The sequence below is a fragment of the Plecotus auritus genome (assembly GCF_963455305.1).
Source record: "Plecotus auritus genome assembly, chromosome: 13".
NCBI classification, from domain to species: Eukaryota; Metazoa; Chordata; class Mammalia; order Chiroptera; family Vespertilionidae; genus Plecotus; species Plecotus auritus.
In genome coordinates this window covers 19676575-19820753 of record NC_137779.1, presented here as the reverse complement: position 1 = coordinate 19820753, position 144179 = coordinate 19676575, and the positions used below count along the sequence as shown (strand labels likewise).

Below are 144179 nucleotides of genomic sequence, written 5' to 3'. Positions count from 1 at the left end.
GGAAGGGCGAGGACAGGTCTGCTGAGCTGTGCACGTTACAGGATCTGTATGCTTGATTGTTTGTTTCGGACTGAATGAGCCACGGCTTGTGACATTTCAGGAGTGAGAGCGCGTTCTAGAAGGTGGCGGAACAAAGGTGGCTTTTGTGCAAACTCTCCCACTCTCAGCGCTGCCAGGGTTCTCCTGCTCCACCTTGCATGCTCCTGCTCTTCCAGTCACCAACGGGGATATATCACGATACAGAGCTCATGTTCAGAGTGAGCATGTGTGTGCACCAGGGTGTACATGTGTGGGGTGAGTGTGTGTTACTGCCTGTGTTCTTGGGAATCGAAAACCAGTCCTCCACACGTAACCTTGCCTCGGCACTTGCCATCACATTGAAGCTGCCTATGTCTGCCTCTCCTGCTAATCTGTGGGCTCCTTGCAGGTGGGTACTGCGTCCTTATCATCTTTGCACCCTCTGTACCAACAGAGTAATTTTTGCTGAATCACATGATCAGACACAAAGCCTGGGACAAGATGCCGAGAGATTCCAGCTGCTTTTCTGGGCCAGGGTCCATCTCTCATGTCAGCCCAAGTCTCTGAAGATGCAGTAAGGACCCCCCTTACTCCCTTTTCCAATAGAAGGACAGATGCCAAAGCAGCCCCCTCCCTCCTTTCTTCGCTAATTCTCTGTCAGCTTTGGGCATGGAGGTTAAGTAGGCCTACTTCCACCCCTGAGAGTTAGAACCAGTTTGAGCTTCTTCGTGAGGTGTGTGGTAATGGTGTCTCCAAATAGCTTGGGGTGATGACAGAAATCAGTTTGGGAAAGACACCTCCCTGTTTGTCTCTCAGCCTTGGGAGTGGGCCCCAGTAGGGCTTTGCCCCAACCCTGGCCTCTCTCTGCCCAGGGCGATGAGGTACTCCGAGTCCTTGCATTCTGAGTGTGTGAAAAGAGCAAAGGGAAGGTGAGTCAGAGAAATAACTCCTAGGGCCAACCTCACCCTAGAATTGTTTCATTAAAACGGGGAGCTCCAAAAGAGGGGGGGGACAAGCCCTTTGCCAAAGTCTCCGCACTGTTTCAACTTGCCTCTGACTGGAGGACTCAGCAAACACTAGCAAGGCTGGCAACGAGAGAAAGGCTTGATTTACAGAGCACTCTGCGTCCCAGGAAGAGACAAACACCGTCAATCGAGGTTCGAAAGTACTCATCAACATCGGCTCCTCTGTCTGCCTGGCACCCTGGAGTAAATTTCCCACGGGTGACATGCCCTTCCTTCTAAGAGGCAGGGTGGCCAACAAGTTTCCCAGATGCCACTGGGCCAGGCAGACAGGGAGCCGAGTCAGCTCCTACTCTCCAAGGTGGGGATCCTGACTCCACTGGAGAATTTTCACAATGGCCCCGGCTCTGGCACCAGCGCTCGGGGCTCCTGTCAGCACTAGGGGTTGTGTTGTTTGGAGAGACAACCCCAATTTTCACAGCCTTCTGATGAAACACCTGAGTTTCTACAAACTTTTTTCAGATGGGCTGCCCAGTGAACACTGGCCCACACCGCCCTGGAACTCTGGAGGGTGCCCCATGTTTTCTGACAATGGCGACTCTGGAATTTCTGTAGGAGCGAAGCCAGGGAATTTGTCTTAAAGCTGGGTTTTTATGAACCATCAGATTAGCTCATTAGAAATGCTCATCAGAAAGGAAACAAATGTCAAGGTATCATTGATGAAAAAAATACTTCGTGTACATCAATGAGATACACCCTTGGGTTTTAGGGAAATGGAATTTTCTTTTTTATAGTCAGTTATTCTAGTTGTATTTTATACCATTTGCTTGGCTTAGTTTCTTTCTATATTATTCTGTGACCTCATAGACTTGGGAATTTGAAATACATATCTATTTATTTTGTTGAAATTTACTTATTTGCTAGTGAATTGGTTGGGGCTTTGAGTATGAGGCTGAGTAGATGAGTGTGGGGTAAGTAGTGGTGGCCTGCCTGTGCTCCGTGACTCCCTGGGGCCCTGGGAGGGATGCAGTTGTTTTAGAATTAGCTCGACTCTGTCTAAAGCGGAAGCGCAAAGCATCAGATTGAATCTAGTAGCTTAAGAGAGCAAGTCACTGCTTCTTTCCAGATTTCAATTTCCTGTAAAATGAAGCGTTTGGCCTGGATGACTAAGGTCTTTTTCTGCAGGCTTTATCTAGTGACCCGCCCATCCATCCTCCGTGGAGTGGGTGACGGGACCTATTACTCAGATTATTTTCATCTCTCCCCTCACTTACTATAATCCCATAGTAAGTTCTTCTGTGTCTCTCTGATTTCAAGTTTTCTAGATGCAAAATAGGGACACCTACATTGGCCTCTCCTCCCATTAAGTTTTGGCAAGGAACCTGAGCATCCGACAGAGAAGGCGATTTGGTCCATTCCTTCCGGAAGAATCTCTAGAGCACAGCCAGATCGGGGGAGGAAGACCCACACAAGCAACAGGGAACACTTCCTCTTTTCGGAAGAAGAAAACAAAGGAGGGAAGAGTAGCTCACACATGGGGCCTCACGGGACAGCCTGGACCACAGGGTAGTGGGGATCTACCCACCTGTTCGCATGGAGCCTTGGCTACTCTCACAACTTCAGAGTGTCCAGTGGAAGGTCTGCAGAGATTACCTCAACAACCATACTCTTGAAGGATGATATGAGCCAGGGGTCCTCAAACTACGGTCCGCGGGCCACATGCGGCCCGCCGAGGACATTTATCCGGCCCGCCGGGTGCCACTGCCTGTCCTGCTTAGCAGCCGACTTGTCCCGGGCCCGTAGTGTGCATAGGAATTTGTTCATAGTTTTTTTTTTTAAACTATAGTCCGGCCCTCCAACGGTCTGAGGGACAGTGAACTGGCCCCCTGTTTAAAAAGTTTGAGGACCCCTGATTATGAGCTGTGATGAATCTTTATAAGCCTGAGGCCACTTTTTTCTTCAACAGTTAATCTAAAGGGAGCCTGTTAAGTGCACAAATTCAGAGTCCAACCAAATGAAATAAACAAAGGTGCCGCCTTCCCTCTGAGAGTTTATAATCTCAGTGAAACAGCACAAACTCCCAATGGGGGTAAACAAAGCCCACACAGCCTTCAAGAGCATTGAGTTCAACGTGGACGTTGATTAGATCAGGTCAGGGGCTTGATATACTCAGGATGGGGTGTGGGCTGTGGGGTGAGATATGGGGCAGCGCTCTCAGCAGGAAGAATCGCTAGGTCGTGCCAGCCAGTCAGGAAAGTTGCCCTGCTGGAAGGAACTCCAGGAGGTCAATAGGGTTGACTTGATGTGGCAATTGGAAGGAGAAGAGGTAGTGCCGGGAGGTAGTTCAAGGCAGAGTGGACGAGCTCATCCAATGAAGACCAGCGTGTCCCAGGGCCTTCACCTGTGTGGCTGCTTGAATGGAGAAGCTGCCAAGTTGACTTCTTTCTCTCCTTATTCCGATGACTCAGGAAATCCCACTTCCTCCACAAGACCTTCCCTGGACGTGTCCACTCAGAGCCAGTATCTTCACCTTGGCCTATGGTGTTAGAATGCAAACGGTCAGGTTAGATTTGCTCTCTGCCTAAATCTGCACTGGCCTCTGGCACGTATTTACATTTCAGCACACAGACAGCACACCTCAGAGAGATGTAGAAAGTTAGAGGAGGAGGAAGAGTTAATGCTCCAGCCCACTCATCTCACAGATGAGAACACTCGGTTCTACAAAACTTGTCTTGTCAGTGCATTTAGGAACACCGACGTCAGTCATGCTTGTCAGTGCCGTGCTGTTACCCCACGGCCTTGGGTCCGCCTTCCCAGTGTGCTCCATCCCAGCTTCCCTTCCCTGCCCAGGGCAGTCCCAGCCCTGTTCGTGTCCCCAGCTCTTACAGCTCCCTCTTGTTCGGCTCCAGCGTGGAGGCAGCAGAGCAGAAGGGAAACTGCACTTTAGCAGATAAAGGGGAGGGGAGGAGTTGGAAAGAGGAAGAAAGGACAGGCTGCAGACCAGTGAAAATTGTCTTGTGAAAAATAGATGGGTGAAATTGAGCACCTTGATGATTCTGATTCTAAAGGCAATCCACAAAGAGGAACTGCAGAAGTGCGTAGACCAAGGCAGCCACTTCCGGCGAATGCTCGGGATTTGGGTCTCTGTGTTCTAACATGCTATGGAGAAGAGAAGGAGCTCTCTAACTTGTAAATATTCTAACTACTCACTCCTTTAGAGTCTTTTTTTTTTTTTTAAATGGAAGTACGTTTCTCCACTAGAGAATTCAATTCCACTATAGCTGCAAAAGGATCACTCTGGACTCTGGGCCACCCCAGTGATGCATATTAGTGAGTCTGGCTGTAATTCCTAAGCACATTGGCACTCTGAAACAATGCCACACGTGATAAAATGATGGAGATTCCAGTGCAAACCAAGGTTAGCTTATGCATATTCAAAGTAATTTTTAAAAAAGTATGCTTAGCATAAGATAGTAGAAGTTAGTGGCTAGTGCTGGTAGAACTGTAGTTCAGAAAGTGACACACAGAACTCATACGGAACGACCGGTCATTTGTCGCTTCAGACCTTTGCTGGCTGGCAGCCGATCTGCACTAACAGCTTGGCAGCGGAGGTGTACATCCCTGGATTTATTTCTCAAAAATCATCTCAAACTCCTAAGTTTCCTCAACATTCTATGTAAGGATTCTCATCGGAATCTAAGCAAAGAATCTCTGGAGAAATGCAATTTGACTTTCTATTCATTGTGGCAATATAACACAAAATCATTAAAAGACACGAACAGTTTAGTTGATTATTAGATTGCAGCGACTGGCTTCTATATCGCCCTGTTTGCTATTATTACATTGTGTAAAGCTTTATGCTGACTGTGCATGGGAGCATACTTAGGATGTAGTTAGTTGTGGCATTTGTGGTCATCTTCCTATAAAACGTTGGTCATCCGGGGTTGGTAATGCACGTGGCTGAGTTGCTACTGGAAAATCTGACTCAGCTTACATCATTTTGACTTAGCGCACCTTTGCCAGGAATGGAATCTAAGGATGGAAGATTGCCCTGTTCTTCCCAGGTCTGTAGAGGCCTGTTGGTTTTAATAGGTTATGTGTAGGACACAAGGATGTGACTCACTTATCCACTTGACAGTCATAAAGAAGTACACAAACAACTCAGCTTCAGTCATAACACTCATCGTATGGACCAGATTAAATGTGCATCACCATTTCATTTTTGTGTGTGCAGTTTTAAGGAAAATGAGCAGTGGTATCCAGTAAACAAGCAAAATATCTATTAAGTTCAGTATCATCCAGTCTCCTTGGCATCACTGTTTTAAGTGGTCACAGGACAAGTGTGCTGAACTGTGGGGTCATCAACGGAAATCACTGACATCCCCTTCTGATGTGTTCCCACTCTGCAGAAGAGAAACTGGTGGTTGTATTTCCCAGAATCCCTTCTCTCTGTCTGGTTCCAGGAGAGATCATCCAATGAGAGGCACCTAGGTGAGCAAAGGAGAGACCATTGTTCTCCGGAGGCAGACACTGAAGGCAGGTACACAGAGAAATGCAAGTTTCAAACAGCGTTCAGGTGGACTTCCTGAGGATTGTGCACATGCTGGAATAGTGAGTGGGATCATCTTAGAGATTCATGTGTTTTGTTGTTCCCAGATAAGCTCTTCAGAAGCATGTCCTTCATTGCTGTGTAGATGTGGCCTTCTGGGTCTTCGCTTGCCCAGTGGCTGCATTAAGTCTTATTTTCCCATTTTAAAACCCTTAAGACTTGGAATAGACAGAGTGGCTTCTATTTTCCTGATAAAACCCTGAACCAGTATAAAAAGTAATTATACACAATTAAATACAAACTTATTAAAGCAGAATGAATAAGAGAAGTGTATTGTGTTACAGGAACACCTACGATGGGAACCTAATCCAGAGTTGGGGGCTGGAGGATGAGAGACTTCCTGAGAAAGTGACCTCTCAGCTGAGACTTGAAGGATGAAAGGGGTTAGGAAGTCAAAGGGCATGGAGTGGAGGAGATGAAGGTTGTCTTTAACCCGAGCAAAGACCCAGAGGCAGAGGGAGCTCGGAGAGTGTCTTGGTAGGCGCCCCACTGGACGGGGGAGGGTGAGGTGGGTGGAAAACCCTACAGGCAATGGGGAGAGTGCAGAGTGGCAAATAGCAGAGTGACATGTACAGAGTTATGATTTCAAATGATCATTCTGGTTGTAGGATCAAGAATGGATTTCAAGGGAGCAAGACTGAGTGTGGGAAGACCAATTAGGAAGCTGTTGCAATGGTCCAGACGCAAGATGTTTATACAGCCTGGACTTGGGGACGGGGAAACAGGAGCAGATACAAGAAGTGTGTAGTAGGTACAGGTGGTGGGGTTAACGAATAGGAGAAGTCTAGAATGACTCATTTTGCGTAGATGAAAACTGAAGCTCAGAGGGATTTTACAGCTCATCTGAGGTCAGGTAGCTCGGCAGCAGTAGAGGCAGGACTGAAACCCCAGTTTGTCTAACTCGGGAGCCTTCACTTTTTACTCTGAGCTCTAGAGCAAGCAAATCAGAACGTAGTCACACATGTTGTTCAGATTTTAAAAATTAGGTAGAATGAGGTGCTTTCAGCACACAAGTTTCCCATTTGATATTAACACAACATAGTAGTTCATCTCATCTCTATGCTACATTATTTCCTAGTTTATTTAACTTATTTTCATCAGCTTTCCCTCTATATTTGTGCAAATGTTGAAATTAAAGGAAAAGGGATGGGTAAAGAAGAATTCTCCTTCTCACTAAAATTTTAGTTTCAATTTAAAATAAAACCAAAAGGCATTCCTGCTTTATTTTTTGACATACATAAATCTCTAATTCTGGAAGGTTTTGAGGCTCAGAGCCATAGCCAGCTGTCAGATTTTGCTTGCCAAAATGACTAAGATAATGTGTAAGGTTGGGAAAGCTATAAAATATGTATTCCCATATTGCTTTCAGACACCCACCTCTTCTGTTATATTTTAGATGCATCAAGCAAGTCCAAAGTAGTTGGAAACAAATACTAACTTGCCCATGATTCTAACTGCCATCTCTTCGCTGCTGAGTCTTCAGCTCCAGAACACACCTCTTTGCTGAGCCCAGATACCGGAGGACACCCCAGCCCAATGACTCAGGCTCCTTAAACTTTGTATGGTCCAACAACCTCACCGCCCCATACTGCTTTTCTTCCTGAAATCTTCATCAACCAAGTCAACAAAACCAGACACTTAGGAGTTATTTTAGAGCACTTCTTCCTTATTTCTCACATCTACTTAGCCACTAACTTTGATCATTCTACCTCTTACAACCTCTCTAGTCTTTTCTTTCCTCTCCACTTCCACTCTGGCTGTCTGAGTATAGGCCAGTCTTTCCAAATTCCTGACAGATAGCAATTTTTGTGATGTAGAAAAAAAAAAAAGAAATTGTAATTGCCAAGGGATTCTTAAAATCATGTTATTCTGTATTTTTCATAGCTCACTACTTACGTGTTTTTATTTTTATTTTATTTTTAAAATATATTTCATTGATTTTTTACAGAGAGGAAGGGAGAGGGATAGAGAGTTAGAAACATCGATGAGAGAGAAACATCGATCAGCCGCCTCCTGCACACCTCCTACTGGGGATGTGCCCGCAACCAAGGTACATGCCCTTGACCGGAATCAAACCTGGGACCCTTCAGTCCACAGGCTGACGCTCGAGCCACTGAGCCAAACTGGTTAGGGCAAATTATGTGTTTTTAAATAATAAAGATTGGTTACAATAGTAAGCAATGAATAGTTTTTCTGTGATAGGTTATACTAAATATGTGAAGGTTTTCTGTAAAGAAGAAAAAGACATAAATATATGTTTGGTTATTACTTTTATGCACCCAAATATTGTGACAAAATTACTTAGTTCAATAATATGTAAAAATAGCCTCTACCTTATATAGACATTGGATAATAATTAGGAGATAAAATTAGAAGCAGGGAACATTAATACAAAATAAATGCTTAGTAAAATCATTTTAAAAATTGAAAGATAATATTGCAAATATTTAATATTTAAAAATTATTCTTAGGCCAAGCCTGCACCATGCACAGGATTGGAGTCTAAATATTATTGAATCATATATGGTTCAGGAAACTCAAGGGTGAGAATGTAACATAAAAATTGGAACTTGGCCAGTAATAAATCTAACTCATTTGGCAAAGCAAATGCAGGACCACTCTGGAAGGAATTCCTCCAAAATTCAGGTTGTACAGGACTTGCATAGAAAGTAAAATCCCACTGAAGATGAACTCACCATTAAAATCTACAAAACACACAAAGCAGTAACTTATCATGGATAAGAGCTAGCAAACAAATTTTTAAGAAATTTCACCTAAAAAGCTGTACTTTATTGAAAAGTAAAATAATTATAGAGATAAAAGAATAGAAACTAAAAAGAAAAATCAAGAAGAAGAAAATAAAAATTAGAATAGCCAAAAAATGAAAATGAGTTTTGAAATGAAAAACTCAATGCACTATTTAAATAACAGATGCAATCCAGTTGGAGAGAGAATTAGTGAAATGGAATATAGAGCTGAGAAAATTACCCAGAATCTCTACAAAGGAACAGTTCAACTGATATCAACTTATTAGCAATAATAGAAATTAGAATACTATGGGCTAATTTCACAAATGGGATGAGGAAAAATAATTGTCAATTTATGCTATGTGAATATTTTCAATTTGCTTCCACAGACTACTTTCACCTTTCTGCACACTGCTTTGTTGTCCCAGGAGGCTGACCTCTATAGACCGCATTACTCAAAATCCCTTGTCTTTCTTTTGGCTTCTGGCTCGGTTCAGTCACTACGAGGGTGGGAATAGTAGGATTTTTCAGAAGAGAGCTATTTATTCTCCTGGCTAGTACATCCAGACAAGCAGGGCTCCTACTCTAGACCCTACACTCAAGGGGGGTGTAGCGACATGCTTTGTAGTGCCTTCCTCAAAAATTTCCAAGTTCCCCTCTAGTGCTTGGGACCAGCTAGGACCAGCAGTGCTGTACAGGCAGGACAGCCCAAGTCTGTCTGTAGTTCTATGTGATTTGGAGTCACCAGAAACATCTACTTCATAATTTTCTAACTCCCCCTCTGGAGGCTGGAACTGTCCAGGCAAAATGCCCCAGACCAGATCAAGTCCCACCTGGGTGCTGAAAGGTCAAAGCATCTAACTCAAAATTTTCTAAGCCCTCTTTCTAGTGCTTGGGACCAGCTGGGCAGGGGGCTCTGAGCCTGGGCTGGAACCTGCATGGGCCCCAGTCCCCACTGATTCCTTTTGAGGCATTTTTATCCACATCTGGGTTTGGGGCCACCAGGATAGTGCTAAGATACTGATTTTAGGTGCCTCTCGCTCACAACAGACAGAAGATGAGTTCAGAGCTGTAGGCACTGGACTATTGCTCTCTGGGCTTGTGGCTCTTATGTGGACTCATTATATGGCTCTTGCCTGAATGTGTTCTGACGGTAGCACTATAATTCCCAGTACCCAAGGGCAGTAGGGGTGACAACAGATGTCCTCTATCCTGTGCACCCTTCACTGCTGGCTCTCGGGGTGACCACCCACCCCTTTCAGAGGCCAGGGAATCCAGGAGTGGCTGTGTTTGTCTCCTCTGAAGGCTTTGGAGACTGTTGTTTATGTCCTAATTCACACCCTCTGTTGCCCTTGATCGACACGGCATCATTATGCTCTCCCAGGTCAGACTTACGCCATGCTGACTGAGGGCTAGACCTCACTGCACACAGTCTCACTCGGCTCATTGGCCTTTTGCCTGTTCTCCCTCCTGGTGGTGCTGGGAGGGTGGGGTGGGGTAGGAGAGTGTGCAACAGTGAAAGAGACTACATGCTAGGAGTGCAGTTGTTATGGCCTACAGAGTCCAAACCATGGGTGGAAGATGGGCTATTCTATATTTACAGTATTAAATTCTGAACGGTAAATTTAACATGATCAGAAAGCAAACTGTCCTTCTCATCCTGCAGTCTCTGGATAGACTCGTGCTTATGGTCACTGTGCATGAAGCACAGTAACCATTTTCAAGAGAGGCCTTGGCAGCAGTGTTCATGATGGATGGTGAGATATCATAAGTAGTGATGTAACCAGCATTTGATAAGTGGTTCTAGGAATTGCAGAAGCAAAAGATCTACATGTTACAATATAAACAGGTTCCAAAGGGGTGTGCATATATTATACATTACTTCAGCTCACACGTGCCCATGATATTTTGCAATTCATTTTAAAATTATTTTGTTTATGTAGACAAAACCCTTACTATATCTTCCCAGGACCCTGCTTACCCCAGCGGTGGCACTGTTCCTGGCTCCCTCTCTGCCAGGTCATATGTTAAGGCGCTTGTTTCCTTATAGGCAGAATGTGTGGTTATGGATTCTGAAGGTGTGAGACTAAGAATATAGAATATAAGATTAGATCAGGTTGGATTTATTGGTATTAGAGCACTCACCTGGAATTCTAGATATAATATATTGACTCAGTTATCTAGAAGTAGTACTTACAGTAGCCTGGACTCAACAATGGTAGACAGCGTGGTTCCTCAAACTTTAATATGCAGAATATCATTTGGTTATCTTAAAAAGCAGATTCTGAATCTCTGGGTCTGGGCTGGGCCTGGGATTATGCATTTAGAACAAGTTCTGATTCATGGATCATATTCAAATAGCAGAAACTTCCAACCAGTGATGGTAGAGAGTGGAGTCTAAAGGCTCTGGAGATGGGAATGTTGGAATGGACTTCTGAGCAAGTCGACTTGCTCAGCCACTGTTTACCTATCCTCTCAAGGAGGGTTAAGAGGCTATCCCCTTCATGAAGGTGAAAGAACTGCATTGCTCAGGAAAGCACCAGAATTATTGGGTCAGAGGTCATGGTGGCAGAAGTGTCAGTGCAACTAGGTTCCCTGATTTCAGTGGAAATAATGGATCTTGGCCTGTGGAGGCCTGGTGGGGACATCGGTCATCGGAGACATGCTGGACAAAATTACCATTACCAGCTGTTGGGAGAGAGGGGCAGTCTATGCTTTTACAGATCTCCTAGCAAATGTTTTCACATGAATCTGCACCATAACAAACGAATGAGGCTTACCAAGGAACAGCATGGAGAGTCCATCTGCTGAGGTGCTCATCGAAATGTGTAAGTGAAGCATTCTGGGTCTGGTGGGCCACAGTGTGGCTCAAGGTACTGCAGGGGTTTCATAGCCTTTGACCTGTTTCTCAGACATCACTCAGTTCCAAAAGACTTGGAGTCTCTTGGTGAAGGAGAACGTTGAGTCCCTTAGGAAAAGGGTCCTTCAAATCTTTTCCTGAGAAACGAGTACCCATTTGTCAGGATGACTGGGTGGGGGTGAAAGAGAAGCATGCAGAACTCCTGGGTGTTCTTAGATATTGACTTTGAGCTGATTTTAATATCTCGAGTTCCAAAATGCCCCCAGCCCCCACGGGTAAGAGTGGAGACTTATGAATGCCAGGCAATAGAGCCCTTCCTCCCGCTCAGCTCATGGTGGGTCCAGTGAAATATGGAGCTTGGCGTATTTATTTCCCCGATCCATAAAGGCATAGTGGAATTTAGACATGCTTAGTCGCTAACAATCTCCACATTGCTTCTCTGATCCGTGGAGAGCTGTTAGGGTGTGATGAGCCAAAAAGAAGTCCTTGGAACTGCCCTTCCATAAGCGAATTTCAGATATATTTTCTGAATATATTCAGACTTAAGAAAAATTTTTTTATTGCTTTCAGAGAGGAATGGAGAGGGAGAGAGAGAGACAGAAATATCAATGATGAAAGAGAGTCACTGATCAGCTGCCTCCTGCAGGAGCCCGCAACCGGGCATGTGCCCTGACCAGGAATTGAACCGTGACCTCCTGGTTCATAGTTCGACGCTCAATCCCTGAGCCAGTTAGACGGTTCATCTTCTGCTGAGAACGACAAAGAACAGTTCTTGGCTTGTGAGTGTGCTCTGATAGAGACTGAGTGGCTGACCAGGAGGACCAGGTAACTATGTGATCTGAAACACCATCATAAGCTAGGTGAGCTCTGGTCCACTCATCATCCACTAGCCATCAGAGACATGTTGGCTAAATCATAAAGTTGGACACATGCAGTGTGTTTGATGGAAGAAAGCCAGTTGGTAACTATGGAAGGAATGATGAGCCACAAATCACTATTTGTAATAGTATAATAACTTATGCAGACAAAGTTCATCAATGAATGCTAAAATGATTGAGTGAAAGGTATTTATTTGGTCTCAAGGTAAAAAACTCCACAGATTACTTTTTGGTGAGAAGAGAGAACTCGTACCTTTACAGTGGAGAAATCTGGGAGTTACTAACTTAACCAAGGAGTCAAGCTTGGCATTACCCACAGATGGACACCATCTTCTGTCTGGTGTTCTCACCAGGAAATTAATCTAATAATAGGATGAAAGTCAGACAAATCCAGAGTGTAGAACTTAGTGCAGAACAATAGGCCTAGACTCAACAAAGGATTCAACATCATAGAAAGCAGAAGGAAGTCTCTGTGTGGGGGATATCTAGGTTGCTGGAAATGAAAGAGGTATAGTGGCCAGACGCAATTCAAAAATCAAAGGGGAAAACCAACCGGGGAAATCTGAATATCTCCAGATATTATTGAATTAATGTTGTTTTCCTAGGTGCGGTTACGGTGATGAAGTTGTATAAAAATGACTCTGTTCTTTGGGAATGTGTGTTGAAGTAGTTAGGAGTGATGTGTCATGGTGTGTATAGCGTAAGTGACTTGTAGAAAAGACAGACAGATAGGGAGAGAAGAAAAGAGGGAATAAGAGAGGGAACACAGATTTGGCAAGACTGCAGCAGTGGCGAACCTTAGCTGAGAGGTACAGTGGTGCTCATTTGTCTGGGTTTAAACGTTTCTTTCAAAAGGAAAAGAAACTGACTGAATAAATTTACTCAACCATTCTTACCACAATCAGAATGTCAGCTGGGTGCGATTGAAAACAATACAAGTGAAATATAATGACACAGAGACTTTAAAAATAAAGGGCCAAAAAAAAAGATAAACCAGGCATAAACTAATTTTTTACAGTTGCTGTGCAGCTCCTATTATGTCACACAAAACAGATTTTTCATTCAAAAGGTAGTATTCGTCATAAGCAAAGTCCACACACAATAATAGAAAAAACAGTTCCCCAGGAAGATGAAACCATTTTAAACGTGTAGGCATATGCTAAAGGGAACCATTTTTGGCTCCTGACTTCCACAAGGCGACAGGTTCCTGAATCATGTTCTATCTCCCTCGGCCTCCTACGCACTCCACCCCTGGGACTAACTAGTCTGATGGGTACTTGGGCGCTGATAAAAGGCTCGGGTAGTTCAGTGGTGCCCGCGCCTTCTCCCTTGTGGAAGCAAGCTGCCCGTGGAGAGTGTCTGTTCCACTTTTCTCAAAGGCTCTGCTCCCCGTGGGGGAGGACTGCCCTGCTCTAGAGCTGCCTGGAGCTGGGGGAGGATGTTGGCCCGTTTTCGGGTTCATTTGCAAGCCCATTCTGGTGTCATACCAAGATATGTCTTTCAACTTCACCTCTATTAGCGAATGCTTTGACCTACATCTTTGCTTTTTGTTTTCTCATTGTATTCAGACCAGGCAAATCACACAGCTTCAAGTATATATATATATATATATATATATATATATATATATATAGAGAGAGAGAGAGAGAGAGAGAGAGAGAGAGAGAGAGAGAGCAAACATGTACAGATGTATGAGGAAAAAGTGAGACTCTGCAACCATGTTGCAAAGTTTAGAACAGGACAGGCGATAAGTTTGACCTAGAACTTGGCTCTCAACAATATATTCTTTCAAAGCATTCTGAAATATTTATAAAATGTTACCATGCACTAGGCCACAAAGCAAGTTTTAATAAATACCAAAAAACCTAATTTATATAATTAGACCAGGTTCTCCAAGCACAGTGTAATTAGATATGAAATTAATAACTACAAAATAGACAAACCTCACCACTCCCTTACAGGTGGACAATTTAAGCATACTTCTAAATAATCTATAATTCGAACAAGAAATCACAATGGGTATGTTGTTAGACAGCACTTATAACAATTAAAATAACAGCAACCAAACCTGTGAGGCATACCTAAGGCAATAGCTAAAGGAAATAAATAACAGGAAGAAAGAGTGAAACATCGAAGAGTTAGCTGTTCAGTTGGAGAAGTTAGAAAAGTAAAAAAGAAGAAATCCCTCCGCCCCTTAAATCAGGGATTTTGATGGGATTTTAAAGGTGATCTTGTTTATTTGGTAGGATAAAGGGCCAAGGTTAGCTTTGACAATTTTTAAAAAAACATTGGAGAGAAAATTGACTCTACCAAACAAAGGAAAAAAAAAAATGAAGCTGCAAATGACCAGCCAGCATGGCTCAGTGGTTGAGCATTGACCTATGAACCACGAAGTCACGGTTCGATTCCCAGTCAGGGCACATGCCCGGGTTGCAGGCTGGATCCCCAGTGTGGGGCGTGCAGGAGGCAGTGGATCAATGATTCTCTGTCATCATTGATGTTTCTATCTCTCCTCTCCCTTCCTCTCTGAAATCAATAAAAATACATTTAAAAAAAAAAGCTGCACAGAATTGAAACAGTGTCCTATTGGTGCGAGGATAGAGAAATGGACTAGGGGTCATCACATCATGGCCTGTGTGCAGCCCCAGCCCAGAGCCTGTGTTGTAATGACAGCCTCCTTGGAGCACAGCCACACGCATGTAGTTGCTTTTGCACTGCAACAGCACGGTTGGGTAATTCTGACAGAGACTCTATGACCCACAAACCGTAAAATATTTATTGTCTGGCCTTTACGGAACAATTTTGCTGACCCTAGAAGTAGATCATTGAAATAAAATAAAAGGCCAATCACATTTCACAACATTGGGAAAGGATGAACTATTTAATTAACGGATTTGGACCAATCGACTATACATATGGGAATAGATAAAAGTAAATTGCCTCTTTATACCTTACCAAAGAATACATTTTTAGAAGGATTAAGGATCTAAATGTGAAAAGCAGAACTCTTAAAAGTTTTAGAGTTCTGCTTAGAAAATAGATGGAATAGCTTATGATCCTGGGTTGGGGGAGAATCTGTTAAACATGATGCTTAAACTAGAAAGAAAAAGATTGATCATTTGATCATATTAAATATTGAAGCTTCTGTGTAATAGGAGACTCCACAGACCAAGTTCACAGACTCGTCACACACAGGGAGGAGAGATCTGCAATGCACACAGCAGAACAAGGTTGGTATCCAGAATCCATGAAGAACTACACTTATCAGTAAGAAAAAGACAACCCAAACATCAACGCAGGCTATTTCTGAACAGGCAATTTACAGCAGAAACCTGAGTGGGTTGTGGGAAGATTTTTACCTCGTTTGTAATGAGGAAATTGGAAACTACAATAACAATGAGATGCTATTTCCCAGCCATCAGCTTAAAACGTTCGTCTGATGACGTTGTGCTGATGAGAATGTGGGGACATCGGGAGGTTCAATTTATTGCTGCTGGTGGTATACATCGGTGCAACTGGTTTGGAGAAGAACTCAGCAATACTTGGTGAAGGCGAAGAGGCGCAAACCCTGTGACCCAGTAATTCCCCTTCCAGGATTCTCCTCTCGACAGCCTCTTGCACAAGTGCCCCAGAAGACATGTACGGGCACGTCCAAGGCCGCTTTGTTAGGAACAGAAAAAAAATGTATGCAAAACAGTTCATTTGCCTTCGATTAGGGAACTGTCCACAATGCACCCGGCTCAGGCCTGCAGGATGGACTGGAGAGCCAGCATTGAAATGTTACGGATGCTTGGATAGAAGTAGCTAGGGACACAAAGGTGGGAGTGGTCAAGTCTTTCCGAGGGTCATTGGGGGCGGGGGGGTGTTTCATTAAAGGAGAAGACACTAGTGCGTTTTGAAGTATGAAAAGCAGAAAAAGGACAAGACAAAACAAAATGAGGAAAACGCAGTTCAGGCAGAGGGTGGGCGAAGGCATAAAGGCAGGAGACGGCCTGGCACATGGGGACGGTGGATGCGACCTGGCCGGGCTGGGAGGGGAGGTCATGGCGTGCTGGTGTGTTGGCAACCGCACGGTACTGACAGCAGAGGCTGGAGAGATTGGTGGGGGCCAAAGAATGAATGATCAACATGTTGGGCAAATAAGTTGGAACCCCTTATACCATAAACAAAAATTACTGTAAGAGCTAAATCTGTAAAACTCTTAGAAGAAAACATAGAAGAGCTGCATGCCATGGATTTAGCAGCGATTTCATGGATGTGAGACCAAGCACAGGCAACAAAAGAATAGATTCATTGAACTATATTAAAATAAAAAAGTTTTTTGTTTTTTTATCAGTAAGGCAAATTATCATTTATTTTTAAGGAGGAATATTTCTCAGATTTGGAGATTTAACTTTGGTGGTCATAATCCTTTTCCAACTTACTGTTATTTATCAGCCATTCGCTTTTTAACCTTGAACATTCAAAATCAAATTAATCTGTAAAATTAAACCTTAAAAAATAAAAATACTGAGGAAAAAACTAATTTGGACCTTAATCCTATAGCTCAGCAATTTTAAAACCGAGACTCCTTTGCACTTTCAAAAATTATTGAGGATTCAAAGAATTTTGTGTTTATGTGGATTATAAACATTGATATTTATTTTATTCAAAATGGAAACTAAGAATGTTTAATATTTTGTTAATCATTTAAAAATAACAATAAACTCATTACAGGTTAACATAAATAACATATTTGACTATTCAATACAAAAAGGTTGTTATAAATGTCTGGCTTAATGGAAGATAGCTGAATTCTTATATCTGTTTTCAGTTTTTTACAATATGTTGTTTTGGTTGAGGTATATGTAGAAACTTTTGCTTCACATAGATATGTAGTTGGAAAAGGGAGAAATATTTTAACAGCCTTTTTAGGTAATTATGGATATTCTTTGACAATACACTAAGATTTGATAAGTGGCAGTTTCTTCAAGTTTAGTTGCAATGTGTAATCTGAAACCATGTTAATGAACATTTGAAGCTATTACATTAAAACCCATTGGTCCATCTTGTACCTGAATAGATCTTTTTTACTTATAACTTTTTAACATCAACCATTGGCCATTTGAAAAATATTGGCTTAATGAGTTATGTGGACCTTCCAAATGTTGATATATATCATTATGCAAGATCCAAGACAAACCCCAGACATTTGTTAATATCCCCACCAATCTATCAGAAAAGTCGTTAAGTATTGGGAAACTGTCATGCTCATAGGGGCAGATGCATATTTTCTAAACTTCTAATTTTTGCTTGAAAGATTAAATTTTATCATTGCCAACAAGCACTGTTTTTAAAAATATATATTTTATTGATTTTTTTACAGAGAGGAAGGGAGAGGGACAGAGTTAGAAACATCAATGGGAGAGAAACATCAATCAGCTGCTTCCTGCACGCCCCCCACGGGGGATGTGCCCGAAACCAAGGTACATGCCCTTGACCGGAATCGAACCTGGGACCCTTCAGTCCGCAGGCTGACGCTCTATCCACTGAGCCAAACTGGTCAGGGCCCAATAAGCACTGTTGGAGAGGGTGAGTGCACACACTTTTTAGGAACTTGATTATCAAAGGAAGAAAAGAGCCCGGCTTGTGTGGCTCAGTGGTTGAGTGCCAACCCCATGAACCAGGAGGACACAGTTCGATTCCAAGTCAGGGCACATGCCTGGGTTGTGGGCTCGACCCCCCAGTCGGGGGTGTGCAGGAGGCAGCTGATCAATGATTCTTTCTTAACGTTGATGTTTCTATCTCTCTCTCCCTCTTCCGTCCTCTCTGAAATCAATAAACATATTTTTTTTTAAAAAAAAAAGAAAGAAAAGAGATAAAAAGGTAACTTGCACCTATCACAGGGTGAGCAAGGACTTATATTTAGTTAGGATGAAAGAGACTTTGAGTATGTTTTATAAGCTCCGCGGAAGTTGCTGGTAGAAAGGGGAAGATTGACAATCATGATGAATTATAATCCTTTCCTTTGTCTCTTGCAACCTTCTTAGTCCCCAAATCCACAAATGGCTTGGAGAGACAGAGATTCTCCTTGATATGAAATGTATTTTGGGCAAACTTTTGTCTGTGCCTATTACTTTTAAGGAAGGCACTGTGGAGAAACTATGCTCCCTACTGTCCTAGCACCAGACTGTCCATCCGCTCCATCCTTCCCAGCCGGGCCTCTGGTGCATTACCCGATTTCAAGGCATCCACCCAAGATGTAGCACCAACATCTGTCACACCGAGTCTGCCCACGGAAACTGCTTTTCAGGAGTGCCTTCCTTTTACTCTGGGCTTCCTCTGCCTGGGACACTCCTCTGTCTCAGCTGGCTAAGGGCTACTCACACAAACCCCACACATTTGTTAATATCACCACCAATCTATCAGAAAAGTCATTTATATTAGGCTCTCAGCCTGAATATCCTTCTCTCCACGGGCTTCCTGTATCACAGCACAAATTCCTATTCACAACCCTGGCTTCCCCACTAGGCTCGGAGCTCTGTGACGGTGGGTATCATGTCTGATTCTCTGTGTATCCCCAGTACCTAACACGTGGTAAGGCAACATGTGTTGCCTGATTGGACCCCTGGGGGAGATTCCTTATCCTTTTTCATCCTGACTCTCTTCATGGAGAAGGAAGACGCAGGGAAAGCAACAGACTTGGGAAAAGGAATCCAGAAAGTTGTGTTAGGTTCCATGCAGTTTCCCTCTGGAGTCCCATCCTCCCTAGCTGCCAACCTGGGCTGCAAGCAGCCTGCAGACTTGGAGGCGTGCAGACTACATCACTATAACCATCTATTATACTTCAAAGGGAGAAAAATGGAAAAACATGAGTGGAACTAATTGTTGGCTGCCACAGATTGGTTCCTGGGCATTTTAAATCGTTTAATCGTTGGTCTAGATGCCACTGCGATAGGTCGGTGCCACACATAACTGTGAACACAGAGAGATGCAGAGATAACCGAGAGAGGCTGTGACCTCACCACATGGCAGCTCTGTAGCCTAAAGGGAAGAATTTTCCCTGTTCTGGGAGTTTGGCATAATGATGTGGCACAAAGTAGCCAAAAACGACTCTCTTGTTTACCAAGTACATGACCTAAAGCCACCGAGTCTAAGGGACACAAATGAATCAACTACTCTCCTGGGCTGGGATTCAGGATGCCTGGGGTCAGATCAGGCTCTGAAGGAACTAGCTGTGTGCCCATAGGCCAGTCGCTTGTCTATCATTCAGTATTCTTTTTTTTTTTTTTAAAAAAAAATATGTTTTTATTGATTTCAGAAAGGAAGGGAGAGAGAGAGAGATAGAAACATCAATGATGAGAGAGAATCATCAATTGGCTGTCTCCTGCATGCCCCACACTGAGGATAAAGCCCGCAACCTGGGCATGTGCCCTGATGGGGGATCAAACCCTGATCTCCTGGTTCATAGGTCAATGTTCACCACTGAGCCATGCCGGCTGGGCATAGCATTCAGGATCCTTGCTCTAATACATGGGCTCATGAATTCACTTCTCCATGTATTCAATACATACTAAGCACCTACTGTAGTCTTGGCACAATGCCAGGTACTGGGGATTGAGAGAATAAGACAGTGTCCCTGACTTTATCACAGTGCACTATGGGGTAATGTGGAGAAACTGAAAGAATAGGACAGGACAATACTTTGAGGCATGTGCAGATGCTGTGGAGATTGAGGAAGGTGAGTGAAACTCCCTGGGAGAAGGTAGGCTACGTCTTTAAAGGAGGAGATCTTTGAATGACTGGTAGGAGTTTGCCAGGCAGGGAAGCGGAAACCAAGGCCATTCGAATGAACAGGAACAGGGTATCAAAGATACACGAAAAAGAAATGTCGAGAGGACAGTGAGTGTTAGGTGGATATAGTTAGACACTAAGGGACCTGTTGGGGTCATTGTATCCGGGGCCGGTGTCTGGACATTCTCCTAGAGGCTCTACAGCGGTGGTTTTCAAATCTGAGCATGCACCAGCATGAGCTGGAGGGCTTAACCACAGAGAGTGGGCCCTCCCCCACCCCCAGAGCTCCTGGTTAAATGGTCTGGGGTCTACATCTCTAATAAGCTCCGGGTTCCTCGGATGCTGCCCATCCTGGGAGAACACTTTGGGACCCATTGCGCTAGGAAGTCTTCCCTTCTGAGGCTTTCGTGAGCAGCTGGCACTAGCAGGGCAGGTCGGAGGAGACAGGCTGAGGGCAAGCCTCCAGGAGGCTTGTAGGGGCTCCTAAAAAGAAAACCTCCGCCAATGTTTGTAATTCAAGAGATCTCAGTTCCTCTTCATAATTATATGTGTTTTCTTTACCAGCCAGTTTCTGGGGCCTGACCTTTTTTTAAACCATTAGTGCTTTCTGCTTTTGGATTAAGAGTTGTTTTCTATTTAAATGCAAACACTTCTGGAAGGGGCATCTCATGGAACTGCTATCAGCCATTGACCACAGAGCACTGATTTCATGACGAGTTCATTTCCACACGGAGTGGATGAGATGATGGCCATTGTTAATGACCTGGGGGGGTACATGGGCTCAAATCCTGGCACCCCAATGGCATGACGTTACCCACGTCACTTCACCTCCCTGAGTCTTAGTCTCTCTTTCCTCCCAGGTGAAATTGGGGGTAATAACATCTGCCACACCGTCTTTTTTTATGATTGCATTGAGAGAATGTGCAAGAGCTCTTGGAATATATCAAGTGCTAAACAGAAACCCTAAAAGATGTGCTTGTGTACACTCACACAGAGACATCTCGTTCAGTCCTTCTTTTCACATAGTGAGAACTCCAGGAGATGTGATGAATCCACGAGGTCTGTCAAGTCTGTTGGGTTGTTGTTGCTGTTGGTGGTGGTGGTGCTGGTAGTGGTGAGAGAGAGAGAGAGAGAGAGAGAGAGGGGAAGGGATTGGAGGAGGAATGAGAATAAGTCAGCATGGAAGGAGGAAGCTGATGTTAATTCCATTTTAGCCTTTGGGCTTCTGCTCTTGTAGGCAATATCATTTTAGAAGATGACTAAATTAGCTGAAACCGGTTTGGCTCAGTGGATAGAGTGTCGGCTTGTGGACTGAAGGGTCCCGGGTTCGATTCCGGTCAAGGGCATGTACCTTGGTTGCGGGCACATCCCCAGTGGGAGGTGTGCAGGAGGCAGCTGATCGATGTTTCTCTCTCATCGATGTTTCTAGCTCTCTATCCCTCTCCCTTCCTCTCTGTAAAATATCAATAAAATATATTTTTAAAAAAAAAGAAGATGACTAAATTAAAACAGATCAGGATTCAGCGATCTTACAGTTCTCCTTGCTATCAAATAACAAGGCTTCCTGCGGCCTGTGGGGACCTCCTGGGTTCTCCGTGGAATATCCGCACTGCTTTCCACAAGCCCAGACACAGGCGGTATTGATCAGGCTCAGAACGAAGGCACCCAATCCCTTCCAATAAATTCATGCCTAGCCAATTCTAGGAAACCTTTTCTTAACCTTCGTGCAACTCTCCACCTCCAGACAGGCCAGGTTTAAAGGGCCCCTTCAACTAAATACCACGGACGTTTTCCCTTCACCAGGAAGGGCTGCACGGAGGACGGAACATGTTATTCCGCAGAGCGTTGGCAGGCGCACCCCGGAACGGCAAGCTATCCGCTTACCCACAAGTGAACAATTACCCAGGTGGCGTGGTTAATCCAGCAGCTTCCCCACAGTAAAAACAACAACATCCTTTCCATCTCGTCCAAGGAAAAGAAAGGAGACAGCTACTAATTTGTAAGAGGATCGTTTCCTAATTACCACCCCATGGAGGTTGTTATTTCTGGGGAGTCCTAAAATCAGGGCGAGAAGGGTGAAATCCGATTCTTCCTTTAAGTGATGAAAAATGTTATTGCAGGCTTCGGTTTTCACACAGTGTCTCCTTCTGCAGCTGAAGGAAGAATTTTCGAATGTCCTCCATGCTGGTCGTGGAGGCAGCCGGTGTGGGCAGGGGAAGGTGTCCAAGGGGCGAGGCCAGAGCTGGGCACTTCAGGTCAGCTACAACCTGATGGTTTAATTGCTTGGAAAATTTCCCTCCTGAGTGTGGCGAGGCCCCAGCAGCATACGTGACGCATAGCATATGAACTCCTGAATGTTTTAGGAATGAAGCTTGCCTTGGTTTTCAGCAACCACTCAATTCCCCCCGAGGCATCTTGTGAAAAAAAAAGAAGAGGGGGGATGTTCTGGTAGCAATTCTTAAACCACAACCAATCCCCACCTGCGTGGGGCACTCCCAGATTGTTGCCTACTAGTGGAGAAAAGAAATGAACATTTCTATAGGACCTACCATGCATTCCAGAACTTTCCTCCCACTGTCTCCTTGACTCTTTACAACAACCCTGTGAGGCAGATGGTACAGGCGCTATTTTAAAGTGGGGAAATGGAAGCTCCAAGTCTAAATTCTTCAATGGAGGGGCAGGGGCACCGTGCCCAGTCTCACCCCAGCGTACCATGTGCTTCCGGAGAGGGAGGCCACCGTGGTAGCTCCCCGTCGGCAGCGCTCTGCTCCCCTGCATCCCTGCCTCCCACGCTGACAGCTGAGCGCTAACAGGAAGGGGACAGCGGGGAAACAGGTCAAGGGGAGAGGGTGTAAGAGCAGGTGCAGAGAAGAAAACGTGGTGCAACCTGGATATGGCAAAGGGTTGGCCTCGGAGGCAGAGCCAGGGCTGGTACCAGGAATAATAGCCATGTTGGTGAAATGTAGCTTGTTCCCCATTCTCTCCAGTTCCAGAAATGCCTCCCTCTGCCCTGGGATCCATTCATCAACTCAACGACTATTTATTAAGCACCTGCTAGGTACCAGCTTCCCTAATGGGCACTGGGGATATGGCAGTGACCAATCAAAAACCCTCCTTCAAAGAGCAATAGTTCTAGGGGTTTCTATCCAGTGGCTTCAGGCTGGCTTTAGGCTACTTAGACTTCTCCATTAGGGTGCCCCCTTCTGGCCCCTGTTTATGCGCACCTGCGCATGCACACACGGACACGCAGGGGCTTACATAGGCGCCCTCACATGCACGTGCAAGTACACACGCGTTCTCACGCGCACACACGCCAGGCCTCCTGCCTTGCAAACCTCTCTTACTCATGCACACACGCGCACACAAGCACTGACACACATACACATGTGCACACACACGCACACACACTGACACACATACGCGCGCGTGCTCATACGCACACGCACACGCACCTGCTCCACGCTGAGGGTAGCGAAGAGGCACCGGTGGTGGGTCCCAGCAGCCCTGGAGGGCGCTCTGAACGCCCCCTGCCCCCTGCGGTCAGCGGGGATTGAGGCCGGTTGCGCAGGAAAGAGGCCGGCGTGGAGTCCCCTGATTCCAGGTGGTCACCACCTGCCTGCCCGGCTACCTCTCCGGGGCCCACGTGCAGCGCAGGGTCCTGCCTGGCGCGCTGCGGGGCAGGTGGGCGGGCCCAGGTGACCCCCAGGTCCACAGCCGCAGCGCCCAGGAGAGAGGCAGGGCTTCCCCGCCCAGACCCGGCCTCGCCGGGCAGATTACTCCCTTCTTAGTAATGATTTCTGGGGCCCAGCCTGGTGGGAGGAGAGAGGGAAGGTGCGCTCGGCAGTAGCTCTTGGGCAAGGCACCGGTGGAAAACAATTATCAAGCAATTTGGAAACAGCCTCGGCCCTGGGTCTGTGGCAGAAACTTGGACTCAGTGGCCTGAAACCAGGCCGAGGAGCACCGTCAGGAGGTGCGGACGTGTGCCTCTCGGGTGATGGATTAGATGCTCCTTCCTCCCAAGGCATTTTCCGTCGGTTGTTTGTTTGTTTCTAACCCTAGCAACCGCCTGCCTCTGCTTCTCCGCACAGAACAGCCCCCGCGAGTCTGCGCACAGGACAGCGCGCCCGGTTCCATCTCCGACTCAGTCTTTCCCATGCACCCCCAGCTGTTACCAGGTCACCTCCGTTTCCTGGGCCAGTCAGCACTTTTGAGAGGTTCTCCAAAGGCTATTCCTACCTTTCTGTCCTCTCAGGGAGGAGAAAGAAGGGAGCGCAAGGCAGGAGAAGAGCGCCCCCGCCCCATAGGACTCCTGGCTGCATTCATAAGGGCCCCCAAGTTGGCAGGTGTCTGTTAGGCCCCCACAAGTCAGGCTGAGGTCATGCTTTCTGGGTCTGTGGGCTGAAGGCGTTCTCTTTTCGCACCTCCTATGGCTCAATGTCAACTCCGAGAGACTAAGACAGAGTCTGGGTCTCCCTTTGGCATGGGCACAAGTCCCAGGAGCAAAGAGAGCGCTGCCTTTGTCCTCTGCCCCAAACACGATTGAGACAAAGCGTCGTTGGAAGGAGAGATGGGCGCTAGCTCCTGCGAGAGCATGGAGGGCGTTTCTTCTCTGGGTGCACCTGAGCCTGGGGCTGCTGACCTGCAGTTAGAGGGAGGGTTGGCTCCCCTCATTACCTGTCTCCTAGCTCGTGCCCTGGGGGCCTCCACAGAGCACCCCTTTTAGTTCTCCCCGGGCCTCTGTTACACATGCATTGTCACCTCCATTCTGCAGGGGAGGAGAGCGAGTTCAGAAGGGTTTAAGTGACCTGCCGAAGTTCAGGGATCGCTATCCATGTGAGAGGCAAAACAGGACATACTGGACCAACTTGGACTAGTTTTATCACCAATGGGAATTTATTTTCCTGGTTCTTGCAACGCAGGGGATGGGTTTGGGAATTGGGGTGCCTGTACTCCCTCCATGGCAGTCATGCCAATTTCACTATAAACAGCCCTCTTCTACCGCCTAGATTCCTCTCACCATTTCCCTGACGTGGAATGCTCTCTCCCTTCCAACAGGGCAGCTCTTGCACGCCCACGAAGGCCCAGCTAACAAGCCTCCTCCTGCACAAGCCTCCTCCTGCCCCCTTTAGCTTTCACCCGGCTCCGTTCACTCTACACTCCCGAGCTTACATTCTGTGCTGTAAAATCTAACCTTCCATGACATCACTGTTTTGGTTCCAGCGGTCTTATTCCATCAGCCACACTGAGAATCTCCATAAGGGCAGGGACCATGGCACAGACACTTCCCTGATGCACCCCCATTGTATCACGCGTGGGGCTGGGCACAAAGCCGGACTCCCTGGCTCTCATGTGGCTAATCCAGGGGTCCTCAGACTTTTTAAACAGGGGGCCAGTTCACTGTCCCTCAGACCGTTGGAGGGCCGGACTATAGTTTAAAAAAAAACAAACTATGAACAAATTCCTATGCGCACTGCGGGCCCGGGACGAGTCGGCTGCTAAGCAGGACAGGCAGCGGCACCCGGTGGGCCGGATAAATGTCCTCGGCGGGCCGCATGTGGCCTGCGGGCCGTAGTTTGAGGACGCCTGGTTGATCGGACGCTTACTAAACCTGGCCGACTGGGGCCAAAGAGCTTTTGCCTCGGCATCTTGACGGGAGGTACTATTGGGCATTCAGCCATCAATCAACCAGTGGCAACTCCTCCTCCCTGGGTGGCTGGCCTGCCTGGTTCCTCCAGACTGTCAAGAATGATTGCACCTGGATTACCTGAGACAGCGAGACAAAGCATAATTGTATTCTCCGTTCCCATTAAGATATCCGAGGTGACATCCAGGCACGGCTCCTAACAAGGCCCAAACTGCATGCAGTGCACACAGCTAGATAGAAAAGACCTGCTCTAAAATGGAAATAGAACAAACAAACAACAACAACAGCAACAGAAGGCGAGTGATTGCTTTTGGGAGAAGCAGTTCTGTGTTTCATGTTGAAGAATTTGAAACGGTTCAAATACCTCGTCTGAGGCCAAGTCTTTTTTCCTGTTACCCTCTCAGCATAGGTGAGTGCTCACCCCTGACCTTTGCAGCGTAAACATGCTTTCACATCCCTGGTCTCATTTATTTGTCACAAAACTTTGAGAAGGAATAATAGTAACAACCGCAACAATGTTTACACACTATCTCTGTTTAATAACGACTGTGCAGTAGGCACCATTCTAAGGGTCCTCGAGGTCCAGGCTGAAGAGAAAGAGGCCGAGGCCCTCGAGCGCTCTCTCCCACCCAAGACCCACCTTTGGACCAGTTTGGAACATTCACTTGTTCCCATTTTCCAGATGCAGAGACTGAGGCACTGAGAGTCAAGATTTCAGACCCATGCAATCTACCAGGTGGCGAAGCCTGCACCCAAACCCAGGTGTCCTGGCCTCCAAGCTGGCAGAGAAAGGGGCGACTGCCAGGTCCCCTGGCCTCGTACCTGTGGCTCCATCCATTGCTCATTTCACTTGACACTTTCCGGAAAGCCCTCTCTCATGCTGGTCGGTAGGAGAGCCCTGGGTTGACTCCTCGGGAAGGTGCAGCTGCTGGGGTTGGTATCCTGGGCTCAGGGCTTGGGGACCAGAGAACTGGGCTTGGAAGGTGATGACTGAGCCCCAGTGCTCTCTCTGCCCCCTACTAGCAGGTGTGGCCTTGCCCAATTCACGCAACCTCTCTGAGCTGAAACGCGCTTCTCTGCAGATTAGGGATGATAACCCCAAATACTTGTCAGGATCCAGGGAGGCCGCATAAAGATCCAGCTCTTGCCCTAGCTGGTTTGGCTCAGTGGGTAGAGCATTGGCCTGTGGATTGAAGGGTCCCGGGTTCGATTCCAGTCAAGGGCACATGCTCAGGTTGTGGGCTCCATCCCCAGCAGGGGGTGCGCAGTAGGCAGCCAATCAATGATTCTCCCTCATCATTGATATTTTTATCTCTCGCTCCCTCTCCCTTCATCACTGAAATCAATAAAAGCATATATTAAAAAAAAAAAAGATCCAGCTCTTGTAATAACCCTCCCTCTTCTCTTTCGCCTGCTGGTCCAGGCCAGGATCTCATGTATGCATGCAGGGTTGGCTGTGCGGAGTCGATGCCATTCTCCTGAACGTAAGGAGGTGGGGCCCTCCGAAAGGAACGCTTACTCCTGTTATCATCTGGGGCGGATGTCTGGGTTCAGATGGGAAAATAGGTCCAAAGGTGGGTCTTGGCTGGGAGAGAGAGTTCGAGGGCCTCGGCCTCTTTCTCTTCAGCAGGGACCTTGAGGACCCTGGCCAGGCTGGAGGGTGCCCTGAGCAGGCTGGGTAGATTGGCCACGAGGTCCAGAAGTAACCCTGTTACATGCATGTTCGTCTGGCTTTGTGTCTCCTTGGTTGTTCCCCATTTGAGTGGCATCTTGATACAAAGCCCCAGCCTGGTCTCACCGTGCTGCTGCGGAGGGCGGTGGGCCCACGCCGGCCAGCCTAGCGAGGTGCCGGCAGCATGCGGTGCTGGGAATGTCCCCGAGGCAGAGGTAGGTCAAGATTCTTGAACAATGAGAGCTTCTGAGAAAGAAAGAAGGTGCACAGAGTGAGGAAACACACACCGAATGCCCACCTTTCCAGGCCAGGCTGCCAGGAGCTCTGTGGGCATTTTCTCACCCAATCCTCCCAATAACCCAAAAGGGAGGTCTGTGACCTTCCCCACGTGTGGGGAACCTGACCTCACAGAGGTCAGCCGGCTTGCCCAGGTGCCTGGCGAGCCTGTGGCAGAGCCAGGATCCAGAGCCAGGTCTGTGGGACTCATGTGCCCCTGCTCCTGCCACACTGTGCACAGTGACGGATGGCTTGGCTTGCTGTGGCTCTTTGTTCCTCCCCGAGAGAAGGGGGCAGTGTTTGTTTCACTGGCTGGATGGCGAGATTATGGTCACCCTTAAGAAGCACGTGTTAAATCCCTCATGGTCCCTGGCACGGAGCAAAGCGCTGAAGTACTTTGTGTGCCAAAACAGGTACACAGACAGGGTCTCTGCCCTCCGGGAGCAGGCTTCCCAGCACATGAAGGTGGCACAGTGGCCCCCGAAGCCAAGGCTGTGGCTGCCATTCTCTCACCAGTCACAGAAGGCACCCCTTCCCCAGCTGACAAGGGGAAGTGGGCATGGAGGCGTGGGAAGGACTTTATAAATGTGTCCCCACTTCTGGGAAGCGCCTCTGAGCGGCTAAGACTTTGGGGGTAGCGAGAATTGGGTTTGAAGCCTTCTACTTAGCTGTGACCTTGGCCAAATTCCTCCCCTCTCCACGCTGCCGTTTCCCGCCTGCGGAACTGGACGGACGGGGCATCACTCTGTTAAGTGAGACTCTCTAGGGAGGCACTCAGCACAAGGCCCGACAGGCAGGGAGTTCTCCATCAGCAGCAGCTCACGTGACAGCGGTGGGGTAGGTGGCTTGTCCCCCAGGTGGAGTTTTGGGGTGAGGGAAAGCTCTGCGGCTATGGAAGGGGGACTTTTGATTGCACTGCCTCTCGGCTGTGTGGCTGTCCCAGGCTGCAGGGCCCTGGTGATGGCTGGGAGGGGTGGCCTCTCTCGAGTTCTTCAAATGCCTGTTTCTTAGCTTTTAGTTCTTTTTTAAAAAAAATCTTTATTGTTGAAAGTATTTCATATGACCCCTCCTTCCCCCATTGACCTCTTCTAGCCCACCCTCACCCCCACCCCAGGCCTTCACCACCCTACTGTCTGTGTCCATGGGTGATGCAGATATGCATACAAGTTCTTTGGTTGATCTTTTCCCACTCACCCACCCTCCCCCGCCTTCCCTCTGAGGTTTGACAGTCTCCAGGGGTCCTCAGACTTTTTAAACAGGGGGCCAGTTCACTGTCCCTCAGACCGTTGGAGGGCCGGGCTGTAGTTTAAAAAAAAAAACTATGAACAAATTCCTATGCGCACTGCAGGCCCGGGACGAGTCGGCTGCTAAGCAGGACAGGCAGCAGCACCCGGCGGGCCGGATAAATGTCCTCGGCGGGCCGCATGTGGCCCGCGGGCCGTAGTTTGAGGACGCCTGGTCTATTCCATGCTTCCATGTCTCTGGGTCTCCTTTAGTTCTTTCAAAATTTTTTTAAAATATATTTTATTGATTTTTTTACAGAGAGGAGGGGAGAGGGATAGAGAGTTAGAAACATCGATGAGAGAGAAACATTGATCAGCTGCCTTATGCACACCCTCTACTGGGGATGTGCCCACAACCAAGGTACATGCCCTTGACCGGAATCAAACCTGGGACCCTTCAGTCTGCAGGCCGACACTCTATCCACTGAGCCAAACAGGTTAGGGCTCCTTTAGTTCTTTATTCCAGAGAGACACGAGGCTTCCTTGGGGCAAAAGACACGAAGGACAAGTGAAAGGCTGTACACCACAGTGTCTGGTGAACTGCGCGCAGTAGGAGTTCCATACATGCTGACCCACTGGGAAATCTGGGGCCCAGCCCCGCCGGACCCACAGGGGGGCTGCTGCCCGACATATTTGCCTGTGGAGTTCAAGGGGCAGAGCCGCAGCCACAGTGGGTGAGATGTCTGGGTGCCTAGGGGCTGCCACGCAGGGGGATGCATTTCAGCCTGTGACAGCCCCTGGAATGTGCATCTTGCTCACCCAGAGCTGGACAGCGAGTGACCAAGGGCACACACTGCCAGAAAACTCCTTTGTTCCTTCTTGGCAGGGGCTCTGCCTAGCACAGGCTTCATGCTTAATGGCCTATTTGGGGGGTGTGTGGGGGGGGGGGAGGAGGGGACCCGCAGAACTACAGGAGAAAAAGATTAAACTCATACTAAAACCAAACCCAAACCCAAACATCACTGCCCTCCCTCTCATCCTCCCCAGCCCTTACTTTACACCGTGAGCTGTCTCCCAGCCAGTTCCCCTCCCAGGCAAATAATATTTATTCCATGAGGCCCTGACACACGGGCCAGAACAAGACAATGCTTGATTGTTTCTTCCCTCCCCCTGCGGCAAATGCTGGGCTGGAGCGAAAGACGTGAAAAGGGAAAGGAGCGATGTTGAGGTTCTTCTCATGGGACCCAGCTCTGAGCTGTCAAAACAAGCCTGAGATAAGGGCAGGGGAGGGGTGCGGGCACGGAGATTAGTGCAGCTACTCCCGACCTGCTCGGAAAGTTTCCCTCTTGAACCGAGTTCCTGGCAGCTGTGACCACTTAACTGGCTTTGGCTTCCATTAAACAGGAGAGTCAGTAAGTCACGGAGCTTAATGAGGCTATAAAGGGCCCGGGAGTCACTCCTTGGTGAAAAGTGCCAATTCATTGCTTGGTAGATAAAAAAAATCTGGAGATTCTGACTAAGAGGTGAGTTTGTCTAGCGCTAGGGATTGACGGCTGACCCCACCATGACCCCATGCTAAGAAACAGGCTTGTAGATGTCAAAGGCTCGGGCGCTTCTGATGAAGGCAGAAGTTGGAAGGTGGGCGAGCACTCGGAGGGGCTGGGTTGCTGGGTCCCCCAGGTGCTTAGCTGGCGTTTGGGCCGGAAAGGTCTCTCGTCATCATTGGATATCGTCCATCATGGGCACATTGAAGGCCGAGGCAGCGTTGTCCCAATCAATGGGCACATCACCCTCATGGGCTATCGGGAGTTATTCTACTCTCCCTCCTTGAAATGAGGGACTTTGCACATTGCTCTTGTGGGCAATACCTGACCCAGTGCTAGTAGAATCTTTATTTATAGGAATGAGGGGGGCAAACGGAAGCCTCAGGACCCACTTCCTTTGTAACCCCCCAACCTGAAGGAGTGAAATGAGGGTTCCACCGAGTGAGTACTCATCAGCTTTTCAAAGCTTTCATTTATCCCAACTCATTAGAAGTGGCTCCCATCCCCATTTTGTAGATGAAGACACTGAAGTTCAGGAAGGTTTGGTGACGCCTGAACAAGTGTGTCAGGCCCTGGGATTTTGGGTCCTAGCCTGGTGCTCTTCGCATGCGCCCTCCACGAGCTCTCGCTCTCTCCCAGGCGGCTGGGAGGAGGGCATGCCAGACACAAAGACCTGGCCTCTCACCTGGACTGTCCACCTGCAGTGCCCCTCCTCACCTGTCAGGACCCAGCAGACCGCCCCTCTCGCTCAGAGGCCTGGCATTGGCAGCGAATCAGAGGAAAAGGACCCGGGAGCCTGTCTCCTGGCCCATTTCACAGGTCGGAGAGCAGGAGAATAAGTTTGGGGGGGGGGTGTTGTGCCTAAGGGAGGGGGGATTTAAAGGACAAGCAGCAGCTCCCAGAAACCCATCCAGCACTGAGGTCAGACCCTGGCTGGAAACCCTGGGTAACTGACAGTCTGGCTCATCCCCTGTGGATTAATCAGCCTATAAAAGTCCTTTTTATTTGTGAAGGGCGGGGCACATCTATCTATATCCCATCTGTTGACACCTGGACCGAAGAGGAGAGAGAGCTGCACCTCTTTGCCCATCCCAGCAACACTGTGGCACTCCCTGCCAAGCTGATGTGGTTGCTGGGAAGAACACCTGGTGGGTGAGGGATGGGAGAGCCTCCCGCTGGCAGCTGCCCCCTCTGCCGAGAGCCACGATCATCGCTCAGTGAATGGAAGGCCCAGGCAAGAAGCCCGAGAACACCTCTCCCGACACGTCTCCCTGAGGCACCTGCCCCAGAGGGGTGGACTCAGCAGTGAGACCAGGTTCCCCAGCACAGAAGCTGGCTCTCTGAGACTTTCCAGCTGGTCTTTCCATGGCTCTGTTCGTGTTGGCTCCAAAACCAAACGAGTAGACGATTCGGGAGGTTTGCAGTCTTAGATTACAGGTCTGAGCAGGGCTCACCATCCCTTCGCTCTGGCTCCTTCACGCCATCTCAGTTCAGATGGCAAGACAGCAGAGGGGAAGAGCTTTAGGCCAATGTTTGAGGGGCTGATTGACTTGGTTTCAAGGTGCTGTCAAAGGACAGGTGATTCTGGTGAGGATTTCTGGCATTTGGAAAGAGCACAAGGTCAATGCCCAAGGTACATGGGCTCCAGTCCTTGCTTGGACCTGAGCCAGCTGCATGACCTTGAGCATGAGTCAATCTTTCTGGACCTCCGTTTCCTCACCAAGAAACAAAACAAACTGGTGTGATGCTCTCCCAGGGCTCCTTCCAACTCCAACATTTTATGGTTATGCAACTCCTCATCTCAGCACTGATGTCCTTCATTTACTGAGAAAATGCCACCGACACACCTCAGGTAGGACGCGTGCTCGGAGTTGTTTTCCCTGCCGTGCTGGCGGATGGGCAGTGCTCCACCCTGGCACCTGCCCTGTCCCCTTTGTCTATCTCAAGAAGTCCCACACAAGGAGGCTTGCCCATGGCCTCTGCTGTCCTCTGGAGTCCCTCGGGGGGTGCCATCGCTGGTCACACCACTGGGCTGGGTGGTCTGGGTCTCAATCCCGCCCTCCGGAACTGACTTGCTGGGTGGCTACAGGCAAGACTTGGCTTCTCTGAGGCTCATTCACCTAATGGGACAAAGCACCCGCCCTGGGAAAGCACTCAGGGACGCTTCAGTGGAAGAAGCCAGAGGAGCATGAAGCAGCCTCATTGTGGAGGCTGAGTATCTAAATCCCAGAGCCTCTGGGAGCCAGTAGCCCTTTACTAATGGGCTGTGGCTCAGCAGCACTTTGTGAGTTTCCCAGTTCGCATGGAATTAAGGCCTCCTGGCAGATGCTGGGCCACTTGTTCACGTACACTGTAAACTTGGATCAAGGCACCCTCTTCTTGGATGAGTTCTGAGCCCAGTCTTGAAGCATGTCGATGGGACAATGAACGGCTATGCTATGCGTTTCAGTGAGCTCTTTATATCCTCACTCAGGCCTTGGGGATCTATGCTTCCTTCATCCGACTCAGCGTGGCTGCCATGCTGGAGGCTGCTGAGTCACACAGCCAAGGCCCGTTACCTGCTAAACATGGCTTTCTTGGACCCACCTTTCCGGCGTAATGAACCCACAAGGTGAATCTGAGAGCTCCTCCCTCCTCTCTGTCTTTACTGCCTCCCTTCCCCTGGCCCTTTCCTTCCCCAGATCTCCACCCCCCACTCCCAACTTCTGCCCTTCAGGTGGAAGCTCTTGAGCTGGGAAGAAAGAGCAATTAGCCAGCACAGACTGCAAGACTTTCTCCCAGGAACTAGCCACATGATGGCCCAAACCCTGGAACAAAGGGTTCCCCAATTTTGCAAGAGACCCTTGAAAGGACATGGATATGAATGGAGGGGGTCCTCAGAGTCATTTAGACCTACTTGTAAGTTATTGAACCTTCTAAGTTCTTTCAGGCCTCTGTGGCCTTGGCAATGGTTGACTCATGTTGGAGTTGACTGGGGATGATTTTTCTCCTTGTCCAGAATCTTCTTCCATTCTCACCTGCCTGATAATTCTTACCGGTTCTTTAAGATCCACCTCCCTCTAGGAAGTGAACCATTCATTCAGTAAATACTGATTAATCATCTACTGTGATCCAGGGACTATTCTAGTAACTTGGGATACAATCGTGAAGAAAATACCCCCAAATTCCAGCCTTCATAGAGATTACAAGGAAGCAGGGGCAGGCAGATCACACAGATACATAAACATAGAAAGTGTTAACTGCTCATGCATTCAGTGAAGAAAATAAAGCCAGTTAAGATGACACAGAGTAAAGAAGTAGAATTTTGCTAAGGCGGCTTTCTGAGGCTGCACCATTGAAGCAGAGACCTGAACAAAGTTAGGGAATGAGCCATGTGAACATTCATTTTTGTATCAACATCATATGGTATTTAGCTAACCAAGGAGACCACCTGCCATTTCATATTGGATAGCTACCATGCCATGTCACCTCTTTTCTAGAAGACTGACATCTGGCTAGATAAATCACTGGATGCATTGATAATGCCTGATGCATGTGTTAGAATATAATCTGGCTATTATATGGTGAAGTAATTTATCACTTCTAGGGTAGGCACAATATGGTTCATAATCTTTTAAAATAATCCATCAGTAAGGATATTGCATGAAGGAACTATTTAAATAGTCTTTGAGGGCTGGGTTCTTTTTTAAAAAATATATTTTATTAATTTTTTACAGAGAGGAAGGGAGAGGGATAGAGAGTTAGAAATATTGATGGGAGAGAAGCATTGATCAGCTGCCTCCTGCACACCCCCTACTGAGGATGTGCCCGCAACCAAGGTACATGCCCTTGACCGGAATCGAACCTGGGACCTTTCAGTCCCCAGGCCGACACTCTATCCAGTGAGCCAAACTGGCTGGATTCTTGATCTTTCTATGTCTATTTAGGCCGTGGCTAAAGGTCTTCTACGTATGATGGAGCGGGCATCAGAAGACTTGATTCCTGTTTCAGAGAAGATCTCTATGCCTGGAATTACATATACATGAGTGAGAACCCTTACAAATGTCAGATCCTGCATTACAAACTTGACATGAATTCTAGAAGAATATAATAGTAGCCCATAACATCAATCCCACAAATTATAACATTAAAATGGAAACGGTGGACTCACGTTGGCCTTGACTGGGGAATCTTCTTTTCTTATAACAAGGCACCTGGTTTCCCTTTAGGATCCCTTAATAACAATACACCAATAGATATCCTTCTCCCCTTTACACCTTGGTCGTGTAGTAAAACAAACCACACCACGAAACAGTGAGCTTTGCAGCTAGTGAGATCTACATGAAAACCCCTACGTTGCTATTTGTTAACTGTGAAACTATGAACAAATTACCTCTGTGAGCTTTAGCTGTATTATTTATAAAATGGGATGACCCCTATCTCACAGGGTCAGTGTGAAGTTCAATTTCAATATGAATGTAAATTGCCTGGCATGACATCTGGCGTAGACTAGACAATCAATAATGACAACTAAGTATAATTCACAGCATTGACCGTGGCAGGAGGGGTGTTGCTGGTAGCGATGTGTGCCATAGTCTTCCTAGGAGTGGAGATAAGAGGGACTGGCCTCCAATCTTCTCAGTGGAAATCCTTTCAGCAGGTGGCAACAGCTTTGTCAATCATTCACATCATTGGTCCATATTGGCTTTCACACATTTAACATTTTTTTTTATTGACAGCCTTGTAAGTTCCGAACAACAAAATCCCCGCCCTCCTAGGGCTTATGTACTAGTGAGTTTTGGGGTTAAACCCGGGTCACCAGAGTTTAATATAGCTCTTTCATGTCTTTATTGCTTTAAGTTACCCAGTTACCCCTCCTCCCCCAGTCTCCCAGCTCAACCTGCTCCAGATAAGGATAAATTGAGGCAACTTAAGGCCTTTCATAGACACACACCAGCCTCTACTGATTTTCTCCTATTGCCAAGAACTAGCCAACTTACAAAGTTTGTTTTCTTGTAAGGCTGTTTTGTTCTTCCAGAGTGGCAGGAAAGTTTTCCTGATTAAGTAAGGTATGAATTCAGGCCCCTCTTCCCTGTTATTGAGAGTTGGGGCAGGCGGAGATCACGTGTCGCGTGGCTGAAGTTGTCATACAACTCAATGCTGTGTTTTCCCCTTTGCAAGGGGAAACAGAAATGAAGAATCTGTGTGCTCAGCAAGTAGAAAAAAGCTAGAAGCCTCTGAGGTAGACTGTGGGGAGGAGGCCGGGGCACAGGGACAGAAAGGCAGACGTTAGAGCAGCAGTTCTCAACCTGTGGGTTGCGACCCCTTTGGGGGTCAAACGACCCTTTCACAGGGGTCACCTAAGACCATCGGAAAACACAGATATTTACATTACCATTCATAACAGTAGCAAAATTACAGTTATGAAGTAGCAGCGAAAATAATTTTATGGTTGGGGGTCACCACAACATCAGGAACTGTATTAAAGGGTCGCAGCATTAGGAAGGTTGAGAACCACTGCCTTAGAGCCCGGGCTTCACTGGAGGTCCCTGCTGTCCCAGTCATGGCCATGAAGGTATTTAATAAAAATGTAACTGTGTGCTGTAGGTCATCGCAGCCAGGTGTTTCTCCCTTCAGGTCTCAGGCATGAATGCTTGTCTCCTGGCTGTCAGTGTGAGTGTCAAGCATGGACAGTGATGAGATGGTGGGGATGCGTTTGACACCGGCATGAACCCTTCACCTACCACTCAACTCAACCCCAGGGATTTCTGAGCTGTCGAAGAACGTTTGATGACTTTCTCTGCTTAATCAGGCCCTGTTAAGCTCCCTTCGGGCTAAGTACGAAGAAGGGGCCATGAAGTTTGTGTCTTTCTGTGGGAAAGTGTAATTTCCAAAAGCAACAGCCCTTTCTCCAAACAAATGTGTAATCAAAGAAAAAACAGTGCTCTCCACCTTGTAAAATTAGTACAAAAACACCCTCCTGGGTGCCCTCTTCCAACAAAAACACTGGCCCTTCCTGTAGAAATTCTGGAATCACATGGTCTAGCCCAGTAGCAATACACACAGCAGTTTAAATATATGTGTTACATTCAATTAGGGGGAGCTGGTCCCCCACGCACTTCTTTGTTGCCTGTCCTTTATTTCCAATAGGCCCGTGGTCGGCAAACTGCGGCTCGCGAGCCACATGCGGCTCTCTGGCCCCTTGAGTGTGGCTCTTCCACAAAATACCACGGCCTGGGCGAGTCTATTTTGAAGAAGTGGCGTTAGAAGAAGTTTAAGTTTAAAAAATTTGGCTCTCAAAAGAAATTTCAGTCGTTGTGCTGTTGATATTTGGCTCTGTTGACTAATGAGTTTGCCGACCACTGCAATAGGCAGTGGGAGCTGCCGGGAACTCAGAGAAAGCCTCCAAGTGCTCAGGGAAGAGCAGCTCCTGCTTGGCTTCCTTCACACCCACAGGAACTCAGAACAGAAGGTGCATCCTAACTGAACACCAATAATTAAGGGCTTAGGAGCGCTTTGTAGTTTTTAACCAACCTGTAAGTCAACAGCCTCCTGCTCATTCACTGGCACATTTATTTTCCCCAGTATATTTTTATTGATCTCAGAGAGCAGTGGTCGGCAAACTCATTAGTCAAAAGAGCCAAATATCAACAGTACAACCACTGAAATTTCTTTTGAGAGCCAAATTTTTTAAACTTAAACTTCTTCTAACTTCTTCAAAATAGACTCGCCTAGGCCGTGGTATTTTGTGGAAGAGCCACACTCCAGGGGCCAAGGGGCCAAAGAGCCGCATGTGGCTCGCGAGCCGCAGTTTGCCGACCACAGTCAGAGAGGAAGAGAGAGGGAGAGAGAAGCATTAATGATGAGAGAGAATCATTGATCGGCTGCATCCTGCAGGCCCCACACTGGGGATTGAGCCCACAACCCGGGCATGTGCCCTGACCGGGAACTGAATGGTCGACACTCAACCGCTGATCCATGCCGGCTGGCGGCACATTTTTTTCTCAAGTGATAATTGCTGCTCTCCCCACCGGTACGTTTTTCTAGAAAAGAAGATTCAGAATGAATAACATTAGTCAGGGAAAGAATCCCTCAAGCCTGTAACCCTGCTTGATTCCAATGGAAACGGTAAGCCAGCCAGAACAAAAAAGTAATTGTTTAAAAATTAAGCTAATTACTCCCACTCCTCCCAAAAGGTATAGGATTTCGTCGTGCACAGGGACATGACTAGGTAATGATTAAGATCCCAGATGCTGGAGTCAGACAGACCTGGGTAGGGATCTCTGCTTTGAACCAGTAACCACTCATGTGACCTTGACCAAGTGGCTAGGCTTCTCTACGCCTGCTTCACAGAGCACTGTTAGACGTGTGTCGATAAGACGGCATGTTGCAACACTTTGATGATAGATAGTGCTTCATCAGGGAAAGGAAAATGATTTTCGTGGTCAGGACTGCAGCTAGCATTAACACGAGCAGCCGAGCTGCAGGTGTTTGTAGGCCAACAGGTGATAACCAGAATGGTGAGCCGAGGTGTTTTCCCTGAGTCGTGTCTTGCGATGCCAAAGAATGAGCTCCCTGGACCAGAAGATTTAAGCAAAAGTGTGGAAAATTTATTTATTTAGAAAAATGTATTACAAGCAGATTCAGACTCCCCACAAGGGGGTGGGAGAACATGCAGTAATGAGCTGCCAGTTAAAGCCTGGTAGTCCAGGGTATATATTTGCCACAAGCCTGCTCCATATCTATCTATGTCACCACCTGATCGATTCCCTCATTGTTCTTGCCCAGCAACGGACCTGAACTGTCTCTGTTTCTATGTGTACGTACATCTTGTTACTGCAGGCCCTCCCTTGGTTTCCCATGCCTCCCGCTCTGTCTCCAAAAACATTGTGTTTTTTTCAGCATGGTTTGTGTCTGTGGTTAGGTTTGCTCAAACTGCGGTGTCTGCCCCTGTCTATATTCTACCTGCCTTTGTGTGTGTGTTTTTAAAAAAATGTATTTTATTGATTTTTTACAGAGAGGAAGGGAGAGGGATAGAGAGCTAGAAACATCGATGACAGAGAAACATCGATCAGCTGCCTCCTGCACACCTCCCACTGGGGATGTGCCCGCAACCAACGCACATGCCCTTGACCAGAATCGAACCTGGGACCTTTCAGTCCGCAGGCTGATGCTCTATCCACTGAGCCAAACCGGTTAGGGCTCTACCTGCCTTTGTTTCCCGCTGGGCCCCTGCTCTATCTGCCTGCGTTTCAAGCTAACTTCTCTCACAGGGATTCACACGGCTACCCTCTAAGAATTTCTCCTCTAGGGGAGGATAAAAATATTAGCTCCCATCACAAAAGACAACTTATTATATGACTTCATTTATAAGAAATGTCCAGAACAGACAAAGTCACAGAGACATAAAGCGGATTAGTGGTTGCCTCAGGCTGGGGGTAGTGGAGTGATGGGCACAAGGTGTTTTTTTTTTAAATTTTCTTTCCGAGTGATGAAATGTTTTGAAATCGATTGTGCTGATGGTTGCACAGCTCTGAATTCACTAAAAAGCACTACATTGCAGACTTGCAATGGGTGAATTGTAAGGGATGTGAATGAGATCTCAATACCGCTGTTATAAAATATATTAGCTCTCATTTATTGCTAAGTTTTAATCTCTATAATGACTCATGGATTTTAGTTCCCCACAGTCAATAAAACGGAGATTAAGCTATGTTAAGCAACTTAACTTGGCCCATATAATTAGCATGTAATGGGCCCAGGATTTCCTAGTTATTAGTTGACTGATTGAGCCTTAGTTTCACAGAACTGGATGAGTCATCATCACTGCTTCCCCATCGGTCCATTGGAGCCCATCTTGGATTTGACTGTATTTTATGTATGTGTGCTCGCTGAGTAACATCACATACACTTCTGGACCCACCACCCAAGCCGAGGCTGCACTATTACCAATATCTTACCAATAATCTTTGTGTTTTCTCTTCTCATACCCCCTGTGTCCTTCCCAGAGAGAAGCGCTCCCCTGAGTTGCCATTGCCTGTCATTTCCTTGTCTCTTTTTGCTGTTGTTGTGAATCCTCACCTGAGGATACTTTTCCATTGATTTTTTTAGAGCGAGTAGAAGGGATGGGGAGAGACAGACAGAAAAACATTGATGTGAGAGAGATACATCAATTGGTTGCCTCCCATACAGGCCCTGACCTGGGCTGGGGATCCAGCCTGCAACCGAGGCATGCACCCTTGTCCACTATCAGGAGCTGAGGGCCACACTGGGTCCTTCTTCTAAGTGATTTCTTCCACTTAGGAGTTTCATGCTAACACATTCCAGGCTGTATTGGGGGCATTGGCAGTTCCACAGAGCAGTTCCTGTGGTCAGCCCCGAGTTCCACTTTTTTAAAAAAATATATTTTTATTGATTTCATAGAGAAAGGAAGAGGGAGATAGAAACATCAATGATGAGAGAGAATCATTGATCAGCTGCCTCCTGCACGCCCCCTACTGGGGATTGAGCCCGCAACCCGGGCATGTGCCCTTGACCAGAATGGAACCTGGGACCCTTTAGTCCGCAGGCCGACACTCTATCCACTGAGCCAAACCAGCTAGGGCCCGAGTTCCACTTCTTCATTCCTTGTTTCCTTCATTTCCTGGAAGATTAATGACACCGTGGAAAACAGCACAGGCCGAGAGCCGGGCAGGCCTGGTTTGCAGGCTCAGCTCTACCACAGCAACCTCTCAGAAATTAAACTCTTTCTGAACCTCAGTGTCTTCCCTCCGTGTCCCACTTAAAACAGAAATCCTTGGCAGAAACGGGGCTGTCTCATTCATTCGCTCCTCCGCTAGCGGCTGGGGCAGAGGAGGCTGTGGTGGCCGGCTGCTCCAGGACCATCTGCAGATGGACCAGCCCCAAAGAACTAACAGAAGTGCTGCTGTTTCCATCCAACACAGCCTCCAAGGGTAGTATCTGCTCTTGTCTGTTTCCCCTGCTACTTGGTTTGAGGTTCTTGTCCCTGCAGCCAGCCTGTGAGCTTCTGGTGGTCAGTCCTCCTCCTCAGCTGCCTCCAGAGACTTCACAGCGAAGCCTGGATCCATGATCTCTGAACGACCGAGTGGGGGAAAGTGTCTCTGTTCTCAGGGTCTTGGACTTCAGAGGGAGCCTTTTGGTTTTGTTGGAATTTGGTTTCCCAGTACAAACAGAAACAGAAAACAAAAGCCAGCCATCAAAACAGACAGGGGAGAGAGGCCTTTCTCCACAGGCTCCCAGGTGCCTGGAGCTGGCTTCCAGAAGCTTGGGTGTGACAGGTGGACTCCCACTCAGGCCCTAATTGATCGCCATCACCTGACAAGAATGTTTGTTTACTGCCTGCACTTACCCCTCAGCAGAACAAGCCCACAGCACACAGCATCACCTCAAAGGCCACAACTGAGGCAGCGCTCTGTGCATGTGGCCTCGTAATTAATCAGCAGGTGATGAGGTTTAGGAATATCACCGGGTCCTGTCGCTGCCCAGGGCACTTTGCATTGTCACCGCGTCCATTCTTCATCCAAGCTAAACAGAGTGCTGGGTGGGGTGCTGTTTCTTGCACTATTAACAGGCCCCACAGACTTTCCTTATCCCAAAGGACTGGGAAGGGAACAGGCTGACTCCAGCAATTTCTGTGATGAGGTCATAGGGCTCTAAAAGGGTTACCTGAGTGCAGGAGACTAAATCCAAGACCACTGAGCTGTAAAGTTAGAGATGGGGTTACAGAGAAAGACAGGTAGAATGGGGGGTGGGATTTGAGTCAATGAAAGGTAAGATTCATTTAAATTCATTTTTAAGGTCCAATTATACTTCTCAACAGAGCAAATTTTTACAAGTTTCTAAATGTAAACGTTGGAAAGAGGCTGCAAATAAAACAACCAGGTGTCATCTAAAGCTGAGATTAAGCCAAAACTGATCTTGAGTATTGAACTCTTCCAGGCTAAGTAAAGTTAGAAAAATCTGCATGCTGGAATGTAAATCGACCTTCTTCTCACACAGGAAAGTAGAACTTGACCTTAGAGAAAGTGGGCTTAAGTCTCAGAGGCACCACCTGCTAGCTATGTGGTCCTGGGCTCGTGGCTTCACCTGTTGGTGCCTAACGATGGACGTCTGTAAAATGGGAACAATCGGCCTAGCTCCCCCAAAGATCGGTGTAGAGATTCAGAACAAGCTAACGTGACGAGAGCCCCCCGAGAAGCAGGGCTTGCACTGGATGCTTGGACCTCACAGTGGCATCCAGGTGGCTCCAGGGAACACCTTTGTCAGGATCTTCTCTCTTGAGGTCCTTCCTTTTCCTCTTTCTTCAAATGTCCCTCCCACTCCTCACTTCTCACCAGGTTCTTCTTTTTTGAGATTCCTTTTCTCCCAGCCCAAGCGTTGATTAGAATTTCCCAAAGGTATTTCATGAATCATGGGTCCCCCCCAAATGGTCCACAACTGAAGGGAGTCCCGAGGACAAACCAATTTGAGAAATAATGAGCACTATCACCCCCTTTCAGAAAGGCACAGTTCTCATGAGGGCTTGCAGAAATCTTGCAGGAAGAAAGCTTGTCCACCTTTGCTCCTTTATTACTTAGCACTTCCCTACTTAATTTGCTCAGTTTTCAAATATTGCCTATTAACACCCCCCCCTCCTCCCTTCACTCACTGCAATACAGCTTGGGGAATGTCCCAAAATAATGATGATGATGATAAAGATGATGAGGAGGAGGATGATGACAATGCCCATTGATTGAAAGTTTGCTACACATCAGCACTGTGCTGTATAAACATTTAACTCTCAAACGACCCAATGAGGTGGCTGCATTACACACAGCTAGGAAGTGGGACTGCGTTGAGAACTCAGGCCTGGCTACCTGTTTAAAAATAAGGGAAATGGGACTCAAGGAAGGTGAGTCTTTTACCCAAAGTCACAGGGCTAGTAAGTGGTGGAGTTGGCCCATGACCCCGGCCAACATCCAGGTAATCACTGAAACCTAATGTGGGCCTCTGCCCTGTGGGCCTGCCTCTGTGTAGGGCCTTTGGAGTAGTTGCTGAGGCGGGGCCTCCAGAGTCTACAATCAGGGGTCCTCAAACTACGGCCCGCGGGCCACATGCGGCCTGCCAAGGACATTTATCCAGCCCGCCGGGTGCCGCTGCCTGTCCTGCTTAGCAGCCGACTCGTCCAGGGCCCGCAGTGCGCATAGAAATTTGTTCATAGTTTTTTTTTTTAAACTATAGTCTGGCCCTCCAAAGGTCTGAGGGGCAGTTTACTGGCCCCCTGTTTAAAAAGTCTGAGGACCCCTGGATGATAGAAGATGGAATGGAACCAGTGGCCCACCGACCCAGTGTAGGGCCCATAGCCCTCCCGGGACCCATGAAATGGGGCAGCCACACCCTCTCCCTGGACAGATCGGAAACCCAGGCTCAGCGATGGAGTGGCTCTGACCAGTGCTGCTTGACCAGAGCAGCCAGGGAGAAGCCTGGAGCGCTTAGAACGTCTCTGACGGCTCTCACTCCACCCTCCTCCTTCAGAGCTGTCCTCCCGCATTCACAGCACCCAAAGTGCGCAGGGGGCCGGGCTGCTCTGTACTAATTGGGACCTCAGGGTGCTGTTGTGGTGCCTGTTGCTATAAACACTTTGCCGATTTGCATAAGTATGTGACATTATGAAATTTCCTGAAAGATCTTATCCATGTTACTGGCACAAGGCCCACATGAAAAGCCAGGTAGAAAGACAATGTGTGTGTTGTTAAAAGAAAAAAAAGAAAAAGGAAGGAGAAAAACACGTTTCTTGTTTTTGTTCCATGCGCAGGTGAACAGCGTAAGAAATGGAAAACGTATCCAGTCCAGAAGCCGTGCCTGCAGCTTGCTTTGTTCTGTTTTGAAATTGCTTAAGAGATGTTTTCCTTCCACCTCTTAGGCTGCCTGTCACATTCGAAAGGCCAGCAGGGGACTGTGAAGATGATACAGATGAGTCTATGTTTGGGAACACCAGGTGCCTTGCGGGGCGGGAAGGAAGGATAGAGATCACCGAGTCCAGCCGTGTCATTTCACAGATGTGAACAGGACAGCCACGGGCCAGCTGACTGCCACGCCAGGGCCTCTCACACTTTCCAAAACACTCCAGCGCTGACCAAACTGCTCATCTTCATTTTCATTGGAACAAACACCCATTAGATGCAACATGACAAAACCGAACCCTTCCCAGGCCCAGAGCCGCAGGCCTCTCTACTCCCTGGCTCATGCATGAGCCAATCCTGAGCCACCAGCCCTGAGCCAGGAGGTGCTGGGTTCTCCTTTTTTCAAAATATATTTTTATTGATTTCAGAGAGAAAGGGAGAAGGAGAGAGATAGAAACACCCGTGATGAGAGAGTATCATTGATCGGCTGCCTCCTGCATGCCCCACACTGGGGATTGAACTGGGACCTCCTGGTTCATAGGTTGACGCTTAACCACTGAGCCACGCCAGCTGGGCAGAAGTGCTGTGTTCTTGACAAGCTTCCAACCTCCAGAGCTCCTCGGTGAGATGGGTGCTGTCATCGCTGCTTTTCAATGCGAAGTTATGGCCGAGAGAGGTTAATAGGCCTCGGTTACACGGTTGGAGTGTGAGACTGTGATTGAAACCCAGGACTGGCTGACTGGGCACTTTGGTTTCATCAGCTTTGGCGAGTGGTTGGAAAGATTGAGCAAGAACACACACACAAAGCGCTCGCACAGCGCTGTGCACACAGCAGGCCCTTGCGAAATGCTAGGTCCCATTCCAATGTCTTCCCTGCATCCGCCTTCCCTTCATTTAAATGCAATAGAGAGAGTGTGTGCAGTGTGCAGGTTTGCTAACTTCTGGTTCCCCGACCGTGACCTTTCCTTCAGGAGGACTTGGTAACCCAGTTCATTCATGTCAGTAACCCCCAACACTAATTTCCAAATGGGCTCAAAATTGCTGACACTTGAGAGGGTAGAAGATGGTGGTTTACAACCAAGAGGCTATGAAGCTGTTAAATTATCCAAACACCAGAGTGATGTTTTCAAGGAGAGATGAATGTTCATCCTCTCCCATCTCGTAGTCAGGACCGAAACTATGCATCGTATCTCTCCATCTCAAGCAACCTGCTCTGAGCAAAGTTCTTGCAGCAAAAGCTTGACCCCTACCAAGTAGCCTCCTTATGCATATTGTTGGAGGCCTCCTATGGAACAATGAAGCAGCACAACTCAGCATGTGAGATAGTTTGAGTAAAGAGGGTGGAGAGGGAATAAGGAACACAAGAAACCTAAGAGCCAAGGACTTGGGCCAGGGCAAGATCATTCCATGCAAGGGGTGGGGAAGTGTAGCTTTGTCTTTCCGCTGGTTCATGATGGGGCTTCCTGACCAGACCTCACCCCAAGCAGGGGAGCAGATTTGTCCTGCCACCCATGCTGCTAGCATCAGCAGAGCCAAATGAGAACAGTGCCAATCTATCAGGAAAGCCAGATTCCTCCTCCTCTGCCCTCACGGCCTCCCCCCCACCCCCACAGTTGGCTCCAGGACAGGACACCGAAGCCTGGGAGACCAGTGTCTGGAGGAGACCTATGGGGGGGAGGGGAGGAGTTGAAGCCATAGGACCACGGAGGTGATGTGAGGGGTCCTGGAAGAATGAAGATGGGGAGAGGAGGGAACCAATGTTTACTGAGCACATACTATGTGCCAAGAACTTGACACATATAATCTAGTTAATCCCCACAGAAATCCTGTGAGGTAGGAATTATTATCCCCCTTTGTACCAATAAGGAAACAGAGGATCAACAAAGTTAGGTAACTTGCATGAGGTCACATGACTACCGGGGTGGAGCCAGAATTTGAATGCATGTCCTTTGATTTCAATCCTATGTTCCTTCTACCAGCACTACCACCTCTGAGATCAATTTCAGAGTGCCGAGTCTGTCATTTTTCCGTGCTACCTTGTGAACTTGAGCAAGCTGCTGAACTCCTCAGCTTTCAGATCTGCAAAATGGGGATAGTGTTCCTACCTTACTAGGTTTGTTGTGAGAATTAAAAGAGATATGCAGAGAAAGTGCTCAGAGTCATGCTCAACGTGTTGTTAAAAGTTCTGTAAAAGGCCCACTGGAGTGGCTCAGTGGTTGAGCGTCAACCTATGAACCAGGAGCTCATGGTTAGATTCCTAGTCAGGGCACATGCTGGGGTTGTGGGCTCCATCCCTAGCAGGAGGCAGCCAGTCAATGATTCTCGCCAATCATTGATGTTTCTATCTTTCTCCTTCTCCCTTCCTCTCAAAATCAATAAAAAAATATATATATTTTTAAAAAGTTCTCTAAAAGTCCGCCATTGCATTGATTTTTCCTCCTGCTGCTGCTGTTTCTACCACCTTGGGGAAGGGATGCTCCCTCTCTGTGCCTCAGTTTTCTCATCTGTGAAATGGAGTGGGTTGGATTAGATGATGCCTAATCTTTCCAATAAAAAAAAAATAAAAATTTATTTCCAGCACTAAAATTCTATTAACTCTGCTTGGCATTTAGGTCCGCCTATTGGCGAGTCCCAGTCTTCCCACCTACCCTGCCTCCCATCTCAGAACTCCTGTGTTGGTTCCTAATTCTTACCCATGCCCTCACCCCAGGGACTAGTTCCTGTTTTGTTTTTTGCCATGGCGTAATTCCTTCAGGCCTTCACTCCTACCCTTCACCCTTCCCTGCTTATCCTTGCTTTCCTCTGCCAATTTGAATTCTATACTTCTTTTCAAGGCCCTGATTAAAACTCAACTCTTCCATGAAACCATCTCGGCAAACCCCACCCTGAAATGACTTCCCCTACATTTAAAATTCCTTCAGCTATTGTGCCCATCATCTGAGTCACACTGATTCCAAATGCTTTATATTGTCTCACTGAAGTCTGTTTGATTCACCCAATTCCCTCAAAGTAAACTTCCTAAGGGCAAGGGCCCTGTTTTCCACTTTGGAGTCATCTTTGTACCCGGACTGTGGATTAAGGGGCCCATGTGCCAGTCATTCCCTCCTCTGCCAGTGGCTGAGCACCTCTGCTGGGGAGGCCACTTTCTGCAGGATGCATAGGACCAGGAGGATGGGTGAGCATCACCCCTGCCCTCAAGGAATTTGCAGAGGGAGAGAGGCAGATGTGTGACGGTAAGGAATTGTAGTGCAATAGGATTCCAGCAGTCCTGACAACCAATGGATGCCAAAATCCGCAGATAGTACCGAACCCAAATATACTACGCTTTTTCCTATACATACTTACTTACAATAAAGTTTAACTTACAAATTAGGCACACCAATAACTATTGTTGTTAGGGAGATTAACAATAACTAAAAATAAAATAGAACAATGATAACAACATACTGTACCAAAGGTTATATGAATCGTGTCCTCTCTCAAATAGCTTACTGAGCTGTCCTCACCTTTCCTCCTGTGACGACGGGAGATGATACACAACCAACACGATGAACTAAAATGGGGTGAGTGACATAGACACCGCGATGCAGCCTTAGGTTACTATTGACCTCCTGACAATACGCCGCTAAGTGACTAAGGAGTGGGGAGAGTCTAAAGCATGGAGACTCTGGACAAAGGGGTGATTCACGTCCCGGGTGGGACGGAGAGGGCAGCACAAGAGTTCATCATGCTACTCAGAATGGTGTGCAATGGAAAACTTATGAGTTGTTTATTTCTGGAATTTTCCATTTAATATTTTCAAAGCACCGTTGACTGCGGATAACTGAGACAGAGGAGAGCAAACCCATGGGTAAGGGGAACAAATATAATTGTATAGAAAGGTACAGAGGACGGTGGCCCTCTGTCTGCAGAGGAGGGGCAGGGTCTGGAGAAGAGGAGCTGAGGATGAGCAAGAGTTACCAGAGAGAGAACATTTCGGAGGGTGCAGAGATGAGGAGATGAAGAATACTCTGTTTGTTGAGATGGGATTAAGGGGCATATTTCAGAGGAGGGAAGCAGATCAGAGACAGAGGGAGGGATGGGATTTGGAAATGAAGTTTTTAGTTATCCAAAGGCATTTTAGGTCTTTATTCCCTGGGCCCATGTCAACACGAGAAAATTAGGAGCTATTTAAAGAGCTTTATGCAGTCATTTACTATTAAAATGCCTTAAAAAAAAAAAAAAAAGAAATCATGGTGAGGATAGTTGTTGGTCTTTCCCTTCATTTTGGTTAGTTTTAGCATCATGACTTGACAAAATAAAGATTTGCCAATTCTTGGTCAGAAGTAACGCTTCCAGGACCAGATTCTTGGAGCTACTGCTGAGAGTCACTGAGATACATGGACACAAGGAGCAAGTAATACTGGTTTAACTCTTAAGAGGTCAGGCAAAGGCTTCGGGCTTCTTCGTAATTTCTGCTGAGGACAGCGATGTGGCCAATGAGGCTTTAGGGACCGAAGAGGAGGGGCAGCTTGACTTGTTTCAATGGCTTTAATCCCTGTTCTCTCTCCTGGGAGGTGTGCACTGTTTGAGATGCCTGTTCTCTCTTTCTCGTGCTCCCTTCCACTCCCTGTTTCCATCAGCTGCGGCTCCCTCCCTGGGAGGGAATGGAATGTGTCCTTTCTCCCAATGCAAGTCTGACTTTATCACCAATCTTCCTGTCTTTCAAAGCAGAGGCCTGACAAACTGTGATTTCTCATCTCCAGGTGTGAAGGAAATTGCCCCATGTAAGTGTCTGCCTGGCCAGGCCCCCACCCCCCAGCGTAGCCTCCGTGCCTGTCCGTTGAATGTGCACTAATGAGATTAAAGGAGGTGTGTTGGAACTTAAAAAAAAATTTTTTTTTTGCCCCATCAATCCAAAATTCCTAAGGTAAGAATTTGTCTGAATCAATAGAATAGTAATTACAAATTCTGAGCTGTCCCTTTTAGGGCATTTCAGTCATTTCTCGGAAACAAGAGGCCCGTGGAGGGGGGCCTAGAAATAACAGTGTGTAAAGAGGGGGTGTATTCGATAGAAAAGGTATTTCAAGGTCTATGGGGCACCGTTCAATTTGCTCATTAATTTCTTAGTCTTTTCGGGATTTAACTACGCAGATGGTTTGCCCAAGGCCTCGCAGCAGTTTGGGCTGAAAAAGTAAGCAACCCTAACAAAAGGAAGAGGGGCCCCGAGGGCAAGGGAGAAGGGGCAACCTGGAGAGAGGGGGACAAATAGGAAATGACTGGGGGGTGGAGCTTCACGGGCTGCCTCTGAAATGGGATTTCCAATCTTCAACCCTGGATCCAGGCCTGGGGAGAGATAGTAAGTAGACAGGTGGGCCTGAAGGCTGGCAAGGATGGGGAGGAGAAGTCATTGTTGCTGAGGCATCACAACTAAAGGAAGAAACCGAGGCTTGAGGAAACAGCAGAGACCAGGACTCTTGTCTTTGCTCCTCTGTATGACGTTGGGCAAGTTACCCCTCCCCCTCTTCTGGGCCTCCGTGTCCTCAGGATGAAATGAGGGGATGTCACTGGTAAAGTTCCTTCCAGCTCTGAGACTCTGAACAAGAGAGATAAATGTCCCACTTTGGCTCCTTCCTGAGACGTGAGCTCCCTGAAGACTGGGGGCTCTAACTCTGTCCCAGGCCCTGCCTTGGATTACCCCAGGAGCAGGGGCCTGGGTGAGGTCAGGGAGAGAGGAGGGACTGAGTCAAGTGAAGTCAGCAACAGACCCAGATGCAAACACAATGAGGACAGCCACCCAGCAGGCTGAGAATAACCCGAGGGCAGGGATGACATTTTGCAAACCAGTGCTCTAGAACAAATGGTTCTCCCCAGAGGCAGCCCTGCATGCTTGACCCATGTGCAGATGGAATTAGGAAGCTAAGCTAACTGTAGAAGGAGGCTTCCTTTCACCCACATGCACACCCACTAGCTTCACGGGCACTTCTGGGTCTTAGGTCCTATTCTCCTGTGTATCAACTCCTCCTGTTTCCCCTTCTGCGCCACACTCAGCATGGCCATGGGTGAACCTGAGAGGGGCGGTGAAGGATTAGAAAAGACAGACAAGAGAACAAAGCTGGGGCTAGGTGGGACCCTGCCCTCTCTGATGGAGAGACAGTGCCATGACCTGCAAGGTGAGTCTTTATTTTATAGCCAGATTCCACAAGGCAAAGTAAGGGCATGGTCAAGATGTTTACAACATTCTCGTGGGTTTCGAATCTACTCAACTACATGCACCTGATCAAGCTTTGTTTACTTGCTGCACTTCTGCAGTCCGTATCACTTAGCCACGTGGGACCACAGGTTCGGACCATAAGGTCAAGCTTACTATAGCCTTTGGCTATAATTGTGCTGGGACTTACACGTGGCTTTGCCATGAGAGGACCGTGCCCTGTCATTAGCCCCAGGCTTGAGCCTGTCCAAACGCTGTAGCCGCTCTCCACACCCCTCAATCTTGTCCAATTACATTCATAGATGGAGGCTCTCACCCCTCCTCCAGGACCCATTTCTCGTGTGGATTGCCTTTGTTGATGAAGCTATAACTAGTTGTATCCTCCCTATGTCTTCCACTCTCAACACAGTGTAACCTTGTCTAGATAAAGGATTATTCATTGTCTCTCAGAGTGGCATGATGTTGGGTAGAATCAGAAAGAAATTCCGACAAACTATAACATGGATGAACCTTGAAGACATGAAGTGAAATAAGCCAATCACAAAAGGACAAATATTGTATGAATCCACTTATGAGGTCCCTAGACTATGCAAATTCACAGAGACAGAAAGTAGAATAGAGGTTTCCAGGAATGGGGAGGGGAGTTAGTATTCAATGGAGATAGAGTTTCAGTTTGGGAAGATGAAAACTTTCTGGAGATGAATGGTGGTGATGGTTGCACACAGTACAAATGTGTTTAATGCCACAGAACTATATGGTTAAAATGGCAAATTTTATGTTGTGCATTTTTTTTTTTTTTTAAGTGGAGTGCTGTCTCCCTGCACAAGGAGCCTGGTTTAGTTCTCACTGGGCTTTTTCAGCTGGGTTGCCAAGTTCTGGAAGCCTGCTAATCTTTTGTTTATTGTACTCATCCCCTGGTCTGGCGAGTTCCCATTTGCAGAGTGAATAGGATATGTTGGTACTTTTGAATATTTGATTCTTTTTTGTATGGTGGCCATCCCTGGGTTCTTGATATCTCTCGCCACACAGAACAGGGCCTCACTCACCAGCCCACAAAGAAGGTGCTTAGGAAACTCAGGTTAAGAGGAGGTGGACCCCCAGCTGGTTTGACTCAGTGGATAGAGCGTTGGCCTGTGGACTGAAGGGTTTCGGGTTCTATTCCGGCCAAGGGCACATGCCCGGGTTGCAGGCTCAATCCCCAGTAGGAGGCGTACAGGAGGCAGCCAATCAATGATTCTCTCTCATCATTGATGTTTCTCTCTCTCCCTCTCCCTTCCTCTCCGAAATCAATAAAAATATATTTAAAAAAAGGGGAGGTGGATTTGGGGGGTGAACTAGGAGGACAGGAGTAATTGGGATTGGCAGGAGTGCGAAGCTGTGTTCTAAACGGCGAAGAAAGAGACAGAAGAGAAAAAAGGAACAGTACCCAGGAGCTCAGGATCCCTGTGGGTTGGTTGGGAAGCACACCTCATTGAGGCTGCCAGCGCTGTGTGACTGACTCACATGAGCCATCCACAGCACAAACTGTCAAAACCAGAGTTCACGGAGACCTCAGGGAAACAAAGTTATCTTATCTCCTTCACTCTCTGTCTCTATCAATCTATGTCACTTCCCATCATCCCTTGCCCTTGGCACCAGCAGCCTCAGTGCCAGGGGCACCCTGCTAATTAATTACCCTTGGCCTGCGAGCACAGGTGTGCTTGTGTCAAGATTTCCATGCCTGGGGGGAGAAATCAGGTTTTGGCTCTGATGGCATCCCTCCTGGTCCAGATTCCAAAAGCCTTAGTGTATAGGACTTCTCTGGGACTTCAGAGAACTGGGCCATTATTTCATTTGGCATTTATGGGGCACCTACTGCAGAGCAAGAAGTGAAACTTGGGTGTCATCTTCTCCAGTGCTCCTCAAATGTCAGTGGGCATGGGAACCACCGGGGCATCTTGTTGAAACACGGCTTCTGATGCAGGTCTTGGACGAGGGGGGCCTGAGCTTCTGCACCCCTAACCCTCCCAGGTGATGTCGGCGCTGCCGACTCTGAACCACACTTCCAGTAGCAAGAATCTAGCCCAGCGGATCACAGCCCTCACTACACACTAGAATCACCTGGGGATCTTTTGAAACTATGGTGACTGGGCTTCCCTCCCAAGTATTACTAGGTACTTGGCCTGGGTACAGCCAGTCTTTGTCTAAAAAGCTCCCCAGCGGATTCCTGTGCGCAGCAAGTGTTGAGAACTACAGCTCTGATCAAATACCTCGACTCCACATTTTCTCATTGAAACTATCACAAAAAATCCACCCACCTCCACTACCCCACCTATCCCTCCAGAGTACCTAGGATTTGATTTCCCATTGTGAGAAGATGAACTGTTATATTTTGTAATAAGAAATTGAGTATTTCATTTAGTTACAAATTGATTATTGAATATTTACCATATAATTGCCATCATGTTAAGCACTTGACATTTAAGTTTCACAATACTTCATGAGGTAGATACTATTATCATCCACATCTTTTTTTTTATATATATATTTTATTGATATTTTACAGAGAGGAAGGGAGAGGGATAGAGTTAGAAACATCGATGAGAGAGAAACATTGATCAGCTGCCTCCTGTACACCTCCCACTGGGGATGTGCCCGCAACCAAGGTACATGCCCTTGACCGGAATCGAACCCGGGACCCTTCAGTCCGCAGGCCGACGCTCTATCCACTGAGCCAAACCGGTTTCGGCCCACATCTTTTTTATAGATGTGAAAACTGAGACTCAGAGAGGTAAAGTAACTTGCTATAGGTCACACAGCCAGTAAGTGCTGGAGCCAGGATTGGAACTCAGGAAGTCGGATTCCAGAGCCAACTCTCTTAAGCATTACCTCACTTAGACTCCCTAAGCAATGCCAAAGATAGCCACAACGCTGGACAAGGATGAAGGAAATGCGTTCTTTCCATTTAAAACCTGTTTTTTAATGTTGATATGCTGGGTTTTGGTGGTGTTGTTTTTTTAAGTCTTAGTTTCTGTTGTTTTTACGGATCAAGTTCACTTCAGTTTCAAAAGTCAACAGTGACCCAAAGCTGTGTGTGCTCCTTGCTTTTCTATTTGCCATTCCTCCTATTCATTCAGGGGGCCTTTGCACTGGAAGCGTGTGCAGAAGGAATATTTGCTTTTCATGAATGGAGCTGACCCAAGTCTAGGGCAATGCTCCGAAAAGGATTTCAAGCTGCATCTCCCCCCTATTCCGGGGCTTAAAGAATCCCCCAGATTCAATCAGGCAATATGTATTTCTGGGGTTGTCTCCAACACAGTCCAGCTCGACTTTCCCAGTGGTCCCTTAGCATGGGCCTCCCCGAAAAACTGACACTCCCCTTAGCTCAGAATTCAGCCCAGCGCAGAGCCATGTCAGCCACTGAGCTACATGGGGTAGTTGCCAGGAATGTGGGAAGGCCTTGCTATTAATGGATAGTCTTTCTCTTGCAACACTAGTACACAGCATGGGAGCCAATGGGGTAAGAAAAGTCTTCAAATTCCCGGGAGATGGCCCCAAACCAAACCTCCTCTATGATCAAATCCAATTGGTTTGACAACGTGCTATTAACGTGGTTGTTTGTATTATTATGGCTCTCCTTTGGTGCAGATGACCAAGAATTGACTGGAGTGTTCTCATGTTAAAGAGGCTTAAGTGGCCAGAGAGAGGAAGCGTGGCAATTGCACATGGTTCAACCTGAATGGAGTCAGCGAATTTTAGTCGGAAGGTTTTTGAGGCTCCATCAGGCCCTCTTTCAAATGTCTCAATGTCCTTGATGTCACCCCCTATCACCCACTGCCCAACCTCTGCTTGAGCACCTGTGGTGTCAGGGAACTCATTACCTTACAAGGCAGTCAGTTCCACGTTCAGGTTACTCATATTGTTAAGGTTCTTACTTAGAACGGGTTCAAACTATGTCAGTGTAACTTCATAGGTCGACCTATGAACCGGTGCAATTGGGGTGCTGTGGAGGAAGGGAGAAGGCATTGCAGAGGGAGGCACAGTGTGAGCACAGGGGTGCAGGCCAGAGCGAGTGCCGTCTGTGCCTGGAGCAGTGACTGCCTAGCATAGGGCCCGTGCTCAGTGCGTGCTCACTGGGTGCAGTCAGGGAGGTATTCCATCCATGTTATTAGGAGGAGGGGGTGGGGAGAAATAGCGAATGGGGGCAGGGGGTCCCATTCAGTCTCCTCTCTTTGCATCACACCCCACCCACCCACCCACCTCAAGGCCACTCTGAGATCCCACCCGCCCCCCCCCCCCCCGCCCCCCATGGCCCAGCACTGGGAGTCCAGCTCAGTGTATGGCTCTCACTAACGGGACATTAACCTGTCACTGGCTGGAGCAGCAGGGGAAGCCACGGGAGACCGTCTGGCAGACTCGGCATCTTCATACTTTTGGCGAATGGAGGGCTGACACGGTAATTAGTTACAGGAGAATCCCACAGCGAGAAATGGGAAAGGCTACCAGCTCAGCTAACAGGGAATCGTGCCCCGCAGAGAAAGCTCCCGTTTCTGTAGACTTCCTCCATTTGTGACTTTGCATCGCTGCCTACAAGGAGCCAGCTCACCTGTGCTCTGTTCCACATGCCCATCACTGCCTCGCTCTCTGGGAAAGGAGCTGACTGAACGCAGCATCACCTGCGCCTACGTGAAGGCACCCACCCCTTGGCTCCACCACGGGCCAGGTGTGTGACCTTGGGCCTATGACAGCCTTCAGTCCCGGGCCTAAAATAGAGGATGCGCTCAATAACTGTGGCTAGTTTCATTAATAGTGCCATTGTTATTGGTGCAGACAACTCTAGGAAAACCAGTAGAGATTTAGAGTGGATGACTTTTGTTAATTTTTATGTGTTTATGTTTGTCTATCCGGACACAAAATCCCTGGATCGGAGCCTCTTTTACAGGGGTCCTCAAACTTTTTAAACAGGGGGCCAGTGCACTGTCCCTCAGACCATTGGAGGGCCGGACTATAGTTTTTAAAAAAAACTATGAACAAATTCCTATGCACACTGCAGGCCCGGGACGAGTCGGCTGCTAAGCAGGACAGGCAGCGGCACCCGGGGGGCCGGATAAATGTCCTCGTTGGGCCGCATGTGGCCCGCGGGCCATAGTTTGAGGACCCCTGCTCTTTTATTTTCCCACTGAGCATCTCAGTAACACCTGTTCCCCAGCTCATCTTCCCTCCAGGCAACGCCCTGAGGGTTAGGCGTTTACCTGCTTGTGCTGTGAGATTTATACTGCAGGAGCAGAGCCCTGAAATTATGAGACTCAAAGCTTATGAGGGGAAGGGGGCATGTGGAGAGGGGGAAGGTGGGGAGGAGTGTGGTTTCAATGGACTTTCCACTGGAATCTCTCTTGTAACCTGCTCTCCGGGACCAGTATGACTTTTAGAGCCAGACAGACTAGAGTTTGAATCCTACCTAGCTCTACCATTTATTAGGGAAACTCGCCCAGTGTGGGAGTTGCCCATCCTAGAGGATAAAACGAAGCTAGATTTTGTCTCACTGTTGTTGTAGGAAAACTTGGTATAATCCGTCCAAAGCACCAAGCCAGAGCCAGATTATATTCCCCCCTATACATGCTAAAACCCCGTCCATTTTGCTAGCAGCCCCTTCCCCCATCATTTGCTCTCCACACCCCCCGATTTCATTCCTTTCTTTCTGCCACCCAATCAAAATTTTTGAAAAGATTTTGAAGGTTCTAGCCTCGTCTTAGTCACTAACTTGGTGTGTGGCACTCAGCATGGGCCAGGGGTGAACCTGGGTGGGGGTGGGTGGGCGGTGAAGGATTAAAGAAGGCAGACAAGAGAGTAAAGCTGGGGCTGGATGAGATGCTGTCCTCAGATGGACAGACAGCGCGTCTTTATTTTATAGCCAGATCCCACGAGGCAAAGTAAAGGCGTTGTCAAGATGTTAACAACGTTCTCGAGGGTTTCGAATCTACTCAGTTACACGCACCTGAACTCTATCAAGCTTTGTTTTAGCAGCACTTGCTGCACTCCCGCAGCCCACACCACTCAGCCAACTGGGACCACAGGTTCAGATCATAAGGTCAAGCTTACAACTGTGGCCTTTGGCTATAATTGTGCTGGGAGGGCTTTGCCCTCCAAGCTGGGACTTGCATGTGGCTTTGCCACGAGAGGACGTTGCCCTCTCATTGGTCTGAGGCTTGAACCTGTCCATACACTGTAGCCGCTCTCCACAACTTAGTAAGGAGAGTTTGTGCCACTCATCTGCTCACTCTGAGCTTCAGTGTTTTCACCTGTAAAAGAAGGCACTGCAGCCCTAGCCGGTTTGGCTCAGTGGATAGAGCATCAGCCTGCGGACCGAAGGGTCCCACGTTCAATTCCAGTCAAGGGCACATGCCTGGGTTGTGGGCTCAATCCTCAGTAGGGGCATGCAGGAGGCAGCCGATCAATAGTTCTCTCTCATCATTGATGTTTCTATCACTCTCTCTCCCTTCCTCTCTGAAATCAATAAAAACATTAAAAAAAAAAAGAAGAAGAAGAAGAAGGTGCCGCAGAGGATGGCTCTATGCCCTGTTCCTCGGAAATGTTTCCCATCTCCTTCGGGAGACTTTTCAACTGTTGAAAATAGTGGCAATTCTTTCTCCTTTACACACATTCCACTGCCTTGTTTGAACATGTCCCTTCTGTTTTATTTTTGCTCTTTACACTAAAAATGTTCATCCATTAGGATTTATGTCAGAATGGCCGGGGGCAGGGTCGTGAAATGATTTCTGCACGTTTATAGGGAAAGTCTGAGTTCTGCGAGAACAAAAATGTTGCCCTCAAGGGGAAAAGCTGTCCTGGGTGGAGGTTGTGTCCTCTCCACTCCCACCCTCACAAAAGCCTGATGACAATGTTTAGCTGAGTTCACGACACAGCAAGCAACAATCAATCAATCTCTCTTTTTTTCCTCCCTTCCTCTCACTTCCTTTCTTCCCAAGAGTAGGCTCACAAGAATTACACAAAAGTATTTTACAACGTTCATTTCAATCTATGGTTTCTCCTCAATCTACTTATATGTTCATGCATTCTTTCCTTCCTTTAACAAATTGTTATTGCACATATATTATGTCTGAGACACTGTGCTAAGCTTTAAGGTTGTAAACATGGGATAATGCATAGTTCTTACCTTCCAGGAACTCCATATCTGTTCATTTTGTTTATTTAACAAATATCTCTTTATAGCATGTCTTGCTGGGATCTCTGGAAGCCGTCGGTGAGGACAGAGTTTGGAGTGGGAGATAGTGATTAGAGGTCAACATTTACTAAAAGGGGAAGGAAGAAAGCAAGACTGGAGAGATGAAAAAGTTGAACATGATTCAGGCCTCAGACCCTCAGGACCCAGCAGTGAACTCTGGAGCAGGGACAGCTCATCAGAGTCATGACACGGTGGCCCAAATGCTGGCCTTCTGCCTCTGTGCCGTGACTGATTACAGTCCTGGGGACCAGAAGTCCAACATCAAGGTGTTAGCAGGCCGTGCTCCCTCCGAAGGCTCTTGAGGGAGGATTCTTCCTTGCCTTTCAGCTGCTGGTAGCTCCAGGCCTTTTGTGACTTGTGGTGGCATCAATCCACTCTCTGCTTCTGTCTCCACATGGCCTTCCCCTCTGTGTGTTTCAGTCTCAACTCTGCCTCTTTCTCATAAGGACACCTGTCACTGACTTAGGGCCCATTCAAAATCCAAAAACGATCTCCTCTCTAAATCCTTAACTTAATTACACCTGCAAAGACCCCTTTTCCAAATAAGGTCTCATTCACGGGTTCTGGGGGTTAGGACATGAACATATATTTTGGGAGCCATCATTCAACCAACAATGCCTGCTTTACTCGGTCACCGCATGTGGACTGCCTCAAGAAGGGGATGATTTCCAGAGGTGTCCCTCTGTGCCACTGAGGCAGACTCCAGTTGCTGACAGCTGGAGGGTGACGGCTGGTTCTGCTCCCCAGATGGGCAGCAGGTTCTGCCTTGAAGGGGGTCTGGGTGGTACATCTGATCTGGTACAAATACCAAGCTCCATATTAGGAATCAAAGACAACGTGGTGATAAAATGAGAGAGAGTTCTTGTCCTTACCACACTTGCAATATAGCAGGGGTAACGGGTATTAATCATATAACCCAACAACTCCAGGAACATCACTTCCTTGGTAAGTGCTGCTGAGAAGAGGTACATGTAATCCTAAGAATATGCAGAGGAGAGACCTGATGATGCTTGATTTAAGAGTGGAGAACAATGTTTAGGGCAGAGAGAATAGCACGTGCAAAGGTTGGACCATGTGTATTCAAGAACGTGATAGGATGCCAGTGAGGATGGAGTTAGAGAGTACAGAGGAAGAAAGCATGGCATAAGATTCGGGAGGTCTGTCCCGCAATCCAGCTGAAGGAGTTTCAATAAAAGCTGGGCCAGGGTGGGAATGGCCAGATTGAAGTGCATTTGAGGGGGAGGTGCCTATCGCCATGACAGCCGTGTACAGACCAGATTTCAGCAGAGAAGCCAGTCTGGGAGCTTACGTGTCCATAGGCATAAAGTGTACAAGGAATAGAGAAAAATAGCAAACGTGTATGTTAGTGGAGTAGGATTTAGGCTGAGTAATTTTTAAAATTCCAGTTATTATAATTGTAAAAAATGCCTTGTGGGAAAGATGAGTGGGTTCTATCTGCTTTTTCTTTTTTCTTTTCTTTTCGCCTACGGCCAGACATTCTAACCCTACGATGTGAAGACAGATGAATCTGAGTTCACAGCCTGCTTTGCCTCCTATCTAGTTAGTCATTTAAGCCCCGGTTTTCCAAAATATGTAAAATAGGGATAATAATTATTAGTCCTTTATAATTGTGAGCTTTAGATGCAAAATGGTGTGGAATTAGCATATACTATGTGCACAATGACTAGAAGGCATGTGTTCACGATATCTTTTACTTTTTTTCTCCAGTTATATGGCATCTAACTTCTGGAAAAATCAAAAAGCTCCACATGACCTTTTCATGAGCCAATAATTTCTCTACCACTCTCGTTAGCCAGTTTGATTCAGAGCAGGCCCAGATCTTGTTTGGAAATGCATTGGGAGGGAGGTGTGAATGGAAAACAAAGATGGGCATTTGATCCTAGTGGACTAGCCCCTTTGACCTATATCTCAATGTCTTTTCTTCTGGTCTTTCTCTTCTCCAATTTGGGGCATTCTCCGGCGCCCTATGGGCTTTTATTGGACTAACACAGAACTAAGTGCAAAAAGACCCAAATTCTAGTCCGAGTCCTGCCACTGACAAGCTATGTAATCTGAGGCATCCACTTAACATTCTTGTCTTTAGTTCCTAATAAGAGAAATGACAATTTGGGCTCCATTGAAAGATCGTCCCTGGTACAAGTACTTATGACTTACTACCAAATGTCTTGCCTGTCAGACTATCTTCACCCTTTCATCACTAGCAAATCAGCCTGTTTTTTTTTTCCCCTCCCATTTGGTTTTCTGTCTTTTGTCCCTCACTATGCCAGTCATCTCTCTCCTTTCCATCCCCACCTTCACCACTGGCTTATTCCCTACTATAGTAGATTAGCCACTTGAGGGTGGAGTAATATCTACATAGAATCTGCAGATTATCGCCATTATAATAATAATTACACCTGTATTTTTACCCTGATCCTTTTAGCTCTAATTAATCCTGCCCTGCCCTCCTAAGTTGACAAGTCAGTAATTGCTCGGACTCTCCTAATAGAAGGATTTGTATTTTCCAAGTGTCTCACACTCCAGTGACACTTTGTCAATATCCTTCCTATTTACCAAGGAGATGATGGGGCACAGATGAGGGAGGAGGCTCTTTCAGAGCAATTGTAAGGCTTCAGTAACTCCCCCCTTCCTCTCTGATTATGATGGGAAGCAATGAATCGCTTGGAAAGAGTATTTGGGTTTTGGTGGTTCTAGGATTGGTTTTACTGGCATATCTTGATGTCCCCAGGCAGGTCACTTCACCTCTCAAAGCCTCATTGTCCTCATCTATAATACGGTGGGATTAGACCAGATATTTGGTAAGCATGGACCTTAGAGTCACACAAATTGCAGTTCAAACTGGGGCTCTGCTGCTTTAGCAGCTGCATAACTTTGAAGTCATTAACTTCTCTGAGGTGTAATTTCCTCCATTTTCTAACTGTCTAGCCCAGGTTAGTTCGTAGGCTAAATATTTAAATGTTATTCACTCTACTTCATCTCCTGTGCCAACTAGCTCAGTGCTCTCCCATCCTCACTCACCATTCTTCTTTTCTTACTTCTTCTCCCTCAAGAGGCCATTCTCATTCTTCACATTTACTTGTCTCCCCCATATCTTCACACTCCTTGGAGTCACACAGACTCGGCCTTAATCTAGGGTAGCCATCCTTCCTCATATGCCTAAGATCAGCACCAAGCAAGCAGACACCCAGTTAGTAGCCTTCTCTCCTGACCACCTCCACCCAGCCCTCCAGTGACAAGGAGCACACACCTGCTAAATTCATCTTTGCCATTTCAGATCATCTCTCTCTCTCTCTTGCCTATTCCTTTCAGCGAACAAGCTTTTGCCACGTGCTGGAAAATACATCCCTTTAGTTTTGCATCTAACAGCTTTACCCACAAGAGGGGACATGGCCTCAATTACCTGGATTTCGAATTTAATCATCTTGCAGAAGGTATTTGTTGGCCTACCTTGGGTCAGGTGAGGGCATGGCAGCTCCTGGAATAGCCAGGTGAGGATGCAGTTGCCAGGAGAAAGAAGGCAAGCTTAGCTGATAGAGTATTTTACCAAGATGATCAGTCTAAAACCATATAAAAAGGCAAAAACTAAATATAAGCATCGATTTTACCCTTGAAATCCCTTAGCGATGCACCATATTAGGGAATTAAACCCAGCGTCTTGAAAATCACCAGTGTTTCTTCCAGTGTTGGATCATATTGTTGCTTCCTTACTAGATAATGCTTGCAGATAATGATTAGTGGCCCTGTGAAATAAAACAAAAATATTTAAGCAGAGGTTCCCATTCATCTCACTAAGATACGATGTGGGGGCATATGTGGGCTGATAGATGCTGAGTAGAACATCACTCAGCGTTGTTTGTACCACTGAGATAACAATCTCTCACTCTCCCCCTTCCTCATTCTTTCTCTCTCTCCTTTTAATCTGATCACATAGTTGAATTCATGCAAATTAGAACATAAAGAAGGCCTTTCCACTCTACTTCCACAAACCTCTTCAGCCTAATCTAGAAAACAGACTGGGAGTGGGCAATGGGAGTAGTAGCCATTGCAGAAGCATGTACACAGGTCCTGGGAGCCCACTGAAGAGGTGCCTAATCCATATAGGAGAGGTCAGGGAAAGCTGCCCATAAGAGGGGGCAAGCAGTCTGAGACCTGAAGGGCAGATATGAGTCAGTCAGAGGGGGGAAAAGGATGATCCAGGAAGAATGTACGAAGTTCAGGAGGCAAGTTAGAACATATCATACTAGTTCAGGATAGAGGCGGCAGCTCAGTGGTTATGGAAGGCTTTGAATACTGTACGAGGGAGTTTGGAAATTATTCTAAAGGCAACGGGGAGCCATTGAAGCAAGGGAGAAACATGATTAAGTTGTGTAGTAAAAAGAAAATTTTGATTATGATTTGTAAATTAGCTTGAAGAATAGAAGTATATCATAGCAGATCAATTAAGAACGTTACAATAACCTAGGCAAGAGGTAGTAATGGCCTGGATCATTGGCTGTGGACATAGAGGGGATGAGGGAAAGGAATTAGAGATGTTCTCACAAGTGTCTGTCCTGAGCGACTGAGTGGATGGTGGTGCCATTTACTTGGGTAAAGAATAACGAGATTAACTTCCCAGTTTCCAACGACTCTTCATATGTCCTTTCCCGTCATTCCTTTTCTTTCTTCTTTTCCCCCACTTCCAGATGGTGGAGCCCAGGGTAGCAAAGGCTTTCCTGTCTTCATTGTGTAGGAGTCTAGACTAAAAGTCCTCACAAGGAACTTTCTAATTTCAAGGCCTGTAATTTCTTGGTCCTCAAAATGGTGGCTGGATGGAGACAGAGAGAAGGTGGGCATAATGGGATACAGAGAAAATCTATTACTGGGATAAAGAGTGACTTCAACAGCAGTTGAGAAATGATTACAGTGTCCCCTTTCCCTTGGTAACCCAAGTCCTGACATGCCAATTTCCAATCTCTCCACGTCAGAGCTTCCCTGGTGATGGCTAACCTTGGCCACGTTTGCCTCATCCAAGTCAGAGCCTAGAAGGCCTGTTTCACTTCATAGGCGATCCCACACAAAGGGCCATTGAGAGAAGGAAATCTAATAGGTGAGACCTTGAACACGATGATTGCTTCTGACTCTTCCGTTTTTGGTTATAGACCAAAGGGCACACACGAATCCCAGTTCTTAGGATTAAGAGATTACCTTTAGAAAAAGAAATAAAAATAGATAGTGTTAATTAATTTTTATTGGAGGCCTCCACCCTTTTCCTGTTCTCTATTCCTCTTTTGTCTGGGCCCAGGGAAAACCTGGGGAGGAGGCCCAGCCTGTCAGCACAGTTGGCTCCTCCACAGCCAGGGACTGACTGCGGCCACTGTGAGCCACCCTGCCCCTGCCACGCCTCTTCCTCCTCCGGCTCTTACACAACAGGCCGGCAGGCAGATGGAGAGTCCGGCTTGTGCTTTTCTTTCTGGGCTCTCAAAGAATCTCTTTGTTAGTTAATGTCAGCCTCTCCCCAAAGGCCTGCAGTGGGAGCCAACGAGTCTGAGCCCCACTGGGGTGTCGGATGGATGAGGACTCGCTGGTGGCCTCTGGGGTCACGCTGGCATGTGTGTGTTTTCCAGGGCAAGAGTGGTCTACACTTTCAAAATCTTTTCTAAAACTCACCTCTTAAAGGAAGCCCTCCTGATGATTCCCATTCCTGCACTGATTGTGTCTTTATTGGACAATCTCTCGGGCTGGCATGCCTGTAACGCCTCTCTTCCTGAGGCCTTTCATAGACCATTGAAAGTACAAAAATAGCTTGGGTCAAGGACAAGTCCAAACCAACGTTCAGTTAAAATCCTATGCTCTTTCTACGGCACCAAGCTGTCTGGTTCACATGATACTCTGGGGTCAATCACTTTAGGTCCAGATGCCCAGTGGAGAGGTCAAGTCCATTTGCAGGTCTTATGCTGCTCCCTTGCAATGCTCAGAAGGAACGAACACTCGTGGCCTGAAGTCGCTCAAACACAGCAGACTCTGTCTTTCTGAAGTGTTTTAGGAGTATCTGAATGGAGTGTTCACTGCTCTGGGCCACAATGTTCCCCTTTCCAAGTAGGCACTGTTAAGGACTTCTGACATGGTGACATTCAGATTAGGGTACAAAACAACCAGCCCTAAGAAAGGCAATAGGACACACAGCTATGTTCTCCATCACTTCTGAGTTCTCAATGTCAAGAGGCAGCTAGAGCAGAAGGGGCTGCACAGAGGAGCATTTCAGAGCATAAACTTTGAAACCTGCTGGCCCAGTGGGTTCAAAGCCTGGCACCGTCATATATTCATTGAGTAGTCTTAGGAAAGTTTACTTACCTGTCTCTAAACATTTCTTTGTTTGTAAAATGGGATTTATAATAGCTACATAAGGAAGCTCTGATGGGGATTAAATGTAATCATATAATTATACTTACCACATGGTACTTCTTCAGTAAGTGGTAACTGGTATAATGAAAGAATACTGTACTGACCAGCCCAGGATTAAGTCTGAATTTTAAAACATTTTTTAAAAAGAGGAAAGTCTACTTTATTGACTAGAATGTGTTCAAGAATGACAAAATGTTTCTAACAAAAGTAGATGAAACCATATATAGAAATTAAACTTGATTTTTAATGATAAAAACACATATTGAATATGAATTATTTCTTGGATTTCTCCTAAATTCACATTAACATATATAATATTATGAAATGATTTTTAAAATTTTCATGTACAGTTTACATTTAATATTATTTTATATTAGTTTCAGGAGGGGATACCATGATTTAGTAAAATGTGACCATCCAGGAAATTGAGTAAAGGACACACAGGATTTATTTCTATTATTTCTTACAACTCCATATAATCTCACATTATTTTTTACAACTCCATATAACTATCTCAAAATAAGTTAATTTATTAAACAGATTTATACAAAGTAAGTGCATGATAAGGGTGAAAAATATGTAGGGGAGGGCAAAGGGGACTTAATCTGTGTTTGGGCATAAAAAGAACTATGGAATCATCTCAGTAATAATAGTTTCTCTTTAGTGAGCACTTACTCTATACCTGACATTGTTCAAGCTCTTTAAATGAATTCTCTCATTTAATCCTTTAGCAACCCTAAGAGATTTAAAGAGCTTAAGTAACCTGTTCACTTAGTAAGTGGAAGAACCAGGAATTTGAATTTAGATCTGTTTACTCAAAAGTCTGAAGCAAGGGAATCCATTGAAAAAATACAGGCTTAGTACAGTAGTGTAATCTATGATCCTAAAAGAGGCTACATAACCCTTCTCCCTTTGCAGCCTCAGGAATAGGCCTGTAAAGCCAAATCATTATTCATTGTGTCTTTCAAATCAAAGTGCCAGGTACTGGGTTAGGTACTCAGTAATATGTTTATTTCCTTCATCATGCTAGGGAAGTTTTCCTTCATTATTTTTTTTTACATAGGTTTTCAACCCATTGCTTACTCTCTTCTCCTTCAGGCACCCCTATGATGTGAATGTTGGTATGCTTGAAGTTGTCCCAGAGGCTCCTTATGCTATTTTCATTTTTTGGATTCTTGTTTTTTTTTTGTTGTTCTGATTGGGTGTTTTCTGCTTCATTATCTTCCAAATCTCTGATTTGTTCCTGTGCTTCATCTACTCTACTGTTGATTTCCTGCAGTATATTCTTCATTTCAGTTAATGTAGTCTTCATTTCTGATAGGTTTTAAAAAATGTTTTCTAGTTGTTTTTATGTTTCCTATCTCTTTGTTGAAGTTCTCACTAAGTTCATCCACTCTTCCCCTAAGTTCCTTGAGCATCCTTATAACCAGTGTTTTGAACTCTGCATCTAGTAGATTGCTTGTCTCCATTTTGCTTCATTTTTTCCCCCCATAGTTTTGTCTGGTCTTTCATTTGGGACATATTTCTTTGTCTGCTCATTTTGGCAGCCTCCCTGTGTTTGTTTCTATGTGTTAGATAGAGCTGCTAGGTCTCCTGGGCTTGGTAGAGTGGCCTTATGTAGCAGGTGTCCTGTAGGGTCCAGTGGCACAGCCTCCCTATTCATTTGGGCACACCAGGTGAGCTCCCGTCCCCCATGGGTTGTGTACACCCTCCTGTTGTAGTTGAGCCTTGATTGCTGTTGGCAATCAATGGGAGCGATTTACCCTCAGGCCAACCAGCTACAAGAACTGGCTGCCACCACCATGGAGGATCAACTGTTCAGGGGCCCACTGAACCAAGACTTACTTTAGTTGGGTTCTGGTGCCCACTGAATTTGCTCCTTGAGTGTGTCAATTGTGGAGATGGTTGGGTGGTGCTTCAATATGGTCTGAAGCTGTCCACTGGGTATGCTGGCTCTGGGGCCCCTGGGAGGTGCAGGCCAAGGTCAGCTGCCACCTGTGTTCTGCCCTGGGCCAGCTGGCATGAGCTACAGAGCAATCTGTAGATGGCTTGAAGATGCCCAGGAGAGGCCAAGCTGCAAATCAAGGCCAGCTGCCACTCGTTCCGGGCATGGTGCTATCAGGCATGGGGCTGCTTAGCATGAGGAAAGGGGCACACCAAGGCCAGGTACTGCTTGTTTGAGAGATTTTAAGGAAGTCTGAAGCATGAACCAAGACAGGCAGCTTGTATGGAAAAGCCACGGGAGACAGCTTTGGGTGAACCTGCAAGTTGGGTGGGGCATGGTCTCAAGGAATCACCAGGGTGGGGCGAACAGTGATAACCAGGTTGATGGAGACTCAGATATGGCACCTGCCTGCCTGCTCTGTCGGGGGTTGGGCTCAGAAAAGGAACAATGGCTTCTGCCAGCCTTTCTGTCTGGGAGAAAAATGCCCCTCCAGCTCTCTCTCTGACATCAGACAATTCACTTCCTTCCCGTATGTCCTTGGTGCCTCTGAGCTGCTGTCCCAGGGCTGGATCTCAGAGGTAGTAAGCCCGAGTAAGTCCATGTGCTGGCCCCTTAAGAGGAACACCTGGGACTCCAACAGCCCTCTCTCTTACTCCATCCCTGCTGGTTTTTAGAGCCAGAAGTTATGGGGACTTCTCTTCCTGGTACTGGAACTCTGGGCTGGGGGGCCTGGTGTGGAGCTAGGACTCCTGGATCCTCAGGGGGGATCTCCATAGTCAAGATACCCTTTCCCATTTTTATCGGCCACACATGGGTGTGGGACCAGCCTGTTCTTCATTTCTGCCCCTCCTACCAGTCTCAATGTGGCTTCTTCTTTATATCCTTAGTTGTAGGACTTCTATTCAGCTAGATTTCGGTGGTTCTCAATGTTGGTTGTCCTGTAGTTTAGTTGTAATTTTTAAAAATATATTTTATTGATTTTTAGAGAGAAAGGAAGGGAGAAGGACAGAGAGAAACATCATTGACTGGATGCCTCCTGCACACTCTCTACTGGGGATTGTGCCTGCAACTTGGGCATATGCCCTGGCCGGGAATCTAACCGTGACCTCTTGGTTTCTGGGTTGATGCTCAATCTCTGAGTCACACGACTGGGCCAATTGTAATTTTGATGAGTTTTTAGGGGAGATGCAAGTACCTCATTTACCTATGTCCCATCTTGACCAGAAGCCAAGTATTCTTCAGAAAATTTCCCAAATCCAGAGTCATTTTGAATTGGGTTCACTTTTGTGAGGGAAAGGGACAGAGAAAGTGTAGTATAGTGGAAGGACCATGGTGTTTTAACCTAGTCATACCTGAGTTGAAATCTTACCTGGGTCCAATATGCTGTGATCTTATCAGGTTAGTTAATTTAACTAAGCCCTAGTTTCTCCATCTGTAAAATGGGAATGCTAGGATATAATAATGTATAATAATGTGTACAAAATATCTAACACATGGCTAGTACTCACTAAATGGTGCCTATTTTTATTTTCTTCCAACATGAAATTTTCTTTAACAGGAAGCAAAGCCTTCCGTTCCCTAAAATGAGATAAAATAATTAGTGGAGGAAACTAAACTCTTGCATACTAAAGTGTAAGCGATTTACAGGTAGCTGAGAAAGAGTGGAACATATTCGACAGGCAAATTGTTGCTAGGCAACTCAGAAACAATGGGACACAGACAATATGTAGCTAACAGGCTCTGGCTGGGAGTCTTTCTACCTAACACTAGGGTGATTATGCTAAGGCTGCCTTCCCGAAGCAGGTTTTTCCATCTGAGATTCAATGCAATCTTACTCAAAATCTAGGCAAGGCTTTTATATGAACTGACAAGCTGTTTCTAAAATTAATACGATAACGCAGTAGGCCTAGAACATCCAAAAACTATCATATTAAAGAACGACCCTAGAAAAATGGAAACGTGGTTATACTAAAACCTGTACATGAATGTTTATTGCAGCTCTATTTATAATTGCCAGGAAAATGGAAGTGATCCAAATGTTCTTCAACGAGTGAATGAATAAACTGCAATACATTCATAAGATGAAACATGAGCCAACAAACGAAAGGAATGACATTGATACGTGCAACAACTTGGTTAAATATCAAAGGCATTTCACGGAGTTAAAAAAAAAGCCAGTCTCAAAAGTTTACATACTGTATGATTCCATTTATGTGACATTTTCTAAAAATTAAAGCTGTAATAACAAAGAACAGATTAGTGGTTGCCAGGGATTAGGAGAGGAGAAAAGGTAAAACTATTCATATCCTGAGTGTGGTGATGATTACATATCTTCACATATGTGTTAAAATGAATAGAACTAGCCCTGGCTGATGTGGCTCAGTCGGTTGGAGCATCCTCCTGTACACCAGGAAGTTGGTTGCGGGTTTGATTCCTGATCAGGGCACATGCCTTGGTTGTGGGTTTAGTGCTTGGTTGGGGTGTGTGCAAGAGGCAACCAATCTGTTTCTTTCTCACATCGATGTTTCTCTCTCTGTGTCTCTCTCCCTTCCTCTCTCTAAAAATCAATAAACATATCCTCAAGTGAGGATTTAAAAAAATGAATAGAACTATGCAATATAAAAAGTCGCTTTTACCATATGTCAATTTTTAAAATCAAATTTTAAAAGGAGGAGCAAACTCTAAAGACAAACTATCTGACTTCCCAATTTATTATAAGCTATAAGAGTCAAGGCTGTGCTACTGGCATAAGGATAAATACATAGATAAATAAAACAATATGCAGTGGTTCTCAACCTTTCTAATGCCGCGACCCTTTAATATAGTTCCTCATGTTGTGGTGACCCCCAACCATAAAATGATTTTCGTTGCTACTTCATAACTGTAATTTTGCTACTGTTAATGAATCGTAATGTAAATATCTGTGCTTTCCGATGGTCTTAGGCGACCCTGCTAGCGGCTCTCAACCTGTGGGTCGCGACACACAGGTTGAGAACCGCTGCTGTAGAGCCTAAGACCATCGGAAAACACAGATATTTACATTACGATTCATAACAGTAGCAAAATTACAGTTATGAAGTAGCAACGAAAATAATTTTATGGTTGGGGGTCACCACAACATGAGGAACTATATTAAAGGGTCACGGCATTAGAAGGGTTGAGAACCACTGGTCTAGAGAATGAATAAGCAAGCCACAGGCCAGGAGAAAATGTTTGCAAGGCATACATATCTGGCTAAAGCATTATTATATCCAGTATCTCTCTCTTTAGTGATATCTGATCATGGAGAGCCTCGGTGAATGTCTGTTCTCTATAAGCCCAATTTATAGAGATGGCTAGAAAATTTAAGTGTCTATTGAACTCTAAATATACTTTGAAATCCCTACTGTGTATTTGTTTTCTGAAAGTTTCTCTCTCTCTTTTTTTCCCCTCACTGTGGAAGGCATAAAACACTAGTTCCACTGAGGGGCCTGTTTAAAATGCACACCAGAGCCCTAGCTGGTTTGGCTCAGTGGATAGAGCGTCGGCCTGCAGACTGAAGGGTCCCAGGTTCAGTTCCGGTCAAGGGCATGTACCTTGGTTGCGGGCACATCCCCAGTAGGGGGCGTGCAGGAGGCAGCTAATTGATGTTTCATTGATGTTTCTAGCTCTCTATCCCTTTCCCTCCCTTCCTCTCTGTAAAAAATCAATAAAATATATTAAAAAAATAAAATAAAATGCACACACACCAGAAGATTTTTTGTTGTATTAGGCAGTGTTTGTGTTTGCAAACAACAGGACCCACCCACAGTATTTGCATTCCTAAAGCCTTCCATCTCGGAGGCCGCCAGAGTTTTGAGTAGGGAGGTCAGGTAAGCATTTAAGGAATTGTTTCATCACTCTCCCTCACAGGACACCAGGAATCCCATCCTTTAATACTAACAAAATAATATTGCCTCTTCAGCTAACCCACCACCCTGTCACCATTTCCTTGAGGATCTATTGCTGGTAACCATCTTAAGTACCAATCTGTGTACCTATCAGGGTCCTTAGATGCAAACAGCAAAAGCTATTCTGGTACAATAAGCTAAAAAAAAGAAAAAGGTTAAAAATGTTTGATGACATACCAAATTTCCCGGAGGCCAAGAGAGCCAGGCCTTGAAGGGAAGCAGCCAGAAACAATGTACAACCTCTTGGTCTCATAACAGGTTACAGCCAGAAACGTCACCATTGCTACTCCCAAAGATCTGGAGACTTCTGCTACCATATCTGCTTGAATATCGGTCCCTCATATGTGACTCTTGCCCCTTATTTCTTACTTCTGAGTCCAGGTCTCCTGAAGATGTGGCTGATCGCCAGAACCTAGATCGTATGACCACCCCACAGCTGGGAGAGGTCTATAGTTGTGAGTATTCTGGCTTCTTCCTTGGGAAGAAAGGATTTATAATATGGCAGGTTGCCAAAATGTGAAGAGGACTTGAAAGTTGGAGGATGACCACAAATAATTAATGTCCACTGCACAATATCATAATTGATTTAAATATCCATTTGTAACCCCCGTTTCTCATTGGGCACGCTAATGAGTTAATACACCCAGACACACAATTTCAATCGCCCAAAGATCTCTTGAGCATCAGGGACCAGTGAAAGCCTCCTCCGTTTAGATTTTGTATCCATATACTACTTTCTTTCACTAACATGGAAGTGCAGGTGATATAGAAAGGAACCAAATCAACTCACAATACAGTCCTGACTGAGACAGGAAGGCTAGACCTGGTGCCAGGCATGCCCCTCCCTCCTGGAAATTCCGTTGTTCTGTCACCATGCAATATGCCTCAGTGACCTTGCCACAATCTTGTTTATTTGTTTGTTTGTTTGTTTTTATTGATTTCAGAGAGGAAGGGAAAGGGAGAGATAGAAACATCCATGATGAGAGAGAATCATTGATCAGCTGCCTCCTGCACACACCCCTACTGGGGATCCAGCCCGCAACCCGGGCATGTGCCCTGACTGGGAATCGAACCGTGACTTCCTGCTTCATAGGTCGATGCTCAACCACTGAGCCACACCGATCCGGCCTAATTCCTCTATTTATAAAGCAGAATTTCTGGGTAGAAATTTTTGGCAAATGTCAGGCTGCCTCTGTGCCAAGATAGGATTAGGGTTCTCTGCATCTCGATCACACCAATTGCTCCCAGAAGAGAGAGAGAGAGGTAGGCTGTGGCTATAATTACAGTGTCCAGCCCTACCTGACCCCCAGTAGCCAGCCCATCATGCCCACTTTGGGAACAGCTAATGTCCCCTGCCTCTCCTGAGGATCAGGTGGCTGGTTGAGGTGGACTCCAGGGTTTGCAGCAGAAGCGTTATCACCTGGGATTAAAGTATTGCCGCCTCTTTAAATCTGATCTCTCTCAGGGTTATTACGAGGCTGTTCTTCAGCTCATTTTTCTACTATCGTTCATTCAGGACTATCATTTGATCCAGTGAACTAGATCTCTGTGCTCAGGAGGATCTTGTGAAGCCAGAAGGGCTGTGATGGAAGATCATCATTAGCTAAATATATTCATCAAAAACCTTATTACCAGCTGCTCTGCCAGGGATCTGCCTCAGGGGTCTGTAACGCAGTGTGGGCATGGGGGCTTGGGTGGGTCCGTAAAGGATAGACATGAACGAAGATCAGGGAGCAGCTGACTCATAGCCAGACCACCAACTAGGGTGCTGACCACTGCTGTTCATCTCCGTCCAGATCCTCATGCCTCATCTCGGAGCAACTTGAGCAACTTCTCACAGGTGTCTCCACTTTCAACAGCTCCCTTCTCTGTCCATCCTGAGCGCCTATTGCTGTTCTCAAACACCTCCAGGGATTCCCCCTGCTTCCAGGAGCTCTTCCCAATCTTTTGGTTAAAAAAAATTCAACGCTTCCCACATCATGAAAATTGGACTGTATGATCTGCTGAAAATAACCAAAAGCTACATATTAATCAGGGCATCTTTTATATTAAGTTCTATTTTATTAGTCCCAATAGCATCTACATCCATTTGACATAATACATACTTAAGTGAGGCATTATTTGTTCACCCGAAGACAATGATTGTTGCATATAGGATTTCAGTAATTCTCCTTTTCCAGTCTATTCTCCCTTGGAGGTTCTATTGTTGGTATAAGGTTCAAATCCATCACACTTTAGCCATCACCTACCTTTCTTTTTTAAAAAAATGTTTTTATTTATTTTAGAGAGAAGAAGGGAGGGGAGGAGAGAGAGAGAGAGAGAGAGAGAGAGAGAGAGAGAGAGAGAGAGAGAGAGAGAATCATTGACCAGCTGTCTCCTCTCCTGCATGACCCCTACTGGGGATTGAGCCCATAACCCGGGCATGTGCCTGGACCAGGAATCAAACTGTGACCTCCTGGTTCATGGGTTGATGCTCAACCACTGAGCCACACTGATCGGGCCAGCACCTACCTTTCTGACCAGAAGCTCCACTACTCTATGGGTCATTTATCTCTGGCCATTCCAAAAGCTTGCTTCCTAACTACCACAACTTTGCTCACATTTTTCTTATTCTGAAGGCCCTTTTCTATCCCTCCCTCACTCCATCATTATCTGCCTTCCAAGGATGTTGTCAAAATTAGATAAGATAAATGACTCAGCTCAACCATTATCTTTCTATGAAACTTCTCTGTGCTCAGCCTCCTGATTCCCTGGTTGGAAATAATCACTTTTTCCTTTGTGCCCTATTGTACTTTGTAGGGATTTCTAATAGTTTTACATGCTTATATCCTTCTACCTAAACTAAGAGCTCCTTGTAAAAGACCTATATCTTATTCAAATCGTGCCTAATGCACTGCCTGATACAACTGAAAACTGAATAAGTGTCTGTTGAATAACAGAAAGAAAAAGTAACTGTGGCCAAGAAACCAAGATGGCGGCATAGGTAAACACCTAAACTGCTGCCTCGCACAACAATTTCAAAACTACAACTAAAAGACAGAACGGACACCATCCAGAACCACAGGAAAGCTGGCTGAGTGAAAATTCTACAACTAGAAGGAAAGAGAAAAGCTCACAGAGAATTGGAGGTACGGCAAAGGGTCTTTGTGCGCGCAGAGAGGAAGGGCGGCTGAGAGCCTGCCTGACTTTCTCTGGCGGAAGGGGGAAGGAAGCCTCCGACCACACTGAACCCCAGTTCTGACTGCACTTAACCCCAGTTCCAGGCGAACCCCTGGGACCCACGCTCTTACGGGGGGGAGTCTGGACTCTCGGGCAGAGACTCAAGCTGGGAAAGGCAGAAGTCTGAAGGCGCACGCGGGCCAGTGCGCACAAAGGCTGCGGAGGTTGCCACAGGCTTTCCCTAGTGGAAGGGAGTCAGCGGCTCCTGACTGCACTGAGCCCCAGTTCTGACTGCAGTGAGCCCCAGTTCCAGGCGAGCCCCTGGGGATCCACGCTCTTGTGGGGGGAGTCTGGACTCTCAGGCGGAGACTCGGGAGCCGGGGAAGGCGGAGGACTGAAAGCGTGCGCGCGTGCCAGTGTGCACAAAGGCTGCGGAGGTTGCCACAGACTTTCCCTAGTGGAAGGGAGTCAGCGGCTCCTGACGGCACTGAGCCCCAGTTCTGACTGCAGTGAACCCCAGTTCCAGGTGAGCCCCTGGGGACCCACGCTCTTGTGGGGGGAGTCTGGACTCCCAGGCGGAGACTCGAGCTGGGGAAGGCGGAGGACTGAAAGCGCACATGTGCGCAAGGGCAAGGCTGACAGGAAGCCAAGACTGAGACTCCACCCCATCCAAGCTGAGCACAGAGGCTATTGCAATTTGGCAAGTCTAATACTATAAGGCTGTCTCCAGCACCGAACTTCTCCCAGCATAGACACAGCTGATCCTTACAGCCAACTGGCCCAGAGGTCAATTCTTCCCAGTGATACCAACAACAATAAAGACTTAATTACAACAAGGCTGTACACACAGTCCACAAAGGGGTGCACCAAGAGTGTCCACCTCAGGTTAACTGGGGAGGCAGACCCACTGGGCCATATTGGAAACCTAGCACAAATATCTACCTTACCAACTCAGGGAAGCAGTGAAAATGCGGCGTCAAAGAATCAGATCACAAACGAAAGAAATGGAGGAAAACAAATGACTGGATATATAATTCAAAACCACGGTTATAAGGCTTTTTAAGAATATCCTAGAAAAGGCCGATAAATATAACGAGACCCTCGAAGATATGAAAAAGGACCAACTAGAAATTAAACATACACTGACTGAAATAAAAAATATTATACAGAGACCCAAAAACAGAATAGAGGAACACAAGAATCAAGTCAAAGAATTGAAATACAAAGAAGCAAAAAACACTCAACCGAAAAAGCAAAAAGCAAAAAAAAAAATCCAAAAAGTTGAAGATAATGTAAGAAGACTCTGGGACAACTTCAAGCGTACCAACATCAGAATTATGGGGGTGCCAGAAGAAGAGAGAGAGCAAGATACTGAAAACCTATTTGAAGAAATAATGACCGAAAACTTCCCCCACCTGGTGAAAGAAATAGACTTACAAGTCCAGGAAGCACAGAGAACCCCAAACAAAAGGAATCCAAAGAGGCCCACACCAAGACACATCATAATTAAAATGCCAAGAGCAAAAGACAAAGAGAGAATATTAAAAGCAGCAAGAGAAAAACAGTTAATTACCTACAAGGGAGCACCCATACGACTGTCAGCTGACTTCTCAACAGAAACTAGGCAGGCCAGACGGGAGTGGCAAGAAATTTTCAATGTGATGAATAGCAAGAACCTACAACCAAGATTACTCTACCCAGCAAAGCTATCATTCAGAATTGAAGGGCAGATAAAGAGCTTCACAGATAAGAAAAAGCTGAAGGAGTTCATCACCACCAAACCAGTATTATATGAAATGCTGAAAGGTATTCTTAAAGAAGAGGAAGAAGAAAAAAGTAAAGAGAAAAATTATGAACAACAAATACATATCTATCAACAAGCAAACCTAAAAATCAAGTGAATTAAAAACCTGAGGAACAGAATAATCTGGTGAATATAATAGAATCAGGGGCATAGAAAGGGAGTGGTCTGATAATTCTCAGGGGGAAAGGGGTATGGGGGGTTCATGAAGAGACTGGACAAAAATCATACACCTATGGATGAGGACAGTGGGGGGAGGTAAGGGCAGAAGGTGGGGTGGGAAATGGGTGGAGGGGAGCTATGGGGGGAAAAAGGAGAAATAATTGTAATAATCTGAATAAAGATTTATTTAAAAAAAAGTAACTGTGCTTTATAATATATAACATATATTATGTATATATAAAAAGATAAAGTTTTATAAACATATAGTATAATACATTCCTACTATGAACTTCCCCCTTTGCAGTATTTTCTTGTGCTCCTAATGGTTGAGTGTAAATGACTACGTTTTCACATGACCAAGGGAAATGCATACTAAAACCACAGTGAGAAACCCTGACACAGCTATTAGGATGCCTAGTAGTAGACAGAGCGACCATCCTGAGTGTTGTTGAGAATGTGGAGCAACTGGAACGCTCCCACACTGCTGGTGGGGATGTGAAATGGTACAACCACTTTGGAAAACAGTTTGTCAGTTTTCTTTAAAAAATTAAACCTACCTACCCTATGATCCATCCTTTCCTAAGGATTTCCCCATGAGAAAAGAAAGCAGACTCCCCCACAAAGACTCGCCCATTGATTTCTTATCCGTTTTATTTGTAACTAGAGGCCTAGTGCACGGATCCGTGCACTGGTGGGGTCCCTTGGCCTGGCCTGCACCCTCTTGCAATCCGGGACCCCTCGGGGGATATCAAACTGCTGGTTTTGGCCCAATCCCCACAGGCTGAAGATCTTTGGTTAATTTCTTCCCGCCCTCCCCCCTTCCCTCTGAGATTCATCAGTCTGTTCCATGTTTCCATGCTATGTGTTGAGAGTCTGCCCCTTGGGGGTCAGTGTGCATCATAGCTACCGGTCAAATGGTCTAACGGTCAAATGGTTGAACAGTCAAACGGTCGCTTAGGCTATATAGATAGCCTCACACTAAAAACAACCCAAATGTCCATCACTCAGTGAATGGTTAAACAAATTTTGGGTTTTACACACATTGGGATACTGCTTAGCAAAAAAAAAAAAAAAAAAAAAAAAAAAAGGAATGAATTATGCATGCACAACATGAATGAATCTCAAAATAATTATGCTGAGTGGAAGAAGGCAGACAAAAGCAGAGTACATGCCATGTGATACCATCTATATAAATCTTTAGAAAATACAAACTAATCTATGGTGACAGAAGGTGGATCAGTGGTTGCCTGGGGAACATGGGCAGGGAAAGGCTGGAGGAAAGGATTAGAAGGGGCGTGAAGAAACCTTTTGGGTTGAGTGATATGTTTACTATCTTGACTGTTATAATGCCTTTGCATGTATATACATATGTCAAAACTTGGCAGATTATATGCTTTAAATATGTAAAGTTTATTATGTGTCAATTGTACCTCAATAAGACTATTTAAAATAATACATAAGCGATAGATGCAGAGGTTGAAGAGGAGGGAATGAGGAGATATACTCTCTATGGTTGAGTCTCCAAAGGTAGGCAGTGGGGCATCCCAAACGCAGGTGAAGGAGGTAGTTTTGTGTAGGGGTGGGGACACCTCCTCAGCAACAGAAGGAATAAAAGAGCAGCTGGGAACAGACGTGTATGTCTATAGGTTTGGTCACAGGAAGTTGAGGGAGTCCCATCTAATGACTTCCTTTTTTAATGGAAATTTGGGGGCAAAAGCATCTGCTGGGAGTGAGGTGAATAAGGTTTGAAATGATCACTGCAGATGGAATATAATGTGTCTAGAAGAAGGAAGAATGGTTTCCAGAAAGTGATGAGGGAACCGCTAAGATGGATCTGAATAAAGCAATAGTGGTTCCTCTCTCACTTCCCATGGGATTTCCTCCAGTGGCAATGTCTGGCATGAAGTAGTAGACCATTCAGTTCACATGGGGTTGGAGAGTTTGCTAGACAGCCATGACAAAGAGATAAACAGGAAGGAAGTTGAGATTATTAATGGAGAATGAAATCTAAGGTGAAGGATGCAAAGAAGAAAGAAGAAAGCTAATACTTTGTGATAAAAAAATAAACCTATGGGATGGAGGTTCTGAGGGCCTCTGGGAAGAGTGGTAAGGGAAATATTGAATTAACAATGGGAAGAATTGAAAGCTGTGATCGGAGAGCAGAGAGTAAATGCTTGAATTAGTCATTTTCAAGGTAGAGAAGCTTTGGGTGGTGACAAGATCACAGTGGGACTGTTGAGGTAGGACACTTGGGGTGACTTGGGGGTCAAGGCCAGAAGCTCATATGGAGTGCTATCAGGAAGATTGTTTGGATGTTGCTGAGTGCATCACAAGAGCAGTATTGAACATGTTTGCTGTCCCTTTATTTCCTGTAAGTTGACATTCTGAGGTGGAAGCTTGATCAGGTTTAAGTTTGATTTTCTTTTCTTTTGCAAGACTCCTTCACAGGTAATGGGGTGCACTTTTATAAGGACATATGTAATACTTGGTTGTGTCTCTTTCTGCAACCTTTGCCCAAATTCATTCATTCAATAAGGTCCTGACTGGTGACATTCTAAATCAATCATTCCTTATTCACGTATTATCCTATCTAATAAAAGAATAATATGCAAATTGACCATCACTCCAAAAACACAAGATGGCCACCCCCATATGGTCAAAGATGGCTGCCCCCATGTGGACACAAGATGGCCGCCACAAGATGGGCAGCAGGGGAGGGCAGTTGTGGGCAGTTAGGGGTGACCAGGCCAGCAGATGAGGGCAGTTGGGGGAGACCAGGTCAGCAAGGGAGGGCAGTTGGGTGGGACCAGGATTGCAGGGGAGGGCAGTTGTGAGGGGGACCAGGCCTGCAGTGGAGGGCAGTGGGGGGACCAGGCCTGCAGGGGAGGGCAGTTGCGGGGGACCAGGCCTGCAAGGGAGGGCAGTGGGGGGACCAGGCCTGCAGGGGAGGGCAGTTGTGGGCAATCAGGCCAGCAGGGAGGGCAGTTGTGGGCAATCAGGCCAGCAGGGAGGGCAGTTAGGGGTGACTGGGCCAGCAGAGGAGGGCAGTTTGGGGAGACCAGGTCTGCAGGGGAGGGCAGTTGTGGGTGATCAGGCCAGCAGGGAGGGCAGTTAGGGATGACCAGGCCAGCAGAGGAGGGCAGTTTGGGGAGACCAGGCCAGCAGAGGAGAGCAGTTGGGGGGACCAGGCCTGCAGGGAAGGGCAGTTGGGGGGGGGGGAAGGCCTGCAGGGAAGGGAAATTAGGGGTGACCAGGCCAGCAGGGGAGGGCAGTTAGGGGTGACCAGACTGGCAGGGGAGGGCAGTTAGGGGTGACCAGGCCGGCAGGGGAGGGCAGTTAGGGGCAATCAGGCTGGCCGGGGAGCAGTTAAGCTTCGATCAGATTGGCAGGGGAGTGGTTAGGAAGTGATCAGGCTGGCAGGCAGAAGCAGTTAGGGGCAATCAGTCAGAGGCAGGTGAGCGGTTAGGAGCCAGCAGTCCTGGATTGTGAGAGGGATGGGCCTAAACAGGCAGTCAGACATCCCTCAAGGGGTCCCAGATTGGAGAGGGTGCAGGCTGGGCTGAGGGACACACCCCCCCCCCATGCACGAATTTCGTGCACTGGGCCTCTAGTCTTCCATAATTGCCCATTCACCCAGAAACACAGTTCATAGAGAGTAAGTGCTTGTTTTCCCTTTATTTACCAGTTTTTTAAAATCATGAGTTGATTTCCTAGCATCTCTCTAAAGGTGATGAATTAGTTTTATTTTTAAAATTCTGAACACATGGATTTAAGAATATATGATGTAGTTCAACCCATTACAATGATTATTCTTTATTTTAAAAAATATATCTATTGATTTCAGAGAGGAAGGGAGTGGGAGGAGAGAGAGAGATAGGAATATCAGTGATGAGAGAGAATCATTGATCGGCGGCCTCCTGCACACCCCCCCTCCCCCCCCCCCCCGCCCACTGGGGATAGAGCCCATAACTTGGGCATGTGCCATGACCGAAAATTGAACTATGACACCTCCTGGTTGATAGATCAACACTCAACCACTGAGCTATGCCAGATGGGCTCATTGAATTCTTGGATGCCATGACCACACTGGTGTTCCAGGGTCCAAGTAAGCACAGTAGCCTTGATAACAAAGGCAAATATTTGCCATCCTTAGAAAGCAATACCAAACACCCAGCTCCAACACATCTCCAGCTTTTTATATGTGAGTGAACACTCCCTGTGCTTCGTATCTGCATGCTGAACATCTGTTTTAATTGTACATTGCATTGTGTAACTATGCTTTGATTCATAGTGACTTTCTCATATTGTGGCCTATATTTGCATTGAACACAAACTGCAAATAAAAAGAAATAAATGGCTGGAAGAGGAAACCAAGAAGAGGAGGAGGTGGTGGAGGAAGAGAAGACGAGCTCCAGGGCCTCAGAGGGGCAGGGCTCCGAGTCTGGCTTAGACCTCAGAGGTGACCCCAAGAACTGCCGAGAAAGAGCAGCATCTGCACCCAGTGCTGGAGCAGAGGGCTCGGCATTCCAGGGAGCGCCTACCTGGGGTCTACCAGCTTCTCTCTGCGCCCCTCCCACTCTGGAGTAGAAGCCAATGACCCCTGGCACTGCTTGCCACGCCATAGTGAGGACACGGCTCTGTTACTGTGCTTCCGATATGACCCCTCTCTCTGAGTCTCCTCCGGATGCTTGCACCACTGCAAAAAAAGGATGACCTTACACACACTCACACACCCCGGACTGCACACAATAAGAGATGGACGGGACCTGCACTTTTGCTGGTCCGGGTGGATAGATAGAGGGCTTGATCACTCATGCTTGGGGGGACCCTGAGCTATGTTGTCTGCACCCCACATTGTGAGAGATACCCCAGTGACAACAGTGTGGGAGCAGGGGCAGGAACACGTGCAGGGGAAGCTGAGAGACACATGGCCTGTCTACCTCAGGGCTCTGCCCTGAGATCAGGCTTGGTCAACTCAGCCTTCTCACAAGCAGGCACAGGCCCCGTCCAGGGATGATGGGAAGCGCATCCGCCCAGCTGCATTAGGCAACTGCGAGTTGTTCCACCACGTGGTCCCAGCTTCCCCACCTCTGAGTGGAGGTGATCACAGCGCCTACTTCCGAGGGCTGCTGAGATGGTTAGATGCGATGATGTAAATAGTACCCATAATGGCGGGCGTACAAAGACAGTGTACCAGGGTCTTGCAACTTTCCACAGAGCCGTGTGTTGAAGGAGCCAGGTGCTTGGGAAGACATGCCACCTGAAGGAGGGGAGCCTGAGCAGAAGCAGGAGGAGGGCTCCCAAGGGGCAAGGACTCAGCCTGACATGCCTCCAGGTTGTTGGCAACCGCCCCGAGCAGGTGCACGGCCGCTCAGCCTGCCCAGCGGTGAGCTCCCAGCTCCGAGACAAAGGAGTGAACTCTAGACCCCCGTGGCCTGCGGAGAGATGACACACATCTTGCCGAGCAGGGTGATTCCCGGCGGCTCTGAGGGCCCTTGTTACATTCTTGGGCTGCAGGAGAGGCCGGCGCTTGGGTTTCGGTTGATCTTGGACTCCTCACTGACCTGGGGCGCTATTTCCTCCGCCTCTCCTCTCCCCCTTTTCTCCCCACCTTCTCTTTCAAAAATGTTTAAGGGCTTTTGTCAGTGAATGGCCTTATTCATAGAGCGGGCGCGCTGACAGTTTGCAGAGCTAAATGGGCACTTAACCGTGTGTCCAATAAATCTGCAACAAAAATAAACAGGAGGGAAGAGGTTTGGGAATGAGAGGAGGCCAGGTATGAAAGGCGCCTGTCACAGTGATTTACCGCAGCGCCGGCCCCTCCTGGCTGCTGCTGACCTGGGTTTGCCAGAGGCCGCCACCAGGGCAGCCGGAGGGAGGCCCCTCCAGAGCACCGCTGGGTGGGCGCGAATGAACTCTTGGCCACCACTGCCCGCTGGGAGGCAAGCACAGAACGCAAAGAAGCAAAACCAGGCTGGTGCCCACACCTCCCCTCAGGATCCACACCCAGATTACCAATGGCATCACCAGATCTCTCCCTCCCCAGCCACCTCCACCCAGGATTTGGGTGACAATCTGGGATTAGAGACATATTCAGGTGAATTGTCGTTCCAGTGTTAATCACCCTTCCGGGTGCACAGGGGCCTAAGACATTAACCCTCTCCTAGCGGCCCTAATTGGCGGGGGGGGGGGTGGGGTGGGGGGGCATGCTGAGGGATGTACATCCCACGAATGCCCTTCCCTGCCTGGAGAGAGGCCATCTCACAGGTGAGGGTAGGAAATTCAGCAAAAACCTAGCTGAACCCCTGCCCCCGCCCCAAACTCACTAAAGTGTAAGGTTCTCCAGGAAGATTCAAGCTCACCCTGGCTGGTTTGGCTCAGTGATTAGAGCGTCGGCCCGAGGACTGAAGGGTCTCAGGTTCGATTCTGGTCAAGGGCATGTACCTCGGTTGCAGGCTCGATCCCTGGCCCTGGGTCAGGGTGCATGCAGAAGGCAACCAATCAATGTGTCTCTTTCACATCTATCTTTCTCTCTCTCTTTTTCTCTCCCTTCCTTCCACTCTCTCTAAAATTCAATGGGAAAAATATCCTCAGATGGAGAAGAAGAACAGAAGGAGGAGGAGGAGGAGGAGGAGGAGACATATTGCTGCACTCCCATCCCCCCATTAGCACTAGCACGGTGCTCCTCACAGGACAGGCATTGAGGAAGGACCTGTGGACTTGAACTGTGGCTGACAGCGCTTACGGCTGTGTTTTAAGGGCAGAAGCTTCTGGCCCCGGTGGTTTGGGGTCTCTCCCAGTCTCCTCTCTGCAGGTGGAAAGGATGCTTCCAGCTACAGCCCATCCCAAAGTTTTAGATTTCACTCCAGCTATGACCTTCGCCTTTGCCCTCCAGCCATTCCCTAGGATGGACGCACCTCCCTCAGCCACCTCCTAACATCGCCTCATGAACCAGGCCGAACGACCTCACCAATGCATGGCCAGCTACCAAACATGACTTTGGCCAGACAGGCTTGTACTTTTTGTCTTAGTCAAATGTCTCAGTAGGCATTGCCTTCCTCCTAAGCTGACTGCCGCCACACGGCCTGTGGTCCCCTTGCGGGGAAATCCGAGGGCATCTTCTTCAGTACATTTTCCCACAAGGAATTAGCAGAATGGGGCAAACTGACCCTTGGCCCTGGGGGCCTTCACGTATGGACTTCCATCACCCTTGCCCTCTGGCCCCTGGGGAAACGGGCCCAGCACTGCTGCCCTGGGTGACTAGAAGGTGTCTGCAGGTGACAGAGATTCGGCTCTGCCCTCCCTCTTGCCTCTGAAGTGACTGGGAAACCCCAGAAAGAAGCTGAGAAAGTGAGGAGGGAACTCCTGGGCGCAGGGGTCACTGGATGGCCCTGCTCAGGACTCTGCACAGAACAACCTATCTACCTACATGCATAGAATATTGTGCAGTGGGTGCTGGGTGCAAAAGGGAAAGAGGAGGGAACAGGGCTCGGTGCCAAATCAGTGTCCACTGGCATTGGGAAGGCTGGCCTGGCCCACCCTGGGTCACAGAGCACAGCTCTACAGAGCTGAGGCAGGAGGCAGGCCCAAGGCTGGTAAAGTGCCCTTGCCCTTGGGCTCAGGGCTTCCAAACAGAAGGAAAGCTAATCTGAGGTCTTGAACCCTCCCCTGAAATCCTTTCAACCCTTAGGGACAGGAGACAATACCAAAGGTGACAGGATAGGACTCGGGGCTGGAAGTCCGAAAGAGCAGCGGGGCCCAGGCTCAGGGACACTGTGTGGACAGATGTATGCGTGCAATGACGGTCACTATCCAGCACCTCAGGCAAGCATAACATGAGAGTCCAGGACCAGAGACCCAACACCATTGTAGGAAAACGGAATTCAAATGAAAGGCCCTTGGGGGCGGGAGGAGGGGTGAAGAGGACAGAGCAAGGAGTGTGACAGATCCACCTGCTGACTTGGGCCACTCTGTAAAAACTCTTTGGCCCATTCTGACACCATCTGGTAGGCAGATCATAAACTCGTACGTGGGGTGGGCTGGAGGCAAAGAAGCTTCTGCACACACCACACCAGAGACCTCGCACAGACGCTGGGCGTGGTCTGCACAGATATGTTTTCAAGGCCAAAGCCTTCCCTCCTTTGTCTATTCACAAGAGTCAAGGCTAAAGACTGCGTTCTCTTTGTTGATCTCAACTGCGAAAGCAATGCAGGCAGGGCCTCCGCAGGTCACACGGCAGTCACGTTCTCACTGTCCACGCTGACGGGGGAAGCGGCGGGCGGCCAGAATGCTGAACACAAGCAGATCATTCCTGTTTCACGTCGAGAAGAATGACACGGTTTGCTTTGCAGAACTAGAAGCAGGTTCTGCTTTCTAGTGGAGCCATTATTAAAGTCCGTTGCTATTTGCTGAGCCCGCGCTGAGCACAGTGACCGTGTAAGTAGTCATGGACAGTGCACACGACAGGCGCTCCGCCCTGGAGGACATCACAAGTGAACGCACTGGGGAGGATGACCATGAACCCCTGGGGGACCAGCCTCTGGGCCGGTCTGCAGGGCAGTCAGCCGGGAGTCTGCGTTCTCTCTAGGATGTCTGCAGCCCGCCTCTTCCCGGGGCTTCCGAAAAGAGGGACATCATTTCAATCTTGAAATCACGGAGCACATCTGGCCAAGTCCTCCTCCAATCTTCTTCTGCTAGAAGTGGCAGAACCCATCATCCAAGTGTACGCTGAGTACAGAAAGATAATCAAGAAACCAATCAACATAATTACCTGGAGGGGACGGCGGGCACAGGGCAGAGGGGGCAGGAGGGAAGCAAGACCTTTTCTTGCATAGCTTGATTTTTGAAGCAAATACGTTGATTATCTCTTCAGAAAACACAGGACCATTTTTGAAGGTGGAAGCCCAGAATGTTCAGTGCCTGATGGCGTTGCGCTGGCAGAAGGCGGTGGGAGGGGGGTGAGCGGAGCCCCCACCGCCTGCCCCGTCCTCACCCAAGGGCACCGGTGGGTCTGCCTTTTGCCCTCTGTCCTGAGACACCACTGGCCCGGCCTGGTCTTTTCTAGCTGGGAAGTCGTAGCTCGGGGAGCGGGGCTCTGTCTGTGGGTCTCTCTTTCCATGAGATAGTCGAGAAGAGTCACACGCACTCCGCCGAAGAAACCAATGCACACGACCCTTTTGAAAGATTTATTTTTCCTTAAAAAATAAAAGTTATCTTAACATGTCCGCATTGCAGCTTCAAGGATGGCAACTCAACGAAGCAGCGGGGAAAAAAACAAGGCTGCTCAGTTCTTTCCAGTCACCTGACAATCTCATCAGGGGTTCCAAGGCACACGTGTCTTCAAACAAACAAACTTTATTCAGAAACAATGGGAATAACTCAGAACTCCCTTCCCCCGACTCTTTCCAGCCCGCCCTCATCAACCACCCCCCTCCACAACAACCAAAAAACCTGAAATTCTCTTTTAAAAACTACAGAAATAAGTGCTGAGTCAGCAAGGAACCTGAGCAAGCTGCCCAAGCCCTCCGTATCTTTCTGCTTTGCTGACTGGCTGCCCAGAGGCCGGCAGGGAGAGAGCTGAGCCGCCCTCCACCGAGCCAGGTGGGGTGCTCACCCAGCGCCACAGCCTTCGGGGGGGCAGGCCGTTCCAAGGCACTGTCTCCCTTTATGCAGGGCATCCTGTGGCTAAAGCATCCTTTCAGGAAGAGAGAGGCCTAAGGCAAGCGAGTCTTCTCAAATGCTTGCGATGAAAATGCCACCGAGACCTGTGGGAGGGAAGGAGGGAGGGATGGAGGCAGGTGGCTCCCTTCTCCCTCCCTTTACCAGGCTTTGGGGAGTTTGCTCTCCTACTCTCCTGCCTTCTCTCTTTCCCTTTTTCCCAGTCTCCCCTGCCCCTCAAAGAGTTTTCTTTTAGCTTGACGGTGGCGGGGCTTCCGAAGAGGCTACTGGCAACTCCTGTGGCTGGCCTGGCGGCTCCGCCACCTCCAAGGGGATGTGGCAGGCTTGAGGTTCCTGGGTGTCACAGGGCTCGTCCCGTCCCTGCGAGGGCATGGGGCACTCCTGGCGCTGGGCCTGGCTGTTCATCTTCTCTTCAGCTTCAATCTCTTCGGAGGTGGGGATGGAGTTCTTCTTGGGGCGACCTTTGGGCTTGGTGGGCGCTTCCTGGCCACCTTTAAGAACCTATATGGGAGACAAATGGTCATTAGACCCAAGAAAGAACTCCTTCCCTCCACTTTACCACTCAAAAGCATCTATGTCAGCCGTGGGCAAACTACGGCCCGCGGGCCGGATCCGGCCTGTTCGGCTGTTCTATACGGCCTGCGGAGCCGAAAGAGTGGAGGGTTCTCTTGCTCTCCCCTCTGCTCCTTTACTTTGAATTTATATTAGTTCACACAAACACTCCATCCATGCTTTTGTTCCGGCCTTCCGGTCCAGTTTAAGAACCCATTGTGGCCCACAAGTCAAAAAGTTTGCCCACCCCTGATCTATGTCGTTCCTTCCCAGCAGTGATGGAGTTTGGCGAGAAGCATCCTCAATCTGTCACCTCCAGGCTACAAAGACATCTTCATCCTGTACCTGCTCGACGCACTTTTAGTCAATATCACATACCTTTTGGCATTAAATAAAAGGAGCACAAACGCATAAAAAAAAAATCCAACTTCAATAATGAGGAAAGAAATGAAAATTAAGATGTTAATGTAGTATCAATGAAGTTGACAAGTAAAAAAAAAAGACAATATTTGTAGAAAGCGGGAAAATAAACACTCACACTCCAGTGTCAACATATGTTAGCACAACCTTTCAAAGGGCAATCTGAGAGTTCAAATCAATCAAAAGTTTTAAAATGTGCACACTCTGACATGAAAATTCTATTTCTAATAATTTAGCCTAAGAAAGTCTCCAGAGACAAAAATTGACCTGCAAGACTATTCATGCCTGGCCTGGTGTGACTCAGTGGTTGAGCATCGGTCCATGAACAAAGAGGTCAGCGGCAGTTCCCAATCAGGGCACCTGCCTGGGTTTTGGGCTCGATCCTCAGTAGGGGGCCTATTCTCTCTCATCATTGATGTTTCTATTGCTATCTCTCCCTCTCCCTTCCTCTCTGAAATATATATATATATATATATATATATATATATATATATATATATATACACACACACATATACACACACACATACACACACATATACACACATACATATATATATATATATATATATATATATATATATATATATATTATAATAAAAGGGTAATATGCTAATTAGACTGGGTCAACTGGCCATCTTCCGGACATTTGATTTCCTTCTGGACAAAGCCACAGTCGTGGGGGCTGGGGACGGCAGTTGGGGGCCATCAGGCTGGCAGGGGAGGGCAGTTGGGGACCATCAGGCCGGCAGGGGAGGGCAGTTTGGGGGCATCAGGCCAGCAGGGGAATTGTTAGGCAGCAATCAAGCCGGCAGAGGCAGTTAGGGGCGATCAGGCAGGCAGGCAGGCAGGCAGGTGTGTGGTTAGGAGCCAGCAGTCCCAGATTGAGAGAGGGATGTCTGACTGCTGGTTTAGACCCCATCCCACTAAACCGACAGTCAGACATTCCCTGAGGGGTCCCGGATTGGAGAGGGTGCAGGCCGGGCTTAGGAACCCCCCTCCCTGTGCACGAATTTTGTGCACTGGGCCTCTAATATATATATATTAGTAGTTGCTCATTTCCTGGGCAGCTAGTGAGAAGGTCTAGAACAGATAATCAGGAGTAGGGTATATTTTTGCTACTTGCACACCTAGCTTACTCTTCTCTTCCCCATTTGAACAAAAGCTCTTTGAAGGTAAATCCTGCATCAATTCCTTGCTTTTTGCACTCCAAGATCTAACTTCCACCTAACTCACCATGTAGTCACTGAATATTTGTTGACTTCCTGAAACAGCAGAAGAGTACTCCCATGTGCTGAATTATAAGAATGAATGTAGTAATTTGCTCAACAATAGACCTTTTTTTAAAAAACAGCTTTATTGAGATATAATTCACATACCATTCATTTCATCCATTTCTGGTGTACAATTCAGTGATTTTTAGTATAGTCACACAATGTGCAACTATTACCAGAATCCAACTTTAGAACATTTCATCACCCCCAAAAGAAACCCCATCTCCATGAGCAGCCACTCTCCATTTCTCCGCAACTTCTTCCCCCCCAACCCTGTTTTCTGCCTCTACAAATGTGCCTATTCTGGACATTTCATATGAATGGCATCATATAATAGATCATCCTTTGTGACTGGCTCCTTTCACTTAGCATAATCTTTTCAAGGTTCATTCATGTTATAGCACGTATCAGTATTTCATTCCTTTTAATGGTCAAATGATATCCATTGTATGGACATGCCATGTTCTGTTTACCCATTCATCAGTTAATGGACACTTGAGTTGTTTCCATCTTCTATTGTGAATGATGCTTCTATGAACATGGACGTGCACATATCTGTTCAAGTCCCTGCTTTCACATCTTTTGGGTATATACTCAGAAATGAAATTGCTGGCTCACATGGTGACTCCATGTTTAACATTTTGAGGAACTTCCACGCTATTTTCCAAAGCAGCCACACCATGTTACAGTCCAGTCAGCAGCATATGAGGATTCTAGCTCTCCACATCCTCACCAGCATTTGTTATTATGGTGCATTTTTTTTCCTATTAAAACCATCCCAGTGGATGTGAAGTGGTATCATTCTGTTTTGATTTGCATTTCCTTGATGATGAATGACGTTGAGCATCTTTTCATGGGCAGTTGTCTATCTTCTTTGGAGAGATGTCTATTCAAATCCTTTGCCCATTTTTAAATTTGACTGTATTTTTATTATTGAGTTGTAAGAGTTCTTCATGTATTCTGGATACAGGCCTCTTACCAGGTACAAGATTTGTCAATATCTGCAAGTTGTCTTTTCCCTTTCTTGATGTCCTTCACGGCACAAAATATTTTAATTTTGCTGATGTCCAATTTCTTTTTTCTTTGGTTATTTATGCATTGGGTGTTATATCTAGGAAGATTTTGCCTCACCCAAGGTCATGAATATTTACTCATACTTTCTTCTAAGAGTTTTATTGTTTTAGCCTACACATTTAGGTCTATGATTCATCTTGAGTTCATTTCTGTGTGCGGTACAAGGAAAACCATAAGTTCTCAACAAACACCACCTTTTAGCTGGGAATCTGCCCAACCGCAGTGCTTTCCATCAAAACACACGGATTTGAAGGGCACCTCTAACAAGGCGTAGATGTCGACAGAATCCACTTTTGGGGAGAAGACATCCCTGGTGTTTTTTTCACGTCAGTGTAGGTATCTGATGTTGATTTCAGCGCAGCCTGTTGAAAGCACCTGCAGGTGCCAAGATGGAATTTACATGTTGAAAGCAGCTCCACTCGGTATGAAAGAGGTTACACAGAGCGAAGGTGCCCCATGTAGCAATCCTGTTATAAAAGGGCAAGTCTAAGGAAGCCACCTAATTGGCAAAAGAAAGTCCGGCCCAGCAATTAGAGAACACCGCCCACGCGGCTTGGATCGACCCACCTGGCTGTTTTCATACACACACACACACACACACACACACACACACACACACACACACACTTTAAAACAATCACACCATTTTCTAAATGGAATAAAACACTCCAGTGCCAGCAATAATTAGGAGATACCTACACTCTTGGCTGCTTTCCATACTCGACCTCTGGCCCTGCCTCCCAGCACATCTGACACGCAATTATCTCACCACCGCCCCATACCAGGGGCTGCACGTTCCCATGCACCCCGTGGCCCTTCCCCCAGGACTCCTACTCCCCAATTATGCCTGGAGCCTCATTTAGTCTCCTTGGCCCTGAGAAGGCAGACAACCCATTGCACACAAGGTCCCATGTCTCTGGGAAAAACACCTAACACACCATCTCCTGGTAGCCATGCCCAATGACAGACCTCCTCTGAGCTCTAACACTAGATCAAACATCCTCTTGCTAAGGACATCAGGACAAGGCCTTGCTTCCTGTCCAAGGTGCTTAGGTGGGGGACAGGCAGTTTGACTAGCGAGCCCAAAATGTCAGTGCAGGGAGGGGCCTGCTACCTGCCCCATTATTTAGACAGGAACCTGAGCTGAGGAGGCAGAGGTGGTTCATCACCGTCAGAGAGCAAGCCCAGGGCAGGGCCAAGATTTGAACACAAAACCCCTGACCATTTGAATCTAACACCCTTCCCAGTCTGTCATCGTGCATAATGTGCGAGGGATATGGAAAATGTGCCGCTGTGATTTCTGACCTTCCAATGTTTATCTGCAGTTACCCGAACTCCCAGCAGAGCCCAGGCTATAGGCTCATTACTGGGAGAGCTCTGTGCTCTTTTTGCTCGAAGTTTCCCTGCAGCTCTGTGGGAAAGGGAGCCACGTAATTCACGGCTGTGTCCACAGAGCTGGGAAGCAAGTTCGGATTCTCCAGCACGAGTCTCTTCCCAGGACATGGCTCAGCGGGCTTTCTCCTGTTGGAGGGGGCATTTTCCACGGCATCACAAGCCCTGACGCTAAGGAGCTGACAGGGTGCAGCTGGTTGATGTGTGGGGAAGCAGGAACCACAAACACCTGGGGCTGTGCTTAACCAGAGTCCCAGAAGCTGGCTTATCTCTTCTGGATGCCAAAAGTCTGGATTCTCTGGAGATGTGAATTGCATGGATAGGTAAATAATTTTTAATAAAAATAATAATAGCCTAGCCAGTGTGGCTCAGTGGTTGAGTGTCAACCTATGACCCAATGCCCCCGTTGTGGGCTCGAACCCCAGTGAGGGGCATGCAGGAGGCAGCCAATCAATGATTCTTTCTCATCATTGATGTTTCTGTCTTTCCCTCTTCCTCTCCCTTCCTCTCTGACATCAATAAAAATATATTTAAAATAATAATAATGTCAATCAAAGAACTTGTATGCATATATGCCTAACCCATTGACACTGATAATAGGGTGAAGGCCTGGGGTCGGGGGCGGGGCAGGCTAGAAGAGGTCAATGGGGAAAAAGGGGGACATGCGATACTTTCAACAATAAAGGTTTGAAAAATAATAAAATAAAAATAATAATAATGAGAAGAAGAGTAGCAATTAATATTTCTTGGCCATGTACTATGCAGCAGGCGCTGTTCGAAGTTTTACAAGGATTAGCTCACCTTTTAAGGAATATATTAGGCTTTTACTGATGAGGAAACAGGTACACAGAGGTTAAGTAACCTGCACAAGACGACACAGATGGCAACTGGTAACAATTTCACGGAATTGTTGGTTATTTGGAGACTTTCACTGCAAAAGATGAGGATGCGACCCACCCAACTCGGTGATTGGGAGAGGAAGGTTGTATCCACGGGTCCCCTCCCAGAGCACAATTCTGCTTGCGTCGTATTTCAGAGCCAAAAAAGACCACTGATGATGACGCTCTTGTGCCTGTTGCAAAACCCTGTGAGTCCTACTGGAACACAAGCCAAGCAGAGCCGGAATAGAGTGTCCCATCTCGTGTGCAAGATTGCGTTTACCCAACCCGCTACAGGTTACCAATGCTGACCGGTAAAAACTCGTCAGAGATGCAATCTTGGTTTTGGCAGCACTGCCCTTGGCAGCCGTGCGAATAACTCCGAGAATCAAGTGCTAATCTTTTTCCAGTTCCAATTAGGTTACTAGCCTTGAGACATCTTTATTACCCAATTAGCTTTTTCTTTCCTTCCCAGTACCTGAAGAGATAGCCTTGAAAGCGTTTCACCAGGAAAATGCATGAAGCAATCAGGAGCCCAACAATGCCTCGCTGTTCTGGGGGCGTCAGAGCTCAGACCTGCGACTGAACAATCACCCTCACGCTTCAGCCCCGGCCGTTCTGAAGTCCTTCGAGTGCCCCCAATACTCCTGTCTTTTTCTTCTGCCTGTGACACTCTTCCCACCTTGACTTGGCACCTTTCTATCCATCCACTAATACCAACTTAGATGGCGCCTCTTCCATGCCCCACCCTTCTCTATACACCTCTGAAGCCTGTAAATCCTCCTGCTGTTGCCCTGACCATTGTGTATAATTACTAGTTTACAGGTCTGTGTCCCCCACTTAACTGAATACCTTTTCTAATTTTGTTTAAAAAATTTTTTTTGTTAATTCTCACCTGAGGATATTTTCCCATTGATTTTTTTAGAGAGAATAGAAGGGAGGGGAAGAGACAGAGAGAGAAACATCAATTGTAAGAGAGACACATCCATTGGTTGCCTCCCGCATGCACCCCAACCAGGGCCAGGAAGAGGAAGGTTGTATCTAGGGGTCCCCTCCCAGAGCACAATTTGAGCCTGCAACCTAGGTACATGCCCTTGACCAGAATCAAACCCGGGATCCTTCAGTACGCAGGCTGATGCCTTATCCACTGCGCCAAACCAGCTAGGGCTCTAATTTTATTTTTTAGTGGGTGGGTGCATGTCTTATCTTGGCACCTCTATTGCATGTGCTCAATGAATGGCTGCTGAAGTTAACTGAAAATCTGGCACTTTCGTCTCCTCAAGGGACCCGAATATGGCTGGCCTGCGGAGTGCTCTCTGAGGTTAAGTCTGCTAAGTGCCTTCCATCTTGTTCTATACGGCGCTGATAACCATCTATAACCAGCTGGTGAAAAACAAGTGACGTCAGAGGCCAGGGCACACGCGTGGTCCCATGGGCACTGGGCGGTGCTGGCAGAGATGGCAGGCTGTCGGTTCCCTAATCATCTGACTCATGAAAGATTGCTGATAACCAATTTAAACAATGCCTCTGCCACTCCGGGGACATTGATTTCCATGACTATGATTGATGGGCAAGGAGGTGGGCGGTGGAACTTGCACAGAAAGCAGCGAAGGGACTTGCCCAAAATCTGCCAGGGAGGGGCAAGCCTGGGAACAGAGTTTCTAACTCCCAAATCTGATTCGTCCAGAGATACTCCCCCAAAGGTTCCCGCCATCAGTCTCAGGGGTGCCTTAGCATTCTAGAAATTTTAGAGTAACTACCTGTTCAACTGAATCCCACTCATCCTTCAATTTCAACTTCTCCCTGCAGCTGTCCCCAATACCTGTCTTCTGAACTCTTATGGGGTATTACATCTTTAAATAAACAACCAGGACTTCATTAAAATGTCATCCCCAACTGCTTCCTGGACCTTGATTCTCCAACGAGATCATAAATTCCAGGAAGGGTTATATTTTATTTCAGTACTTCCTCCAGTGCTTAGCACAAGGCATGGTTCACAAGAGATGCTAATTGCATGTGTGTTGAATCATGCGATCTATGTTTGTACATGCAACTGGCATCTCCACCTCACTTGGAGAGCACTTCATGAGCCGAAAATCCTTCCACCCAGAAGGTCAGGATCCCCCAAAGGAAATGATGAACTTCGCCCTGGAGTTCCTTTCAGGATATATAATAAATGCTACCTTGTTGGCCTTTTTCTACTTTTTCCATGAATATTCATTGGTGGTTTATTTACTTATTTTTCTCATTGTTAGCAGGGATGGCAAGATTATTTGACAAAAATATAAAATTGAGAAAATGTCTTAATATCTATCACCTATTGAAAAATATCGCTTGAAAACTAGGTTGGGGGATGGGTGGGAAATCCTTAGTTATTTGGTAAAGGTGGAAGACTTCATATTCCAATACTTAAAACAACCAGGAACTATGGCTTGTGACCAGATGGGTTAGCAAGTTAGACATCATCCCGGCAGACCTGGTCCACACGAGAGGAGAAAGGGCCAGGTCAGAGGCCCTGCCATACCTGGTCTGTGAAGAATGGAGCAGAGGTTCTTCCCACCCTCATCTGGCCCTGCCCCTCTCCTCTGGGCTTTGACCTTGTCCCTTGTGGTTTACAAAACTGGAAATGAAACACTCAACCACTTTGGAAAACTTTGATTTAACATGCCTCTAAAAAGAAGAGGGGTAAACTACTATGAAAATTGAGTTCCTCAAATGCAGAGGTTTATTCTTTCTTTTAGTGATATCTACTCTAATAAGTTCTTTTAAAAAATAAAGATGGGCCTGGCCGGCATAGCTCAGTGGTTGAGCGGTGGTGACCCATGAACCAGGAGGTCACGGTTCGATTCCCAGTCAGGGCACACGCCCGGGTTGTGGGCTTGATCCCCAGTGTGGGTCATGCAAGAGGCAGCTGATCAGTAATTCTCTCTCATCATTGATGTTTCTGTTTCTCTCCCCCTTCTCTGAAATCAATAAAAATATATTTTAAAAACTAAAATAAATAGCCCTAACCGGTTTGGCTCAGCAGATAGAGCATTGGCCTGCAGACTGAAGGGTCCCGGGTTCCATTCCGGTCAAGGGCATGTACCTTGGTTGCGGGCACATCCCCAGTAGGGAGTGTGCAGGAGGCAGCTAACTGATCGATGTTTCTTGCTCATCGATGTTTCTAGCTCTCTATCCCTCTCCCTTCCTCTCTGTAAAAAATCAATAAAATATATATTTTAAAAAATAAAAATAAATAAAAAACCAAGATGGACGGACTCATTGGCCAGGCACTAGATCAGTATTAGGGAATGGCAGTCATTCTACCACCTGCATCAGAGAAACCTGAGTGCTTGTTAGTGCACATTCCCACCCCGTCCTGGGACAGGGAATCAGAGTCCTGGGAGGGGCCTGGGTTCTGCATTGTCACCTGCTACTCAGGTCACTCTGGTGCCCACAGAAGTTTGAGAATCACTGCATTAGAGGACACCCAGCTATGAGAACAGATGTGCCCTAAATGTCATCATAAACAAAGAGTCCTGACGTCTATTCTTAGCTGCTGGTGGGAGGCGGAAGGAAGTTCTTAGAAAAGGCTAGCAGGTGGGGTTAAATCTAGCAACTGAGAAGCTTGTGGGCTTTCACTTTCTGTTATTTCTAAGGAAACTAGGAAAGAACATCCTTCTGATCAGGAAATCCAGGTCAGGAGGAATGGCTTATCCTTCTGCTCACACAGCCTGCCTCCCAGCCAGCACCATAAAAGGCCTTCCAATCCCATGAGCCCAAACCACATGGTCCTTCCTGCCTTCTTCCCAGCCCCGTGGGAAGGATTCGTTCTGCCATGACAGGCTCGTGGCTGGACTCACTCTCTTCTTTCTTACCATTTTCTTCCATTTCATCCTGCGATTCTGATACCAAGTCTTCACCTGCAGTTGCGTGAGTCCCAGAGACTGGGCCAAGTCCAACCTAGAAGGCAGAAGGCACAAAAGAAAGATGAGGAAGAAGAGAAAGGGCGGTAGAGATGGGGTCCTGGCAACTGGTTCCAGGCACTGCTGTCGAAATTCGGACCTTCCCCATTTAAAACCAATTCTTCCTCAAAGAGCTTTGCTTTCCTTCCAAAAATCCAATGTTTGAAACTCTGGGAAGCTAGAGACGGATGTCCGTGCCCAAGGACTGTCTACATGGGATCTGAAAAGAATTTCTGAGTCTTCATTGCAAAGTCCTTTTCCTGCAAAGCCTGACAGTCGTTACTCTGATTCTATACAAAATGAAGAGTCTGACCCAGAATCCAAAGGTAAAGTCGTATTTTCCTAATTGGAATCCCACTCATCATTCCAGAGCCAGATCAAGTCCCACCTCCTGCAGGCGAGCCTCCCGGACACCCCCAGCTCATGCGGGATGTCTCCTCTACACCCTCCCCTGGGCCAGCCACCACCCAGGTGGCTCCAAGTTCTCAGCTGGTCTCTTATTGCTTCCCATCAGTTATTGCTGCCTCCCTAATTCAACTGCAAGAGCAGAGTATGTAACCACGAAAGAGCCTATCACGTTCTAAATCCAGAACTGTGGCTCAAACACACTTTCTGATAGGCTCATTGTAGTTTCCCTGAATTGTCATAATGCCAGATTCTCACAAAAAACCACACATTAAATCTGCAGCCCCTCCTGCTTCCCACTCTACTGCTAACCGTGGTTCTGCATTTCTTCGTAGCCTTCTGAAAAGTCTTGAATGTCAAAACCATTGCTGTGAAATGTGCAGCTGGAGCAATTTCCAGCAACACAGCAACTGATGCCTGGGTACCACAGCGCCCAGGCTATGTGCTAAGGCCCTGACATGTGCTAACTTACTTATTCCTTTCATAACACTGTGAAATAGGTATAATTATTCCCATTTTACAGACAGAGATCTGAGGCTCAAAGAGATCAGAATCTCTTTGAAACCACGGTCAAACCCTCACAGCTGCCTGTTTTTATGAATAAAGTTTTATTGGAACACAGACACGCTCATTCGTTCATATATTGTCTATGGATGCTTTCATGCTACAGCCTCTGAGTTGAGTAATTGTGAAAGAGATCACAGGCCCGTAAAGCCTAAAATATTTACTCCCTGGCCTGTACAGAAAAAATCTGCTGACCGCTGGTAGATGATCCTACAGTAAGAGGTGGAGCCAGGATTCAAATTTATTTACATCTGACTTGTACTCCTCCTGTATTGGGGCTCACCGCCACCACCATTTTTTCATGCAAGTTAGATCTGTCTCAGGGAAGCTCTGTTTTGTTTTATTTTGTTTTGTTAATCCTCACCGGAGGATATTTTCCCCCCATTGATTTTTAGAGAGTGGAAGGGAGTGGGGGAGACAGAGAGAGAAAGAAACATCAATGTGAGAGACACACCAATGGGTTGCCTCCTGCACATGCCCTGACCTGGGACCAGGGAACTGAGCCTGCAACCAGGCATGTGCCCTTGACTGGAATGGAACCTGAGACCCCTCAGTCTGCAGGCCAATGTTCCAACCACTGAGCAACCCAGCCAGGGCCAAAGGGAAGCTCTTGCTCAGCTTCGGTGAGGATAGTGCGGGGACGCTCCCTCACCAGGAGGAGCAGACAGTGGAGTGGAGCACATGAGTGAGGCTGCCCTCCTCAGTCCTCGAGCCTGCAACTGTGGACCTGTGTGGCTGAGAACCCCAGGTCTAGCTGGGCAACGATGGGAAGAACCACCTCGGGAGCCCACGTGCGCTGCCCTCTGGTTCCAGGCCTGGTGGGTGAGACAGTGTGGGCCTCTAAGACAGCACCCTGGCCGAGCACCCTTGAGACAGTGTACGCAGAGACCACTTTTGGAGACTGCGTTTCTGAGGAGTGCTATTTGTGGAGCTAACAGGGGTGGGCAAACTTTTTGACTCGAGGGCCACAATGGGTTCTTAAACTGGACCGGAGGGCCGGAACAAAAGCATGGATGGAGTGTTTGTGTGAACTAATATAAATTCAAAGTAAAGGAGCGGAGGGGAGAGCAAGAGAACCGGATAGAACAGCCGGATCCGGCCCGTGGGCCGTAGTTTGCCCAAGGCTGAGCTAAGATCTATTATCTCACACAGGCCTGCACAGCCACAAGCCTGAGCCAGGGGGAGTCTCAGGTGTTAGTTCTCGGCTGCACCTTCCTCTACCTGAGGGGTAATGAGCAACATCACACCCTCAGGAAGAGCAGTAGGTGCAGGCAAGGAAGGTTCCAGGTGCTAACTCTTGGCACGCCCAGGTGCGGCTGCCCAGCCCCCTGCTTTGACCAGAGTGCACAATTGAAATCAATAATAGCCTGGCTGGTGAGCTAAGTGGTTAGAGCATCAGCCTGTGCACCAAAGAGCATACACCTGGGTTGCAGGTCTGATCCCTGGCCTTGGTCAGGGATGTGTCTCTCTCACATTGATATCTCTCTCTTTCTCTCCCTCCCTCCCTGCCAGACCTCCCTTCCTCCCTCCTTCTCTCCCTCCCTTAATCCTCTCTGAAAATCACTGGGAAATATATCCTCAGGTGAGAATTAAAACACACACAAAAAAATAAATTAAATAAGTAAATCTCCAACAATAAAAGCAGTCTTCCTTCAAAGGACTTCAGACCCTGTCCTAAATCTGCCTTCACAAATATCTGGTCGTCCCAGTAAAAGGGCTACTGGAAGCTGACAGTTTTATGAAAAGCAATTTACAGACTGAAGTTAATCAACTCCCAGCGCCAACAGCACTCAGCTCTCCCTACGGAGGAGTCACTGCTTCCCCAGCAGCCACTCAGGAAGAGCCCAGGGGGCAACCCCAGGACTTCTGGTCCCCCCGGGCTCCCACTGTGCCTCCCGAGCCGGTTCACCGGAGGCCATCAGGTGCATTCGTCAGTGGAAGCTTCAGTTCACAGCCCCGCCACCACATTAACAAACGGGTTAGCTCACTTGGGAAAAATGCACCCTTGGCTCACTCTGGCTAGAGAAACACTTCACTGTCATCAGCTTTCTCTCATTACCTGCCACCGTTACAAATTCTCACTTCCCTGCATATTCACTTAAATGGGGTCACCTAGGAAACCAGAGAAACAAACAATGAGGACGAGGGAGAGAGCTGTGGGAGGAGGCAGTGCTCATGGCCCTGGTCACGTACAGAGGTGAGGGACGTCTGAGAGGGCAGGTTAAGGCGGCAGCTTCGATGCCAGCCAGGCGGTGTCCTCCTCCCCAGGCAAGTTAATCAGTCCTGGGGAGGAGGTCACCTGAGAGGCGCCTGGGCAGGTAGCAGGAAGCCCAGGAGCTTGACTGGGAACCACCATTTCTGTTTAAAAATCCTCTGACTTCTAGAAGGTAAGCCGAAAACGTCACCTGTGCACGCTGAAGGCCTTTCAATATACCACCCCGCAGTTCATGAAAAACGGTGCCCACTCCACCTGGTTGCTCAGGTGTGTGAGGCTCTTCATTACATGCTGGGCATGAACGCTGCTCGTTGGTACCTCAAGATCCCATCTATTGATCCCCAACACACAGACCCGTCTCCACTGTCCATCCCACGCTCATGTCCAACCAGAACTCACTCTTTGTCTGCAAAACCCACTCTGTCCTCAGCCTTCCAACTTCAGGTCATGGTGCCCCTACTTCCCCGGTGGCCCCATCCAGGAACCCCGGAATTCTCAACCCTGCTTCTCTTCCTCATGGCAAGGTCTATACTGTCCCTTCCACCTTCAAAATTGTTCTCCAACCTCTCCTCTCCTCTCTGTTCCCACCGTGACCACCTTCACTCGGGTCTTCAGGAACTGTCCCTAGACTCCCTGGTATTCCTGCCCCAGGCCTTCCCTCTCTAACCAGTCATGTATGGTGGCACCGATGTGAGAATTTGAAAATGCAAATCTGGCCATGTCACTTCAAGTTCTTAATGGCTGCTGATGGATGGCCTAAACAGCAAAGTCCATGTCCTTTGGCTAGGTTCTTCTCACTTCTGCAGCCTCATCCCCCACCACACCTCCATTCACCCCTTAAGCTGGAGATGTCCTGACCGCGTGCAGCTCCCTCAACGTGCCCAGTGAGCATGCTTCTCTCCCTCCTGCAGTGAAAGCTCTTCTTCAACATTGCCTCCTCTGAGAAGCCTTCTCTCACCCCACTGACACACTCAGCAACATCTCTGTGCTCCTATCGCCCTTGGTCCCTCACATCCTGGCGCCAGCGTCCCGCTCACTGGGTTGCAGTATGGCAGTCACTTCCTCTGGAGATCTCCTCAAGAGCAGGACTCTTGTCTCCTACTTCCTGGGCCCATAATCCCTTCCACAGCGCCCGGCACAGGGGACCCTCAGCACACAGCTAGTGGGTGCTCCCCTAATTGAATCAGTCAACGAATTCTCTTCTAGTCAGAGATTTGCATTTAAATGTTTATCTAACAGCTACTTAAGAGCTTAAGAGAGGCATTGGCATTTCCTTCCTTTTCTCCTGGAAAACACTCCCGATAAAAACAAGCTCAGCCCTCTCCAGAGTGAGTTTGAGGAACAAGACAAGACACACACTCTTGGGTATTTGGCGGTTCAGATGCTACGTTAAAGCAAGCGGCTGAGGCTAAAGCCTCTGAGTAAAGCAGGAGTCACAGCCCCCTCATCTGGATCTCAAGTTTAAAGAGAGGGATCCGATTTTAGTGCCTCTGACTTGATACCCATCCTACGCACCAGGACATCTGCCAGCGCCTCCACCCAACCAATCCAGCCTGTCCACCAGGAGCTGGACCGTGAGGAGGCGGCCGAGAGCATGGATCCCAACTCCCCATCTAGTCCCACTGCATCTGGTCCTGAGTGCGAGGGACTGCACAGACCAAGCCTGCTCCCCAGCCGGGAGTCTGGGCAACTGTCCACTAAACTTCACCTTCCTGCTTACACTGGAGTCGTTAAGTTAAACTAGGGAGAGACAGCGAGCAGTACAAGTTCGGCAACAGGCAGGTTCCTATGGGGGCCCAGTGTGCTGCGTTCACATGGGTCGGATGCTGTTCAACCAAGGCTGAGAAGATGTGGGCCAAGGACCGGACCCTGCCACAGTGTCCCGCATGTCACAGTCCTTGTGCCTGGGTGTGCCACGGCGTGAGCTAAAGGAGTCTCCCTTCTCAAGGCCCTTAACTGCGGCCAGCCTCTCCCCGTGGCCTCACCTGTCTGGGGTGGACAAGTACTTCTGCTTCTGGAATTTCTTCTCCAGGCCCATGAGCTGCAGCTCCGTGAAGATGGTGCGACTCCGGCGGGGTTTCTTCTGCCGCGGGGTGAGCTGCTCCGTCTCCGACTCGCTGCTGCCTAGCGCCTCGCCGCCCGGGGCCTCAGCTGGGGCCGCCTCAGCAGCGGGGTGGCGGGACAGCGTCTGGGCGATTCCCGGGGTGGCGGGGACCAGGTGAGAGATGACTGTGGGCTGTCGGGTGATCACGGAGAGGAGAGGGTATGCCCGGAGGGAAGCGGGGCCTGGAAGACAAGCAGGGAGGCAGGTCACCCAGGGAGCCAGGGTGGAAGGAGGCCAGGCCCCTTGGAGGACCACTTGCTGAGACTCTGCCTGGCAGGGCCTCCTGATGGGAAGGAGGGAGGAGAAGCAGCAGCAACTCAAGACCTGTAATGGCCGGGTGGGCAGCAAGCGTGCAGATGAGCTCAGCCTGGTGAGGGAGAACATTCGAGTCCCCCACAGCCAGAAGCACCTGGGGTTTTAAGTGATTCTCCCCCACCCCCTCTCTTTTGAACCCCTGACTTATGGTTTCAGAGACATGGGTCCGTAGGACTGGGCAAGGGAAAAAGTAGTCAGAAAATGCTAGAACCACACACTTGAGAAAGCCAACCTAGATCCGTAATAGACAAACTTCTTCAAGCCTCCTGTGGTTTTTATAAAAGTCGTAACTCTGAATGCTTCCTGAGAAGCCTGTGTACCCGGAATCAAAACATTTTCAGACCTGGAAGGATGCTTCACGGTTATTTAACTCAACTGTCTCATTTCCGAGGCCAGGAAACAGTCCCATAAAGGCTGAGCGACTGGCCTAAGATCGCAGAGCTCGGAACCTGCGATTCAGGGGGCACACCAAGTTCTTCTGGCTTTGAAGTCCAGTGCGGTTATCACCGCCTCTTGAGTCACATGGATACCTCCTTTAGAAGGGGGGGTACGGCAAAGTGACTTTAATTCACATGAAAACTCAGACACCTTATGGCCAGCTGCCTACAGCACTGTGTTCAGGGGGATTCTGAGGCTGGGTCAGAGCTGGTTGAGGGGAGCGCTGAGGTTGAGGTTGATCAGTGCTGTCTGCCCGGGACACGCAGGGGGCGGATGGTATGGTGGCAGACACACTAGTTATGCGACAGTCCCGCTTTAGGAATGTCAAGGTGAGAGCACTTTTCTGCCCAAGAATTGGTTATGTCTTTAAAGTTCAAGTAACGATGCTCTTCCTCTTCATGATTCAATCCTATCAGTTTTACACCTTTTAAATGTAAATCATTTTACTTCTCCGGGCCTCAGTTTTGTCATTCAGATGGTGAGTAAAAGTAGATCATTCCAGAGTGCTTCAAACTCTAACACTCTGATGCCACAAAGTGTCTGTCATCCACGCCTGTCTTGAAAACTCAGGGGCTGCCCCCTGGGACCCAGTCCAGTCCTGACGGCTCGCAGGAGGGCAAGGCAGGCACCTGAGCCCACAGCCCTCACGCCGGTTCTGGGCTCAAACCCACGAACATCACGAAGCACCAGGTGCTACTTATGTCCTCTCTCTCCTCCGGGCTGGCGTTTCCCTTCTTATTCATCCCTATGCTTCTGTTTTGGACCCGGCCATCGTTACCTAAACAGACGACTCCTCCTGTTCTTTGACTCTCCTAGCAGTCAAACCACAGCATTGCTAAATAATAAAGCCCCAAGGGCCATGACTCCCAGTAACTCTCCCGCCAACACGGACACTGAGGTGTTGGGTGGTCGATTCTTTTCCAGAAAGAAAAAAGCGCCTGGGAATATTTTGTAGCAGAAAAGGAGGCCACCTGGCCAATGGCTGTGTGTGATGAAATGCTACTCCTCGAAAAAAGATCCTGAAGTGTTTATGGAGGATCTACTGTGGGCAGGAGATGTGTCTCATCTCAAATAATTGCTTTGCTCCTTTAATTCTGCCAATTCTTCCAAAGAAACCATCTCTCTTTACTAAGCAGGCTAATGTAATCTGGAAACCCAAGAGTTTATCAATATAGGAAGTGGCTAGTTACCTACTTTTAAGGGCGGCTTTTAATCATTTCAGCTTTCTCTTTTGTAAGACAGTTTTTTGTGGGTTTTTTTTGCCTCACATTAAAAAATATTTCGGAAGTGTGGTAATAATTAGTGTTGACAAGGATATGGGGAAATGGGCACTCATATATTGTTGGTGAGTGTGTAAAACAGTATAATTTTTGAGAAGGACAAATTAAGCAGTATCTATCAAAATTTTGGCCAGGCTATTTCATCATTTGAGACCTATTTGCTAGGGGCACAAAGATTTATGTACAAGCATATTCACTGCAGCCTTGTTTATAATCGTGAAAAGGGGGAAGTGACCCATATACTAGTATCTATCAATAAGAAAACGGTTAAATAAGTCGTGGTACATCTATAGTATGGACTACAATGTAATGGTTAAAAAGAACTGTCTACTGATGGGTAAACTACCTATAAACTGCCATTAGAAAATTTCAGAAGTATATTATGGAGAGAAAATGAAGGAATAGAACAATTTGCATTATCATAAAAAAGTATGTGTCTGCGTTTGTAAACGCATTTTTTAAAAGAAGCCCAGGAAGTTAGTCCCCAGATTATTCACAGTGATAACCTCTGGAGAAGGAGTGGGTGGGAAATGGTGAAAGGGAATCTACACGCATTCATCCAATCCTGTATTCAACCTTGCCGTAAGTATTTATGGAGGATCTACTGTGGGCCACAGCCTGGGCTAAGGCTGGAGAGATAGCAGTAAATACTGTAATGTCCCATCTTCATGGTACTTTACATTTCAGTCTGGGAAGTAGACAGTAAAGAAATAAATGCATAATGTCAGGTGGTGATTAATTCTATGAGGACAAATATAGTGGACTGTGAAGATGGGGCAGGTGTTTTAGAAGGGGAGGGGAAGGCCTCCTGGGAAAGGTGACATTGCGGCAGGTAAGTGACTGAGTGGAGAACCCCGAGGAAATACGGGGAGCCCTCAAGTGGGAATGAAAATGTGATTAGAATTACACTAACCTTAGCAATTAATTCAGGGAAAGACAATTCTTTTGATGCTCCTGTCCTCTGGTAGGTTGAAAGTAACTGCTGTTATTTTAAAACTAGAGGCCCGGTGCATGAAATTCATGCACAGAGGGGAGGGGCGGGGAGCCTGCCCAGCCTGCACCCTCTCGCAATCTGGGACTGCTGGCTCCTAAACCGCTCGCCTGCCTGCCTGATGCCCCTAACCACTCGCCTGCCTGCCTGATCGCTCCTAACCACCTCTGCCTCAACCCTCGCCACCACAGCTTCGTCGGGTAGGATATCCGGAATGACGTCCGGAAGGTCGTTTGGCTGTCAGGTCTAATTAGCAAATTATGCTTTTATTATTATAGATAGCTTGGGCATAAAGCTTACACTTAAACTTAATGAAAACCTTCGTTTTAAAAAAAGAAGAAGAAATAAAAACACAGCTTCTGATGAATGGTAGTGATTTAAGGCAACAGCCTTCACCGAAGTCTATAGTTTCAGGGTTCTTGACCCAACGATCTGATGCAAATTGTGACAAAGCCGCACTGTCTCCCACCAGCTAGCTAGAGCCCCTTCTGATGCCGGGGGCACACACACAAGGCCACGTGATGCCCGTCAATGTTTGGGGGTGTCAGGAGGGCCACCGCTCACCGCTGTCCATAAGTCTAGTAACTGGGGTGAGGCACTGTGTGAGTGCGGGGTGTGTGGTGCCTGTCTCCAGGGTTCAGAGGGAACAAGCAAGGCTGGAACAGGAGTCAGGGTGGGCATGCGTGTCTGCAACCCACTGAGTCTCCCTAAAGCAGCCGTGGGCAAACTACGGCCCGCGGGCCGGATCCGGCCCGTTCAGCTGTTCTATCTGGTCCACGGAACCGAAAGAGCGGAGGGTTCTCTTGCTCTCCCCTCCGCTCCTTTACTTTGAATTTATATTAGTTCACACAAACACTCCCATCCATGCTTTTGTTCCGGCCCTCCGGTCCAGTTTAAGAACCCATTGTGGCCCTCGAGTCAAAAAGTTTGCCCACCCCTGCCCTAAAGGCAAACCAATGGGGCGCAGAAAAGTGAGACGAAATAGACTCTGGCCAGCTGCTTGCTGTCTTTTTCTGTTTTCATACATGACCTGATTTCCAACAAAACAGCACTGGCCCGGAGCCTTAATTCCACAAAGCACGCGCACACCCCACCTCCTATTCGCACAAAAGCGCTCTGAGATAGTCCAGCCACGTACTGATGATGTGTTGGCTACCAGTCAAATTCAGGTTTTAAAAATAGGAGCAAACGTATCCATTAGTGCATGCATGCGGGGGTCCTTTGGTTTCTGAGAGGGCAGATCATGTGTAACACTATGTATGAAGTTTGTCTTTCTCTTTTCCCGAGAATTCGCACTATGTGACCATGTTGACTGAAGACAGCTGCCTGCCGCCCTTGGACCCTGCGCATTCGCGTGTGAAAATTCAGGCACACGCTCTGCCCCGGAGAGGGAGTAATGACGGTGCTAAACCGAAGACACTGTTTAAGCAAACATCTTTGGGGTTGACAAAAGGCGTGCAAATGTGACGGCAATGAATGCATTCCCTAATCGTTTTCTTCTCCCACCAGCGCCCCTCACCCGTGTTTTGCTGTAGGATGGCTCTCGCAGGACCGTGTGTGTCCTGTATCTAGAAATAGTTCCCTGCCAAATGTTTGGCCGCTTTGGGAGTCTGTTTCGGATCAGAAAAACTGGAATACATTAGTGGTAGGCTGATGCCCAGGGGCGTGCCAGAAACATATAAAGAAGTCTCCCCTTCACAGCTTTCAACCCCAAATTGTAGAGATAGACTTCGTAATTGTTCCTAGGTACATACAAACATAGGTATGTTCCGAATATGTTAATATGTATGCTGATCTATTGACACATGTCATTACAAGGTGTTTATTTTGTAAAATATGAATATCACTTTGTTGTTGTTGGTTTTTTTTTTTAATGCAGAGCTAATAATCCCCAAACCATATGATGACTAGTCCAGTGACTTAAAATGTTAAGATACAGTTAAGCTCACAAAGAAATGAAGTTGGGGCCCTAGCGGGTGTGTGGCTCGGTTGATTGGGGGTCATTCCATGCCCTGAAAGGGTGCTGGTTCGATCCCCAGGCAGGGCACATGTAGGACCTTGGGTAGGCTAACCAGTGAGTTTTCCATTGCACCGATTCTGAGCCGGTGAGCTCATGGATGGGAACTCGCTCAGGCCACGCACAGGCACGTCTCCTCACCGAGCCCTTCACCGCAGGGCCCCGTCCACTCCTGCCCCAGCTGCGTCTCCACGTCGGAGAGCATCCTCAGAGGAGCTGTTGATCCTACACATCCCGCGTGTGCTTCTCCTCCATCCCTCTACCATACCAGTGCCCAATGGAGTCTCCACACCCACACTTCCGGTTGGCACAGGGAGGGCCACAGGTCTGAGGGGAGAAGACTCTCCGAGCTGCCTGCCTGTCTGATTTATGGGGCAGGAATGTGTGATCCGTATGTCTGCAGACAGCCTCAGACAGACACACAAGCGCACAAAGACACGGGTGCAGATGGAGAGAGACTTGGAGGAACAACTGGATAGCTCTGGCTGCTTCCTGGGGATAGTCATAAAACCACCGCACCCCAGTATTTCCATGGGCTCCCACCCCTGCACACTGGCTGGGAATTTTGAGTCGTGGAAAGAATAGGGCCTCTCCCAGTGACTTGTGGGGTGACCGTAAGCAGGTTACTAAGACTTTCTTAGTTTCAATTCCTTCTTCCAAAAGCAGGGCTAATAATTGCAGGTAATTGTGAGGATTAAATGCGTCAACGTACGTCAAGTGCCCGTTGGGCATGTAATTGCTCTTCGTTCTCTTTCCTCCTCTCACTTTTGTTGCCTGGCATTCTGTGAGTGTGTCAAATTAAAGTGGATCAATTGTCTTATCAAGAAAGCAGACTCACCACCGGCCGGTGTGGCTCAGTGGTTGAGCATTGACCTATGAATCAGGAGGTCACGGTTAGATTTCCGGACGGGGCACATGCTTGGATTGTGGACTCCATCCCCAGTAGGAGGTGGGCAGGAGGCAGCTGATCACTGATTCTCTCTCATCATTGATGTTTCTCTCTCTCTCTCTTCCTCTCTGAAATCAATAAAAAATATATATTTAAAAAAAGAAAGCAGACCTACCTCTGAACTATGTATGCATGTGTATCTTCTTACCTGCTGTGTGTTCATGTGCCAAGCAAGATCCAGAAACACCAGAATCTGCCAGTTTTTCTTTGCCAAAGAGAGGACTTCAAATGCCCTTACAGCTGTGTACTGAGACTGACAGTAACAGGAGAGCTAAGGGAAATCAGCGGAAGGGCCAACCTGGCCAGAGGTCCCCCCAGAACTATCAGGGCTCCAGAAAGAACTGCTTTGGTTTTTGCAGCCCTGTCTCAAAAATTCACAGAGCAGATTATGAGTCCTGAGGCACAGCCCTTCCCCAGGTTAGGCGTCGGCAAAAAAGGATGAAGCTGGTGGGACACAAGACAGACCCAAGTCAAGTTTTTTAAATTGCAAGGAAAACAGATATTTGGTGGCGGCGGTGGGTGGGGGTTAACATTCATTTGCCCTGCCTTATGCTGAAAGTAGACTAGAGAAAGGCTGGGCTGTGGGTAAGTGGCAAACGAACATGAACCTCCAGTCATTGTTGGTCTGTGTGGATAATCTGGAAGCGTGGAAAGAAGGGACAGAAGAGGAAAGGAAATATAAAGAGGCTCTGAGTGGGCTGTGAACTCTGCGATACACTTCAGTCTCTAGCCCAGCAAGAGTTAACGAAATAGAAGCAGTCTGTATAGGTTATGGCTTAGTATGACTCAAGGAAAGTTGGCTTTAAGAGGCCAACTCCAAGGCTTACAAAAATGCCTTAGCCATTAACTACCTCATTGGGGGGGGGGGGGCATTTGATGAATTAAGTATAAATGACTTAGAAACATATGGAATAAAGTTATTCCAAAATCCACGAGGCTGCCATAACGTAGACTCTGGAATGAGCATCTCATTAAATAAAAAATCTTAAGAAGGTTCACCGAGGTTGAAAGAGAAAGAGATGCAGTGGGGAGATAACATCGGGGGGACCTGGAAAAATGGAACCAGTTTGCAAAATCAGCAGAGGACATCAGAGCAACCCTGGGAGGACCACTGCATCATCACGGGATCTTTCCAGAGTCTTTGCAATAGGACAAGCTCTGTCTTCTCACGTTCAACCCGCGACGTCATCAAAACAGCAGCCGCCCACAAACGCACCAGGCTGCTCTGGGAGCTGAGTGAAACCAAGGAAGCCAGCCTGGCAGATAGGTCCGGGGACCTTCCCTTCTGCCGAAAGTGCCATACCACCCCAATGTGGTCATCATCCACCCGCTAGCCTTCCCCACGCCACAGCTCCCCCAGCCGAGAGCACACTGGAAATGGCACTGTCTTCCCCCTCCTGCCCATCCTGCTGTCTGCCCACGCCCACACCTGCTCTCAGATTCCTCGTAATCACTCCCTGATGAAAAGCAGCCAGGGCAGCTGTTGTTTAGCACAGGACTGAATTAATCACTCCTACCTTCATGCACCCACAGCATTCTGCTGTGTCCTCACTCACCTTTACTTAATTCGAATCTGGTAGTAGGAGTTCATTTGTTTACCACTGTTCACTAGATTTCAAACCTCTTTAGGACAAAAAATCAAAGAGTGTCCAGCCGGCGTGGCTCAGTGGTTGAGAGTCAACCTATGAACCAGGAGGTCAGGGTTCGATTCCTGGTCAGGGGGCACATGCCCAGGCTGAGGGTTCGATCCCCAGTGTGGGGCATGCAGGAGGCAGCCGATCGATGATTCTCGGTCATCATTGATGTTCCTATCTCTCTCTCCCTCTCCCTTCCTCTCTGAAATCAATAAAAATATATTTAAAAAAATCAAAGTGTGCATCTTCCTAGGATTTAACTCCATGCCTTACTTGAACTGATTTTACCTGGAATCAGAAGACTGGGGCTGGAGACGGGGTTCTGACACCTTTGCCTCTATGGCTTTGGTCAAACTAGACGTCCAAGCTTCTGTTGTATCGTCTATAAAGTAGCAATCATAATACTTCTCCACAAGCTTGTTGGATAACATAGCATAATAATTATGAAAAAATATTTTAAACAATGAAGAACTATACCAAAAAGGCATTAATTTTTTAAGCACTCAAAAATACGAATTTCCCAAATTGTAGAGGTGCCTCTATTCCCTAAGAAGTCACGACACTTGTGCTCACCTAATCCATCCCTTTGCCTTGCATCTTGTGCCTCACAGTTTCGAGTTAAGGTCCTGGCATCACAGGGACAGCGTGTGCGCAGAGCTGACCAGGAGGAATCCTCTGGCTCGAGGTCACTATCAGCAGTGAATGCTCCCTACCAGGTAGCTACTGAGCTCTGTGCTAACTGCTAGAGAGAGGAAGAGAAACAATCCCTCATCTCTGTCCACAGGAGCTAATTTTCAAATTGGGGAAATGAGACATGAAAATAAAGGTAAAAATAAAAAAACAACAACAAAGAAGGCTGTGGCAAAAGCTGAGTGGCATACAAAGCCTAGGAATCCAGGATAGCTGTGCTCTAGAGCAGCGATTCCCAACCCTTTCCACCTCATGGCACACCAACTAATTACTCAAATTCTGCGGCACAACAAAATACATATACTTTTTTCGCCGATCTGACCAAAACGTAAGTATACTTTTGATTCATTCACACCAGAAAAGTATGTGGGCTGTTGTCATTGTTTTATTTGACAAGCTAAGGGAAAAGAGGTCAGTGCCCCTGATGAAACAGTCAGGTATTGCATGTTTTAAATGTTCTATTGGCCAACGTGTTGCACCAGTTGAAAATCGCTGCTCTAGACAGTACAGTTGTGAAAAGAGGAGGAGCTGGGTCCTAAGGGGGAAAAAAAGGAATGGATTCCAGAGGCACAACAAGGAAGAACCAACCTCTGGGAGACCATTAGGTTGGGGCAGGCAGGGGGAGTAGGGGGGGGCGGACGGGAGAGGGGAGGGCGGCATATAGAAGGTGTAGGAAGACTCACAGATTCTAGTGGTAACTGCTGGAATCAGAGCGCCTTGGAGAATGTTTTGGGAGAAAAGATAAGGCTTACGGAGACATATTTAGTTGGAGATGACAGACATCCCAGGAATGATACCTCCCAGGCAAGGAGAGTCACAAACTGGTGCCCCAGCAGAAGGGCTCTGAGATGGGGATGTAGATTTCATAGAACCAGAGATGAAGGGGTCATAGGAACATTCATCTCCAAAGAAAGACTTAAGAACATCAGAGGATGAAGGACTGGGCCTTAGGGTATATCTTCACCAAAGGGGCTGGCAAAGGAAACAGAACTTATCAACAAGACAGGCCTTGTAGCAAAAGCCCAAGAGCGCAGGATCAGTGAAAATGGCCAAAAAGAATGTCAAGAATGGTAAACGTTCAACACAGTCACTCACTAGCAAATCTTTGACATAACTTTGGAAACTCCCCCCTCCTCTGACATTTTCAGACCTAACCTTCCTGGTATAGGACTCTCCACCGGGCAGGTTGGAAAAATGTGCATAGCGTCAGGACACTGGGCAAAGTTTCCAGAGAAAAACCACAGGAGATTTTATTGCCTTCTGCTAGTAGCCCTGTGGGTCCACAGGCAAGCTCTTGAACACTCGAAGGGAGAATCACCTGCCAAACTCAGAACACTGATGCCAAAACGTAATTTTCTAAATCCAATTTAATTTCCTTCTCCCTACACTTTCTAATCCAGCTTAAATATAGTCTCATAGCTTGCCTTTCGCTGCAAAGAATTAGAAACAAAAAGGGATAAAGAAAATAAAAATTCAATTCAATTGAACAAATTATGGAATATCTAGTGAAGATTCTTTGCCAAGAACCTGGAATAAAACAGATCAGGTCCTTGCCCAACTGACAATCTGGTCAGGATGGCAGACAGTTAAGAAAAAGGATTTAACCAAGTGTAGGCAGTCAGGAGCCTCCTGAGAGAGTATCATTTAAACTGAGATTTTAGAAAATAAAAATAAACTGAGATTGGAAGGATTAAATTAGCTGAGATTCCAACCAGAAGCAAATAAAGAATAAAAAGGAACAGGCAGAAGCATACAAATTTGCCAAGTACTAAACGTAGACAAATATATTTTTAAGCAAAGCAAAAATCACAGGAGGAGAGAAAATGAAGAAGGCTTTCCTGAGGACTACCCACAGCACTTCTGATGCTGAAGCTGGTTCCACTGAGTGGGGACAGGTGGGGAGGGCTCTCTGCTGGAACAGGAAGGCAAGCCATCAAGCAGGAGCACTCTCAAACAAACCAGTGTCTGGCCCGACCCCCAAAATATAGTCAACGATCAAACCTTTCCCTTCGCTGGGATGATTGGCATAATACAGGCATTTTCGTCAGCATGTCTCAGTATCTTGCAGTCATATGGTTTCTATGGTTAAATCTCCTCTGCCTGGTATCCCCCTATCTACACTAATAAAAGAGTAAGATGCAAATTGACTGTACCTTCACGATGTCCACCAGCCAATCAGGAGTGAGTATGCAAATTAACCCAACAAAGATGGCTAGTTAATTTGCATATGCAGGCGCCAAGTGGCGGGGGGGCTCTGGGCAGCATGGGAAGGCAGAAAGATGGCTCCGGGCCTGAGGGAAAAGGCGGCTACAGCCAGAGCAAAGGCGGTGCCGGCAGCCAGGGGAAGGAAGGCCCATTCTTGCATGAATCTTTGTGCATAGGGCCTCTAGTTTTCTCATAAAAGTCTGTCCTCAAAGGTTATGCAGCTAACAACACCAACACCTTGTAGTAAGGGCCTTAGGAAGCAGCAATCTCTCCAAAAGAAGAGGGGCTCAACAAGCCATTCAATCAATCTCATGTCTCTTACATTCCACCCATAATCTCAAGGCATTGGACAGATGGAGGGGATGAAGGAAGGAAACCTTTAAGCACAACCATGGGCTTGATTTTGCACAAACATCTCTCTTTTGCTCCTCACAAAAAGATCCAATGACTAGGGCATGTCTCTGGTATCTGAACCAAAGAAATCTGAGTCACAGCCATGCTCTTTTAATCAGACCACCCTGCCTTCCAAAATGTTAAAGCACAATTACCAGGGACTTTCTTTCCCCATATCCCAGTGTTCCCAGACTTAGAACCTCCTGCTTCTTCCAGGGTGTGCTGGTGAGTTATGCACTGGTATTTGCTCATATTGCATAAGAAGAGTGAATACTGATCTCAAGGTCCCCATAATATTGATAATATTCAAAACTATTCTTAATATTCATTCCTGTCATAATATTCAGCACCCAATTCCCAAAAGAAAAAGGCGCCCTGACTGGTTTGGCTCAGTGGATAGAGCATCGGCCTGCAGACTGAAGGGTCCCAGGTTCGATTCCGGTCAAGGGCATGTGCCTTGGTTGCAGGCATATCCCTGGTGGGAGGTGTGCAGGAGGCAGCTGATGGGTGTTTCTCTCTCATCGATGTTTCTAACTCTCTATTCCTCTCCCTTCCTCTCTGTAAAAAATCAATAAAATATATTTTTTTTTTAAAAAAAGAAAAAGGCAAGTAAAGGATATATGTTGCTTCATTAATCCCATTAATTTTTTTTTCCTATAGGAAGCAACATGTTTCCATGTAGAAAACTTAAATCTATAGAAATACAAACACCAAAAAAAAAAAAAAAATGTACGCATATTCCTACATAGAGGAAAAACCAGCGAAGGGCACAGATTTCTGAAAGATGAAGTGGGTACCATTTGGAGAGACTCTACCCTTCCCAGAAGAATGATGGCCTTGTAGCCTCGGTCCAGGCAAGAAAAGAGAACGAAGAGTTGTGTTTCCTGGGGAACGGCTTGGGTTGAAACAACATATGACATTCAGAAACCCATTAACACAGAAATAATGACTCTATTACCAAGACCACAGAACTGAGCCAAGCCACACACAGGGGCAAAAACTGACATTGGTAGCCAGATGCCCAGGTGTTTCTCATTTTCCATGAGCCATTTCCTCACTGACCATGTGAGAAGTAGAGGCATTTTTATCCATGATTCCTAGGGATATATACCAGTGTTGCTTTGGGTTGCCCTTAATGAGTCAAATTTATTTCCCAGCTGGTGGCAAATTAGCAAGTGCTGTAGAAAAGTAATTGCAAAAACGAATCCTCCTTCTCCTCAGGAAATTCTGAGCTCAGGGTTATAGGCTCAAAAATTGTCATTCTATCATCAGGAAAAAAAAATAAGGTCAATATTGCAGTGTAGAATGTTACCTAGACTACTTCAAAGCACATATATTTTTTGAAATAAGTACGTATTTTTAGATTTTAAGATCTGTTGCTTATTGAATGAGATGGATATCAGAACAAGGTTTTGAATTTTAATTAGGAAATGGAAAATTATGAAAATGTCAATGTACTAACCGACATATCTCACTCTATGTGTACTATTATAACTGAAAGGCCTATAAAAAATGTAGGTGCTATTATCTGACAGGGGACCTCTGGACCAGCACAGTCCTTCCCAAGCATCTCCCTTCTTCTGTCAACATTACAGAACCCAATTCCCACACCAAGTATAACTACCAGCAGAGACTCAATGTGATTCTGCCATAGGCCCACATCCCTCCAACAATGGCAATGTATACTCATCTCTGCTATTCACACCCAGCACAGGGAAAGAAGATTTTTGACAAGAGTTACGTTTAGGTCCCCAAAACAGAAAAGCTTAAACATGCCCTTTGCCCTGTAGATGGCCTCCTCCAATCTGGCCAGGGCTCTCACTCTCGTGGTCCAACCCCACAGGCTCTCAATTCCGCTGCCCACTGAGGTCCTCTCAGTGGCCTGCCTTTCTCCTCACCACACGTGTGAGAGGACAGAACGAGGCTGTCCCAGGAGCAGCACCTTCCCTGTCCTGGGGAACAGAGCTGAGAATGAGTCAGGGCATCACAGTGTCCCTCTCTAATCTGGCTGTGTCCACATTATGACGCCATCAACTCAGTGAAGGATTGGCAGAAGGCAGGAGAGTTCGAAACTACCAAGGATCTATACAATTCTTAGTTTCAAAATTCTTTGGGCATTACAGACCAAGATCAGCAATCAGAAATACAGCCAACTCATTTTTTCCCGAATGCTTTCTGAAAAAGTTTTTGTAGGAGACTGCCCATCAAACTTCTCCATCCCCATCACCATTCCTCCGACTTCACACACTAACATCTGCTTGTCTTTCTTAACACACATTCCCACCTCCACCCCTAACCACACCCTGCTCTCTCCATAACACCCACAAAGCGGCACCCATCTGTGAAGGCTGGGTAAACAATCCAGGGTGCAGACACCACTGGCCTGATCCCCAAACAGAGATGAAGTGGCAGAACCCACAGAACCACAGTGTTAAGATTTTAATAGCACATTTGGCCTCATCCTCCATACCAGTCCCTGGCCCTGAACTCACCTGCAGACCAAATGGAAGGCCTTTTTTTTTTTTTTTTAAATCTTTATTGTTGAAAGTATTACATAGGTCTCCTGTTTCTCCCCCGCCCATTAACCTCTTTCAGCCCGCTCCCCTCCCCCCTCCCCCAACTAGGCCCTCACCACCCCATTGTCTGTGTTCACGGGGTTATACATATATGCATACAAGTTCATTGGCTGATCTCTTCCCACCCACCCTCCCCTGCCTTCCCTCTGAGGTTCAACATTCTGTTCATGCTTCTATGTCTCTGGGTCTATTTTTGCTCATCCGTTTATTTCGTTCATTCGATTCCACATATGAGTGAGATCATTGTGATACTTATGTTTCTCTGACTGGCTTATTTCACTTAGCATAATACTCTCCAGGTGAAGGCTTTCATTTCGAGTGCCTACGTGGAGATCAGCCAGCCCATTTAATGCAACCAACCCTACTTATAAAAGACAAAGATAAAACAAGGGGCGGGAGGTTCTACAAAAGCCCACATGTCTGAAACTGGATGGGTCTTTCTGGGCATGGACTCTGAGAAGCCCAAGATGGGAGCTGAAAGCCCAGGTGATGTCAGACCCCATGATAAGTAGTCTCGAGACACAGTGTCATGGGAAGATTTAAGCTAGTTAGTGGGACTTAAACCACCCATTCACTTCAGAAACATTTAGGGTCACCTATGGCTTCAGACAGGACTAAAATGGCATGTTGGCATCTTCTATTCAGGAGGAGGGGTCCAAAGGAAAGTTGGGGTAAGGGAAGAGGAGTTTATGAAACCAGTCTTGACAAATGCCTTGTCTAAGCATGTCGAGTGCAATGAAGGATGTGCTCATCCGTCAGCTTCTGACTCTGAAGGGTGTAGCTTTAATACACCCTTGTGCTCTGTGATCTGGGAAATGCGTTGCAAGCATCTGATCCTTCTTGAGGAGAAGGAAGACGTGCTGAAGGAAGTTGTATCACCTAGGCTCAGCAGAGCAACCGATATTGCTTATCCGCAATTGCTGGACAACTGGAGGAAGCCAAGCTGGCTATTGGGGATAGTTCTGAGAGCTTTCCCAGGACATCCTGCAGGGTTTGCTACAAATAAGTAAATAAACAAATAAGGTGAAAGGCTTCCCTTGGTGTGCTTTGTTGCCTAAAAGGGGAAGAGGGCTGTGAGGAGAACAAATGGCCAGCCCACACAATGAACTCACAGAAAGCATCCGAGTCAGCCTGGTTAGGCAATGCTAGCGCACATAAAACTTGTCATTGCTGTCGTTTAAAACCATTAACCATTGATCAAGAGCTAGTTATGGGGCCTATCACTGGGAGTGAACGGAGAAAGTTACAAAGCACCGAAACCACTCTTGCTCATAAGGTTTATCATGGGGCAGGGAGGGGGAATCATCTATTTTTTAAATTAAAAAAGAAAAGAAAAGAATTAATATTAAATAAAAATAAATAAAAATTATGGTGTTAAATAAGGTATAAATGAGCCAACCACACGCAGTTGAAAATCCACATATAACTTTTGACTCCCCCTAAACTCAGTCATCCCTTGGTATCCACGGGGAATTGGTCCCAGGACCCTGGTAGCTACCAAAATCCAATGATGCTGGAGTCCATTATATAAAATGGTGTAATACAATGTACACAATCGGCCCTCTGCATCCTTGGACTCCCCACCGTGGATCAAAAATACTGTTTAGGTCCATGGTTGGTAGAATCCATAGATGTGAAATCTGGAGACATGAGGAGGGACAACTGTATATTTTTTGAAAAAAAAATCCATATATAAGTGGACCCACACAGTTCGAACCCGTGTTGTTCAGGGTCAACAGTATATTGTTATAATTGTTCCATTTTATTATTGTTGTTGATTTCTTACTGTGCCTAATTTATCAACTAAACTTTGACTCATAAAGTCAGTCACCTCTCTCTTTCATCATCACCATCATCATCATCATCTATTTTATGCATTTTACAGACTACCTATTACCTCAGAAGCCATAAACATCCAAACACTTAGGGTAAATGCAGTTGTTGACCATGAAATGCAGGCTAACCTGAACTAAGACCATAAGAAGGAGCAATTATGGATTCAATCTCCATTAAAGCTGGCGAACCCAGCCCAGGGAGAGCCATGTGTCCACTCTCCTCACAGTCCCCTCACAGACATGGTGTCTCCCCGGTGTCCCCTTCTCCTATGTCCCCAGAGTGACCACCTCACTGCAGGGCAACTGTTGCTTACCCAGCAGCCCCTTCACCAGCCTGAAGGCTCCAGGGAAGCAGGAACTGGGCTTTACTCACCTGGATCCCCAGGTAGGACACCTGAGGGACAATACAACCAGGAATATAAACGCGAGTTTGGGAGTCAGACCTCAATTTCAGTTCAGACTCTGCCATTAACACGTTGGATCATCCTGGAGGAATGATTTGATCTCTTTGAACTCCCTTTTTCTAAACTGTGACATGAGGACAAGTGTAATAATTATGCCATGGGATTACTGTGAGAATTAAATGAATGTTTTGTGATTTTTTTTTTATTAATGAAGTGCTCCTTAAATGATTGTTTAAAATAATGGGTACAAAAACAGAGAAAGACAAATACTGCATAGTATCATTTATATGTGGAATCTGGAATGAAAAAAAAAAAAAGTAGAACTTATAGAAACAGAGAGAAGAAAAGTGGTTGCCAGGGCTGGGGGTGGGGAGAACAGGGAAGGGGTTGGTAAAAGGTTAGTAACTTTCAGCTATAAGATGAGCTCATGGAAAACATGGTGACTATAGCAGCACTGTATTGTGTAATTGAAATTTGGTCAGAGAAGAGCATTGAAATGTTCTGAAACACACACACAAAAGGTAAATACGTGAGGTGATGGATGTGTTAATGAACTCGATGGGGAAAAGCCTTTCAAAATGTACTAGTATACATATACTAGAGGCCCGATGCATGAAATTCGTGCACGGGGGTATGTGTCCCTCAGCCCAGCCTGCACCCTCTCCAATCTGGGACCCCTCGAGGGATGTCCGACTGCCCTCTCACAATCCAGGACTGCTGGCTCCCAACTGCTCGCCTGCCTGCCTTCCTGATTGCCCCTAACCGCTTCTGCCTGCCAACCTGATCACCCCCTAACCACTCCCCTGCCAGCCTGATTGCCCCTAACTGCCTTCCCCTGCAGGCCTGGTCACCCCTAACTGCCCTCCCCTGCAGGCATGGTCCCCCCGCCAACTGCCCTCCCCTGCAGGCTTGGTCCTCCCCAACTGCCCTTCCCTGCAGACCCAGTTGCCCCCAACTTCCCTCCTCTGCCAGCCTGGTCACCCCTAACTGCCCTCCCCTCCTGGCCTGATCGCCCACAACTGCCCTCCCTTGCAGGCCTGGTCCCTCCCAACTGCCCTCCCCTGCTGGCCATCTTGTGGCAGCCATCTTGTGTCCACATGGGGGCAGCCATCTGTGACCACATGGGGGCAGCCATCTTGTGTCCACATGGGGGCAGCCATCTTGTGTGTTGGAGTGACGGTCAATTTGCATATTACACTTTTATTAGATAGGATGAGATCATCACATTGTCCACTTTAAATATCTTACAGTTTTACTTGTCAACGATACCTCAATACAGCTGGAAAAAATAATGGGCACAAGGGATATTAGATGAATGTGTGATTATCATGGTTTTATGCCATCCATTTATTTTTTAAAGTATTCATTTAGGTGTTAGCATAGGTGAGGCACTCTGCTGTCCTTTGTAACAAATTAAAAAAGACACACATTTGTCCCAATTCATAATCTAGTTAAGAGACAGATAAGTAACATACACAAGTACCTATAGAAGCCAGGCATTCAATGAAATGTGGAATAACGAATATAAGGGTTCTAAAAATTCAGCAGAGAGAGTGGAAACTTCTGCCTGGGGTGTGGAGGGAAGGAGACAGCAGTGAGGTGCACCCTGGATAACAGGGATGGTTTTGAGGCAGAAGGAAGAAACGTAAGCATGCTAGGCAGAAGGAACATCATGACAGAGGTATGAAGACAAAAACATGTCAGTCAGGTTCGGGAGGAGAAGCCATGGGAGAGAACTAGGGAGTGGCATGAGATGTGAAAAGGAGTTTTCTATAATTTTAACCTTTCCTGTCTTTTGAAAGTCACTGTTTCTTCTACGTTCTCCCAAGAGCCTAAATAGCATGTCTGAGCCCTGACTGGTCTGGCTCAGTGGACAGAGCGTTGGCTTGTGGACTGAAGGGTCCCGGGTTCGATTCTTGTCAGGGGCATGTACCTTGGTTGCAGGCACATCCCCAGGAGGAGGTGTGCAGGAGGCAGCTGATCGATGTTTCTCTCTCATCGATGTTTCTAACTCTCTATCCCTCTCTCTTTAAAAAAAAAAAAAAAAAAAAAAAAAAGTATGTCTGAGTTTTCCATCCTGTCATATGTATTACCCAAACAATTTTTATTTATCAGCTTTAAATGTAGCTATATGATCAACGAGGGAACTGTTGCATTAGTCCTGGTAACAATGGCCTGAACCAAGGGTGTCAATGAAGAGACAGACAATTAAAAGAGAAACTACACAGTTTATGGAGACTGATCGGAGGTGGGGAACATAAGGAGATAAATCAAGGCTATTCTAGAGCTGCATGCCTATGAGCAGGCAAATGGCGATCCCATTACATACAGGACAGGTGTCAAAAAAAAGTCCTCCTGGGGAGAGGGAGGCACAGAAAAGAAGATGAATTTGGTTCCTGACTTACAGATTCTATCGCGTAAGTGTAAACCCATCACCTCCAGCTGCGCACCCTCGGGAGTGTGAGTGGCCTGCTCTTGGTGCCTGACAGAAGGCTCTTACTCTACTATAGTTGGAGCGTCTCAGAACTGCTCTGTGTCCAGGGGGAAGAAATGCTCCTGCTTCAATGATCTGAGGCCTTAAACCCCTAGGCCCGTGGTCGGCAAACTGCGGCTCGGGAGCCAACATGCGGCTCTTTGGCCCCTTGAGTGTGGCTCTTCCACAAAATACCACGGCCTGGGCGAGTCTTATTTTGAAGAAGTGGCGTTAGAAGAAGTTTAAAAAATTTGGCTCTCCAAAGAAATTTCAATCGTTGTCCTGTTGATATCTGGCTCTGTTGACCAATGAGTTTGCCGACCACTGCCCTAGGCACATGAAGGGTCTGTATTTCACCGCATCGAATGAAACCTCTCCCAGATCAAGCGAGGGTCGCAATGCGGATGCAAAACGCGGATCAAGGGGATATGTGTATGAATGTATATATAACCCACATTTTTTTTTTTGCATACTTCCAAATTGCATTGTTTACGCAGCTGTTCACAAACTCAGCTTCTCTGTTTATTTTTGTCCTTGGAGGAAACAGAGAAGAGGGCTCTGCCTTTTAGGCAAAGGAAAGATCAAAGAGCCCCCGTGCCCAGCCTGAGAGGGTATTCCACTAAAGCCTCCCATCTGAGCAAAGATCAAAACGAGCCTGCTGCCCTCGGAATGGCTCCTCCGCGGCACGCTTACAATGGCACCTGTTGGAATCCTCCTTTCACTGCTCACACCAAATGGACAGGCTTTGTGTTGTCCTGGGACCGAGACATGAAGGGACAGCGAGGCTCTGCGAAGAGAAAAGCATTTCCCACCAGGCTTCTCGAGACAAGGCAGAGCGGGTACCACTGCTGTCTTATGAACCGAAGTGGGAGGAGGGCCCAGACAGGAGGCCAGCTGACAAAAGAGCTTCCTCCATCATTTTCTAAGTGAACCTGGGGAGCAGATGGCAAACCCTGGCTCTCTCTCTTGGGACGAGGGGGAAGACGGGGACACCCTCTGTGTTTTCTTTCCCCATCGATGCTGTGTGTCACCCTCTTAATTGGTTCTAATCACCCGAAGCAAGACAGAAAAGTGACATCTATCCCCAGCACCATTCTGATGGGCACACGAGACAGGCCTGGCCTTGTCGCCTGTGAATGGGGCATTGTTCACTACCTCCTCCTCCAGCCACCCACGTGCCCTCTCCAGTCTGACTGGGGTTTACTTAAGGATGTGGCAATAGCAGTCAAAACTATAACCAAAATGGCACCCTGTGAAGCTCTGGGTCTCAACGGTTCTCCTTTTGGGAATTTCAAGGTGAAATGGATACTAGATTATCTCACGTAGAAGTTTGGATCAAATCGGCGCTTCGCGTGGGTTCCTGGTTCAGCACCCTAACCTCGGTCCTGGCGCTGTCCTTCCCTCCACTGACCTTTTGGTGCCTTCAGCAAAGTACAAGTTACCATTTCATCCAAAATCCAGGGGCAGCCGAAGCAATCAAGAACTATCTCAGCAAGAAAGAGAGTGGGGCTAATTGACTGATTTCACATCCAGGCACCCACAAGTTCACGTCAAAACAATAGCAGGGCCTGGCTGTGGTGGCTCATTCGTTGAGTATTGACCTATGGATCAGGAGGTCACAGTTTGATTTCTAGTCAGGGCAGATGCCTAGGGTGGCAGGCTCGATCCCCAGTGTGGGGCATGCAAGAAGCAGTCAATTGATGATTCTCATCACTGATGTTTCTCTCTCTCTCCCTCTCCCTTCCTCTCTGAAATCAATAAAAAACATTTTTAAAAAAGAACCATCTCAGCAAGAAACAGAATGGGGACTAAGTTACTGTTTTCATGCCCAAGCACCCACAATTCCACATGAAAACTACAGCAGGATATGCCAGTCAATTCTATGGTAACATAAAGTGAACAGTCGCATGCGGTAGTGGGGTTATGCCTTGCACCATCACCACTGGCAGGAGGCAGCCGATCAATGATCTTCTCTCATCATTGATGTTTCTGTCTCCCTCTCCCTTCCTCTCTGAAATCAATAAAAACATTTTTTTTCTTTTTAAGTGGGATAGATCAATGCATACTGTCGGCCCTCTGCACTTGCAGACTCCCAAACTCAGATTGAAAAAAGTACAGGTACTTATTGAAAAAACAAAACAAAACAACAACAACAAAAAACCACAAAACGACACACACGTATAAGTGGAGCCACACAGTTGTTTACATGGACACACTCTCTCATTTACAATCCTGTGTAGTGGGTATTATTATGCCATTTTTGAAGATTAGGAAACAAATGCTCAGAGTATCTAAATAATTTGTCCAAATTTACACATTTACTGGCGAGGGACTGAGAATTCAAGGTCTGTACCTTAAACGCTGCGAAAAGCTGTACATTATTATAAATACACAACAATGCCTCTCCAAGAAACCTTGAAAAACAGAGCCAGACTATAAAAGCCATGCCTTGGGCAACGATCCCTTCACTTCATCCCACACAACAATAACTTACATTTGCTCACACACCTCTAAAAGGCTACTGATGTCTTCTAATCTTTGTTTTTTCTTTATCCACCTTCCTTATCATAAACCTTAATCTTTCTACTTTCCTTTAAGCCAAAACGCAGGTGCTGAAATCTCTGAAAGCTCAAAGTCAGGTTTTCTTGACTTGTATCCGTCTCTACCAATTTCTTTCGTTACTACCTTAGCCAAGTTTCTGTCTAGACTTTATTATCTTCACTTTCTCATTTCTTATTTCCTCCCAAATTGGCTGCAAGATGTATTCTGTCCCAACCATCCCAATGCAAATATGTCCTGGTCATCAACAAGCATTTCCACACCCTGGCCATATCTCTCAGGTGGGGTCCTGAGTTTTGTTCCTTACCAATTCCCAGATGCTGCTGGAGCTGCTGGCCCCCAGAACACACTCTGGACACTTGTCAGTCTTCAGTCAACTGCACCCCTCAGCTACAACTTAGCCCTGCTGATCACGTATTCCTTTTGAAATTCTCTTCTTGACATTCTTTCCTGATCATTCTTTTCTCTCTCTGACTGGGTCTTTGCTTAGGGTCCTAATTTTCTCCTGCCCATTAAATGCTGGGATTCCCTCAGGTGCCATCCTCCCACCACTACCCTCGTTCATCAGCTTTTGTCTGGATGAGGACAAGAGCCTCCTATTGGTGCTCCTGCCTTCAGCCTTGTCCTGGTCAAAGTCATCTTTCAAAATGATTCTCCCCAACCCAAATCCAAGTGTTATTCCCATGTTTACATGCATGCAGTGATTCTCTGGAGTCTAGGGACTAAAACCTCCACAGCATGGGCCCCTCCCTTTCCAACGTCACTCTCAGCACTTTCTCTTGATGCTTCACTTTCAATTAACATTGACCTGCCCAGAGTTCCCAGACACATACCAGGCTGTTTCAAGCCACTTTATCTTTGGTCCTATTTCCCCCTTTTCCCCACATGCCCCCAGCTTCACCTCCATGAGTCCCATTCCCAAGGCTAATTCTTATTCATACTTTAAGGTTCAGCTCAGGTTTTCTCAACAGAAAATCTTCCCCAACCTTTCCCTGCTTCCTCCTACACCGACTGGGCTAAATCCCGTCCTTTGTGTTCACTGTAGGAACCTACAGTGCCATCATGCCTACCTTTCACAGAGCTCTCCTCGGAGTATGTAAATTGACTTATGTTTGTATCCTTTTACTATTCAGTAAGCCCTTTGATAATTCATCTTTGTAGCTGCTCCCTCAACATGGCAAAGAGTGGGCGCTCAATGAATGTTTTCTAAGCTGACAAACATCTATTTCTCTTCTGCCAAACGAAGGTGCTCTTCAGGTCTATGGTTCTAATCAAAGAACCAACTCTCCAGATGTGAGAGATGCAACAGCTGGCTTACAGTTGAACTTGTTCTCTTGGCTCTAAGAACCACTTGTCCTTTGCCCCTCACGGTCAACCTGACAGTCTTCCCAGGAGAACAGTCATCCGAATAATAAGCTTACTACACTTACACTCCAGGAGAACCTACACAGTTGAGAACCTGGATGCTGCAAGTGCAATACCCATGGGCTACCCCAAAGGTGGACATGAGCTGATCTGATCCATGGAGCATCATGATGTTCCTGGAATAGCTATTAGAACAACTGATTATGTGTTTTCTCTTTCTGAAAATATCCTTAGAGTGGAACTGAAATCCCAAAATGGGAGGTCAGGGAGGTTAAGTATTCCAGTCTGACTTTCTCTGAGCCACTGTGTTATGAAGGAACAAAACACAGGAATCCCCAGCTTTTAAGAACAAGGAAAGTCCTAGCTACAGAGGCGCCTTCTCTCACAAAGCCTATCATGGTCCTTGGCTCTCTGGAGGTTTCTTAAGCTACGTATTAGAACTGGAATCAAACTCAGCTTTTGCCAATGGGGCTGCAGTGTGTTCTGTGCAAAGTGAACCAACATACTGCCTGACCTCCCATGCGGATTCTGATGAACTTAGCGAACAAATGATGAGTGAGCCAGAATCAAAAATACTTAACACGAAGCTCTGAAATTCCAATGGGAGCAGCCATGATGTGTTGTTGTTGTTTTAATTCACCTGTTGCAACTAGGATTCTAACACTTTACTGTGAATGGGTACACTCTCAATTCAATTTATTTCAGCGAATACTTACTGAGCATCTGCTTAGAACAGTCAAACATTTGTACATATATAATCATATTCAGACTTTCCTGTTTCCTACTTGATATTCAAGAACCTCCACATACTTCACCAATGAGCATATCTCTATTCAAAAGAAAAAGAGTCCAGAAGAATGAAACAACTTACTCATGTCACTCTAGGGGCCCATTATAAAATTAGAAGTAAACTCCATTTATCAAATGAGCCTCTACTCCTGGTAAAACATAAAGCCCTACTTTCATCAAGAGGCATAGATAATACCCTGGACCTCCAAAGCAACAATGATGAAAGGGGGGAGAAATACAGAATGGATTTATGAAGTGACAGTAAGTCATGACTCAAAAACACACAATTCACCTTAATGGTTTTTTCATTGCCCTTCCACCACACAAATATTAGGTTGAGTTGATGCAGGTTTACTTCGGAAACACAACTTCTACTAATTTCATACAACCACACCTACAACACTATATAAAGACGGATGATAAAAACAATTACCTGAAGGTCATGAGTCCTTCAACCTTCAAAAAACCCTATGTTCCATTATGTTCATTATAGCATTCAGGGAAAGGAACTCATTTTAGCAACCTTCTGCCTCTGCTAGAACATTCCACTCAGCCTGCCTGTTCATCTGCTCTCTCAGGTTAGAGGATGCCTTCCCTAAGTGCAACCCCAAGTCCCAGTTGGGGTCAGGTGTCCCTCAGCGCACCCACCTTCCCCCATCACAGAATCTGTCATATGATGCTGTACTGGTGACTTCATATTTAACCATCTGCATCTCCCAGAACTCGAGGGCAGAACTTGGCAGCTTGGTCACCACCTACCTCCAGTCTTAGCACAACACCTTGGGCAGGGGGGTTATATACCCAATAAAATTTTTATTAATGAACTGTCATTGAAACAGTTCTAGTTGAAACAGAAAGGGCTGTTAGATTTTTCTGTGCTTTAATCAGAAAATTTAGTGTGGATCACTCCATCATTTAAGGGTTACATCTAATCACTAAGGTTTTAATGCAGACATTGTGTTTGATAAATTTGTTTAGAATCTCATTTTGTATGAAATCTAAGAAATCACAGTCATCTGTACAACTTCCTGTGCACAGAAAGAGGCTAGTGTGCTCATTAATAATTTTGTTTCCAAAGGGGCGCCACTCTTAAGTGATGCTATATACCCTTTTAGGGCATTTCTCAATATCCACTAGCTTAGGCCAGATCCTTTCATGAAAATATGTTTAATGCCAGTTATGTGTGTTAGGTGACTTACTTCTTTTGGTTTCTTAGCACTTTTCATCCCTGAAAGTTTCTGAAGGTCTTGCAGTTATTCTGATCATCAACTTCACGGTTCATGAAGGGGGCAAGACTCTGTGTCTCTATTACATGGAAGGTTAAGGAAGAAAGGAACAAATGTTGTGAGACAGGGAGGGTGTGCGAGCTGCACTGGGACCTTGCTGGTAATTCCACCAGCCTTTCTTCTGGGCATCGTGGGGCTAAAGGTCAAGGGCTCTGGTCATAGGAGGTATAGTCATTGTCTACAACTGCAAGTTCAAATCCCATGTCCTGTAGCACTCAGTGTCCTCATCAAATTCCAGCATATTCTGTTACTCCAAGTCCCGTTTCATGTTTAAGCCGTTGTGAGGAGTTGCTATGCACTGTTTAACAGCTGCCATCTAACTCCTACCCGCCACCCAAATAGGCTACACTTGAGTATTGTAGATGAACTTGAAACGAACCATTATGCTGCATGGGGCAGTGCAATCAATATCAACTTAGGGAATTAAAAGAGACACACACAGCAAACAATTTACTATAGATAAATAAGGCCTTAAATGTAAAGACTATAACACTGAAACAGATAATAAAGTCCATTAACAAAGTGTAACGAGCCCCATATTATAAATTCTTAGACCAAAAAAAAAAAAAAAGGAAAAAAGTGGGGGGGCGGGCAAGAAAGGGAGAGGAGCAGCAACATCTGAGCACCGAAAAAGTCAACTGTGTGGAGAGAGTGGGGAAGGGTTGAGCAAGAGGAAATAGATGGACTACAGTAAGCAAAGCACTAAAGACACACTGGGCAGAGACAGTTCTCAACACTTTGGTCAGTTTGAAAACAATACTGTTGTTAGCAGCTACCATATGCCAGAAATATGCCAAAATATGCTAGATGCTAGAGGCCTAAAGAAGAATAAGGCAGAATCCTTGCCTGATGGAAGCCCAGAGCCCCACAGGGGAGAGAGATGGTCAAACAAGAAGTTTCAGTATCCCCTCTTGACTAAGCCTGGTGGGGCCGGAGCACAGGGGAAGGGGGCAGCTGGTGCACGACATGCTGTAAATCTAGCATCCGTTATCGCTCTGGCTTCTTGCAAATGCGTCCCCTGGCTTTCTGATGTGGAAATATCATCATATTTATTTGTTCTTCAATTTGCTTCAGAGGTGAAACCTGTTGTCCATATAAGACTCAGGAGCATTAGCTCATTCGATCTCTACAGCAGATCCAGAAGCATCGGTGTTACCAACCTACTTCACATGGAAAAGGAGAGGGTGGCTCAGTGGTTGAGCGTCGACCTATGAACCAGGAGGTCACAGTTCAATTCCCGATCAGGGCACAGGCTGGGGTTGAGGCTCAATCCCCAGTGCGGAGTGCGCAGGAGGCAGCACATCAATGATTCTCTCTCATCATTGGTGTTTCTGTGTCTCCCTCTCCCTTCCTCTCTGAAATATATATATATGAAAAGGAGAGGACCAGAGAAGTGCAGCAACCAGCCCAAAGTCACTCAGCAAGTGGCAGCGCTGGAGACTCGATCTTACGCCTTGCGACTCAAGTCTAGTTGCTTTCCTACTAGGTTTGAACAATGGATTTTAAGCTTTTAGATTCTCCTTCAGGGGAAGAAAGTCAAAACCCACCCCGTGGCAAATGCAGAGCTGGCCAGCTCGTGAGGATTAGGGAAGTAAATTTCTTCCGTGTGAACCAGGGCTATTTCAGGATGGGGCAGAGGGAGAGGGCTGGATGGGGCACTGCAGGGGTGTGCTGGGGGACCAGCGAGATTCCAAGAACATTAAAGGCCTCCCTCCCAACCCTAAATGCACGAGCCCCCTGCCCACCAACCCAGGCTAATCCAAATGACCTCATTAAATTCTCTGCTGCAAAGCTGCGGCTTCCTTGGAGGGAAACCCCGGGCGGTGTGGGGACAGGCTGGCGAGGAGACGCCTGTGCTAGCTTTACTGACACTCCAGCAGGGTCCTCTGAGCTCAGTGCGTGTCTCCCAACAGAGCTGGTGGCAGCCCAGGTGTCAGACAATGGCAATACTGTCAACGCCAGCCACCAGGCTGTGGGAACTAAATACAGCCTCTCCAGGGTTAGCACAACCCACAGGGTGGAGAAGAGCAATTTTCAAAATCAAACCTCGTTCTATTGTTTTACCGACACTAAGTTTCAGACGCGCTGAAGATTCCATTTACACGATCCATATCTATAATGAGAAGAAGCTGTGGCTTCTAATCTAGTAGAGAAACTATAGATTCGTGTAGCTATTTTAAAGAAGAGGTATTTTTAGGCCTGGCAGTCCTCTGTGATCTTGGTTAAGTAATTTACTTGCTCTGGATTTTGTTTTTTGTTTTTCCTTCCCAGTCAAAAAAGCAAATGAACTATAGGCTGTTCGCGGTTCTAAAGCCCCGAGTCTTTGCAAACTCTATACATTATTTCAAAAGGTTTTTAAGGTCTATCTTTTTAAGTTGAAAAATGTTAAAAATAAAAATGTCTTCTCTAGTTGGCAAATGAACAAGAGTGGGGCAAAGACCATCTTAACCTATCAATGCAATATTTTGTTTTGTTTTGTTGCTCTGGGTGACAAAAGTTAATTTCATGTTTAATTTAGAGAAGAAAGTACTTCACGTTCTAATGAAAATTATTTCATATTTTCTAATTTGTTTGTCTTACTACATATTTATGAAACCTTTACTGTAAACTGGGCAGGCTTATTTTCTAGTGATTTTTACACTAAATGCCTTGATTCATTTAGAAAAGAAAATATACAAATTATTGTCACTTCCCGGGGAAAATTCACCAATAAAGCAAGTGAACATAAGCCCATTTAATATGCAGTATGGGTTCCAAAATAAAAACAGCATTTATCTATGCAAGGAGTCAATATCATTTTCATTCAACTGTAAGACTGTCCTTTTAATAGAAAAAATAATTAAATGAGTCCTGGCCCAGGCATTTGTTAAGAATGGTCAAAGCAGCAATATCTATAGCAAGACGTGGAAGTCCATCAGTGAAATAGGTAAATATAGTCTGGTTGTTTATACACTGGATACTATGCAGTAATGGGAGTAAGTGAACTGCAGCTACACCTAACACTGGTGATTCTTGGAAATGCAATGCTGTGTGAAAAAAACACAAGTCACAAAAAATACAGCAGTGTGATAACCTTTATATCAGGTTCAAAGCCCAGCCACGCTACACAATATGCGAGGCAGGGATACCAACGTGGCAAAACTACAGCGAAGAGCAGGATCTGAACACAGAACTGGACACTGTTGCCTCCAACGGGGACAGGAAGGCACGCGTCACGAGGGACACGGCAACCTCGGAAGAAACGTTCTCTGTTCGTTGTGTTATTATTGTTTATATCCTACTGAGATCTTATAAATATTTTGATCCATTCAACATTTAACGTTTCAATATCAATAATGAGATAAAGTTTATTTAAGTCATACCCTTCCTGGAACAGTTACCTAAGTCAGTGAAACAGAATGGGTCAAATACCGAACCATGCCCATCAGTCACTCGCTTTGCAAATCTGGATGCTAATCCATTCCAGAGGCCTTCAGCTAGGTAAGAACTTACTGCTCCTTGGTGGGGGGTGGGGGGGGGGGATGTCCTAATCATTCTAGGGGTAGTTTGATAGCCTGGAAATAAAGAACTAAGTAAGGAAAATCTAATGAGTCTTAATTTTTAAAAAATCTGAAATTTTAAAAAACATTGCTGAAGGTCTAATCGGGACTCATCACCACACTTTTAAAAAGCAGATACTATTCAGAAGTCTAAACTCCAAATTAGGCAACTGAGTTTCCCCTGTGTGGGACAAGGTTTGGATTTCTCCTCTGCTCCTCCACCCATATTTTTGGAGTAGGTGTTTTTTTTTTTCTTTTTTAATTAGCATGGTAGAAATCAGAGGTTATCCCTTAATGTGGTTAATCTCTAGACAACCTAGAATGTTCTTTTACTTCTCCTCTCCGCTTCCAGACTATCCCACCCAAGAAGAGGGCTCTCTCTACTTCTTTCTCTTTCCGCTTCGACTAAATGAGAAGAATAATAGTATCACATGATTATTATGAAGTAAGTTAATTCATGTAAGGTATTCAGAAAAGTTCCTGGTGCATAGTTCAGTGTGTTTGCTAGTATATGTATTTTATCATTTTGTAAATTCACCTCTGATTTGAAGTAAGAAAATCATTGTAGCTCTCACCAGTTTTGCTCAGTGGATAGAGCGTTAGCCTGTGGACCGACAGGTCCCGGGTTTGATTCTGGTCAAGGGCACATACATTAGTTGCAGGGTCCTCTGTGGGGTGAGGGCTCATGTAGGAGGCAACCAATCGATGTGTTTCTCTCTGTCTTTCCCTTTGTCTTCCACTCTTTCTAAAAATCACTGGAAAAATATCCTCGGGTGACGATTAAAAAAAAAGAAAATCATTGTAGCATGTACCACACATACTTCTCTTTGAAGTAGAGTTTTACCTAGAACACCAATGGTTTCTTCCTCTGAAGTCAGTCTGCCTTCCACACATACACACTCCTCTCCAACTCCCTTGTGGTGGTAAGGATTCCCAGCTGCCTATCTGGATAAACCCAGCAGTGGAGAGGAAGTTACAGCTGAATCAGGTTAATGTCACATCTCCCACTTCCCACTGGGTTTCATTAGCTCCAAGGCTGCTGCGGAGAGTGAAGTCTCCCCTAACCCAAGTGCCTCAGTGAAAACAAGAGCGTGCCTGAGGCACCTAGAGAATCAGGCTTCATCCTTCTTGAACGGTCTGGCAGCTCTGATCCCGAATTAGTTGAAAATTCCAACAGACGCAGGTAGACGTGCATTCCCACAGCAGAGGCACCCCAGCAAGTCAGCGCTTTCCCAGCTGTGCAAAACCCTTCCAGGCGGGGCTGGGCAAATGGACTTAATTGTACAACTTGCATTATTATGACTACTGTTATTTCAAGGGGTGGGCAACACATCCAAGGGAGATAAGAAGCATTATAAAATGTCACCCAAACCTCAAACTGGAAAATGTCAGTAATATTGATACTACCGAGGTCCTCTAAGTTGTCATCATCAAATTTTCTGGGGGAAATCAGTGAGGGTTGGAACAGCAATTAAATAAATAAATAAATAAATAAATATCCCCCAAATTCCGTTGAATCCCAAATATTTTATTGTAAATACTCTGACCCTTCTCTCAGTGCAAGAGAAATCCTGTGTCATCTCTAGAAAGGTTTGGAAATGTATCCTCGGCGCTCAGAGCCTGATCTCAATTTAAGAGAGTCCTTGCAAAATTCCCCGCTAAACTCCCACCCCCAGGGCCTTTCACCCATCACAGAGCCCTGGTCTGTGAAGAGTCAAAGGAGGTATTTTGATGGCCTGGAATGACATCCTCTGCCATGGATCAGTAGCAAGCTTATTTCACCACCTCGGAACCCTGCTCCCAACAGTCTAATTCAGCGGGCGGCACACTGTCCCCGCACACGGCCGGACAGTCAGTATTTCAGGCTTGCGGGCCACGCTGTCTCTGTTGGGACCACTCACACCTGCGGTCGTAGCACAAAAGCCACCACGGATATTCGCAAACAGATGGGTGTGGCTGTGCTCCGATAAATCCTCAGGGACACTGTTTGGATTTCATATAGCTTTCTTTGCCACAAAATCTTCTTCTTCTTTGGATCTCTTTTCAACCATTTACAAGTGTACAGACCGTTCTGAGCTCGTGGCAGCAGAGAAAGAGGCGGGAGGCCAGATTTGGCCTCTGGTCAAGCCGTCTAGAAAATCACAGTGACGTGTCAGTCCCCTGAGACTGCCAGCTTCCCTCACAGTCTGTGGGTATGTTCACCACGCTTTGAACATTTTCAAAGCATCGAGTGAATGCTCCTGAATCAGTCACTCCTCCCCAACACACTGGGAGGTAGGTCTGTTCTGCCAATAGCAGGAACCGAGGCATTGGGACCTCACAGTCAGTGGGGGGGTCCCAAGCAGAGTGGTTTTCTTTTTTAAAATATATTTTTATTGATTTCAGAGAAGAAGGGAGAGGGAGAGAGAGAACCATTAATCAGCTGCCTCCTGCACGCCCCCGACTGGGGATCGAGCCCACAACCTGGGCATGTGCCCTGACCGGGAATCAAACTGTGACCTCCTGGTTCATAGGTCGACGCTCAACCACTGAGCCACACTGGCTGGGTGGCAGAGGGGTTTGCTGACAAGATTTCCACTGAGACCTCGGCTCCCTCACGGCCTCCGAACACCAAGTACACGCGATTGCTGGCAAGGCACCGCATGAATACCATTACTGTGTTCTGATACAATAATAATGATCCTTTGTGACCCAGGATGATGAAATTCTTCGCTGCACTGTTAATATATATGGTAATTTGGCTACATGTGTGGCTGGGCAGGCCATTGCCCCATCAGAAGGCACTGAGGAACGCCTCTGATAATAAGCACGTACTCCTAGGACAAGTTCCAAAGTGAAATATTCCATTCCATCTGAAAATGTGTCTTCCTCTGGGGACAAGTGCTGAGCAGGCATCTGAAGAGCCAGGCGTCAGCAGAACTTGCTTCCTTACCCGGACTCTTCCTGCCAACATTCCCTCTCACCTCCTGCCTCCCACACCACCCACTCCTGCCCACTCCCCGCCTACTGGAGCACAGACACGCGCACTTTGCCTACTGGAGCACAGACACGCGCACTTCGCCTCTCTGAATGCATATGTTGAACAGAATATTCTCCACACGCTGCCAAAGATCCCTATCTCCCACGGAGTCCTGTTGGAACAATGGTCTGAGGAACTTGGGGGACCAAGTCAGCCTCCCTACACAAATCAAGGGCTCCATGGCAGCCAGGAGGACAGAGCCACAGGTCCCATCCCACCTGCTCCCACCTGGCCCCCACCCACCACTGCACCTGGATGAGGTCACCAGAGACGGCTTATGGGAATCTTCCCTCTAAATGGGAGGCAGAGGTAGCACCCTATTCACTGGGGGTTCCTTCCCACCATGAAGAGGGAGAACGCCTCATCAAGGGAACGTTTCTCACACCATGGAGCGGATTCACCAAGTAGAGTATTACATCAGCAGATACTTGACTTCCTAGGCAACAGTGACCAGCTGAGCAACACAATTCCAGGAAAACAAATCCATGCAGGGCCCTTGTCCCTGCGGCCCTGTCCACAGAATGGCCTGCATTACCACTCAGAGTGCAATCCTAAACCAGCCCCAACAGCAACTCCAAGGCCCTAAAAGAGGGACTTTGTCGGCAACTCCCTCGGAACCACAGACCCAATGATATACTAGGACAGTGGTCGGCAAACTCATCAGTCAACGGAGCGGCAAACCACGGCTCGCGAGCCGCATGTGACTCGCGAGCCGCCGTTTGCCGACCACTGTACCAGGACAACGAATAGCCCTCAAACTGCTACCTTTTCCCACAACATATTCTCTTCTAAAAGAAAAGACTCTCCTTAATCTCTGTGCTTCAAAGAAGAAATTAAATGTGTTGAGAAACTCTGCCACTTTTCTAAAAACAAAAAACAAAAAACAAAAGTCCTTGGGACGCACAGCTGCATGAGGAGACACAGCTTCAGGGTAATTATCATAAGCAAGTCTTGTAAAAAATGAAGTAACAAAGCACGTTTTCTGATGCCGTAGGGTTGACCTGTTTATGCCACTCATTTACAAATTTACAAAATTCTGAATCCCCATTATGAAACAGAAAGGGGAGGGCGAATGAAACCTATCTATCCATGAACTTGAACAGCTCACGGACCACCCAGGTTGCAAGAGGCCTCAAAAGGCCGCGAGGGCAATGACACAACCGACAAGAATGCTCCGGACTGAAGTGGTGGGTTTTGTGCTTTTGTGTTTTTGTGTTGTTTTTTTTCAGGATATTTCATTTTTCTCGGGTTTACTTCACCATTATAGTGATCTTTCCCTGAAGGGCTGTGCTTCAGTCAATCAAGATGAGGTTATCGTTATAAGATAATTATTTGTAATAGAAACTATCAATTACCGAGCACGTACGTGCCAGGGACTATGCCGAAAGCTTTACATACGTGATCTCGTTTAACCTACATGACTAACCCTGTTAGGTAGTTATTAATATCTCCCTTTTACAGATGAGGAAATTGAGTGTCAGGGAGATGAAATGACTCGCCTAAGGTCACACAGAGTGTCCAATGCACAGAAACCGAGGACCACCTAACTGGAAAGCCATACACTAGGGTCCTTCCCCTGAACAGCCTCACACGTGTGAGTCATGGGGTGTAAATTGCACCCGCCTCATCGGCAAGCTGTGATCTACACTAGGGTAGTTCCCCAACGTGACTTTTCAGGATAATCATAGAGAAAGCTTTTTAAAAATAGAGACCCGCAGAAGCACCGCAGCCCAACTAGACATAATGTGAAAAACCCAGCTCGTATTCTTTTGTGTAAGTCAGGGGTGGGGAACCTTTTTTTCTGCCAAGGGCCATCTGGATATTTATAACATCATTCAAGGTCCATACAAAATTATCCACCTGAAAATGAGCCTGCTGTATTTGGTCAAACATTGTATTAACTCACCCCTAATCCCTTGGCAAGGCCAAAGCAAATGATTTCTCGGGCCTTATGCAGTCTGCGGGCTGGATGCTCCCCACCCCTGGGTTAAGTGATGCCAAACCACTTGGGGAGACTTTTTTTTTCCCCCAACAAGTACTTTATAAAAAATAGTCCCAAGTCTTAGTTCTTCAAAGCATTGGTCTGGCCTTTAGTTGTTAAATATTTTCTCTGGTTCACAATAACCAATGAATACCTGCTGGGAGTTCCACCTTGGACGGCCCTAGAACCACAGCTCAGAGCCCACGAGATGAGTTCAGTGTCGCACAGTCGGACGGCATGAAGTCCATCATCCCCCGACGACTTCACTTCCTGTGAAGTCTGCGTGCTTCTTAGAATTCTTCTGGCATCACGCAGAAACCCAAATCATCACGGGAAATGAGAGACGAGAGACTGACTGGCACACATTAAATGATTATGAATATGTACAAAGGAGTTCATAGGTTCAAAATAAACTCCTATGGAGCTGGCACAGCCGATGGACCTGGCTTTCTAGACAGTAGTGAGTTCTGTGGAAAGGGACAGACTTGAGTGCGTTTACACACTTTCATATAGATTCTAGGTAGTACGGAACTTTATTTTTAATTTTATTTTTTAAATCTATTTTTACTGATTTCAGAGAGAAGGGAGAGGGGAAGAGAGAGAGATAGAAACATCTATGATGAGAGAGAACCATTGATCGGCTGCCTCCTGCACGACCCCTACTGGGGATGGAGCCGGCAACCCGGGCATGTGCCCTTGGCAGGGAATCAAACTGTGATCTCTGGTTCATAGATCGATGCTCAGCCACTGAGCCACACCGGCCGGGCTGAGACCATCTTTCTTAATGACATTTCCTCCATCCCCCACCCAAAGCCCAGCTTGCTTCCTCGCTTTATGAGGAATACGGTCTCACTGGGAGGGGTTCGGGCAGCTGACGACACAGTGAGGGCTCAGTCCCTTGGCCTGAGCCCAGCCGCCGTGTGTGTCGTGCTCAGAGGATTGGCTCCTGCCTCTCAGGAATGTCTGTTCGCTGGCCACAGGTCTGATAGATCCACCATCCCTTCCGTCATGTCCTATTTGGCCACCATCCCCTGGATGTGGTCATTAATTCCTGCTGACCGGCCACTGCCAAGCGCCACAGCACAGCCCTCTGGCTATAAAAGGTCTGACGAGGGCCCTGGGGCGCTTTGATTTCGTGTTTTCTTCTCTGCCCGTGTGTGTGTTTAAACCCAGAGGGCTGGTCTGCGAAGGGGAAACCCTTTGGCCAACTCTCGACAGTACACACTGTTTCATCCACACGAAGGAGTGGTTTTTTTCCCCCCTCTGAAGGGGCACAGAAAGGCAGAGCTCCCTAAAGGGCCACAGTTGTGTCAAAAATATCTTAAAGAAACATTTCTAAATTGGCCGTGTGTATTTTGGAGGGAAGAGAAAAATGTCTCGGCTGCACCAAGCATCTGCCACCCCCACTGTCACTGTCACGTGGTCTAGATTACCTTCTCCAAACCACAGGACGACCATTTATCTATTATCCTGAACAGACAGCTCTCTGTGTGGTCACCATGGTGACAGTTCCCATCCCTCGCTAACAATTCCTGGTACCACACATCAAACGAAGTCTAAAATCCAATCGTGGTTACAAAATATAAAGAGAACGCCACCGGCGTATCAGCCCATATCAACATCATTCTTCCCGCTAAGCAGCTACATTAACATGTTTAGATCCTTGGCATTCACAGCTGTCCTTCGATGTTTTTTTTTTTCTTTCCCCAAGTTAATTAGTCAACAGCAATGGACCATTCTCAAAGCCAAGGATGGCACGTCATACCAGCAGATGCAATAAAAGGTGATTTATTGTGGTTTGAAACATCATTGAGAAGTGGGGGAAAGAGAAACCTAATCGCTCTTGCTTGCGTGATTATCGATGTATATTTGGGAAAACACACACACAGGCGCGCACACACACACACACACACACACACACACACACTTCCCAGCAATTCCTCTAGCCCCGGTGCCCAGCTCAGGAACCATTCATTCAGATGCCAACGCGTTGCTGGGGGAACAGCAGTTACCTTGGTGATAAATCATGTCCCCACCCAGCCAGAGGAGGTAAGGAAGATCCGAACACCAATTTCAGAAGTTCCAGTGGTTGCGTGAGTGTGAGCTGTACGCGTGTCTAACTATAAAGTGTTCTTATTTCCCCTCTGTGAGACTGAAAAGCTTCTGTTTCAGGACAGAAACGCTATTAAGAAAGCCATCAAAAGCCCCACAAGATCAAGGGTTTCATGCGTATGGGAGTCTCCTGTACTATCGTTTTTCAATGTTTATATTACAGAGAATTTCGAACATACAGAAAAGCACAAAGCATAATGTAGAACATCTGTGTACCCATGACCAAGCTTTGCCAAATCTTAATACTTGGCCATATTTACATTAGGCCTCTTCCTTAATAAATACCGTAATTACACAGGAAAATAAAAACCTGTGAGGAGCCTTCTCCAATCCCATACCCTTGCCTCCCTAAACAATATATAGATATTTTGCATGTTTTCAAGCTTTATATAAACCGTGTCAGACTGTAAGTGTCAATCTACAATTTGTTTTTCTTCCTCAGCATTGAGTTTCTAAAATCTATCCATATTCACACAAGTGGATCTGATTCATTCATTTTCATCACTGCATAAAAAGATAGCACATATGACTTCTTTTTTTTTTCCTTCTTCTAAGCAGTGATTGTTTTGGAGTTTTCATACCACAAGCAACGTAGAAGTGAGTGTTCTGATACACGTACAATGATTTCTCAAGGCGTCCACGCCGAAGTGGGAGTGGGAGCTACAGGATGTGTGTGCATCTGCAGCTTTACTGGGTGTTGCCACAAACCTCTCCAAAGTAACTGTGCCAAATCCCACTCCCACCATCAGAGTATGAGAATGTCTACTGCTCCACATCCTTGTCAGGAACTGATGTTGTCAGATTCTTTCATTTTCGCCTACCCCACTGGGTATGAAATGGCTTCTCCTGTTCACTGGTGTGTGGCTGATAGCCAGTGAAGCAAACTTCTTTTCATGCTTACTGGCCGTCTCGCTCTTCGTTTCTATGAACTGCCCGTTTTTGTACTTGCCTTTTATCTTATTGCTTGTGAGAGATCTTTACCTATTCTGTGACTTGGAGAAAGCTGCTTTGCGTCTCCGCTTCCCCATCCGTAATAGCCATCTCTTACGGATGATTTGAAGCTGATCATGAAGCACTCAGTCCAGTCAGTGCCTAGGACATGTTAGACACTAAAAAACACTGTCACTGTTTCTGCTATTGTTCTGAATATGGATAAGTTTCAGGATATAAAGGATTTCTAGCTTTTCTCCCAGATGTGTAGCTCCCTTTGGAATAAGACCTGGAGGACTCAGAGGGGCCGCCTCAGCAACTCTCCTTGTCCAGACTATTTCCCATAATTCGAAGACATGATCCCAGTACCTGGTTACCTGTAAGTTATCATCAGGAAAATGGGGAGTCAGTTCTCCTAGAATCAGGGGTCCTCAAACTTTTTAAACAGGGGGCCAGTTCACTGTCCCTCAGACCATTGGAGGGCCAGACTATAGTTTAAAAAACAACTATGAACAAATTCCTATGCGCACTTCGGGCCCCGGACGAGTCGGCTGCTAAGCAGGACAGGCAGCAGCATCCGGCGGGCTGGATAAATGTCCTCGGCGGGCCGCATGTGGCCCGCGGGCCATAGTTTGAGGACCCCTGAATTGCTTCAACTCAACATGGAAGTTACATTTCCTTCAATCCACACGTGGCCGTGGCATCTTCTGTGAATGACCGTGGGCCCGAATCGGTTACGTTCAAGTGTGGCAGGAACTCTGGGCAGAGGGCAATGGGCTGTGGAGGCCGGCAGGGAAATCAGGGTTAGGGACCTGTCAGGTTTCCTAAGATGGAAACTCAGCCGTGACTTCCTGGGATTCCACCAGGCCCAGAGCCAGTCCCTTTCCCCACACGTCATACGTGATCCTTGGATAAGACAAGCCGAAGGACAATTATCCTGTCACTTATCACATACACCGGTGTTTGGTAATAATGGCCAGAAGCACACTGACATCCCCCAGGGGGCAGCCGGTCCCATTCAGTGCTCACTGTGGGACCAAGATCCAGAAGGACACGCTCCTGAGGACGTGTTGGTGAGCGAGAGACGCAATAAAAAGGCCCCGCGTCAGCCCCCCTGCTTGCGCTCTTGACATCCTTAGTTTGGTGTTGAGAGCCTCCCAGCTTGGCTCCTATTCAGGAGCAGCCTGACTTTTCCTGGGAGAAAGGCTGTGTCCACTCACCCTGACGAACCCTGCCAGTGGAGTCAGCAAGCGTAGATAGCTGTCCTCCAGGCCTATCAGGTATCCTGACATCAGCTCCAATGGGTAACTAACTGGCAGGGTCCCTTCCAGATGCACTTGAACACGATCTAACAATTCTCTCCCTTCGGATTCAGTTTCAACGGGCGCTAGAGAAAGCAGAGACTTCTCTTTCACGACTAAAGAAAGAGGCCTTCTCAGAGCGATCCTGGGTGAGAGTCACTCCCAGCCCAAATATAATTAGCCCATCTTCTGATACCTATCTAGGTGTACTGCTTTGTTCCTTAAGTGCGTGCCAAGTTTCCACCTTCCAGAAGTTAAACTGCCGTATAAAAATGCTCTGGCGATGATGAGTAATTAGACACCGTAATGGAAAACTAACTGTGTTTTTATTTAGAGCATTCGTTTTAACAAGACATGTCTTTTTCTAACTGTTATTAAGCTGCAATAAAAATCAATGAACTCCTGAGGGTTTGCAAAGTTTTTTCTGGTTAAAATGAAAACAAAACAAAACAAAAAAACACACCAGAGTATTTCGTTGGCTAATACCACCAACTTTGTACAAGGCCCTGCTCTGAACCCCGTTATTTATATATTCTACTGCCTATTCTATCCTGTCCCCCATGCAGTGGGGGGAGAGAGAACCATTCCAACCTCTGGAGCAGCCAGAACAGAGGCAGACCCTGGCCAGGGGGGAGAGGAGGGTATGTCACATGTAAAATGTCTTCACCCACATAGTCTCAATCCTTCTCTTCCCTGTCTCTTTGTCATACTGAGCCCGAGGGTGCCACTTACAGCAGAGTGGCTGGTGACGGTTCTGCGAATGTTCTGGCTTCGAAGAAGGCTCAGCCAGCTGTGAGCATGGGGTCCACCCCCCCACACTAAAAACTCCCACTCCACCGAGTGCTGCATGAACCCAGGACTCCCCAAAAGAGAACACTGAAGCTTCGATCCACGCATCCCATCCAAATCCTTGCAGCCCGCTTCAGCCGATTCCAGTTAAGAGTTCGTCAACGGACTTAGCTACAGGAGCCGAATTCATTGCACTGGGCCAGGACCAGTGGCAAGCGTGGGGGTCGGGCTCACCACACCCACAGAACTTCACAGGCTTCGTGCAAATGAGGGAGCTCCAGATCCGGGCAACCTGCCTGGCTTTTATCTCTGTTCCTCTTCCTCCTTGACCTCCAGTGACACCTAAAACTGCTCCAGGGTTAGCACGTACTCGGGCCTCCACACTGAACGCCACATGCCCGCAGGCCCCGGGCTCTGGGTCTCCTCCCCTAAGGGGCCCCAGCGTGTGTCCAAGCGGAATCAACGTGAGCCACTTACAGGCCCTACGCTGACAGAAGGATTTGAGAAGCCACCTTTGTTTGGTCCCCACAGCCACTGAAGACCACTGTGGCACACACAAGGCTGAGACGAGTAGCTTCAAGAGTTTCAAAAGAAACCCCTTTTTCTTTTTCCCTCTTCCTCTCTCTCTCTCTCTCTCTTTCTCTTTATTTTATTTTATTTTTTTTGCCTTCATCTCTGTACAATCCTTAACTGCTTTTCGTACAGATCCCTGGGATATATTAATCCTAACGATCTTTGCATTTAGATTCCCGAGGTATGTTAAAACGGGCAACTTCATCACTGCTGTCTACGCTTGTATCACAAATTGTTTTCCATCCAGACCTACAACCGAAAAACACACCAACGAGCACATCTGTAGCGTTACCATGGATACGGTTTCATTGGCGTTGTCCTTAATGAGGTTAACGTGACAGTTTTGCTGGTGATAACGCCCTTTAGGTGGAGTTCAAAGAGGACATTCCATAGGGTAAGCAAAAGCACTGACGCGTCAGAATGCTCCCCGATCCCAATTCCAAACTGCCCATCACATACTCGAGAGAAGGCATCAAAAAAGGCTTGGCAGTGGTTCTACGCGTCGTCTAGAGACATTTTTAAAATATCCCAACTGTTTGTCAAGATTTAGAAGAAACTTGTAATTAGTGACGCATAACAATGCCATCACCGAGCAAGCATAAAATATTGGTTGAGTTAAATTATTGCATTCCGTGGAACTGACGATCACAGGCGTTTGGAGAGGTATGGTAACGTGTGAACGACACTTCTAATCATTTTCTCATTAGAAAAAAATCACAGCCAGAGAAGAAACTGCTCGTGAAGTAGTCACTAGTTAAAACTGACTCCTTAAAGAACCCCTCGGCACCCCCATTCAACAAAGGAGTTATCAAACTTAAGGGATAATAAAACAACAGCTGAGGATCTCAAAAGAACTCAGCCCAAATATAGTTTGACCCTGATGAGTGCCGGCCCGGTGAGTCCCTTGATTTATGTGCCCTTACAATGGGAACAGGAGAAGCGGTTATGAGTAATTGCTAATAAAAGCCTATTTGCCTCTGGCAGAAATGCAAATGCTTGTTCGTAATGATCATTCTCCCAAACCCCAGTTTACATTTCTCCATTAACATTCCAGTGCCCAAGATCCTACGGGGTCTGGTTTCTGACTAAAAGCCAGAGCTGAGTTTGGGGAACCACAGGAGCCAACTCCAGGAGGCAGTGGCTGGCTCCCTACCTCCCTACCAAGTCATGACACACATCCGCACCTCCTTTCATTTTTCACTGCGATGACACCCAACCTTTGTGATTAAAAAAAAAAAAAAAAAAAAAAAAAAAAAAAAAGAACCCAAAGACACCACCCCAAAGAACGTGTTTCTCTTGGACCCACCAAAGGATAAAATGTTCTCAATGCCACCTCCTAAGATAAACATCCTTCCCCAAATGCCCCTTTTAATGGGCTGGTTGTCTGTGCCTTGGGTGTGACTGCAGGAGTTTACCCGGGGGGGGGGGGGGTGTAACCACGTTGGAAAGGTCTTCCTATCCCTGAGTACCCTAATGAGAAGGACAGCATGGGTAGCAAGGATTGAAACAAAGCCAACACTGATGTGACCCTAGCACTTTGAAAAAAAAGTGTCTTCTTCTTGGGGACACTGGTCTATGACCCCTTCCACCTCTATACACCCGGTCAGCTATGCAATAAGATTGGCCAATCATGGAGAGATTCAACAGGATCATTCCGCCAGAGAAGGGGGAAGGAATTAGACTATGGTTTAAATTTTTTGTATCCTCACCCAAGGATATATTCACTGATTTTAGAGAGAGGAAAGGAAAGGGAGGGGCGGGGGGAGAGAGAAACATCAATCAGCCACCTCTCGCAGGCACCCCAACCAGGGATCGAACCCAAAACCCAGGTATGTGCCGTGACCAGGATTTGAACCCAAAACCTTTGGTTTACAGGAAGACGCTCCAACCAACTAAACCACCCGGCCAGGGCTGGTCTATGGTTTTAGTGGAATAATTAAAAGTCACGTTCTGGTCATGGGTTGTAAAATGTTCAAATGTCTACATTCACCTCTCCATAAATGTGTATGTGCAATTCTACAGTATATCTAGGTTATACTAAAAATAATTATATTAAATTATAAGTAATTATCATAAATTATAAGCACAGCCGGTTGGTTTCTCAGTATCCTCATATGAAAATTCTGAAGGTAAATTGTGACATCCTTGTTTTTGTGAAGCGAGTTATTCATTTTTTTTTCCAAACACCCCTCAAATTTAGAGACTCTGCCCGTGTCTAAAGATCAAACTGAAAGATCCCACCAAAGCTACTGTGTGGATCCCCCCCCCCCGCCCCTCCGCAGTCTATTCCGTCCTGGAGGCCAGGTTTCTGCAAGAGACTCTTCCACCAAGAAGCATAAATCACAACCAGAGGAATCGACAACACACTGCAGACTCAAACAGTATTTACCACACCCTCAACAGCACCTCATGCTCGGCCTTCAATCACTGTCAATGCTCTAATGTTTGTGTGTGATCGTTACTGATTCCCAAATGGCAATGTATTTCCATTCTGAATGAGGATCGCTGCGATCAAATTGAAAAGGAGACCAACATGTTATACACTGAATTAATTCTGAGCCCACGGCACATCTCAACAGTGGTCTGAACAACAAACCTGTTTTCAAACGGAGGCTTTCTTTGCGCTTCGTTTTTTAAATCTTACTTTCAATGTAATAATAAACGTTCCTTTCGTTTGGCTTAATTTCCCACACCCGGGTTCCCTCTCAATGACTATAATGTGACTTAGGAGATCCGCTGTGACTTAGAAACAGCTTTCTAAGACTAAAATCACACCGTTTGTAATAAGAAAGGGCCTGTTAAAATAGAGAGTAATTTTTTGAAGATGAGTTTTCCATTCAGGTTAGCGTGCCTAATAATAAATCACTGTCAGGTGATTATCTGCCTGATGTAAAATGTTTCCATTTCCCAGCTTACCGGAACTCAAGATTTTCTGCCTGAGGAGATTCAGTATCATGAATTGACATTTTAATTATTAATCTAAACAACATAGACTGCTTAACTATGTAGAGGCCTTTTCAATGCCATCGCTTTCTTTCCACCCCAATTTTATGTACTGATTATGCAGGGTGGTGACTTTTTGTATCTTAGTTTTCATTGTTTGACCTGACAAAGTTCACTTCTGTTAGTTATTCACATCTTAAACAGCAAACCGAAGGATGAGAAAGTTCAGTAACTTTTATTCCAATGTGTGCCTTTCCCTTGATTTGAATTTTTTAATGCATTGGTTCCACCAAAAGTGCTAGTTATCTTGATACAGAAAAAAAACTACGGTTTCATCATGGGTGACAGATGCCAAGAACTTATTGCTGTTGTTTTTTAATTAATAATAAAAAAAAGATTAAGTTCATCCAAGCTAAGATTTTGATCCTCAACATAACCGTTAAAAGCAACAAAATGCTTTGAAAGTAGGGTATTTGCAAAACCTTTGCGAAGACACTAATGGGATTCCCATGATCTAATACATGTAAGGCTTTAACTGTAACCGTAAACCCACTCAAAGCTTTGGGTCTGAAAGTATGGACTATTGTAGCCAGTTTTTATGGGTTTAATTCCACCGGCAAATCCCAGTTTCTGTATTTTAAATCTCAACGAGAGCAAACTCACAACACATTTTCAAGAGAACAATGCAAAGCAAGCAAGCCCTGGAATGAGAGGGCAAGAAAACCACGGCCAGCCACGACCCGCTCTCAGGAGCCATCAATGAACATCAGAAGCACAAAACTGAGCAACGCTTTCAGTTCATGATACACGCGCAGTCCTCTGTTAACACACGGCATCAGATGAGTCATTCTATTTCCCTCTGATTAATTTCCCACACAAGGTTCAGCAAAACACAGCACTTAGCCTCCACTGATAACTGTGTCACTGTTTTCAGAGGCTCTTTATTACTTGTTTTCTGACATGTTTTCTTCTCTGATCCAGTTCCACAACTGTTACAAAGTCAGAAAAGGCTGCCTTCAAATCAATGGATGGCGCGAAGTCACTAAAAAATAACCTGCAGGCTCTATCGCTCTACCTGGGTGTTTAGAAGTTGTTCTGTTTTATCCTGGGAATGTCTAGGTATGTAACCGTAGCAGGGTGCATTGAGATTTGTGATTAAAACAGATACTCTCTGTTTAATTTGTGATGAAAAGGATTTGAGTCATTGTAGCAGAAGATTAAATTTATGCTTAACACAAGATGCAGCCTACCTCCCCTATCCCACATCTATAAAGACTATTCACCCAGGGTTTATACGTGGCAGGCACACAAATGTAAACATATCAGCATCAAGGATATCTACCTTGTTTCTACAACGTCTTATCTTTTTCTTGTCTTGGCTATTTCTGGATTTTTAAAATTCAGTATTATAAGTTTTGGTATGGGCTCTTAGGCCTAATTCCACCGTACAGATAAAAGTTATTTTACAGAGGTGTAATTGAACATAATATTCATGTTATAGCCAAATACATGTAGGCACAATTTGGTTGTAAAAGAGCTTTATGGTATGTGTTTACACACATATTCACTGGCTATCCTACAGGGACCTTCAATGGAACCAACAGAAAGTAAAGCATTGCCCAGGTCTTGGCCTGACTATTCCAAAAACGTCTTTCAAAACCACTGCTAGCTCTTCACTTTACTTTTTCAATGTAAATATGACTAAATTAATTTATGTCATGCCATCCATGCAGCAAACATAACCTCAAAGGGTCTTTTGGTTTGGAAATGCCACATGTACACCTTGAGTTGAAAGCACGGTCAATAACTTCAATAAAAATTGCTTCAACTTTTGTTTTGTTTTGCTATCCCTATGCTTAGATAGTCTAAATTCTCTTCATGTACTCAAAGGTTTCTTTTATAAATACCTTTGGATTTATTTTCTACACAAAGCTACGCCTTTTTCAGTATATTTATGAAGTGCTCTTTATGGTCACTATTGGTCTTAGTTCTTCCAGAGAACGAAACCCAGATTTGAGGAATGTGTTTATTGTTATCATTGTTGTTTTTTAGTAGTTTAGTTTAGTTTAGTTTAGTTTAGTTTAGTTTAGTTTAGCAGGCACATAAAACTAATTCCGCTTACAACACCGTGCGACATATTCCGGAAATATTTCCCCCAAAGGGAGATCCTTTTAAGTAAAGTTCAGTGAATATAGGATTTTGTTGAGCGCCTCCGGATACCGCTTTACTTGAAAAATCCCCAGTGAAGACAGAAGATTGGCGTTAACTCCAGGCCAGAAGCAACACCACTTCCTGAAACAATGTTTTAGGCGCTGAACCAGGTCAAGAGTTTGAACTTTCTGACTGAGAACCAAGGCGGCGCTGGGAAGGAGGAAGCGTCCTGTGGCTCAGGCGACCTGCTCCTGGGGCGCGTTGCCTTCCCTTTTTTTCCAACCTTGTGTTCCACACCTTGACCAGCCCATTCCCAGGCTGCAGCCGCCTTAGCCATTTGCCCGCCGCTGCTAAGGCTAGTCCTCTCGCCCTCGGGTTGGAGGACAGAGGGGGGTAAAGCGCCCGACACCAGCGAGAGAGGTAGCACACCCCACCAGTCCCCCAGCGGGGCGTCTTACCGGTACAGGAATGCAGGGGCTTGGGTCGCACGACCAGCGAGGGGCACACGGAGTAGAGGGAAAGTTTCTCAAAGTAGTCGCAGGTCTCCTTGGAGAGGATCTCGTCGATCATGAAAGTCTTGTAGCGCCGCCTGGCTGCTTTGAGTTGGCCGGGCGAGGTGAGCCTCAGCTCCGCGTGGCAGTGCATGGTGAGCCGGGGCCGCGGGGCTGGCGCACCGGCGGGGTCTGTTCCCGGGGCCACGGCAGCCGGGAGGCGGCGGAGCCCTGGCGGGGCGCGGAGGGGAGCGGGCACCGGGCGCGCCGGCCGCGCGTCTCTAGACCCACCCGTAGATCAGCATCTTCGCCGCGCCTTTTTGGGACACCGCGACTGTCAATCAGCGCGCGCTTCCTGCAGGGCCGGGTGCGGAGTCACGCCGCGTGCGGAGTCGCGCCGAGGGGGCGTCGGCGGCCAGCCCGCCTGTGCCAACTCGGCGGGAGCCTGCGCGCCGCGTGCCCGTCGCTCTCCTCGCCTCCTCCCGCCTGCCCTCGCCTCTCGCTCTTCTGCCCGTCTCTCTATTTTAAGACACTCGCTTTGCCTCTCCTCCCCGCCCCTCTGCTGGAACAACCTCCAGGTGTGTGTGTAGGGTGCGCGCTCGAGGGTGCGCGCGGTGCGGGGAGCGCGCACTGCCCCGCCCGCCGGCCTGGCCTACTAGGGCCGCTGCCCCCAGCGCGTCCCAGCGCACCTCCTTCGCGCGCGTCTTCTCCGCGCGCATCTCATTACCCACCTCGCCCCGCTCCCCTTGCCTTCAAACCAGGGACGGGCGGGTATGGTTCTCTTACTAGGAAGAAGCCGAGTTCTCGCCGAGGCTCCGGAGCCGGCTCCCCCAGGGACCAGTGTGCCCTTCTCCTTCCGGGCTGGGACCCCCGCCGGCCGGGTCCAGATGACTGCGGCCGCCCCTCCTGCCCCCTACGCTCGCTGCCCGCGCGAGCCGAGCATGGGCTGTTTGCGCCGATTGCAAACTTGACGGCCCACGGAGATCCCAAACTATGGATGACCCTTGCCCTGTCCGTTATCCCAGTAATAAACTGTAGAAATAAAAAAAGTAACCAACAAAAGTGTGTATTCCTTTTTATTTGTAAACTACGTATAAACTTTTTCGGTCGCCAGCGCCGGTGTGCCCTTCGCAGGCAGCGTGTCCGCGGCATCTCGGACCAGGGACACTCCCGGCAAAGCAACTTTTGTCGCCCTTCCCTCGCCACGCCGCAGGGTTCCGGGAGCCGCAGAGACACATGCTAATGAAGCGGCTGGCCTTCCTCCTCCTGGGCGCCTACCGTCCGAGTGCGTTCCCGACAGTGTCTGTAGGAACTTTTATTTTCTTTTTTTTTTAAATATATTTTATTAATTTTTTACAGAGAGTAAGAGAGAGGAGAGAGATAGAGAGCTAGAAACATCAATCAGCTGCCTCCTGCACACCTCCTACCGGGGATGTGCCCGCAACCAAGGTACGTGCCCTTGACCAGAATCGAACCTGGGACCTTTCAGTCCGCAGGCCGACGCTCTATCCACTGAGCCAAACCGGTTTCGGCGGAACTTTTATTTTCAGTTGTGACCTTTGGGCGAGGGGACCCCCCCCCCCCGCCCGGCCTTCTCGCCAGGGAGGCTCCCACTGCCCGAGTCCTGCCACTGCGCGGGCCGTCCTCGGAAACCGCCCCGGGGCGCCGGGTTCCCACGGTGTGTCTCCAAACTGGTGTGCGCGGGGCTGAGAGGAAATCGAGAATTAAAGATGCGGATCGCCTTCTCCGAG

The 144179-nt window shown here is 47.0% G+C and overlaps 1 protein-coding gene across 1 annotated transcript; it reads right to left on the bottom strand.

Annotated features, from left to right (window-relative positions):
• Window positions 1-83067: 83067 nt before the first annotated feature.
• Window positions 83068-142927, bottom strand: BARX2 (BARX homeobox 2). Its single transcript, XM_080649705.1, has 4 exons — window positions 142396-142927; window positions 98282-98582; window positions 93026-93110; window positions 83068-84076 (listed from the first exon to the last, which is right to left on the bottom strand). Exons 1-4 carry the CDS (start codon window positions 142580-142582, stop codon window positions 83807-83809), a joined length of 843 nt encoding a protein of 280 aa, XP_080505831.1. The 5' UTR covers window positions 142583-142927; the 3' UTR covers window positions 83068-83806.
• Window positions 142928-144179: the final 1252 nt, after the last annotated feature.

Bases quoted from the DNA above. Each gene is read 5' to 3' on its own strand.
- BARX2 (XM_080649705.1), bottom strand. From the start codon at position 142,582: ATGCACTGCCACGCGGAGCTGAGGCTCACCTCGCCCGGCCAACTCAAA. The intron at 98,583-142,395 runs GTAAGACGCCCC...CTTGTCTTCCAG, and splicing joins GCCCCTGCATTCCTGTACCG to GCCCCGCTTCCCTCCGGGCA. The intron at 84,077-93,025 runs GTAAGAAAGAAG...TCTCCCATATAG, and splicing joins GGATGAAATGGAAGAAAATG to GTTCTTAAAGGTGGCCAGGA.